The sequence below is a fragment of the Phymastichus coffea genome, unplaced genomic scaffold (assembly GCF_024137745.1).
Source record: "Phymastichus coffea isolate CEN01 unplaced genomic scaffold, Cenicafe_Pcof_1.1 PCOF00246, whole genome shotgun sequence".
NCBI lineage: Eukaryota > Metazoa > Arthropoda > Insecta > Hymenoptera > Eulophidae > Phymastichus > Phymastichus coffea.
Genome location: NW_026707057.1, coordinates 1 through 119,586, shown reverse-complemented (window position 1 = coordinate 119,586; position 119,586 = coordinate 1). Strand labels below are relative to the sequence as shown.

Below are 119,586 nucleotides of genomic sequence, written 5' to 3'. Positions count from 1 at the left end.
AGTAAAAATCGATTGAACGTTGCTTCGCGCAACTTGCAAAATAAATCCCCGAAGGACACAGCATGAAAATTGATTCCGATGAACGTTGCAGTGCTCAAAAATCTTGAAATGTCGACGTGGTTTCCACATTAGACAATGCTGACGACCGAAATGAAATAAAACAGCACACCAGCACCTCGGTCACGCTCGCAACGCTGACACGCTCACGCCGGAGAGAATGAAAAGAGAAAAAATTGGGGGCTCGCGCAGGTAAACAGCTCGTTCCCACGCGTAACGCACGATCGGAGTCCCCCTCCGACTCCGAGAGCGAGACAAAAGAGGCGAGCGCGTAGTCGTGGAAAGTGCATCGTTGGCTCTCGAATTTCGGAAGCAGGTGTCCGAAGTCTCGCGGACAGATTTCTTTTTTGCGGCGAGACCCAACGCCCAGGGCTTCTCGCTCTCTCTTTTCTCTCTCTCTCTCTCTCTCTCTCTCTCTCTCTCTGGCGCTCCCTCGGCGCATCCGACTCGTCGTTGCCCGCGTTGCCCGCGAGCTGCGTCGTCCGTTCTACGCGCGCATTAATATAGACGGGAGCGCGATAACGCCGCTCCCTACGAAACACCTCCCCGGTCGCTGTGGGTAAATTTGTCTAGGAAATTGGCGCTTGGCGTCGCGCGGCCCCGAGACAAATTCTGTGCCTCGCCGGTCGCAAGTTTCATTCCCGAGCCAGCCGAGTCATTGACGCGTCCGCTTCTGCGGCACCGCGTGCCACGCGCTTTTTCCGAGCGAGTCATTCGAACGTTATCGACGATTCCGATTTGAGTCGGCGCTAATGAATATCCATGTGTGATTGCCCAAATAAACGTATCATTAGAGTGAAAACCACTCGATGAGCTAGGAAAAAGAAGCAGAGCTACTCTTTTTGTTTGCTTTCTTATTTCCGGAGCGTTGCCAAGTCAATGTCTTCCCTGGCGCGCAATTAGTATCACGGCTTTCGAAGTAAATTACCAAAAGCCGATTATCTAATCTACATCTGGACGAAAATTCGAGCTCTTCAGAGGTTTCTGTTAATGACTTCAAACGATGTCTCGCTAGCCCCTTATTCCTTCTCGTTTCTCTTTCGGCCGATTTTCTTTCTTTCTTTCGCTTTTACTCTCCTTGTCGTTTTCTCGGCCGACGTTGCGCAACAATACAATGTTGAACGAGGCTTTAAAAATGTCCACACCTGCGTAACGCGAAAAGAACGCGAGCGTCGACGACCAATTTGCGTCTAATTGCCGTGCGAGGCCGTAAACGGCTTTGCCTAAACGACAAGACTGAGAAATATACCCGCCAGGGTCGAACAATATAATAACACCCGCGCGCGCGTGTCTCTGACTACGTTCCTTAATGAAGACTATCCTCCGACCAAGCGAGCTTTGCATACACAGACACACATTCGGCGGTAATTTCTCTGCTCCGTGCAACAATGAAGCAATAAAGATCGATGAAAAGATGTCGGCGAGCAAACGTATGCGCACACATGCCGGCGCTCCTATTTCTGCCAACCTATATCTTTGGACTATCCCACACTCGAGGATATTTCGAACTGCGCGCGAGAGACGTTTGGGATGCCTTTTTTCTATTGCCAATTAACGTATTCGTCGAATGCCTTTCGCGAACGACCCGAGAGAACTAACCTTTTCGTTTTTTTTCGAGCAGCGGAAAGACCATGTCGACGTTCACCCTCCTGATCGCCGTAATCGCTTTGTATTCGTGTAGGGGAAAGATCGGCAGCAGCGGCCACGACACACAAGCGAAGGGTTACTGCCGGCAGGCTTGCGCCGAAGTCGATTATCGATCGTTTTGCTCCTGTACGTACAACCGTTACACGGTTTTCTTTCTCTCTTCTTTCTTTTCGTTAGACGCTAATTTCGTAATATAAGCAATCGTCATGACCGTGTCGGCGTTGTACCTTGTCGTTTTGCGTCGCGGTCTATCGTTAGTTCTTTTAATTTTTTATCGAGCGAAAACAAAAAAAAATTCGAGATGCCCCCGTCGTCCTTCGATTTCGTCTGTACGCGGCTATTGACACGTCTTCGGCGTTTACGATCGCGAATTCGATTATCTCGAACGCTGCTGCCCCGCTGTTTACGCAACCCGCGAGCACGTGCAACGCGATGTGCGCGAAACAATGCGATTCGCGTACGCGAAACTTTCGCGAAGCAGACAGAGGGTGAGGATTTATGACAGTTGGGATCCGCGCGACGGCCACGGGCATTTTGGAAAATCGGTAAGTAGAAACTCCTGGCGGCGCCTTACGTAACGCCATTGTCGGTCGGTTCCGCATTTCCCCGAAACCGATCTCTGCCGCGAAAGTCAGCACGTCCGCGTGTCTCCGAGAAGGGAAAAAGTGTTTTTTCCGAGGTCCGGTAGCGAAAAGGATACGCGCTCGCGCAGGTACACGCGCGCACGGCGCGCCTTATTAAGGTCAGAGACACGCGCGCGCAGGACCTGCTGTTTCGAAAAACCCGTTTGCTAAGCCGTCTCTCGCTCGCTCGCGAGAGTGCGCGGAACAATTATGCGTTTCTTGCGCGCGCGCTGTTTTATACCGCCGGCCGACGTGATTAATGTTGCGCCAGAGAGCTAAGTTCGAGAGAGGGACGGAGTTTCTTTTTCTTTTTTTTTTTTTTTTTTCATCTCGCGCTTGCTCTCCGCCAGCATTGCTAATGTCTCTGTACGGCTCGCGATCCTCGGGGCGCCGTACCCCGACGCGCTCACGCTCCTCGCGCAAAAGGATGAAAAGACAACACAGCGACCCGCCGGATATTTATGACGTCACGGGCTGCGATTCTATCGCCGGATGAGATGTCAATCAGCGAAGCTTGCGGCGCTGTTCGCACTCGAGACGATCGATCGCGGGCCAAGCGTAGCCTTGCGAGCCGCCAATTTCGGGAGGCTGTGTGAAAAAAGTGACAATGTAGTTTTTAAAGGGACGACTCGAAAATTACGGTACATTAACCCCCTTCCCACAAACTGTCCGACGAGAAAAGAAACATTTTTTTAACAGCCGCGATCGTTTTACGATTGTCGTATTTCATCCCGGCAGCAGCGGCAGCGTGCAGCATGCAGAAGCAAAAGCTACCCAAAAGGAGCATCCCAAAGTGGCCAGTTACATAAATTTTCACTTTGCGATTTCCTCGTAAACCAAAAACCGCGCGACGCGTGGTTTCTTCTTTTTTCCTCCGTCGCGAGATTATATATATATACACGCGCGCGCGGATCCCCCTTTCACATTCTCCAAAACTGACGACCCTAAAGCGCTTCCACCGCGCGCAGACCGAAAATGCGTATACGTATATCGTGACCGTTGAATTTCTTCTCTCCGGCCGCAAATGACAGGCGCGCACGCAGCGACGGCAGATACGGACTCTCGGGCTTCGTTTTTGCATACCGCGGCAGCTACCTTCGACCTCCATCAGCAGCAACAGCAGCAGCAGCAGGCTCGCGCGATGTATCGAATGAGAGAGGAGTAATCGTTGTAATGAGTAGGTCTGCGGGGCGCAGCGCCCGCAGCTCGACCTCGCCTGCGCGAGCCAGTTCGCGCGCGCGGCATTTCATTACTACGACCGCGCGTCCGCAATTTATTCCTCTTTGTTTCCTCCTCCCCTTCGGAGGACGATTTTTCGCTTGCGATTAATGCTCCCGGCACCCCCTGTCTCCCTCCCGGCCGGTCGTCCCGCCTTTCAACGCGCGATAATTTTGCGCCTCCGAGTGATAAACAACTCGGCGAGTCACGTGGCAATTTAATCTGTCATCGATCGGCGAATTATCCACGGCGCACGATGCGAGTCTCGTCGAACGTTCGCTTGTGCCGCTTGGGCTCGATAACCGGAAAAAAAGCACGGTAGAGACAGCACGAACGAGCGAATGAGACGTCGTACGACGCTACAGTGGCAGCTCGTATGTGTTCACTTTCGTTTGACGTGGCTATTATACTTACACGAGCGAGGGGGGAGAGGGGGGAGGGGCCCTCTATCCGTCTCCCCGGCCAATTAAGGGCAATCATTCGTCTGCCCCCGTGGTGGGTGCGCGTATGAATTTCGCATCGAGCCGTAACGTGTGGGTAATTAAGTATGCGTATCAACTAGAACACCCTGACACGGCGTTCCTCTGCTCTAGGCGTGCGTATGTAAGCCACTGTGGAAAACTCGAGGTGAAACTAGGTTGAACCTCTTCGTTCTCGCTGCAATCGTTCGTGGGGGCACGGTCATTTCACCGAGCCGCGCACCTTCATAGTGGGGAGAGTTTGCAGTGGTACATAACATTAATACGCAATGAGCGCGGTTGCCTTCTTTTTTTTTTCTCAAACCAACTTGCTGATCGTTTGAAAGTATAAATGCGCGGGATTCCTGGAAATGAGAAAAAAAGTGCATCTTCATACAAATCGATGAATTCCCCCCTTGCGCGTACAAACAGCACGTATAAGAGCGTCCCGGAATTGAGTCACGTCACACAAAAGAAATGAGGACGCAGAGCGAAAAAGGCATGGAAATACGATCCCTGGTAATTCTAAAAATCCCTTGGAATTTTATGATTTTTTTCCTTTGCTCCTCTCTTCTTTTTCGTCGCGATTGCGCTCCGGCGATAGAGAGAAAGAGAGAGAGAGAGAGAGAGAGAGAACGAAAGCAATGTGCGCGTGATTTATATCGCAGCGTGGGGGCACGTGCCCTCCAATAAAAGATAGGGATCGCGAAAATGAAAAAACAATTTTCTTTTCGTGGCATGCACCTTAAGTTGCGAGTAAAATAGTGAAATTGGTCGATAGTTTTCAAAAAATAGGAGGGAGTGAGAGAGGGAGAGGAGAGAGAGAGAGGTAGTAAAAAAAGCGCAAGCGGAGACACGCAACTCTGCTTGTACTAGCGCATCTAACGAGTTCAAGTCCTTCTCCTCTTTTATCAGATCCACGCGTAGTCATTGCTTCCTTCTTTTATACACACGTGCACGCGTGAGCGCGCGTTTTTATTCGTAACGCGGTGAAAAATGTTCATGAGCGCGATGTGTCGATCGGCACAGAGAAAGTATTTCCTTTTTTTTTCTTTTTCGCGCATGTCGTCGACTGCTACGCTGATTAGGTCGATCGAGGAAGAGAAGCGTGGCAATGATAATATAACGGACGCGGTCCTCGCGGAACGCTAGCTTGGGCGCGAGCTCTCTAATTGACGAAAGTACGCGCGTAAACTTTCAAAATCCAGCGAGCCGGCCGCTCGCTGTTTTTTCGCTCTCTCTCTCTCTCTCTCTCTCTCTCTCTCTCTCTCTCTCTCTCTCTCCTCATCTCTCTCTCTCTCTCTCTCTCCTCTCTCTCTCTTCTCTCTCTCTCTCTCTCTCTCTCCTCTCTCTCTCTCTCTCTCTCTCTCTCTCTCTCTCTCTCTCTAGTGGTTTTCTGGGAAAGCAAACACCTGCTTTTCTTTTTATTGCTTTATTGCCGAGATGCGCAACGCCATGCTCAACTTGAAATCCTTTAATTGCGAACCGAGCGAGTTTTAGAAAACGACTATCTGCTGGTGCGAGCACGCCGGTTTTCCCCTTCTTCTCTCGAAGGCAACTCCATGACCGATGTTTTATTAGCGATTATGGACGAGGATTGGAGAAATGCTGCTTTAGATTGGTTTATGATTTTACGCTCTGATGAGGGAGGGACATTTTTAAAACTCGGAGCACGCGTAGAAAATCTGCAAAATTCTCACTAAAAGCTACCCGATGTCTTTATTTTTTTTGTCAAAATTATTGATTTCCGCGCAATCACATACAAATTCCGGTCTCGTTCGATTTCAGCTATGCATAATATTTCCATTGGTAATCGATAACTTCTCTTTGTCCAGTTTTTTACTAATCAAAAAGTCTTTCGACATTTCGGTCTTGCGAGCGAGCTAATGCACATCAAGATCCAAAAGACTTTCTTTTTTCTGATCGTTACTAACCATAGACTGGATTGCATTGGGATCAAAGAGTTCTTTTAAATCTTCCCAGTATAACAACTTTATAGAAGTTGAGAAATACATCACGTCTTTGTGTAATATCGTGATTAATTAAATAGCTACTTTAATCGCAGTTCTAAATATGTGGTTTTTCAAGTAATTTATTATACATACATATGTGTATTTTCTTGTGAATTACTGGCTTTTTTCAACAACTCGGATACTTATTAAAAAATACCCAGAACTGCTGAAATATGCTTACATATTTTGAAACATTGAAAAATATAAGGTATTTTCTGTATTACTGCGCTCAAACCTTTTGATATCACGGCAATAAAAAGTACGTTCTTGCGGTACTATAGCCGCATTAAAATTTGTTTCTTTTGAAAATAAAGTACAGTCATTCTTCGTGACGTTGAAAAACTACATCGTCCAGTCGTTCTTATCGTCGGCAATCACAAGCTACAACTTCTCCGTTTCAGAGTACAACAATTTTCGCAACAGCAATGACAGTCGCCCGGCAGCGGTGTCCGAATCAATCACCTTAATCCCGCAATTAAAAAGCCCGGCCCGTAAAGAAAAGCGAAAATAAATAAAAGGCTACGGCCGGAGCAGAGGAGAACAAGCGCGCACGGGCAATCTCGCGGATAACGGCTGTAATCAGCGCGCAGCAGGTGCGCTCTCGAGGGAAAGATCCTTGTCACACCGTGCAGTGGAGCAGGCGCGGCCTAGCCCAGGCGATCGCGATATCAAGCGACTGCACGCAAATTTTCCAGGACGAGCGGCGTGCACTTTCATTCAATCACATTGCTCGCGCCAGAGGAGATGCGCTCTCTCTCTCTCTCTCTCTCTCCCCCTCCCCATCGATCGGCTTTTAATTGTGCACGATGTGTATAAGCGACTACTCCGAGGCTGCAAAAATCCAAGCGATAAGTCGTGGGGGCACACAGAAACTTAACGGTACTCGCCAAGTTCACTGTTGCTTTCTTGAGGAGGAACAGCTGTAACGGTGAAAACAAGAGTTTCTTTTCTCTCTCTCTCTCTCTCTCTCTCTCTCTCTCTCTTTCTCTCTTCGAATAAAAGTATGCTGATTCTAGAACTCGATTCCTTCTTTTCGCGCCTCGTCGTCAACGAAAGTAATGGCCGGTGGCGTTACGTCGCTTCCCTCCCGATTGATAATTGGCAACTTTCCTTGCGAGAAAATGAAAACGCACGGCAAGATAACGCTGCACTTGTCGCATATTAACCGGCGATAAAACCGCTCTCCCCACACGCCAGGACGAAACAGCTCGCACGTAACCGACATGCCGCCCACACGCTACACCGTCTCTCGCTCTCTCGCAAACACTTTATTCGACGATCGTATCGCATCCGCGGAGAGACTAACGAGCGTCTTATCGATCGCCGATTGATAAACCGAGGGCTCGTTCAAACCCTGCCCTCGCGAAAAGGCGAAAGCATCGCTCGAATCTAACGGCCGAGTTGATTCGAAGGCAGAGCTGCTGAAAAAGTGGGCTATCGGCGATCGATATTCGCGCTCGCGTGATGCTCAGCCCGTCGGGAGCTCCTCTTTTTTTTCCTCCGTCCCGCGACACCGAGCACGCGGACTTTTATAGCGGCGAGGGAGCGACGCGAAACGCGAGTATCGACGGATATTTCCACGTCCGCGCGACAAACGATCACTTACCCCGGCACGGGCACGCGCCAAACGCGTAATCGAGCGCCCTGCGATAAGTTACGATGGACATCGTCGTGATTACGAAAGCAGGCCCTCGGCGATTCGATCGTTATCGATCAACTTTCGACCGAAAAAAAAGTATTCTTTGCGCGGCAGAAAAGCGCGTCTCTCATTGTTCGATATCATCCCATCCGTCATGTCGAGAAGATTGAAGAGACGCGCTCGCACGAGCCTATCGAACTTTCATCACGCGAGGCGCACCGTTGAAACATAGCCATCAACGAATTAGAAAGCTCTTCCTCCAGTCGCTCGTCGAGCGCAACATTTAAATTGGCTAACTATCGTGTCGCCGGAATAATCGGTTCCTGCAAAGCTGCTACGGCGAATACCACCATTCGCGGACAAGAAGATCTCTGTCCCGCGCTTCCCGCGCACGCATGCCAAGTCGAAACTGTCTTCGTTAGTTCGTCACTCGGGGATTCTCGTGCTTGCGCGAGGCGTGGGACGCTGCCTCGTCCGCGTCGATCGGTCGCACGAACGATCTTGCGAGGCTGCGTCGCAGCCCTGGAAAATCGTCGCCACGCTGAAATATGCGCGCACTCGGGAACGAGCAGAAGCACCGGGGGGGGGGGGGGGGCTTTCATAACGCCTTTTGTAAGCCAACTCCAGCGAGTGTTATGTTATATCAACGCGAAGCCAATCGTTCTCACCGACGCGCGCATCCTCGTTTCGCAAAGTGCAGCGCGGATATTCCTGCGCTCGTGCGAGGTCTTTCGCAACGCTCCGCGGGAGCTAAGTACATACGCGCGCGCATAATACGGTTACCCATTTGACCGACGGCTACTCCACACTCTGGATAATGGTTAACCTTCATTGGTTGCAAAAAGAAAAAAAAGTAGAAGAACGCCGCGCGATTCGCCAAGAGAGAAGAAGCAGAGCGTGGATTCAAACACACGCACGCGGATTTCTAAACGCGCTGGCCTTAATTTTTAGCTTCGCGAAACGCACATGCGCTGGCCGAGGGGAAAGCCTCGCTTTTCCCTTTGCGCAAAAGTCCGGCTGCTCGCGCGCGACGCTTAATTGTGAAAAGGCTGAATCTCACGAGGGAACGGGACGTCGATGTCTATCGCGCACGCCACATCGCGAGGAGTTGCCTTCGACTAGTTGTACGCTCTTCAATTTTTTTTCTCTATTTTCCTCTTTCGCTCGAGTGTAATTTGGACGAAAGTTTATTCTCCGTGTGCGTGTTCTTTTCTTTTTTTTTGCTTTACTCTTTTCGCGTGACGACATTACTGGCTTCTACTTTCAATTCCGTCGACTCTAAGTAATTAAGCATTAATTGAGCGAACATACTCTTTTATTTATTTTTTTTTTTATTTTTAATTGAGGAGCGATTGAGATAATCTAGCGATTGTAGACATTACGCGCATTTTTTTTATTTCTGGATGATATACCTATAACCATTTGTGACTTGCTGTCATGATCAAGTTTGATCAAATAATTGAATGATTTAGTATAAGAAGGTGATAGAAACAGGTGGTAATTTATTTTGTGTAGCCTTAAATTAATTCTTTCCGTCCGTTTTGTTTTTTCAACTTTCTCAACGCGATAAATTCCAATTAGAAAATTGATGTACACTTTACATCTATCAAAATTGTATTCATGATTTTTGTAAAAAACAACAATGAATTGAAGGTTCTATTTCTTTTAATTTCTCTTTTAAGATACCTCGTGTGAATAACAGATTTGCATGACCGAAAAAATACAATCGATGTAAAATTTACAATTAGCTTGAGTTAAAAACGGTAATGTTTGTCACTTGGAATTTGAAAAAACAAAGTGTTGCAGTTCCTTAAATTTTCATTCGATTGTGTGCGCAACGTAAATACATTGTCCCAACAGCTAGAGGTCCTTCGGCAAGTTTTTCAACTTGTCGATAACTCTTGCTACAGCTGTTAGCTCTCAAAATATCTTATAAATTTGGATATGAACCGATTTTACATGAATTCCATTTATTCGTTAGTACCGTTTCATTAACTCAAATTAACTAGAATGTTTCACGTACCAAGTATCGAATTAATATAAAAAAACCCTCAGAATCAAGCGTAAGCAATATCAACTGAACCGCAACCGCTGAAAAAACAAAAATTGATTTCCGCAATTCAATCTTCATCTCGGTAAAGATTTGTAAAATAGATCGCGAATCACTTATCCCTCGGTAGAAACAAAAGAGCGAAAAAATTCGTCGAGAGAGAGAGAAAGAGAGAGAGAGAGAGAGAGAGAGAGAGAGAGAGCGAGGCGCAGAAACAGACGGAAACTTTATCCTAAATGCTTCTTAAGTAACTCATCATTTACGCATGGCAAAACAATAATCGTAAAAGGCGTGTGCACCGGTGAGTTGCTGAATCTCGCGGAGGTGTGTGTCACCACACAAGCCGCAGCGGCAACAGCAGCGCGCCGCGCGAATATCGATTTCGCCGCTCGTGAATTATTTTCCTCCCCTGCTCCGACGTGCACGCCGCCTGTTTCTCTCTTTCTCTCTCGCGTGGACGTTCGGCGGCCGCCAAGACGCACATGCAAAGGTCACTAGCCTCCCGCTACTGAATTTATCATGCAACTATAGCCTTAGCTTCGCTGCCGAAGACGAGAATTATTGACGAGTGGAGTGTACAGTCGAAGCGCCGACGTCACAATATAGGTTTTTCTCTGGTTGTGCAAGTCTGTTTTTTTTTTATTCGGCAATGTTTCGCTTCGTGCCACAATCTCTTTCTTGGCCAACTTTACCCCTTGCAAGCTTATGCACATGCGTGTGTATGTATATTATGTATATATATTCAGTCATACTTTTTAATGAGGTGATTACTAAATTTGCCATAACAGTCGCTTTCAAATTCGTACGAACAACTAGTAAATTTGTGTTTCATACCTTCTCCTTTGATTCACTTTGCAACGCAGACAAGGCTAATTATGGTGTGTACAGCCTGATAAAATGTTTTATAGTTTGCAGGTAAAAATTACGATGGATATTAAACGGGCGTCATTGCAATTAACGAAATCGTTAAAGAGCATGAATAATTCGCGTTTACCTCTTGCCGGCAATGAAAATACGCGTAGAGTGAATAATACCGACAACAAAGTCGCGCTGTTTATCGCTTTTACGTGTCGTTTCGAAGATTGCTTTTAGAAGGCACGACTGCTCGGCGTGTATAATAACGATGCAACGAGAGCTGTGCACTCGATCGCGAGTGTAATCAAAAATGTGTGTGGCGCTCTATCATTCGCGCACAATCGTTTCTCCGCGAAAAAAAAAACCAATTCACCGTTATCTCTGTGCTTCATTGACCCTCACGGCTTGAACAGGTAACCGCGGGAGCGCTATCACAGCTCGATCTGTGATACACACTGTAGAAAAGGAGCGCCACTCGTTGCAAAGCCAGCAGCGGCCTTCCCCCGTCAACAATAAATACAGGATAGGCGGCATGGAAAGCAACAGCAGTAACCATCTTGCACCAATGCGAGAGTCGAAAAATATTCAGCTTCGATGGGATTCTCATATAGCGGTAGAAATGACCTCGTTGGTCGAACGATATCGCGCTGTGGCACGGAGCTTCAATATTTCTGCATTGCGTGACTTTGTTCTCGGGTCGTCGTCGTCGTCATCGCGATGCGTCGTCAATCGATACATCCCGAAAAACTTAATTCGGTTATGCATTCCGCCGTCGATAGCAATTTTTTTCTCCGGCGCGTTTAGTTCCGACCGCTTGAGCAGCACCGACTATTACCCAGAGCTGAAAATCCGAGCTGCGCAAGTCCGACTATTACTGCGTTACTTTTTTCCCTTTCTTTCTTTTTGCCGAATTCTCAATTACGCAGGGTTCTCTGAATCATCGGCCGGCTTTCGTGTAGCTTGTATCCAATCTCAGTGTGTACGTACGTTTGAGCAATACTCTCGTACTATTGTGTTTTATAAGGAGATACTCGACTGTAGACTCGAGAGGCCTTTTGCTATTAAAGCTGCTACGCGTGTAGCGTCACGCTGAGGTTTTACACGGTGTCATGACCATAAATGCCGAGCTTTTACTGTTAACGCATCATGCGGGCCCAGCGTACATGCGTGCAAGAAAAGAATCGCTGATAATATGTTTTCGCGCAAAAAAAAAAAATAAATAAAAAAAAAGAAAAGAAAAAGAAAAAAACGAAACAAACTGCCGAGCTTTGTGAATTATTCATAGGCGCGCGAATGTCTCTGCTGCGCGCGCGTATAATTGAATGGTACAACATTGGCTGATGCTCGTGCCCCGGCCGATGCCTGGCGGCACGAAAATCAGCGATCAATCCGTAATTTGGCGCGTGTTCTCTCATTAAATCTACGCGAGCGTGTGCATTTCGCGTTAGCGGTCGCGTCCGAAACGAGACGACTGGCGCTAAATTTAATCCTTCAATTATACATCGGCGGTGGCTCGCTCCATTCTATTATGACAGCGATACGTGACTACCCGTGGTGGTGGTGGTGGTGGTGGTGGTGGTCGTGGTGGTCGTCGTCGTCGTCGTCGTCGTCGTCGTCGTCGTCGTCGTCGTTTGCCGCCGACAGGTAGCTAAACTGCCGCCGCATAATACCGATCAGGCTCTCGTAATCCTCTCTTTCACACATGTACACTCGCGGGAGAGAGTGCATGCGAAGCAGAGGTTGCAGCAACAAAGAGAGAGAGAGAGAGAGAGAGAGAGAGAGAGAGAGAGAGAGAGAGAGAGAGAGAGAGAGAGAGAGAGAGAGAGACTAGGCTGCTTTGCTCGCGCTGGCTTTGCGCAACCGTCGTCGACTCTGCGCGGCCTTGCATACACGCGTGTGTAGGTGTCTAAAAGCGCCTTTTACCAGGTGCGCCTCCACCTCGCTCTCGCCCCGCAGCCGCACTGCGAAAACGTGCTCTCCCGATCGCGGAAGCCGGTGATTCATTGACCGCGCGCCTGTTGCACCCGAAAACCAGAGCTCGCGCGCACGCGCGCGCGCTAGTGTGCCTGTGGATTTGTCGACGCATGCTTGTGTTTTGCCCCTATCCCGATTTATCAAGCAGCTTCTTATTGTAGCAAATCACTTTTCGACGAGTCGTCCGAGCCCTGGTGCAGCCGGCGTCCGCAGTTCATATTCATTGAGATGGACAACACGATCGTCGGGCTTCGCATCTCTTGTACGCTACGGCAGCGCGTTGAAATGGAAATCGCTTGTCTCGGACCTGCTCGCGAGGGACGTCGCACAATTAATGGTTTTCTTGTCGCGCGAGACGCTCGCCTTTAAGCCGCTGGTTACTTTGTCAATGATCGCGGAAAAAACGGATCTGTCGGGATGAACGAGAATCGATAAGCGATTTTCATTGTAACTGGAGCGTACGCGGCAGTAGCGCACTTCGCACGATTACCCTCGTCGCTCTAGCAGTTTTGTTTACCGTTATTTTTTCAGTTCGCACAAAATCCCAACCCTCGCCTTGTGCTTTTGTTTGCAGAGTGACGCGATGCACAATCGGCTTCATAACAGCACCAGCAGCAGCAGCATCAGCAGCAGCAGCAGCAGCATCAGCAGCAGCAGCAGCAGCAGCAGCAGCAGCAGCAATAATAGCAGCAGCAACAGCACCAGCAGTAGCAGCAGCAACAGCAGCGGTCATCAGTCGCAGCAGTATGACGCTGAGAGAAGATTCACCTAGTACAGTCTGAAAGGGCAGCAGCATGTTGGGTGTGAGTCAGCATCAGCAGCAGCATCATCATCATCATCATCATCAGCAGCAAGCGGGCGGAGGAGGCGGCGTCGTTGCTGGCGGCGGCGGAGGCGGTGGCGGCGGCGGCGGCGGTTCGTCAAGTCTGCGACACTCTGCGAGTTTCTCGTGTTTGCAGCGCGGAAGTCGTCCGCAGGCGCCGCCCTCGCATCAGTACACTTTACAGTCGAAGACCTCGACTCTACAACCTTCGTCGTCATCGTCGTCGTCGACGGCAACACGCGACAATGCCTACAACGACATGTCGGTCTACCTGGACACCGGCAGCAACGATTACGGCTTCGTCAGGTCGAGACCGAGGCTGCGTAGCACCAACGCCATTCTGTTGAGAGCTGACGACGTTCACCAGCAACAGTATCAGCAGCATCAGCAGCAACAGCAGCAACAGCAGCAACAGCAGCAACAACAGCAGCAGCAACAGCAACAACAAGACCTCATGTCGAAGAGCACCTCGTCGTCATCGTACCCGACGCCCGCGAGCGAGATGAGCGCCAGCTACCACGAGGGCGCCCAGTACCACAGTCCCGAGAGCGCGGGGGGCTACCCGAGAGCGTTGGTACCTGGTAGACGTCGTCGTGGCGGCCTCATACTCTTTACCGCTTCGACGTCGTCCTGGTGGAAGAGCAAGCAGCGGGAAGACAATCTGGCTGCGACGAGCAAGTTGATCGCGACGGCCGCCACCTCGCCCACGCAGGAGCGTCGTTGGCCTGCCAGCGATAGCAAGTGGCCGTCCGAGAAGCAGCGCGCCGTCAAGTGGACCACGCCGCAGGCCAACTCGTCCGGCAGCAGCACCGCGCAGGATCGCAAGTGGAGATCCCTGGGGGCGTTGCTGCGCAGCAACGCACCCGCGAGTCCGAGCGTCGGCCGAGCCTACCAGCCGACGACCTTCGAGGAGCCGACGAACAGCAGACGTCGTCTTTTCCCGGCGGAGGAGCCCGAACTCGAAGAGGACGAGGCGAAGGACAGAAGGTCGACTGCTAGAGCGCAGAGCTTCTACCTGCTGGACGACTTTCTGCGTCCGCAGCCACAGTCCGCAAGCAGCAACGGCGGTAGCGGCGGCAGCAGCAGCAGTAACAACAATAACAACAACAAAAACAACAACAACAACACCAATCAACACCACGGCAACGTTCAGGCCCCGTGTAACGGCGGAGGCGGCAGCGGCGGCAGCTCGAAGCATTCGATCGACCTCTATCTGTCGTCGCCGTACGCGCGACAGCAGATCGGCAACTCTGCGGCGACGACCAATATAACGCCACCGCGACGGCACAACTCCAGCTCGGACAGCTTGGAAGTCGCCGCCAGTCCGCTGCCACCGCCGGTACCGCCGCCGCCGCCGCAGCTCAGCACCCGCGAGAAGATCGACAGGGATTGGGTCGAGAGCGCCCGCGAACGCGAACTCTGCCGATGCAGGATGTGCTGGTCCGGTATGCAGCAGAGGTCGTTGCACGAGGTGAGTTGTCCTTAAGCTCTTTCGCTCTCGCAGGCTTTTATTAGTGTGTGTGTGTGTGTGTGCGTGTGTGCGTGCGTGCGTGCGTGCGTGCGTGCATGCGTGCGTGCGTGCGTGTGCGTGCGTGTGCGCGTGCGTGTGCGTGTGCGTGTGCGTGAGCGTGTGCGTGTGCGTGTGTGCGCGCGCGCGCGCCTGAGTGATGCACGGTCGCGCGCAACGCGTGGCCGAAAGGTTTTCAGACAACGAAGGAAAAGAAAAAAATTCTGTTACCATCTGAGTAATTCGAAACCAAGGGGGGGAGGGGCTTTTCAAAGCTTTTACGTTATCAACAGAAGAAGCTTTCGAGAAAGAGCATTTGTCTTAATTAGACTTAAAGTGTTTGATGAAAAATGACAGCAGTTTGAAATGACAACAAGAAAGAAAAAGGCGAGTTTTTTTAGTGAAGACTCGTCCGTTATGTTAATCAGAGTGTGAAAACATTTCGAAAATCCAATTATAACGCATAGCGGTGATTTGCATCTGCTGCACAATAAAACTCTGAGAATTAATCATCTCTCTCTCTCTCTCTCTCTCTCTCTCGTATGTAAAGGAATAAAGGAAAATGTTTGAATACAATATAATCCCTCTCTTCGTCGTCTCTCGATGCATTCTTTGTCTGAAATTGAATAAGTTGGCTGCGTGCAGTAATAGCAGCAGCTCCTTAATTCAAATTTATAACTCATCCAAAAGAGAGAGAGAGCGAGAGAGAGAGAGAGAGAGAGAGACAGTCAGAGAGAGAAACCTTTCAAAACCTCATCAAGTCTTCATTATTTTTCTATTCTCTTTTTCCTTCTTTTTTTCTTCTGGAAATATACTGGAAAGACGTCTCCCCTTAATTCATCTAACTTTGGGCAATTCGGTGCCGTGAGAGGGGCGGCAGGTCGTACAAGAGGATAATAGCTCACCTTGACGACAGAATGAAGGCGTCTGGAACGAAGGAGTCGTCGTACACGTGTGCGCGTCTCTATTCTTGGTGGGGGTCGTGACTTCTAAAAGTGAGGACGCAAAAAAGGGTGGCAACTGGTAGGCGTCGTGTCGTGGCCCAGGCAACTGCAACGCTAGTGAATCGACGTGCGCGCGAGTTTTACGTAAATAGAGTCGCCGGCCGATTTCTCGTACTCGCAGCTCGTCGTCTCTGAATTCCAGTTCTCGAAACGGACCCATCGAGCATTTAGTATTCGGGCTCAGCGCCACGCTACTCTCGTCCATTCTCGGGCGCATATAGGCAGGTATGCGTAGCAGTATCTCGCGATCCGGATCTCGGTCTCCAACGAATTTTCGGGATGATGCGAGGACGAATGATAGATTCTCTACTCTATCGCCGCAGCGGCCGTGTGCGTCTATCCGTGTGTCCCCGAGCGGGAAAGTGCGTTGTTTATGGGTCTGCGCGGTTTGTTTCGTAACCCGTCTACGTCTACGTCGTCGTCGTCGTTGTCGTCGTCGCCGCGCACGTGTGTGGGAAGTAATTTGCCGGTATTGATGGATTCGAATTTCACTTGCGTTTTACGGCGCCCCGAGACGTTATTTATCGATATGAGACGCACTCGCGCGCGCGGGCTACAAGTGCAGAGGTGTAAATTTTCGTTTTATCCCCACGCGCGCGCGCGCGCGCGAGCCGAGATTTCAATGTGTACGACGTCATAATTCAAAGCACAGGCTGCGAAACTAGTAATCGGAGATTATGATATGTTGCTTTTTAAGTGCGCGCGACTGCGGCATAGCAGTACTTTTCGTAATTGTCGTTTATTTTAGACATTATGTAAATACAATCCTTTTTTGCGCGCGAGGTAATCTATTTGCCATTACGGCCGAGTCGCGCAGTTTTATCGTGCCGAAACGACTCGGCAATTACATTGTTCGGGCGCACGATTTTCAGCGATAAAAGAGATTTTAATATTTAGATCGACTGTCGATCGTCGAAGGTTACGCTAAACGCTGCAAGTCGCTTTCTTTTTCGTCGTTCAATCAATGAAACACAATAGCTCAGTCTCTTTGTACCTGACATTGAGTAATCGCGAGATTCGTTATTAAAGAACACTTAATGGTCAATCCGAGCGAGCAATAATGGAAAGCTTATAAGCGATCTGATAAAGGAATTCGTTAAGGGATATCGATCGGTTGTTAAACAAGCTCACGCGAGGCAACGATACTCTCCAATATAGATTCGTGCATAATTGATAGGCAAAGCGAGCCGCGGAAAGAAGAGATGACAATAAACGTCGCATTGCCGCATTATCGATTGCGAAGCAAAAGAAATGGCGCTGCGCCGAACAGAAAGTTCCCTCTTTTTTTTTCTTTTTTTCTTCTTTCTTTTTTGGCGATATCGCAAGGTCAGCCAGTAACTGTGTGCTTTTCGTAGGTATACAACAAACATAGCGGTTAAGCGCGGCGGAAGCGTCGTGTCTGTCTGATTTTCTCGGTAGGCTCATAATGGAGAACGAAACGAGCGAGCGAGGCGGTTTCGAAAGGGCCTAGTTCCGATCTAATTCCAGCGCCGCCACGCACTCGCGCCGAAGATTAACTCTTTCCTTTGTTGTGCTGCCTTCTTGGCTGCTTTTCTCATGGGCGCTGCTGCTTGCTGCCGCTCGACAAACGGCGTCTCTCGACGATTTACCGTCGCCGCGCAACCGAGTGAAAGAGAGATACCGAGCAGCTCGTGTTTTTTTTTCTTTTCTTTTAATCTTCCTCGGGAAAATAAGCAATCGACAGTTCCCTCGTTTTCGTGCAATTTAACGATGGGGGACAATCTTTTATCCCAATGGAAATCGTTGTTTCCGATAGTCCGAAAGGAGAGTGAGGGAGGCACGAATGAATCGGGAAGATATATTTTTTTTGGTCATGGAAGAATTCATTTTGTCGTCCCTCGGTAACTTTCCTGAATACACTTCGTTTTCAATAATACGTAACGCGACGAGAGGAAACATCGATGGGCACGTTGAATGACTCGCTCTCTCTCTCTCTCTCTCTCTCTCTCTCTCTCTCTCTCTCTCTCTCTCTCCACACAATGTAATCTCGTCGAAGATGATGAATAGAAGACTAAACTCGCTTGAAGAAAGTGCAGTCCCGCAGCACGTATCGTGTTTTTTTTATCTCCCTCCCAAACGCTTTCGTCACCGTGAAATTCGACTCTGAACCCGGACCGGAATCTCCTCTCTCTCAACCATCTCAAACAAAGCGCTAAATTTTCGGCGTGGGGGCGCACGCACACATATACCACAAAAGTGGAATGCACTCTCTCAAAGACTGCAAAAAGAGGAGTTGAAGCTTCAGCAAAGCGGTTGCGATTGAGTCGCTCAACGACAACGCTCTCTAAGAATATCATCATGGGGCCGCTGCACCGTAATGGCAGTGTTTGACGAGGGTAATTTAACGAGTGATTGATCATGTGTCAAAGGCCTAAGTAGCTGCGAGAGCCTCTGTGTGTGCGTGCGGGTGTGCGTTGTTCGCGAGTGCTAACGAGTGCGGATGAATGAGCCTGCGCGTACTACCTGCAAACGGCTTGTTTACCAATTGTACAATTGGAACAATGTAATGCCCGACGTCCGTGTGCGTAAGGCGGCACGCGCCATCTGCATGCACCCGAGCCTCGTCGGCACGGCAGACTGCTGCGGTCGCGCGTACCGACGGGCAGTTGCCTACCCGACCGACGACTCATCCTCTCCCGAGAGATGACACCCGCAGGTGTAACTCCTTGCCGAGCCGCTTTTCCGAAACGGCTTCATTGAAAGGCTGGTTAACTTCGGAAAATACCCGAGGCGTAGGCTCGCAAGATGAATGACACACCACGATGTCGACATTCGGAGAGAAAAAGAGAGGCGTCTCTGCCGGACAGGCCTGAAATCGAAGCGTCCGAGATAGATGAGCGGGGCGCGTGGAAGGAGTCACGATTATTATGGCCGAAAAAAGGGCCAAGTCGCCGAGACATGGGCACGAAAAATACGAGGCAAGCTGGCTTCGGTCGGAAATGGAGACAAGGTCGTGCGCGGGCGCGCGAGTTGGAGGGCTTAGCAACGCCGAGGAGAGTTTGGGGGGGATGCTGTACGCGCAGGACCTGCGACGACCTCATATTGATCCCGCGCACCCACCCCCACCCCCTCGACAGACAGACACACACACACATTGGTCCAGCCGCCACCGCCACACAAGCCTCTCTCTTGCGTGCCTCGCTTCTCAGTCGTGCTACACCCTCGTCCGGGATCTATGCGAATATAACTGCTCTCATCGGCGTGCCACAGGTTCTCTGTCCTCGTCTCTCTCGCCGACTTTCGATGAGTCATTCGTAAAACGATCGAGTTCAATCGGAGAGCGAGCCACATCGTTGTGCATTTGGTACGTTTTACCATTGATACCCACGGGGTGGGGGGATTTGTTGTCGTTGTTGTTGTTTGTGCGTCGCAGTGCCAGCAGGAGAGTGCTGGGGAAAACGACGCTGCGTCCTTCTCCGCAGCGGAATTCTCATCGCCGCTCCTGGATTTCGCCTTTCCCGTTCCGACAGCTCTTCCCTTCCTATCCGGTGGGTGTGGAAGACAACTTTGCGTACGACAAACTTGGCCGCTTGCAAATTTTACGAACGAAGCTGCTCGCCTTTTAATTCGCACCACGTAAAGTTTCGCGCGGCACGGGCGTTGAATCTGGTTAGCACTACGTGAGAAATTAAATCTGGCGACGTCGGAAAGTCCTTTTTGAAATTACAACGGGCTCCACACGCGCCACTATTCAATGTTGCAGCTCTCTTCAGCCGATCCTTTTCGTAGCTAGGCTCGAATTTTCTTTCTCGTCGAAAAACAGCGAGGGGGGATGCGCACGGTCGTCTCGTCTTTGATCCAAAGTTTTTCCGTTTGTCTCGATTATCGCCGCAAAAAAGCGCGATATTCGCTTGGATTATCAAGTGGCTAACAGTATATCCTTGAGACAACAAGCCTAGTAGTGTTCTTGAAGCTCGTGACGATCGATCTTTCGACAAAAGAGAGAGAGAGGGAGAGAGAGAGAGCCACTGCCAAAAACGGCCGCAACGGCTTATCTCTCGAGACGACGACAAGGAGAGACGCGTGGGCTGACGCGACAACGTTGTATCGCATCCTTTCGGAGAATTAGCGATTCGGGTTTAAGTGGCTTTAATTGCTCGGTGCTTCGTTCTTCTTTCCCGCGTGTTCGCTTTCACCGGCAACCCACTTCGAGAAAAAAAAGCGTATTTTTTATTCCCGGAAAGCGCAAACGTTGGCGTCGCGTACCGATGAATAATCGGACGCGAACAAAGCGACAAGTGCCGGACAGCGGACTGATTTGGTGCGCGCGATCGCGCGAGCACAATGAGAAGGAAGGGAAGGAATTGTGTGTTGCACACGCGACGGTTATTAGCATCCGTTCTCCGAGAATGACATTTTCTCGATCGCGCGAGCAACGCGCCAAAACCAGTTTTTCGCGCTAATGAAAGGTCGATGTTGCTTCGGCTACCGCGGAGCGCGATAATTGCGAGCCAACTGCGATGGGGAATAAGTGGTTCTCTCATTATTGTGGTCATGCGAGCTTTCAATTATTTTCCTTTTTTCTGCGTGTGTTTCTTAATCGACCGTCACTGACGCGCGCGCGCGCGCGCATAATAGCCAACTTGACAATATTCAATTAAGACGAAAGGAAAAGTCGCAAGGTTGAACAATTGTCACGCCACCGTGGAAAGCTTTATTTTCGTCTGAAAGTAATCCTCGTTTTTTCCGGCCTTCCGATCGGCCTTTATTTTCGTCGAAATCCGCACTGAAAACGCGTCGAGCGAACGATCGCTACTTTCCAGTTGGCTTGTTCATCGACAAGTTCGAAAAAGAAGGAATGGTAGTCGGATGCTCTCTAATGTTCTGTGTTTCCTGTGCAGCAGTTGGTCAGTCGATTAAAAATTGATCCGCGATAGCATCGCAGTAGCAGCAGTTAGCCGGCAATTGTCGGTCGGTCGGGCGGGCGCGCGGAGTGGCGAACAATAGGTCGCGCGGGAGTTACCTATCGTCCACCCTCTTCGCCCCCTCCCCCTCCCCACCTGCCCCGCACTTAATTGGAAAAGTTGGAGTTTGCACTGCGACGCATAAATAATCGTCGACGCACCCGTCGAGAGTGACGCGGAAAGTCAATCCTTGTGGTTGTTTGTGCTCGCGGTAGAGTCGCGCGAGGAGCGGAGAAGCCAGGAAAAGTAGTGGACAGTGCGGGAGTGCATGAAACATGGACGCGTTGGAGTTGCAAGCCGCGCTTGTGAAACTCGACCCGGCGACCACGGTGACGCCGCTGGGCTTGAGCGTGAATCTCGTGCCAGCTCATTTTGCCGATCCGCCGTCGACGACGGCGCCCATCACGACGGCCACGACCAACGCGACGCCGGCGACGCCGGCGACGACGGCGGATAGCGGCAGTGGCGGCGGCGTCGCCAAGAAGAATAACGGCGCGAGCGCCGGGCCAAGCGCCGCTGGCAACAACAAGTGTGCTATCGCCGAGGTGAGGTGACGTCAAGCTTGCATCGGCGTCAACATGATTTACCATACCTACCCGCCACACAGAGCCAGTCGACACCACAGCAAGCACACGGCCAAGGAGAAGAGATACCATCTTCTTCATCATCACCATCATCACACTTTGCATCACAAGAACCGAGCGGTAAGCCAACAAACACTCGAGGAAGAAAAGAGCGAGCTCTCGTGGCTTTCGACAAACATGCTTACCGCTCCGCTCGTAATAATAATACCGGTCTAGCAGAGCTACGAATGCTTCGGCCTCGTTGTCGCAGATTGACCTCCCTCCCCCCAACCCCCGAAGATAGATACGGACACGGGGAAATGGAAAATTTGGCGAATGATTGACAGTGAGGTCTCTCTATCTCGCGTGTTCCACTTTTAGCTGCGAGTAATGTGTCAAGTTCAATAGTACGCACACGCGAGAGGCAGACAGCTGAAATATGAAAACGCGTAATTCACGCACCATTTCGTAAAAGTAGCCTCGTACACGCGCGAGGTCTTGCTAGCAATTAGCCCGTCATACATACGCGCACACGCAACTTACGACTACCAAGGATCTGAATTTTTTTCATTCTTGGTAGCAGTATATCCTTTCTTCCGCTAATTGACAACGACTTTTAAGAGTGAGAGAGAGAGCGGGGAAAAACGAAAGGGAACTCGGTAGAGAACGACAGATATATCGTCGATCGAGCAACTCTACATTTACATAATATGCTGCGATGGGCTTTAATAGGCATTTTATTACGTACGGGTGCAATGGCTATGTGAAACTCGTGTCAAGCGCATTGTTAATTGACTATTACGCCGACGTGTGCACGACGATTTTTTTCAGCGCCAAGATTTATGCGTCGTCGAGGCGCGCAAAATTTTTTTTACGCGGCAGTTCCGCTCGTTTCGATGATTCAAGCCACGGAGCCACCATGCAAATGTTCTCCGGAAGCGACGTCGTCGACGCGATGATTTCGCATAAAACGATGCGTCCGTCGACGCACATTCCGACCCGATACAATTATCGTCAGTCGAGCAGATGCGCGCATGCACCCCATTAGGCAAGGTCTATTAGCTTTGTTCGCGCATAGACAATCGTTCAACGCGAAACACACATGTCCCACTGTAATATCGCGTCCGACGAGGATCCCGCGTCGAATTTTCGGGTCGATATGAAGAGACGCGAAGAATAGTCGGTCGTCGCGGCGGTAGATAGTTGTAACTAATGAATCGCAACGAGATCCATTAGGCAAGGGGCGCGCGTGCATCGAAACGACGTTTCCCAATGGCCGCTTCAATTAATACATTTATTCTCCTGAACAGCGCTGCGCGGGCATACGTGTACGTGTGTACGATAGCGAATCAATCGAGGAGCAAAAACAAAGCGGTAGCAGCAGCAGTTGAGATTGAATCGAACAACGTGACCTACGAATGGAAAGTCCATTTAGATCGATCGGTATATGCGCGCGCCGCTAGCCTTATCTCGGTTAAGGGATTTCCACCCACGACTTTCGGGCTTCCCTCTCTCTCTCTCTTTCTCTCTCTTTCTCTCTCTTTCTCTCTCTTTCTCTCTCTTTGTTTTCGCGGTTGCCCGCTAACGCAACGACCGCTCAGGAGAAAAACGTCGGTAACTTGCGAGCGCTAGCGCGCAATCGACGAACTATCGGTCGCAAATGCGGGCCAGCGAACAGCTGGAATCGAGCATCGCGATGACGCGTCGCCGGCGCACAACGATACGCGGCGGCGCAGGTTGAACTTCCTGCGAGCAAGGTCGTTCGCACAAGTACGCACTCGGCTTCTCTTTCTCTCACTCTCTCTCTCTCTCTCTCTCTCTCTCGCTGTAGAAGCGAGCCAGGAGACAAGATCAGTTAGCGTCGAGACGCTGCGAATGCAGCAGCGAGACAAAAGCCGGCCGAGGTTGCATTGTGCGAGTGCGCGCGCGGGTGCAACGGCGTCTTCTCTCGCGTGATGTAGAATCGAGGTCAATGGACACACGCGAGAGCCGCCGAAAAATCGATCGCGCGGGCGCCTCGCACGGCGCGCCCGCTGCTGCCGCTGCTGCCGCTGCTCTTTTTCTTTTGACGACGAGCTCGTCGGCGCCGCTCGCCTGATCACGCGCCAAGGCACGTACGCGTCCGCCAGTGCCTTTTCTTGCGCGACGACGTCGTTCGCTCGCGAACTCTCCGCGGCGGATCTCTGTCGCGCCGTGCCACGCGAGGCACATTCGCCGGTCGTGGCGCTCGTCATCGGGTCGTCACGGGAATGCGCGATTCCAAACGATCCCCATTGAAAAAAAGGGGACAGAAAGGAAGGAAGAAACCGAGCGCGATCGCGAGCGCGCGAGTGTGGGCAGTTCGCGGCGTCGCTCGGCATATTGGATTATACGGCGGAGATGGTGGTGGTGGTGGTAGAGGTGGTGGTTGCTCGCGGGCTAATTTAATATAGCTTCTGTCTCGCGCCCGCCAGTGGAACTCGAGCGGGAGAGCTCGGCAGTTGTACGGACAGCTCGTTCCGCCGAGTCGGAATTCTCGCCTGCGCGCGGCGTCGTCCTATCTGCGTGCGCGAGTGATGTCGACGTGCTCCGTCATGCCAGTCTCCCTGCGCGACATTCTGGTAAGCATCGCTCGATCGATCGCGCCCGGAGATCCTTCGATTTTGCCCAAACGTACGCGCATCTGCGTGCGACGCGCGCTGCAGCGGGAGCAGCATCAGCAGCGCAGCAACAGCAGCAGCAGCAGCGGAGCACAAAGGGGTCCGGTTCTCTCGGAAACCGGTTCTTCCTCCGCGTACACGCACGCTCACGAAAAATCCGCTCCCCGAGAGAGACAAAGAGAGAATGCATCTTGCGCCGAGTCGATCTCTCGATGAATAAGCCGCGCGGTCGAGAGCGCAGCTTTCGCAGTTGACACCAAAGCACACACCCTTGACCCACTGACACGTGGCGAGCGTGGGGTGCCCAGCGCCGCTCCGAAGCTCTGAATTTCTAATTGGCACGCTCTCGTTTGTCTTTGATGCCGGCCAGCCCGGCGGCTGAATTTTTCACTCGCTCGCTCCTTTTTTCGCGCCGCAGTCGCATTGAACTTGCGAAGGATCGTCGCGGGCGGGACCAGCGTTGCGGTGATTAGGAATCGAGGTCACTAATATTAGAGCCCGCGAGCGAGCCGACTCCGCGTGTTTCGTAGCACGTAGCATTGGGCGATGCGCGTTCTGCCACGGCTATTTCCGACGCGCGCGGCGAGTCGGCGTAGAGCTCCGTTTCGCGCTGTTTCGCGCTGTTTCGCTCGACCGGGACGCGGCGCCAATCGCGGATTGTCGCGCGCGAGAGTGCGCAAGGCGAGATCACCTGGCACGAGTCGCGCGCACTCGCGAGGCTTTGCTCGCGCACGTGCGCGCGGGCTGCACTCTCGTCGGCTGCCGCGTCGACGAAGGTGTTGCGCGCGTGCGCGGCCGGGTATCTCGAGCTCTCGCCGCTCGACGTGCAACCAATGGCCCCGCGCGGTTATTCAACGCCGCATGGGTGCTGTGTATTTTCGGCCGCTAGCCTACATCGGACTCCGCCGCGCGTTACGACGCACGCGGCTTGCGTAACTGCGTCGCGCCGTCGTCGTCGAGCAACACGTTTCTGAATCATCGCGGGTGGAATGTAACGGTTGCTTCTTCCAAACTGACAGAGATGCGGGTGGGACTCCTGTGGTTCGGTGTGAAACGCGGATAGGCGCTCGTTTATTTTTTTCCCCTTTCGATCGGGAGGAATGCCGGCAAGATCAACTTTTCGTTTTGTCTTGCCTTTTGAATAATCGGCGATTATAAAAATTGTTTCACGGTATCCATTCCAGACGATTTTCCAGGAATGTATGTCGATGACAAATCGATGCGCTCTGCAGCGCTGATTATTTTAAATCTAGCGCAACTCTGGATTATATGAAAAATATTATCCCACGGTGACTGATGAGCGCAATCGATTAATATAGCCGGACTCCGCATATACTTTGTCAAGTTGCGCCGTCTAAATAAATTTAATGAAGGATATATAAACTGCCACTTTTTTTTCTCAACGAGACGTCGGTCGGTGAAATTTATAACGAGACTCGCCACAGAATACCTCATTAACGAAACACATTTATCAGTGTCGGCCAATAGTATTTCTTTCCTCGTTCTACCGGACGCTCGATTAAAAAGTAGAACAATAGTCATTTTTATGTGTATTTGCCAGTGCAATGGTGCTTTTAAAAATAATCCTTTGTACGCACTCGTCGCGTAAAAATATTCCACTTCAGAGAGCGGTTATTGAAATTCCGAATGTTAGGGATTTTCTCGACCAATCAGGTCAAGAAAAAAAGAGCGTGTTTATCGAACGAGCAGAAAAGTTCGTCGTCGCTTCGCTCGCCCGAAATTAAAGTCATCGCCGTCGGCGCATCGGCCGATCTAAGAATAAATTACGCAACTGGCACACACACGCACACTAAAGAGTCTTAATCAGCTGTTCTCTCTCTCTCTCTCTCTCTCTCTTTCTCTCTCTATGTCTTTCTCGGCCTGCTTTTGCCTTAGTCGAATTTTGTCCGGTGGCTGCGTCGCATCGATTTTCCATCTCGCATACATACATATATATGTATTCACACGTCTGCACAATGGGTGTGTGTGAGTGTTTTTCCTTGATACAGTGTCGTGATGCTTCCATTTATCGCGTTCTGATTAACGCCGCGCGACAGGCTATTAAAACGCTAATAGTTCATCTACAAGCGTGAGAACGTGCGACTCCTTTTATCTCTCTTTCTCTCTCTCTCTCTCTCTCTCTCTCTCTCTCTCTCTCTCTCTCTCTCTCTCTCTCTCTCTCTCTCTCTCTCTCTCTTTCTCTCTTCGAGCTAGGGAAACAAAGACTTCGCGTGTGTGCGTCGGCTTGCGTAATGTCAAGGATTTCGACTTTGGCGGAGAAGAAAAATACAAAGAAGTATAGGTCAACGCCAATTTGTTCACGGCTCGTTGAACATTCGGATAACGTTCGCGCGCATACTGCCCGAGAAAAGAACGCGCGAAGAATTCTCGAATAGAGTCGTCGAGCAGGGTAATCGACAAAGATTGAATTCTCGTGTGCCGCTGAAGCCGCATTAATTGAGCGACATTGCAGCTGCGGAATATCAAAACTTTTCTCGCTCATGGAGACGATAATTCTAATTGGCATTATGCAACGAACGAAACGAAACGGGATAGCCTGTACGTGTGTGGCGCATTGCATGTCGCTGATTTATCTAATCGGCAACAATGCGTCTGCGAGTCTGCGTGCCCCCACCCCCCTCCATTGTTTTGTGCAGTGAAGAGAAAAAAAGGAAAAACGCGGAGGAAACACAAAGAGTATCGAGTTGGCAGTCGGCGTTAATTGGACTGCGCAGCTGCATTTCGAGACGAGAGAAAGAAAACAACTTGTGATTCATATGTGTGCGAGCGCCAATAGCGCGACTCGATGGCGATGATTCAAGACATGGAATCACTTTCCGCTGTCGCAAAAGTCCATCTATCGCACGGTCGCCCATATAAACAGGGATAAACACGATGTAAACACCACGAGCAAGTGCACATATATTAGTTTACCCCGTGGTCGAATATTAAAACAGACCGGCACGGTTTACTTCGCTCGACCGGCGTTGCTTTCCCCATTGTTGCGCCCGAGCGAGAGAGAATATAATGGCCATGCCGATAATCATTATCGCGCGCCTGCAAAACTGTGGAATCGCAACTGCACGCGGAAACGCTTAATTTGCTCTCTCTCTCTCTCTCTCTCTCTCTCTCTCTCTCTCTCTCTCTCTCTCTCTCTCGGCCAATATTGTCATCGATTCTCGTGTACTTCAACCTTTTAAGCCTCTTACACCGCGTTAATGTTTTACGCGGCGGCAGCGTGGCGCGCACGCAAGCTGCCGTTACTCCCCGCTGCATACTTCACGAGTTTCATTTTCTCGATTCGCGCGGCAGGCATGAAGATTGCTTGCGCCGTACTCCGTGTCTCCATGTCGTCGAAGAAATACTCGCCGTGGGCGCGCGTGCCAACGATCTCTCGGCGATGGCCATTAAATTTTTTGTACCATTTTGATATTTGTAACATAATTAGTAAAGCTGAAAAAACGACATCCAGAAGTTGCGAATCGAAAAGTCATGATATTTCCGGAAATTAATGGCTTTTGACAACTGCGAGTTGTCTTTACCAAGCAAATAACGGGTCGAGAGGAAGAAGGCGAACCTGTCGTCGAACTAACAGCCAAAGTAGTTTTCAATTCTGCTCCGTACGCATGCCTACAGTCATGTAAATGCACAGCGCTCCACTAGGTACAAAGCGGCTCTGCGTGTATTCTCTTTCCCATTCACAGTCCTCTATTCAGGCACTTAATCACATGCGTTGAACAACCAGAATAAACTATCCCTTCTCTAGAGTCCAACATACTTGACTTGACATTTTCCAAAGTGACTCGCAGAGAATGAGAGAGAGAATTATGCTCCCGCGAAGACACAAAGGACAACAACGCATCGATAACGTTCAGCAGCCAATTTGCCCACATAATCGCCTCGTCGCGTTGCCGCTCGCGGAGAAAAGAGGGAGTTCTGGGAACGGGAGTTTCGGCCGATAGTGCGCGGAGAGCGTTCGCGAAGGAGCGCGCGCGGGTGCGAGGCGCTTTATTGAGCGCGCAACAAAGCTCGCTCGGTCCAATGAACTTTACGCGCGCCGTACCGCGGCGGCGGCGCGACGACCAGGGCCTCGATTCACGCGCCCGCGCGCGTATTATGCCAAGAATAAAACCTATCTCTCTCTCTCTCTCTCTCTCTCTCTCTCCCTCCCGCTCTCCCGTCCCCTTCGACGCGCGCTCAGCAATTTTCGTCGTTTGGCTAATTGGCTTTTCTCTCCTTTCTTTGTTGCAGGTAAGCGCAAATCGCTGCCGCGGCGGCAATTATTATTCATCGTGGCGCGTGCTGGCCGGGGCTGAGTCTGTAGCGCACATCCAGAGGCCTAACGAGCAATTCATATTTACGGCGACAAGGAGCGCGCGCAGCGCGAGCGATACGCGCGCCGATCGCTGATCTGCGTCACTGGGTGGCTTCGCGCGCTCGCGACGCCTGTCGAAATCTCTTCGGCAAACTTCGCGTTGCGCCACCGCTCTGCTGCCACCCTTGGACTAATCGCGAGTTCGACGTTTTCATTTATCCTTATTGACGCTGATAACGAGCGAAAAGTCTCCACCTTTCTTTTTATGTTTTTACGATCGCGATTGTTTATCATTCGTTGACCTCTCGCCGCCGCAAGCTTAAAGGACGCGCCAAGAGCAGGCTCGCTGCGGCTTTTTTACGATTTTTCCGCGAAATGCAAGACCAGAAGGGAGGGAAAAACCTGCGCGTGCCTTTATCTCGCGAAATCTGCTAGGGACTCGCCAGCGTGGTAAGTCTACCGCGTGTGTCTTCGATTTTTCGTGCGGGCACGCCAGGTTTGTTAACCTCCCACGCGCGAGCGAGAGCGTAAAGTGGCAAATTGCTCATGAACAGTGTTTTCTTTTTTTTCCTTTTTTTTTAAAAAAAATTCTAGCGCGCGCGGGCGACTTCGATTACTTAATTTACGTAATTCCCATTGCGATAAAATATTGAATTGAGTGCCACGGTACCCGAAGGTTTTTCACGATAGTTGGCGATTACAGTTTCTTTTTCTCGTTTTTTTTTTGCTTGACGTCCGTCGAAATCAATACGTCTCCTAGAGTGAGAGCAAACATAATAAGTATCACGGCTTGAACAGATATGGAATAAACCGTTTATTGTATAACGATTAAATATAGACTGCAGATCATCGGATATATTGTCTGAAAAAAAAGAGCACGGAGTATCTTATCAATATCGTTTTAATAATCATTTCATTTGTCATCGCTCAATCTTGAACATGCCGTCAAGTAGGGCGAAAAAAAGAGAACGAGCGAGCGAAGGGGGCGCGAAAACGTGTATCACTTTCTCCCTTTCACGGTTTCCTCAAGTGAAGAAAAAGGCAAGCACGTGCGCGCGCGTGTATCTCGTGTTTTGGCGTGTCGGAAACACGCGCGTCCGGCCGCGCTTATCTGTCAAAGCACTCGCCGCGCGCATTGTGCGTTATGTACCTCCGCTGAATACTGTATGCGCTTGAAAAGAGTCTACGTTAACGGTGTGCGCATCCACGAGTGGAAAATTTTCCACGTGGCTTTTTTTCCTCTCTCTCTCTCTCTCTCTCTCTCTCTCTCTCTCGCTCTCTCTCTCGACGACGAGTATCGGGACGTTTGAAAGGGCCCACTTACTTTTATTTTCGGTTCAAGTCGTATTGTTCGACGAATTTTAATTGAGAATTCTGTTACTATTGTCGTCGCGGATGCCCCTTTGTCGGGGACTTTCCATGCGAGGAAGCACTGTTTGAATATGTTTTAATCGGCGTCGCGATTATTTACGCCGGCGGTCGATCGTATTTGCGTTTACGTTGCGGCTGTTGTCCCGCCGCGCGAGTACGGGCGATTTTCCCGCGACGAGAAAATACGATCGATCCGTGTCATTGAATAAAAAGAAAAAATAAGCGGGAGAAATTGTTATAACCGTATTCGTTATTAAAATTCAATTGCACTCGCACGACTCGAAAAACTGTAAAATTTCAATTCCGCTCTACTTTTTATGAAAAGAAAAAAGTGAAATAAAATGAGGGAGAACGGAATCGCGAAACATATTTCCCGCGTAAAAATAATGTTGCGTGATAACGCGTGTCTCTCTTGCGCGATATGTGAAAAAAAAATAAACAACAGAAAACAAACAAAGAGACAATGCGCTCGGATATGTATTTTCATCTCGAGTGCAACATCGGACGAGGATTAACGGATATCGCGCTCGCAAATTTGTCGGTAGCGCGTTGTGCGCCCACGTCTTTTGCGAAAGAAGTACACTCGATGTAGCGTAAGAGAAACAATGCCGAGCGGAAGCGGGCAGAAAAAAGAATTAGGTTCGCGACACCTAAAGAAGGAAAAGTCTGAAACGATGCAACAGAGGAAAGAAAAAACAGAGAAGTGCCGTTTTAAGGCTTCCACGTTAATTATTGACGCGGCACGCGCGCCTGTGTGTACGTCTCGGGCGCTGACGTAGGTGAGTGTGTGACGCTGCGATCTGGACTCGTCATCCGTGAGACACACGTGCCGATATCGCCAATTGATATAACGATTGCGGACAGCTCTTTTGATTCACGCCTCCCCCCCCTCCCCGATGACGGATTTCTTTTTCCCGCGCAGGATCGTCATGCTCGCTTATTCGAGATACATTACGATCGGCTTCTTAGTATAATTCTCTCGGATCGATAAATGCTTGTGTCAGCTGATAAAACACATCACTGGTTTTTCTCGAGGCCCCGTCGCGATCGCGGACGACCGAGAATGAGAACGTCGATTGCGGTTCTGTCCTTCCGGAGTCCGTCCGTCGCTTCGATGAATCACGGGGCAACAAATTCGCGTTGTCCCTAAACAGAAACTTTTACTTGAGTTATGCGGCGCTTGTGTCCGCTGTTAAGCGGCACTTATTAGAGACGCGTCATTGCGCCTCGAGTCACGGGCAAGAGCAGAAATCGTGAAAATTAGAATGCGCGCGACGACGAGCGAAGAGGTCACGTAATGGCGAAACGGCTCAGTTGCTAACGCTGTTGGAGAGCGGGCGGAGGGCCTCCGCCGTTTTAAATCACGACGTGTGCTGTCTGCGCTGCCTTTTTCCTCCTTTGTCGGTTCGGGCGAACTCATGCGCGTACTACCTAAACCATAGCTTATCGGTATTGAATTTTAATGGGTTAGCTTTTGATATTCGCTCGTAGCTATATATCGGTAGCTAATGAGCTGCTCGACGGCTGCTTTTATTGCCAACGCGTCGATTTTATATGTGTCAATCGGCCGGCCACTCAGCAACCAAAATGCACTCGATAAAAGCGTTATTCTCGATTGCGCGCTAACTGTCGATAAAATCTCCGACGCGTGAGTTTTCGCAATAAAAAGAAAGGGATGAGGAAGAAAGAGTGTCGTCTTTCGATCGCGGAAGCGAAAGGGGAACTTCGACGTCTAAGCTAGTTGTCGCCTGCCGTGTTTCATTAATTATGACAATCCGAAGTTTAGCTAGAGCGCGTATGCGCAGAGAAAGTGGAACGGCGCGGGCAGCAGCATCGGCAGCATTATACCCCTTAAAAGTACGTCCATGCACTGGTGCGCGTAGCATGCACTGAAACATCGTAATTGATACGAGAGAGGTGCATCTCTCGGCGGTGAACAGTTACGAGGAAGTAAACGTCGCATCGGCGGCCAACAAATCGCTCGGCCTTTGTGTGTCCGATCCGTGAGTTAACGGCGTTGACCCGCCGCCGCTGTGTCTTACGTAAACTGCTCGCGCTCGCAGTCAGTCAGCGCGCGCGCGTGTGCAGCAGGGATTCGAGAGCGCATGTATAGTCCAATGAATAATTCGCGACTCCTTTCCGAGAAGCCATTTGCATGGGAAATAATAAACCTCCGCGTTGCGAGCGATAAAGTCGTATGTGCGAACGCAGGGGGAGATAACTGTCCGTGCTTGGGTTTCAAAAAAAAAAAAAAAATGCGCCTGGCGATTCTCCTTCTTTCCTCGCTCTCATCTGGTTTACGACTTCATTACCGCGAGCCGAGATCGATTGTTCTACGACTAGCCGTTGGCGAAGAGAATGGCCAAGGCGCATTCGCCATTAATTGTCATCGTTGTAATCCAGTGCCCGAAACTTCGCCTGGTAGCGGGATAAGAGCGGGGGGGGGGGGTCACTTGAAGGAAAAAAATCTATTTTCGACGCCTAGCGTGCGGACGGTGCAAGTTACGAGTAATTATAACTGTACGGAGCGTAAACAAAAACCCGCAGCAACCAAGCGAAAGCAGCCGTGATTGAGGGGGGGGGGGGGGGGGGGGGGGCGTCTGGGATTTTTTTACGACGGTTTATTTGAAATGCTTGCGCTCTGCTTCTTTACGATATGCTTGTTTGCGCTTGTACGGGGTTGGGGCGGATCATTTACGTGATTTGTCCTATTCGACGCGCTTTACGAACCCATTGCGTCACGCCAATCAGCATTCTTCGCTTGTCACAAGTGTAACGAGGCCTGTAGCTCCCGCGCAGACTTGTCCTTTACAACTAATTCATCGGTGAGACCAACGCAGCGAACGTGCCTCTCCCCCTCCCCTCTGGGAATGCAGCTTTATTTTCGGGTTCCGGAACTAGAGACGAGAGAGAGAGAGAGAGAGAGAGAGAAGAGAGAGAGAGAGAGAGAAGAGAGAGAGAGAGAGAGAAGAGAGGGTAACCTATATGGATATTTGGTTCTCACATTAATTAGCATACGCGTGTTCGTAGCGACGGTTCGTTGTCGTTCGGTTTACTTTCACGTGACATTCTGGAAAAAAGAAAAAGAAACGCCTGCGCGTGCGCACACACAGAAAGTGGCGTGAAAGCCCACCGATTATCGCATCCATGTGCGTCCACGAAAGAGCGTGTCTTTGCTCGTTTTCATCGCGCGACCGCTCGTAACGGAAATCGCCGCGTGAAGACAGAACATCATCGACGAATGTGGGACGCTGCGTATACCCGCAGAAAGCACAAAAATCGGGCTTCCGCGTGCGCGCATGTGTGCGCGCGCGCGTGAGTGTACCAGCGAGCCCTGGGAAAATCAGAAAAACACACGTGCATGCCATTCGGCTTATGCACGCAGCTGGAGGGAAAGGCAGCAACGGCAGCAGCAGCCAGCAGCAACAGCAGCAGCGGCAGCGTGTAGCGGCTGTTCGAGTGGGGCAGCAGTGCAGAGCAGAGCAGAGTAGGGAGCTCTCTCGCTCGGCTTGCGTGTTGTGGCGCGTGCATGCCGTGGCGACGAGATACAACACTCAGTCAGTCGCTCGCGAGACTTCGCCGTCCGCCTGTCGTGGCGGCCACCTTCGGCCCACCCGCGCCTCCGCAACGCATGCCACGTGCGTTTTTGTTTTCGCTCGGCCTTCGCCCCCTCGTACTTTTTGTTCGTTTATTTGTTTTGATTTCGCGTTCGTCGCTAGGCTCAGTGTGTTCGTTCTTTGTGCGCGCTTGTGCTGTCCGTTCGGTGCTATACGCGATCGAAGCGTCAACAGCGAATAAAAAATGCCGAGCCAGACGACCACTATCTTGCTAAAGTGCTCCATGTTCGACGTACCGGAAGTGAACCACGTGAGACTCAAATCTTTTTACAATGCCGTGAGTATTACGATATTGGTTTTTGAAAGGCTACCACTCGTTAGACGCGTAAAAGTGAAAACTTGGTCGCCCTACATGCGAAGGCCGAGAGACCCAAACAAAGGGCGGAGAGGAGGGGGACTTGTCCGCCGCCACTCTCGTCTCGCTTCTCTCGCTTTTTCTAAATCACAGTCCCTTGCGAGTTCGAGGCTCTGCTGCTGCCGCTGCTGCTGCACCTGGCTTCTCGGAACTCGTCTTTCCATCTCTCGTCTCCTTTGTGTGCCAACGCGCCACGCTCGAGAATCACGGTTATCCAAAATTGTTTCCCCTATAGACCGCGCAGGAACAGCCTCGTCTTCGCGCGTGAAAAGTTTTGTCACATAAATCAGTGACGAATGCACCTGCAGAAAACGCGGCCGCCAAGTTTATATTGCGCTTTCCACTCGCGAGCAGCGGAAGTCGCATTGCCCGCGGGGTCCACTCTTTTCTCTCCACTTACCTCCTTCCACTCGTTTGTTTTTTTCTTTTTCAACGGCCGTACGCGGGGCAAAATTGATTTCTCGTTGTCGCAGCGAGGACCGATTTCAAAGAGAAAGAGAGACAGAGAGAAAGCAACGACAAAGCCATGGCGGCGAGTTCAGCGAACAACGATCGCACGATATCCGAGCGTATTTAAATCGCGAGCCCGCGACACACGATGAAAACAAAGGAGAGGACTTATTTGTCCCGAGGCGCCCCCCGCATCTGTTCGAAATTGAGACGCGGGCGGACAATGGTGAGAGACGAGAGAGAGAGAGAGAGAGAGAGAGAGAGGAGAGAGAGAGAGAGAGAGAGAGAGAGAGAGAGAAAGGGTCCTTCGCTGCAGAGGAAGTGTGTGCATACGCTTGTTACACCTCGACGCTGCTACATTATACTCCGCAGGGGAGATCGCTGACGCGTGTGCACTGCAAATTTGCGAGAAGCTGCGCGGCTCCTTAACCGGGGGTCCCGTTCTCTTTTGTCGTCGGATGTATAGGTGACGAGGGCAACAGACCTCTCTAATTGAACTTCGGCGTTATTGCTTCGTGTATATGTTGCTTGTGCACAGTCAAGTTTAAGGCGGGGCGGGCATTAAAGCAATTCCAGCGTCAACTGCTCCAACTGCTCCGGTGAAGTGGTTTTTTTCTGAACGGCCATTTCGATAGTTTTTCTTTTTCTTTTTCTTTTTTTATTTCATTTACTAGTTATACTTGCTTATCCCACTTTGTAGACGCAGATAACTAGCGCTACATCATTAAGGTGATCAAAAGCATACCATGAAAATCACAATAAATACGCGCTTGTTGAATCTAAAAATATAACGTGCCAAAAACCGATTCGCATTCAATTAGAAATAGCCACCTGTTGCGCGATATTTGAGTCAAATATTGACCCTGTAGTTGACAAAAAAATCGAATTTCAAGCTGTCCGAACAATTGACGAAAGCACAGCCTAGACCTGCCGCGATCAAAGTTGAAAACGTATTTTGGCGAAACGCCGATTGACGTTTGAAATGCTATTTCCGCGCGGCACGGTCGATGTTCTTCAACGTCGTACGCCGAGCATTGAAAACGTCGATTCACGCAAATTGGCATTTTCTAATCCACGCAGAGCGCCGATCTCGAAACCATCGTGTCGTTTCGGTAATGACGGTATACGCGGCGCACGCGACGCGTAGGCAAGGGGGATCGCGCACAAAGCACAATACTAAGAGCAAATGTCTCGTGACGCTCTCGGGACGCACGCACCTCGCGATGATTGGCCGGCGCGCGGTGAAAGCCCGCGCGCCGATGGAAAAGCCGAGGCGCGGGTCGCAATATTTGCTTGCGCGCGCGTCCTCGTGTAGCCCCCGAACGAAATGCGACGACGAGGTAGCTTACAAAGCAACCGAGTGCGACGACGTTGTGTGTGATCAGCTGCTTCGACGTCCCGCGGTCGCAATCGTGCCACGCTCATCGTCGAGCCGTAATAAAACTCGCGCGGAGCTGCTTTCTTTGTCTCCGGTGCGGTCGACGTCGTCGTCATCGTAGCCACCGCCGCCGCCGTCGAGGTCAGCCCTCGGGGCTAGAAATTACGCGCGAGATAACCTGTTCCCCTCTCTCGCGACGCATCCGAAACGGATTGCAGTCTCCGCCCTACATTTTTCAAAACCGGTCGCCTCTCTCTGCCCCGCGCGCGCGCGACATCGCCGTCCGTCGTCGTAGCTCGCCGATCGGGAAAATCGACAGCGTGAAAGCGCGCTTGCCCGTGGGGGAGCGGGCGCTGGCCGAAAAGACGAGAACGCCGCCGCGAATCCGGAAAGCGCGTAGGCGAGCGCCGCGTGTTCCGCTGGAAGGCCGCCGGCCGACACTCGACGGCTGCACTCGCAGTCGCCTGGGCGGGACTGATCGCAATTAGAGCGAGGAATTAATTAGATTCGGCTTGGAATATGCGCGCGCGTGTTACTGCACCCGTCGCCAATGTTGTATACGCGATCGATTCCTTATTACGGCGGAATTGTTCAGCAGCTGCTCGGGCATAAGCGAGTTTGCTCGCGGCAACTTTGTTCGTCGAAACGTTCTTTTCTTTTTCTTTTTCTTTTTCTTTTTCTTTTTCTAAGGTTTCCGCGAGATTTACTCGCCGCTCGCTCGGACTTTCGAAGGTCGCGTTGTTTTGTTTCTTTCTTTCTCAATCTCGTTAGTTAAAACGACTATGACACGACAATGGATTATTACGCGTAGTGATGATGACTGATCGAACATCGCTGTTTTTTGCCTTCGTCTGACTATGTAAACATTCGAGAAGTCTTATCTAGATCGCGAATACACTTTAGATAACTATCGGTTAGTCAATCCCAACTCCGCAAACGCTCACACGATTGATATTCCAGCGAAAGTAAAATGTTTCTTTTTTCCGAGGAAAGTATCGATCGCTTATAGGGAAAGGAAACGGGGGGGGGGGGGGGGAGGGGGCGAGAAAAAAGTTCACCCCCTTTGCCGTCTCTGAATAATTCAAAAAGGCCCGTAGCCGAAGCGTGCGGCTCCTGAAAAAGGGGGAGAAAAATGTGGCTACCGCGCCGCTGCCCGGCGTGCGAAAAAACAGTCTTTTGAATAATCGACGCGCGGGACCAAAAGACGCGAGCAACCTCGGCAAAATTTTCCGCAAGGCGCGCGCTCGAATCGAAGGTCCGTCCCTGGCTCTCACGCGGACTTGCATTACAATCTGACGATTGAATTACTCTCTCCCCCGAGAGACGTATATCCGCTTACTTCCGTACACACACTCATGTCGCTGCCTTTATTTATTTTTCGCTCTTGCTGCGCGCGTGCATTCTTTCCTCGAAAGCACGATAGTCGCGCGCAAAAGAAAGAAAGAAAGAAAGTCAAAGGGAGATGGAAGTAAGTCGTCGTCGCCGACCTTGGAGCGACAACTCGTTCTTTTCTCGAGTTGTCAGCCCTCCCCCCCTCTCTCTTTCTCACCGCGCGACTGATATTGCTGCTTTCGCGGAGAAAACTGCATTTTCGTCTCCGCTCGCATTCGCACCGCCGGTGTTCTTTTGCGTGTTGCGTAAAACGAATCGTGCGCTCGGTTCCACCGAGTATCCCTCTATTTTTTTGATCATTGCGAAAGTTACGCCGCAGTCGTTGCGCCCCGAGTCCATTACTCGCGTGGAACCTGCGCCGCGTAGCGCGCTCGTTAAAAAGAACGAGAACGAGCGATACTTCCGAGAAATGGTTTCTCGAAAAAATCGTTTAATATTACGGCGATATGCTAATTTCTGATTCTATCCTTTCCTTTTCTTTCCTTTTTTGACTTTTTTTCCTTTTTTTCTTTTGTATCTCCGTCAAAAGCGTAATCGAGATAACGATTGTTCGCGCGAGAGATTTGCGAGGGTCGTTTTTTTCTTTGTTCCGCTGGGAGCGTTTTTACATTTGGATTCTCGGTGAAGCGGAGAAGTTGGCGCGCGCGAAGGGGAAAGCAAGGAAACCGGGCCATTTCAAAACGAGCCTCCGATTCGCACTCCCCGATGGTTTTCTTCCGCGCGCTCGGGGAAAGAAAAAGACGAAGAAAAAAACGCCGGAGCCGTCGCGTGTCGAAATCTGCATCCCCGGTAGGCGAATAATGTCTCTGCGCAAGCGGCACGTGTTCGCGTTAGCTAATCGGCCCGATCGAGCAGCGGCGCCACTCGCTCGCGCGCGTTGCCCTAATCGCTCGACCCGCGTTTCGCGCGGGCCGCTGCCGAGAGATCGCTTGGTCGTCCAGCCTCTCGATGCGTGGCGAAGTACCCAGCACCGGACAATAACGAGGAGGTGTAATCCGCGGCTCGATGGGCAGAGCTGCACGAGGCGCGGGCGCAGGTGGTGCGCCGGCGAAACTGGTGTGGCATCTGCTCGGCGAGCGTTTCTCTCTATCTTTCTCTCTCGCAGCTGCCGCGAAAATTGCGAAGAAAGTCCGGCGATCGTGCGTCGATGGCGCGGGCCGCGCTTACAGGCGAGTCGTGCTTTCGCGACCTTTCTCTCTCCGCGGGCTCTCCTGCGGACAAATTACGCCGCGACTGTCCAGCGGAAAAAATTGCATGTATCCTTGGTGCTCGCGCGCGCGCGGGATATAATCGGCGATCCTCCGCGACACCGATACGCGCGCTCGGTATTTGTTTGCTTATTCAAATGGCCCGGCAAGCCCGAGTAAGAGTTGAATGACTCTACACGAATCTCAATGCGAAAGTGGGATAAGTGTGAGGCGCAACGCCGGAATAAGCACGCGACAGCAGAGCCCGAAACGCATCGAGCGAGGAGAGAAGCAGAAGAAGAAGAAGAAGAAAGACGACTCATCCGTTATTCATATAATCTATTTACTAGTTGACAATTGCTAACTCGCCATGAATTATTTATTAGGATTATTTACGCGGGGACAATTCTTTGGCATGTTAATGTTGGAAAATTGAGAAAGAGTGTCCTCTCGTCGGTCGACGTTATTTTTATCTTAATAACAAAACTGCCAACTAGGATTAAGCGATTTAACATCCCAGACGGAGAGGCATAAAGGGGAACGGACATTTTTTCAAACGGCTGTGTATCAGCCGCGAAGGCCGTTCTCTTAAAATGATATCCGCAGCGAAGAAGAGAGTTTCGAGCTCTCGGAAATGAAAGGCGACTCTTCGCGACAAAGCGAGCGCGCGAGGGCTCGGGGGGAAAAAGATCAGGGCAACAAGTGAGCCCGACGCGAAACAAAGGCCGAGGGCGCGGACGGGCGGTTACGTTGTGTGCCAAGCTTTGTCTCACGCGATTTGTTTTCTGTTAATTGCGTTGCAGAGCCCTGGCACGCTGCACAAGGATGCCGGCGGAGGGACGAAAGTTAGTGGCAAGAGCGTGTCGGGAGTCGGTGGTGGCGCGGTACTCACCTCGCTCTCCACCATCGCCAATACCAACTCCGCCAAGACTGTTAGAAATATCAATAGCCAGGTCGCACATCGCAAGGTAAGCATGCATTTTTTTTCCTCTATTCCGGGCGACTGAACTCTACGTCACATCGGTCGCCGTGGAGATTCCTGTTTCTTTTTTTTTTCTCCTCAATAACGGTCGCTGGACATCGCGACTCTGCGGTCAGTTGGCGATTGGAAATTGATGACGATAGGTGGGCGTGAAATTTACGCTCGTAACTTCTTTTTTTTTTTCTTTGGCGGGATATTATCCGATCTGTTCAATTTGCTCATTACGCATCTGACGTAACGTTCCGTTACACGTGGACACACTTGGCGAATTTTTTTTCCACATTTTCGTCCGGTCGAAAAAGTCGGTGCGTAAAAAATTGTCGTGACGAGTCCATGTCGCAAGAAAGGATGAAGTCACGAGACAATTTTCTTTTTTACGGCCAACCGCGCGCATACGAAGTTTCGTAACGAATCGTTGCATAGGCAGTGCCGTGATTTTCTTTTTTCTTTTCTTTAAGCCCCCCCCCCCCCTCTCTCCCCGTTCGCGTAGGAAAAATAAAAGATAGATACAGATTTCGGAATTGATGAACGAACGGTCTCGACGCATAAAATAGCAAGGCGGGGGGAGTGTCATCGGTTGCACATTCTGCCGATGCTAATAAATATAGCGTGCGCGTAGTGCACGGCGAAGAGGAGGAGCGCGCGCACGCATGGCCTTATAATTACGAATAATTAACGCAGCGAGCGACCGAGTGCAGTCGTATATGTTCAGCGCGGCACATGCTGTTTAAGTGACGCAACTATGCTGACCGCACATCGCTGCAGCGTACGTATACTCTTACAATTTTTTCCCCTCCTCTCTCTCTCTCTCTCTCACTCCCTCGTTTACGTAAGACGCGCATCGTGGCTGATGATTTTTCCGTCCTCCCCCTTGCTTTTTTTTCAGTGAAAGTTCTCCGCGATTGTAAAATCATCGATGTTTGTAACCCACATGCGCGGTTGGCTGGAAAGCCCTTACGGTAGCGACGGCAGGTCGATAGACATCGTTTAGTATTTTTACGTAATTTGCAAACGAGTACTTTCTAAACAGCCGTAGCGCGCTCGGCCAGGAGTCGTATATCCCTTTGGCATTCGCCCGCAATTAGGTATAGGATCTCTCTCTCTCTCTCTCTCTCTCTCTCTCTCTCTCTCTCTCTCTCTCTCTCTCTCTCTCTCTCTCTCTCTCTCTCTCTCTCTCTCTCTCTCTCTCTCTCTCTCTCTCTCTCTCTCTCTCTCTCTCTTGTCGCTTGGTGCGCGCGGTGAATTTTAACGAGCGAACGGCAGCGAGGAGGAAGGTCATGGTGGCAGGCGCACACATACGCTACGCGGGTCGTTGACACCGACGCCACCGCGCGCTCCAACAAAATCTCTTTCACGTGACGAATGCTCGTCGACGCGCGCCATCGATTTTCCCCCCGAACGCGCCGAGAAGCTCTCTCGCCCGACGAGCGTCGTCCGTCGCGCCGCGGCGACAGCTTTCCTTTCCGAGCTCGTCTATATCGCGCAGTCCGGCGTACGCGCACTCGACTGCCACGCTGCTTCGACCCTCTCGAGAGCGGCCGCGGCACTGAGCCTATCTTTCGGAGCAAGCGCGCTTCACGGATATAGTGCGCTCGCCGCGTGTGCACTGACGGTGCACGAACGAATTTCGGGCGCCGATGCTCGCAGTCAAAAACAACCTGTCGATTTCACCACATTCCTCGGCCTAATTAAATTCAATAATTAAGCCATCTCCTAAGGCCGAAAGATGAATATCGAACGGTATATATATATATATATCGGTGGAGATCTCTCTCTCTCTCTCTCTCTCTCTCTCTCTCTCTCTCTTGCTCGCTCGCTGGCTCTCGTAACGAGTCGTCGTTCGTCGCGGCGTTAATTTGCCGGTCAAGATTGGCGCCTCGAGCAAACTGACACATCTGCCCGTCTGCGCGTATAATACACGACGCGACAACGACGACGAAGAAGAAGAAGAAGAGGCAGCGAGGACGGAGTCAGTGACCGCCGGCTGCTGCGCACGGGATACGAATCTCGATACTTTGCTCTGCGGGGCGTGTCGACGCATCCGCCCAAGTTCACGCAGCGAAAGTCAAATCAGCCGTGATTCCGCGTCAAGCTGCCGCCACGCGGTCCCCTCGCCGTTTTCACGGCATCGACCTACTGCGAGGCCATGGTTTCCACGAGCTCCGGCTTTTCCTCGCGTTTTTTGCAGCCCGTGCATAGACGCGCGCCTCCAAGTCGGCCGTCGTCGCGCCGCCAGTGTCAAGGGGACGATGCCACGCGGCACGCAAGCTGTGAAAAATCAGGTCACCGGCTGGCTTATCGCCTCTGCGCTTTTCCAGATAAAGCCAGAAAAAGAGAGAGAGAGAGAGCACGCGTGTGTGTATAACTGTTGCTGCCTGTCGCTTACGAAATTACTCAAGGCGCGCTGCACCTAACGTTTTGTAACGCAGCCTGCTCTAGTTTGTGGGAATCGCCAGCGATACATAGATTGCCCCGCGGTGCGAGAGAAACACAATAGGAGCGGGCTCGCGTTTTTTTCTTAATTTTTTTTTCGGCAACTCGGCGTAAGCCTTGACCGAGCGCAATTTTTAGATCGTTTGCTGTTTCAAGTGGGATCCGTAATCAAAGCGATTGCGAACGGGTATCGAGCAGACGCTCGACGGACAAAGGCAGCGATGGAGAGAATAAACAGGCGAGTGAGCCGGGAGGTTTCGGGGCAGGCTGAAGTTTAATCGTCGAGCGAAGGCTCTTTCGTTCAGTTCGTCGATTCTCGCGCAACACAATGGCCGTCGATGGGGAAGGAATGCCGCAACTGTTATTGCAGCTCTATGTTAATCGAACCCAGAGACGACTCGGAATGCAACGAATGCGTCGCGCCGCGCGGCCGACGACACTCGCCTATGGCATTTATACGTATCCCTCGAGCGTTCTCTCCTCGGGCGCATCGAGCTTCGCGCCAAGTAGCTTGGGATTGACGGGCAACCGTTCGCTGCGGCTCGCGCACGACTCGCGGTTCGATTACGATCGATCGAGACGCGCAATGACGCACGAGAAATTGTTACAAAAGCATCGCGCTCCGACTCCGTGCGATCGAGAGTTTCACGCTTTTTTCTGCGTCACCATTTCGCGCGCGTCAGCCCATTTGTGTGCACTTTCGATCATGTCGCGCAAATGTAATTTGCAAAATAGCGAGATGATCGTCCCCCTACCCGGTCTAACGTATTATCAGCTCCAGCTGGCCATATCGCGCTGTATTATTTTATATACAAACGAGAGAGAGAGAGAGAGAGAGAGAGAACTTTAATCTATCGAACGACGTTCGTCGTTTCTTCACTCTGTCTCTCTCTCTGTCTCTCTCTCTCTTTCTCTTTTTCTCTCGCCTCGCAAATATCGCGCGAGCGAATGTAAAAGATAATTTGTTCAACCTCGTTGCCGGCAGCGCGCGAGCACCAAGAAAATTCCCGTCGTTACGTGCGCGCGAGCCCCTTTTTTTTCCCCCGCAAAGTGGAAAAAACAGCGCCACGCGAAGCGATTCGTCTCGTGCGGCGCGCATTTTCGTTGTTATTGTTCGAAAATTTCGCGGCACCGCTCGAGCCGATCGCCCGAGCGAAAGTGGGTATGTACGCGCGGAAGCCGCGCATTAATTCCAGAGAGCAAGAGCGCCGTTTACGCAGGCGCGATACGGCAAAACGAAGAGAAATGGACTTTTACGCCCGACACGGTTTTCCTGTTAAGAGAGAGAAAGAGAGGGGAAGGGGGGAAGCCCGTACGCTCCCTTTTTTTTTAGACGCGCGATTTATTTACTTTGTTCGCGTTCCGAGATATTTGCATCGGAAATCTTGCGTTTCGCGGCGCGGCAACTGACGCAACGGCGACATAACGATAGCTTTCTTTCATGTTCCAGGTGCGACCGTCGATCGCCAACTCCAAGACCTCCAGGGTGGATCTGTTGGATAATAATAACGCCAACAACGCCAACGCCAACAATATTCACTTACCCATTCACGATCCGTACAACTCCAATAGGCACACGGACGGACATGGTACGTCGATACGATAATAACGTCGCTCGAGTTTCTCGTTTTCTCGGAACATCGCGTTCAATTCAGCTTCGACGATCAAACTCGCAATCTTTTAAAAGAATCTGCGCATGAAAGTGCTCTTACATTGACCGATATTTTATATATATATAAAGAGTTAGCGTGGAAGGAATGAAATGAGGAAATGATTTGATTCGACAGGTGTAGTATTACCAATGACTCCGGAACAGGCGATGAAGTATTACGGCTCAAAGCTGACCGAATTCGAGAGAGCCGAGATCGAAAAGTACTCGGAGATCTGGTATCTCGGCTTGTCGGCCTGCAAGATACATGGCGAGGAGGGAGCTCAGCAAAACGGCGGTTACGACGACGACAACGGCAGCTACAACAAAGTCCTCCACGATCATATCTCATACAGGTACGCGTAATTACATTGCCCGCCTTGCTTTCGTTTCTCTTTGACAACCGATCGATTAATCAGCTACCTATCTTTCCCTCTTCCTCTCGACAGATATGAGATTCTGGAGGTCATCGGAAAAGGCAGTTTTGGCCAAGTGATTAGAGCGTTGGATCACAAGACTGGTCAACACATTGCCATCAAAATCATCAGGTTTGGATCCGTTGTATATTGTAGAAATACCGAAATAGCAAAAAAGTGCGATGCCGTTAAAGCAATCATGTCCAATGACAGTGCTTGCTAATTAGACTGATTTTCGTGATGTATCTAACGGGTCGAGGACGCGAGCCAACGAAAAATTGTCTGGAAACAGAAAGTCGGAACGAACGTGAAGCTGTGTAATTTGAAGAAAACCGCGTGGTCTCCGAATCCCCACGATATTCGCGCGATCTCGTCGGCGTGAGTTGTGACTGAACCATACCATTTGAAAGTCTCTTTATTTTTGTCGTGAATTTCTCGTTCGAGATCGTTTTAAGAACGATCGTCGACGTGGAAGAAAAATTGAAATTAGATTTTATTAACAAAAAAGAAAAAAAATCCATCTAATACGCACGACAATAACGTACTTTATAACAGCAAGAACGCGGCCTTGGTTCGAATCACATTTCAACGTTCGCGCGCTAGATACAGTTGAATACGCTGCTGGCGTAGCTCAGAACTGAAAATAATGATTGCTAAAAGTACCTTTGTCGTCTTATTATTCATAGGAACAAGAAGCGTTTCCATCATCAAGCCCTCATAGAAGTCAAGATCCTCGATCACCTGAGGAAAAAGGACAAAGATGCGAATTCATCTCACAACGTGATACATATGCTCGAGTATTTCTACTTCAGGAATCATTTGTGCATCAGCTTTGAGCTGATGAGGTATGTGTCTGCATACATAAGCTCATTACCAATCATCAAAGGCAGCTTCATTTAAATGTCACGGTCACACTAATTTGACTACGTTCTCATTACAGTTTGAACTTGTACGAGCTCATCAAGAAGAACAATTACCAAGGCTTTAGCTTAAGTCTCATTCGAAGGTTCGCCAACTCGCTGGTCAATTGTTTGAGGCTGCTTCACCGGGAGAACATCATTCATTGCGATTTGAAGCCCGTAAGTAGTATATAATCTAAGTGTGCGTGTGTGTGTTCGATTGACACACATCAGCATACCGCGAGCATTACTTAATCATTTCCGTTTCTGCAATGCAACGCAGGAAAACGTGCTGCTGAAACAACGAGGCAGCAGCTCGATCAAGGTTATAGACTTCGGCTCGTCATGCTACAGCCACCAACGGGTCTACACGTACATTCAGTCGCGTTTTTATCGTTGCCCCGAAGTTATTTTGGGCCTACCCTATGGCACTCCGATCGACATGTGGAGCTTAGGATGTATCCTTGCCGAGCTGTACACTGGTTATCCACTATTTCCTGGCGAGAACGAGGTTGAGCAGCTTGCCTGCATCATGGAGGTCTTGGGTAGGCCGCCGGAGCAACTCATCAATCATGCCTCGCGTCGTAGGCTCTTCTTCGGTAAAAAGACATGATTTTATGAAGACCTCTTTTGCTCGACCCTTGTGTTGCCTCGGGGATCATAGGTGATTAATTTCCTTGCTTTATTTTGCCCAGACTCCAAAGGAAATCCTCGCTGTGTGACCAATAGCAAAGGCAAAAAAAGAAGACCCGGCAGTAAGAACGTGATGATGGCGCTACGTTGTCGGGACCCACTTTTCGTTGATTTCGTCAGTAGGTGTCTTGAGTAAGTCGATGTCGATTTTCTTTTTTTAGAAGCGCTTATCACTTATCGATAAAAATCTGACTGCGACTTGAACTTTCGTTACGAGTGAAAAAACGTGTTCGAGTTGTTCTGAGTTAGCTTGACAAGTGTGGGAAATCTTGATGTAAGGTCGAGGTACGCATTGACACACGCACACTCATACACAAAAATGTATAACGATGTCAAGAATTTTTTTTCACGATAAACTGTGACGTTCTTCAACGTTGAATAGAGTTTCAAGGGCCGTTGTGAAAATCTCGAACGACATTTGTTACTTTGCAGATGGGATGCAAAAAAGCGAATGACCCCGGACGAAGCATCGCGTCACGAGTGGTTAACCTCGTCGTCATCTCTGCTCTCGTCGTCGTCGTCCACGATGGCTTCGTCGATCACCGGCAGCAGTACAGCCCTGACCACCAGCGTGATCGAAACATCGTTGCCGGTTCACGGCCAGGCAGCCGTCACTTGTGGCGCTACAAGCGTTTCGGCGGCCGGCGGCGTTGTCCAGGCCACTGCAGCTTCGGTTCGTCCTCGCGCCGAAACGATGGAGGATATACAACAGCAGTACGCGCTATTCCGACTCTATCGCAGTCGCAAGTGCGTCTCCAAGATCACCGACGTATCCGACGGTCCTGCTTCCAGCCTCGTCGTCAAGAGCAAACTGAATGGCAGCGCGAGCAGCCACGCCCTCACCGCTGGCGCCCAGCCAGCCAGCTCGAGGCATGCGTCCACTGGTGACATTGTGACCATCCTTGATCCAAGTCTCGACGACTCGGGCACTTTCCTGCCGCACATCTTGTCTTGAAGTCGGGTGCGGGCTAGCCATTTCTAAACGCGAGCGAGACACCTCCTGTTAGATTCTCGTGCATGCATATGCCATACGAACCAGTGCATTTTTTATGGATGAACAAGCTTTCGTTGCCACCACCTGTATCCCCGCGTAGATATACGTAAAAGGGTGGGCTACTTTCAAATAAGACTGTTCCAATAGGCCAACTCGTTCTTACGTTCGACTCACGCTAAATTTTTTCACACATATATCACCGACAATAATTCGTTCGAATCGGCCAAATTAAGAGCACGGAAAACGAAATAAAAATAGTCGATGTAACTCACACGCTGTTTGAGAAGAGCAGAGAATAATAGGAGGAAAAAATTGGAAATGGCTAGTTTGGCGACGCACTTGACAAGAAAAAAAAATTCATCGAAATATTTAGCCATGACCCAACGAATAGTGAGGGGCGATTACGACATAATAAAGAAAACGCAATTGTATAACTCGTAGCTAGGCTAATTGACTGGAATGTTATGGTATACGCTGACGAAGAAAAAAATACAACATAGATTGTCTTTCGTTTTTCTCGTAACTCATAGCCAACACGTTCATTGTGTAATTTTATAAATGTAATTTATTGTGATCGATCGACATTTTATTCAGCAAAAAAATTAATAGCTTTCCATCAAAAGCAGGATCGATTGAGTGTACTGATTTGCTCGCGCAGTACACCAAATCAGATGGTGAACGATCATGAAAAACGAGAGAGAAAGAAAGAGAAGAAAATAGAGATTGTAGAAGCGAAAGTGTATCAGTCTTTTTTTCGATGGCTTCGAAAACCAATAGGTCGTTATTTAAAGTTTGCGCGGATTACCCTTGTTAATCGGCGTGACCCCGTTTTTCACGAGGCCTGAGTAGTCTTATTGTGATATTAAACTACCACTGTCTTACTTGGATCTCTGATTATTGAGAATATAGTGTCGTCTAATATTAGTTTTCATTAATATTACTTTTAGATGTATGGTTAATTATTATTATTACGACTATGTACGATTACATATGAATATAAATATATAAATATTATTTTGTTATGCTTTCGAGCATGGCTACTGCCAGCACTATGACTGTAATCATTAGACTACGTGTTTTAATGACAATTAATTAGACCGATAATACTGCAATCGAAACTAAAGGAAGAAAAAAAATAAACAAAAAAAATTTATAAACATTGCAATTTGACATAAATTAGCTCGATTGTCCAGTATATTCAAACCCAGGGTACACGCGATAAAGCTTGTTGCGCATCTTGTTTTACGATTTGAATAGATATTTAGTAATTCGCAGAATCTTTATGCTGCAATATTACAGTCTCTTTATTTTGATTGTATCATTAAGATTATTTTTAGACTTACTGTCACTTTCTTCCTGTCGCATGAAAACAAAAAAACAAACAACAACAATGCTATATGTATATATTCTTTCATCCTTATTTTGAGATAAACCGCTTGCAGTTGTGCTGCATGCATTTTAATGATATACCAACAATTTTTTTACGTACTGATACTATACGTAAAATGTTGAGCAATTTAACATTTTTCAAATCGTCGAAATTTTATTACTCTTTCGAATATCGAGTTTCTTTAATTTCGCAATTGTTTCTAGAGCCAAAGACTTGGCGATGAAACACCAGCATGATTTAAGAACTGTTCTCGTATTTATTAAGAAAAGTCAACAACGAACAGGAAAAGAAAATTCTACCTAACTTCCACACAATTGTGTATTTATGCGTTTTAATCTCTTACTCGACAATTAATGTGTAAATAATTACTAATATCAAAATGTAGACAAAAAGAAGAACAGTAACACACTCCTATACAGAACCACGTGTGACAAGACTGAAAGATGTTACATATAAAAAAAATTATTATTTATCAATCCCGTTTTAAGAAATAAACAAAAAGTAGAAGTATACGTTCGTCCATCATTTTATTATCGTAAAAAATATAGAATTTTTTTGTTGAAAATGTAGGTAAATGAAAAAAATTAACCTCTAGCATCATTTCACACCGTAGCGATTCGAAATTCTGTGAAGCCTATCATTGAAAGCATTATTTTTTCACTGCCGCTGCGATACTCTATAAAATGGCAACACAAGCAATGCCACGTACCAATCAAACATGCATAGTAATTTAACTGTATGCTGTGCGAATTACAATTTTTTAGGGATGTTTTTTAGGGACACTAGTTGAGCGTATCAATTTAATTGATGATCAATCGAAACAATATCAGTTACTTTGGTTTTTACAAATACTAATCTTTAGCTGTACATTGTACGTAATGAAATTTAAGAGTGTATAGTATAAACCTAAGTTTCGTAAATTATCATGTACTTTTTTGCTGCTCTATGGTGTAATGCGAATTTTAATTAGCAACGTGATGTTCTAAAACGAGTGTGTAGAAATTATTTGCAAATTAAGGAAGCCTTGTCAAGCTTGTTGGAAATGTGAAAAAGTAATTTATTATAAAGTTGAACAGTTTTGTACATGTGCATTTTAAACCAAGTGTTCTGTTGTGCTTAAAAAACTATGGAAGTGCAATATCAAAAATTATCGGATAAAAACACGCTTGGAGTGATTCAAAATTGTTATCTATTGTGGAATCTACTGTCATATGACAAAAAAACCAAAAGAATCTACGGAAGCAATAGAATAGTGATAAATTAGTGGGAAAAAAATGACATTTAAAATGCGCGTGCTTTCGTCTTTGTTTGTCGAAAAAATTAGCGTAAATCAATTGCCGAAGAGTTTAAAAAATTTTTTATATCTGTGCAGTTCGCTAATATATTGCCAATTATAAATGTATTGAATCGGTGTAAATCTCTTTGTAGCAAAAAACTCGTCATTTTGTCATATGTTAAAATTATTGTTCGCATTGTTAACTTGTAAACAACAAAGTATAAGTGTATAAAATTTGCTCTTGAATAAACATTTGAATAGGCATACTTTGAAAGCAATTAAAAGTGACATTAGTTGATATATTCGTACAAACACGTCATAGCTTTGTACCTTTATAATATTTTCGATACAAAACAGGCTGCTTTTTTTCGATTCATTGTCTCTCAAAACTGTCTAATTCCAAGCTGTGTTTAACAGTTGTCAAAAATGCATGGTCCAATTGAAATTGTAAATGAAAAACGTAGTTCAATAGGACAATCAATTCATCACTAGCAGAATTGAGTAATTAGACTATGCAGTCTAATTACTTTTTATTATTTTATGTACAATTGATTTGAATTATCAAAAACATAGAGTGTAAATGATTGAAGCATGTAGGGTGTTGAACCAGTCAGTCGTCACTCGGTCAAAGAGATCACAAAACATAAGGAATTGTTTCATTAAAGCGTAAGAACATAATTTCAAAGTGCACCAAAACCATGCCACATGATAAAACGCAGAAATCACGATGAAAGCACTACAAAACTTGCGTTTTCGTCTCGCTTTGAAGGCAAAGGAAAACCATTATCTGAATAATAAAAGTATCAAAAGCGTGAGTGCGTTATTATGCGAGCTAAATTACGTGAAAGTGCATTTTGCGATTCGTAAACAAAATATAGTTATAAATAATGCTAATCCTCGATAATTTGTTTCGTGCAAGCGCGAAATTTTAAGATATCTGCCTGACATTATTACAAAAAACAAACAGCCTCGAACAAAAAAAATAGATATAACGACTTGTATAATCTAGGAAATGTGCCGCATATAAGCCTAAAACTATCGCTGAAATAAAAGCGTTATAAAAATATGCGAGGAAAAGACTTAGTGTATTCAAGGCAATTTGTGCGTTAAAAAAAACTATCGTACGCAAGTAAAATTGCGAAGTAAGAGGATAACGACACTATGAAACGCGAACAAAAAACAAAAGAAAACAAGAAAAGAATAAGTAATCTTAATTATCCCAACTAAAGCATCATCACCTTTTGTATCATTTGTCCGTTTGTTTCTATCTTGCTGCGTTTGTCTTTCATTATTAATGTAAACCAAGATGACTCGTTCTCGATGATATCTTGTGTGTAAATATACTAATAAATATTATACATATTGAGAAATTCCGAGTTTCATTTCTTTTTCTGCGGTACCCAAAAAAAAAACGTAAAGGCGTTAAGTAAATTGCATTTTGAAAACTGCTATGTGTTTTTTTGTATCTGTTTTATTCGTTTGATTAAAAGAATAACTAGCCGATCTTGGATTTGTTTACAAGAGTACGTGGGTACACGAAGAGCAATGGAACACAATGGGTATACGAATTAATAACACGTGCTAACTGTCCAATTAGCATGAATCGCGAATCGCATTTGTGCGCGCCACAAGCTAATCATTGCAATTGATAGACTTGTTTTGCTGAAAACTTGTTTCGCACATTTCCTGGAATACTTAGTATAGCTATTAGACACGTGATATACGCACGTTCGTGATTTGATATGAACACGTTGCAGAACATTTGCTCGTCGAGTTCAGAGAGTTCAATCAAGAAATCGTACGACAACATGACAAATACTTTCGTTATCTTGCAATTTGGCCGAGCAAAAAATCCGTTCTATTGTAAGTCGTCGTGAATGAACTTGAGCTCGGAAAGTCATTTGCGGCGACTACATCTTGGACTTGATTGCTCAACGGAATATAGTTTAACTTTGCACTGCGCCTACACGTTGATTACGACTGGCTGAACAGTGATATTTGGCGTGCTTCCCGGATAAATGATCGGCGCTGCTTTATTGCAGTTGCTCGGAAAATGCATCATGCCCTCGCAGCCAATGAGTCGGAACTGCTTGTCGAGGCATATCCCTAGTTCGGATACGTAAACTTCGTTTCTCTTCTGCAAAGAGCCAGCAAAGGTCAGATTGGCGACAGCTGCGAGGTGGAGCGCGACAAACTTACCGAGTTGTGCACGCAGCCCACGAAGGCGTCGACGCCCAGGACCTGGCGCACCGCGTCCAAGTACTCGTGCAGCTGGTACTTCTGGTTGGGCAGCATGTTGGCCTTACCGAGCACGTGCTTCATGTCGTACTGGTCGAGTAGATCGAGTCCTTTCTTGAAGTACTTGACCTCGGTGCTCATGCTCTCGATGTCGACCGAGCAGGTGCCGTGCTTTTCCCACTCGTGGCGCCAGAACACGTGCGGCTTGGCGCCCTTGTGCACGTCTATCCATTTGACTTCGAGCTCCGCGCGTATTGACTCCAGTGACTTCATGTCGAAGTGCAGCGAGCTGTTGCAAAAGAACGGACCCATCGTGTGCAGTTTCTCCGGCCACAGGCCGTGGATCGACCACTCTTCGTTCGGCGGCAAGTTGCACTTGTGCGACGGATTCTTCTCCTCCCACTCGTAGCAGGATGTTGGCGGCCAGGCCTGCATGAATATCAACATGTCGTAGTCTCCCACCCTCGCCAAGTGCGGCAAGCCCTCGCTGCGAACAAACATTCGTTATTTCTTAAACTCGTTGGAACGTCGCTGCCACGCACTTAGCGACCCAATTTTCCGTGATACTCCAAACGATTTTTTTGTCGTATCGATTGCGCAACGAGCTTTAAAGTAGATAACAATTAACAAGACTATAGCGTCTACGATATCATTCGAATTTTCTCGACCAAGGGTTTACTTGCGGTCACAGGAGCATTGGACGAGCGGTGCGAGTCCATCGTACAGATTTCGAAAGAACCTTTCGGCAATTCCTTCTTTGAGCTGGCTTTAACTGGCGCGCTTATTTTTTCCACGAGAACGCGACGGGGCTTTCGACGACGTTTCTTATTATCGCTCCTAATGACTTATTGATAACAGTTTCAATTGACCGGCAAATGAGAAAGTTACGAGCGCGATATGCCGTGTCAGCGAGCGGAATCTCGACTCTCGTTCAAATTTCATAGTTTTTTCGACACTCCGTGCGGAAAGTGCGTTTTTTCCGCACGCTCGGCAAAAAACGCGCGTTAAAAATCGCACTTTCCACACGTCGTATCAAAAAATACGGTACGGCACATGTTCGGGAAAGAGTAATATTGTATCGTAATGTACTATTTCACGTTGCAGACTCACCTGACTGCCAATTGAACGACGAAAATACCGATGACACCGTGCAGCAGCATTTTCGCTCTGTGACAGCGCGTAACCGCTCGGATAAATGTTATAATGTCGGGAGCCGAACAACGCGCATGTGGCGTCAGTTGGGAGAACGAGAACTGGCTCAGCCGACAATGTTGCGAGAGCGTAGCGTCGCACTTTTCCAGCCTCCCACTCTGTCGCGAGCTTGGCCCCACTCCGCTCAACTCTACTCTGCCGCTCGGCTCTAAATCCCTTTGCGAATATCTTTGTTCGATCCGTGGGTGCCAGCCAAGAGTGTGGCTTTGCTTTCAAAGAACGCTATCTTTCTGTATTATTTCAGAAAGCAATGTGGAGCAAGCTTCAAGAGCGCGCACTTGCCGGATTTTTTTTATCGTCATCTATCTGTACTTCGGATCGAATTTCGTTTCAGGAATTTCGTACGATTTGGTACAATGTCGATCTATTTGATACTCGAGTCGGTAGGTAGCCTCTTGACTAAAAACAACTTGTGCGCGTTGAAAGTCTAAGGAATCGATTTTTTATTCAGTATCGAATTTCAGTCGATTGCGAATTTTCCTATTTCTTCAAGATCTCTCTGTAATTCTTCTTAGACCCTTTCGTCTGGATTCACCTTGCGGCGCACCTATTCGCCATCTCTTCAACAGTGGGATTATGTAACACGATATCAACGCCAATATGGGCTTAGCTAAGTTATATAGCTTTCGCTACAGTTCTCAATACAGACATTGATAGGCTTGAGCGTTTTTTTCGGTGTCTAAAGTCTTAGCGTCAATCCCTCGGCCCAATCCACAATTTGCACAATTAACCAAATAATACAGAAAGGTTCTCTATACCTATCCATGATACGCGCGTAAGTCCAGAGCTTCCTTCAACTAACGAGTTATTCGAAATTTCATATTCTCCAACAGATTCGCCACGATAAGTTAGCGTGAACAGCGTCAAGTACAGGACTCCCCCGAAAAAGTCCTTTGTTCAAGTAGTAGAGCTTATTTTCCGACATGCTTCAATAAGTTATATCGGAACACGATTTACTCTTACGAAATCTAGACTTAGTAGATGAATTATTATCTAGCCAAAGATTGTTTTAAGGATTTTCTAATGTAATGTGCCATTGAAACGGGCGGAACTCTTTATTGTGACTATTTTGGGAGATGAACGTGATTAAATATTTTGACCGGCTTTCAAGAAAGGTGCCTTGACAGTAAAAGTCATTAAATATATCATTTAATATCACAATAATTGTCATTTAAATAATCATATCTACACGGGCAACGAACGTTAAATTGACGTTTTGACAAAGAGATTGAACGTCTTGCAATTCAATCCCTTAGGCCAAAAAAAAGTTAGGGCTCCGTACTTTAATCACCTTTTAGTTAACTAATTAAAATATCGTAGCAAATAATAAATATATTCAATCGCACGAGGGATCATTTTTTTCAAAATTATAAGAGCTTTCTCTTAACAGCAGAAAAGAAATAAAAAATAAAAAAACCAATTTTTGAATAAATATTTGACATGTCAAAAATGGCTATTTTCGAGGGTTATTGGTACTTTTTGCAACAATTATATATAATGAACGAAAATAGCCGTGGGATGGCTTAAATTGTAGATTTTGAATTTTTCTAAAACTTATATCTAAAACGTTTTGATCTAAAATGCATACCGTTGCTTACAGACTTAAAAAGCCTGTTTTTGCAAACTTTGACCTCTTATAAAAAAAAAACATGCAAAATCTCAAGTTACACGGTATATAAGGCATCTATTTACATTATTTTTTACATATTTTTGACAGATTTTTCCATATCTGTATTATCGTTGAAAATGACGCCTTTTTGTCTATGTTTTTTACCTTATAAATTACTAAGATTGTCATTTTTTAAGTGATAATTGACTAAGAACTATATAATAAGATTACAAACTATTTTCAGCAAAGTAAATGAATCCGCAGCTACAATAAATATTCAAATTACAGAGATATTCATAGTTCTATAACCAATTCCCAGTGACGAAACAAGCATAATGGTGGTATTAATACATGTCAATTTGACATTATATTGCTGCTTTTCAAAAATGATCTACAATGAAACAACTCTATCTCATAAAGTCTACGGAATTTTATGGTAAATTTAAAGGCTGCCTTGAGTTGACAGAAATACGAAAAACATTAGATGTAAGATACAGATTATTGGAAAAAGCTAAAGAACTGAATATAACAAATGTTCCACTGAATCTAAGTTGTTATAAATGCACAACACACACACACACACACACACACACACACACACACACACACACACACACACACACACACACACACACACACTCACTCTCTCTCTCATTATAATTAAATTTAGTTTCCAAGGTTAGTTGCTAGGAGTATTTGAATTGTAGAATACACAATGAATTTCCCTTATAATAATATATACATTTAAATGTCTAGTAGATTAATTTTTTTTTCATATTCAGAAGTAGTTGTAGTATGAAGAATAATTTTACATCTATAATAAAGGAATCTACTTTTCCAGCCATATCCAAATATTCACCAATTAAAATTAGAGGAATTCATTAAAAATTAATGTTTTTTAAAAATAAGAAGTTTTAATTGAAAATCAAAATATTTTATAATGAAAGAACAATTACATAAATCAACATTAGATTATTTAAATAATTTATTTCGTATTATTCATTAAATACATGGCCTAAGCATTGAAAAAGTCAATGCTTAGAATGAACACAAGTGCTAAAAGACAAAATAAAAAAAATTTAGATAAAAAAAATTATAGAATTTGTACCTGTAGTTCTTGCAGTAACTTTTACCTTAGCATTCAAATTTAAATAAATGTATAAATACTTTTACATAACATTATCATTGAGATATAGAGATCATCATTTTATTCACACTGGTTGAAAAAAGTACTTTGCTTTTCAAAACAAACTGACACAAGTTGTAATTTGGTAAGTAAAGAGAAGAAATGCAGAAACACTTCTTGACTAAGTTTCCAAAATAATTTCGTTGAGATGTATTCAATGTTACCTTTTTCTTTCACCCTTTTGAGTTTTACGCTTCTCTTTTTTTTCTTCTTTAAGTAATTTTTGTTTCTCCCTAAAAAATGAATCATACATATTTGCTTACTTAAAAAAAAAAAAATAATTTGTTTATAAATGAATTAACAGAAAAAATAAATAAAATGACTTTCTTACAAATGACCAAATATAAGTACAAATATACCTGTCTTCTTTATCTTTTTCTTTTTTTTTCTGACTCTCTTGCTTGGCTCTCTCTCGTTTCTCTCGTTCAGCTTGTATTATGTTAGTTACATTAGTATTTTTCTCGATGCCACAGTCGCCAGCAGAACTTCCTCCTCCTCCGCCACCACAAACTGCAGTTCCATCATCGTCTCCTTCTCCTTTGCTTTCTTCTTCATCTGACATTTGACTATACTGAGCTAATATGGCTTCTTTTATTCTTTTTTCCTCCTCTGTATGATTACTTTTATGAGAAGTGGTTGGAAGGTTTTGAGATTCCAGCATACGCACCAGCCGGACATCAACATCTTCTTTTGGAGCACTGTCTCCTGGGCCATCTATTGTCTGGTTCCACTTGGCCCAAGCTTCAAGGATTTCATTGACATGTTTTTCAATATCATCTTCCTGAAAAACAATCGACATTTAATATACTACTCATTGATTTCGTGCGATGCTCATGTGCAGCTTCGTTAATTGCGAGGTGTATGAGAAATAAACAAAAAGCCTCTTCACTTAAAATTCACTCTCGGATAAAAGACGTAACGAACATGATGCTAATTTTTCCCCTAGAGAACTCGCAAAAAGCGCGAGAGGCAAAAATGGCAAAAAGTTGATCGTGATCGAATATTCGATAGGTATTCTAAAAGCGCGCTGTTACATTCTAACCTCACACTGCTAACGGTCCCTCACCGTTATGCCGGCGAGAATGCCCTCCAGTGCCTCAGTCTTTTCGTCCTCGGTTTCATATCCTTCAAGAATGCCTTTGATGTAGGCGCCGAACACACTTTCATCGGTCTTCAATTCCTGGAGCTTGCTGCTTAGCCAGGAATCGAAGTTCACCTTCACCACCGCCATTGCGTGCCCGCAAACCTGCCTCCAGTTTTGCCCGCGATACGTACACCTAACCTGTGCCACAACTGGCTAGATATATTATATTGCCCCCACTACGCTAAGCACTGTGAGCGAAGCGTTATTCGAAGCAGGTAATCAGACATGCAGACTCGAATATTTTTTTAGCGTTGGTCTTGCGGCAAAAAGAGCTTCGAAGAGTTGCTGCCATTGCTCTCCCACTGAAATGATATGCAGCTGCGCAAATTTAAGTTGCTCGGCGAGTTTTGCTGCGGCTAATGTATGTGCCGTCCCGAGATGGACTCAAAGTCAAATCATGATTATTTTTTCTTATTTTTTTTCCTTTTTTCACATAAGTAATCTTCAGTGAATAATCGGCGTAATTAGTTATGTACAGGGTTGGAGAGTATAAATGTTGAATCGGTTTTAACACAGCGTCCTACAAAAGAAAAACTGGAATCGAAGTAGGGGCGAGGAAGTATAGCCAATTTGTTCAAGTCTGCTATCACTTGCACGTGGCTTTTAACTTAAAAGATGAATCTTTCACGTTACCAGGTGTGTTTAGTAATTTGAATAATTCGTTCCGAATGACATTGCGCTTAAATATTCCATTTTATCTCGCAAGCACGGTAATAACGAAGTTTGTTTAGCGCGTATCCTTATCGATTCGAACGCGAGAATTAAGGATTTGTTAATAATGACAATGTGCTTGTATCTAATTTAAAAAACGCTTTGACTTTTCGCTGGAAAAACTTGATTGTCAATTGAAAACAATTTTTTAATAATAGGAGAATCAGAAAAAAGGGGCCCAGTGCATCTTGAGGGCATATACATACCACACCTCGCCATGTTTATTTGTTTACTTTACGCCTGTATCCCGCTGTGTTCCGACACTGTTGTTCGTAAATTTGACCTTCTGCCAAATTGTAGCTATTGACATTTGGGAACGGCAACTGGTCTTGGGTGAACGCTACCGTCATAATCTTTCTTAGGTAAAGGTGTCGTCTAAAAATTTTAATTGACACATTTTAGGTCAGATCAATCGCGAAAACGTCATTGAACAATGAAAACTTTTTATAAAGATACAATAGATTTCATAAATCGTACTAGTTTAAAATAAAAAAAATAATCCAAATCAAACCTAGATCCCGTGGCTTCTGAAAGAAAGTATCGGATGACTTATTTTTTTCAGGAAAATTTTGAACCTACAAACAATAATAAATTACTTTAACTTTATCTCTTACGTATTTTAGGGAATTGCGCTATAAGAAAGCAAGTGAGATGAAAAAGAATCTAGTCTTTTTGCTAACTCAAATGTCTACTTACATTTTTAAATAAAATAATACATGGACATAGATTCAGATTACATAAGATTCAGATGTGATTTTATAGCATTTGGATTAATATTCATTTAGTAATTTAGTAACGAATCAAAGAACATGAAATTTAAAGAAATACTTACGACGAAAATCAACAGGAAGATCAGTGTCGATAAAAAACAAGAATACAAATAGATTCATTATTTCTCGTTTGATTTACGGTTTTTGGAATCTGCAGCGAAGTATAATGTAGCTTATTTATTATTGTTATTTCAAAGACTAAATTGATTCAATTAGTAGAGGTACACGAAGTACTTTGGTACGACGATGAGAGGCATGCAGACCAGTTTCCGACCAGTCAACGATCGTTTCATGCATTGATACGGTGAATGATTTGTATTATTATTGTGTTGTATTACACGCTAATCGATGTGGCAAAAGTGGCACTCAACATAACATCTGGTTGCAATATACCCAATTTGATTTAATTACGACAACCATTATCGTACTTCCGAGGGATTCATCAAACGTGTAATAACAGTTTTATTTTTATTGATCGCTCAGGGAACTTTCACGTGTTACCGCTTCAGACGGGATGTGGGAAGTAAAAGGCTCATTTTTTGTATTTTACACAGTACTACGTACGAATTTTCCCGAAAACTTTCAGATATTATTTGATTGTCGTCGCATTTCCAGCTTACGCCGAACCTATATCTTGATGCTTGTGACTTTAGCTTCTGAAGGCTTCATTTTTGTTAAGGCGTTTCTGCACGCGCATTAGTATGTATCGCGGAAAATCTAAGCATCATCGCAAAACTTTGAACTGCCGTTGTCTGATCTATCGGAATTTGACCGCAACATTATTGGCCTCTTTGGGCTTTCTGTAGAAAAGTAGACTTGTTAAGTAATATTAAGCTAAATTCTTGCAATCTCGGTTCTTGAAAGAAGCGCTTGCAAATTAACTGAATATTTACTTGGATGAGTTATTACTAAATGCCGTATTCTATGTAATTTATCACAGATGTTACGTTAGTTTTATTCGTTCTACATTAAATTAAATTCAAAGCTTTTAAAGTCAGCCAATGCGAATACTGAAGAATACATAGTGTATATAATTTGTAGTAAATGATCTCTAAATATATAAATGTGTTTAATATATGTATTTTTTTTATTATTTAAATTTCAAAAGCCTACGTGAATTGTGAAGGAATTAATTTGTCTAATTGTTTCTAATTATTCAATTTGGAGCATTCATCAAGAACGACTGTATTTTTTAGGAATAACAAGTTTCAATTGAAAATTAAAATATTTTGCAGTAAAAGAAATTAACGAATAAAAAAAATGCCAATCAATGTATAATTATTTATATAATTATCTCACAGTATCGCTTTAGCAACATTGCCTAAATATTAAACTGAATAACAAGAAAGAGTTAGTGGATAAAATATTTGAATTAAAACAGTTACAAAATTTGTCATCGAGACAGACATTAGACATCACGTTTTATTGACACTGGTAGAGAAAAGTCCTTAGCAATCCAGGGACACTGTTGGGCTGCTTGGCGATCAAGAAGAAATGTAAGTAAAATACAATGGTATATGAAATCTTAATAGAAGTCAAATATAATGCGATTGAATGCAAATTCATTCTGGAACCTAAATGCACAGAAAATAAAAGAAATCTTTTCAAAATTGATTGTCAATACCGAATATAAAATTTGTATATCTCTTCAATGGATTATTGTTTAATATTTAGCATCCGATTGATATGACACATAAAGATACTTTTTAAGAAAAAAAAAACAAATATTATGTAAACAACTTTCTGTTATAGTACAATTACGATGAGATCTGACATTTTTAAAATATACTTCAATTGTTATTTAGTTGAATAAACGTATCGATTAGCTAGTCACGAAACAAAAAAAAATTTTTTTTGAAAATTTTATTGATTTTGACAATTCGCATTCGATTATTGAAACAGTTGTAACAATGGAAACTGTTCTTAGAAAGTAACATACTCTGGTGAAATTTACATAATAACGCATCAAACATTTTATCACCGGATCTTAATTTTGCTATTTATTCGGTGTTATATTTGCTTTTGGTATCTGTATTTTATTATTCTTTTACTTGATAATCTTACCAAATATTTACTACCGAGATTTATTTTGTAGTTAAATAATAATAATTGTCCGTACTTAAAAAATGTAAACAAAAAATCTCTTTCCTCGACAAACTATAACAAAATTAAATATAATAATAGTATTGACTAATAATAATAGTAACAATAACGTGAAATAATCGAAGTCATTTACTTCCAAAATACGTTTTATTATACGATTATACGGTTCAAGAACTCGTCGAATATGATTTATTTACTAGTCATATTAACTACGTCGTACACTCATTCTTGATCACACATATTTTTTATACGTACAAAATCTAAAACTGTTCCTATTTAGAGACCATATCATGGAATTGCGATTATTTTATACTAAAGTTTTCACTGTCAACATATCTCTGTTACAAAGAAATTTGCGAAAATTAGAAATTTAACTCTAGTAAATACTCATTCATTAATTTTGGGATGTTTTTTTTACAATTTATAAATGTATTTCACATAATCAACAATTTTTATTATCTATAAGGTCAAATATTTAGAATTCGCGTATATCACTCTGTCGTTCATTCATCTCACAATTCCGTTAAGTCGCAATAAAAAATCCTATTTATAGATAAAAAAAATTGTAAATATAAAATATAATGAAAGATGATACATCCGGCAGCTAAACTTGAATGTCTTATGAAACATCTTTGATTTAAAAAACTACGCGATACTCTGGAATTTATAAAGCAATTACATAAAAATCCACTCAGCTCATTTTTATAATAAATGGTTTGGTCAATCGTAAACACGTATATTAAGCGCAACTTCTTATCACGTATAACATTTTCACTTTTAAGGAACAAAAATGTTTACAATCTTTATTTTAAAAAGAACACAAACGTTTCCACTATTTAGGCAATAATAATTGAATGTACACGTACATACAGACACACAATGTCCTAAGGTCTAGTTAAGCTGGAGGATACAGGAAAGGAGAAACAATAAAGCAAAGGTAAAATAATTACAAGTAAAGCATTGATTTATTTTGATTGTTAAACAAAAAATAAATATGTTATCGACATTTCAAATTGTGTACTATTTTTGAAACGAAAAAAGTAAAAATAAAAAAATAATTTTTTTCCCGGCTGACGATGAAACGCAACGTAAAAAGCATGATTTCAGTTCGTGCTTCCTTAATAATGTAGACACGCTCACGTATACGTACAAATATAGCGCCCGAACAGCGCAGGATATGAAGTGGGCATTACCAATCCGTTTCTGTAAATGTTATTTTACAAAAATAGCTATTCGCAACGTCACGTTATTATTATTTCCTTTCAATTCAGAAGAATGAAAAGTTCGCTGTTAAATTTGCATTACACAGATTACATATACACATACACGCGTTTATGTACACGTTAATCGTGGCCGGGGAAGTAATTTACAAAATTTGGATTTCATTGAATGTTTTATTGAAAAAATTGTTTTTTTTTTTTCTAAAGAACCATCAATCGGTCATCACACATTGACACGCAAAACGACTAATTAGGATAAAAAATCGTAGTCAACATTCTCAATACGACTACTTACCGATTTCTTTCATTGTTTTTAATTAGTCACATGTCGTGATAGCACCGAAGCATCGAAAAACGAATGAAATAAAGCACTATATAAGAAGCAAAGAAAACAAAAAAAATATGGACAACTTTTTTGTCATAGTGACGACTACGGTGAGACCAGATATCACACAACTAACTTAAGTAATTGTGACTGACGTATAAACTAATAGTTAAGGAGACTAACAGTAATTATAATAAACGTATAGATAAGCTGGTCACGAGACAAAAAAATTTTTTTAAGATAATCGCAGTGATAATTGACTGCACTATGATAACAGAACTTAATACAGGCTATAAAGGAGATCGTACATTAGTTAGTACAAGAAAACCTATCATCGCAAAAAAATCTTGCTTATAATACATGTTTTCTCTTTAGAATATGGAAAATCAACTGATTAGGTCAGTTTATAAAGGTAAAAATAGTCATATTATCGTATAATACGTCGCTTTTTAAATAATCGTTGCTCGATCGACTTTTAAAGTGTGCATAAACAAGATTCTTTGCGAGGTAACGATCTATCGCTGTATCTGTAAGACTTACATTTAAATCAAATAATAAAAGCCAAAGCTTTTTATCCATGCCGATATAATCGAAAATGTTGCTAAAAATTAACGTACTTTGGTAAAACGTACATAAAGACGTATCAATCGTTTTATCACGGAATTTCAATTTCGCTATTAATACATAGCTATGACTTTCTTGGTATACCCAAGAATACTCAATATAAGTACATTCTTCAATTTGCCTTTAACTAGTTATAACATCTGCGACTTTTTTCCACTCTTTACTTGATTCTGAAATTCTCTTTTTTCTTTATGATTACTCGTTGCCTAGATTTATCGGCCAAATATTTAAAAAATAATTTGTTCGTATTTAAAAAATATAAATAAAAAAACTACTTTTCTCGAGCAACGGTAATAGAATTAAAGTACAGAAAATAAAGAATCGCAATAAACTATACTCTTCTGTAATGACCTAGCAAAGCAAATATAACAATATAATAATAGTATTGACTAATAACAATAGTAACAGCAACGTGAAACTCGCACATTCGACGCTGATAACAATTTTTGTTAATTCACCACAGTTTTTTCAATAATTAAGATTTCAAGGTGGCAAAAGTTGGGTCACAAAAAAACTGCTCGATAAAGACGTGCGCACGTGTCACCATGAATAAGAGAGAGAAGTTATAAGCCGTATGATCGTACAGAAAAAAGATACATTTGTTACTTCAGAAATAACGATGACGAAAAACACAGAATCTGTGGTTAAGTGTAAAAAATAGCAGAACACCGTCGCTACTTATGACTAGGCTAATTCATGTTTGCAGGTTGTATGCTGTGTGCGTGTGTGTGTGTATGTGTGTGTGTGTTAGTGTTGATTATTGCATAAATCGACTGGTGAACTCATAATAGCGTTTCTGTGAAATTTACTTTACGGTAAGTACAGAAATTATTAAATAAGTAAAACATCTTTGGCAATTCGTTCAATGTTACATTTTGCACCACATAAAAAAGAATTTATTTAGATTGAAATTTGCTGTTACTTTAAGAAAGAAAACTGATTAAACATTTAACAGTAAAAATACAAAGTCAATAATATTTAAGTACAAGAAAAAATTTTTAACGTTTACTGACGCGAAAAAACATGAATAGATGCCTATAACTTTTCTCTTAAAAAACTTATACATACATGCTTTGATTTGTCTTACGTTATTTTGAACATTAAGGTTTTACGAAAAACTTGATAAAAGTTGAAGATTTCATTTGAACAATGGAAAAACCGAACGGTACAATATGAAGTATAACGTACTTGTATGTTGACGAAGAAAACGATATTGAGGTATTTTTCATAATGAATAAATCATAAACGTCAGTGGCACTGAATTTAAGAACATTGATGAATTTCACTTTCGACGCACATACACGTATTGATTATCAATTATGAAAAAAAATGCCCAAAATTCGAGAGACTTCTATTTTAAAGAAAAAAGCCTTTAGTTCTTTAGCTTCGTTATCTCTGGTAACTGCTTAAGTATCTCTCCCTATCTTATGTAGTACTCACGTAATCGACGTTGCTTACAATGGGCGAAAAAAATATTTTTAGAAAATCAAATAAACGAATCATTACGAACGAAACAAAGCTAAAGCTTATAGAAAACTGAATAGAATCAATACCAGCCTAAAAATCGTACATTTTTACTGGTTATCTTTCAAAATAATTCTTTTTAACGATAAATTATCTGAGCTTAGCTCCAGGAATTTCATTGTTTATCTACGGTACTTTTACAGTGAAGTAGCAAATATCGCTAGTGAAGGTGCAAAGAAGAGAGAAAATAATTGAACATCACATGCTCAAGAAAAAAATCGCATTGTACATGTGTATTTCTCATTGCTAAATTTCTTTTTCTTCTTAGTTTTGTTTTTTTTTTTCGTTAATTATATATATTTTTATATAAACACTTGCGCGCAATCTTTTTTAGCTTTGCTAGGCTCCACGCTATTTTACAATCTTATTACAAAGTCTTTTTAAAAAAAGTCTCCTCGCACAATATCGTAGCGCATCCAAGTCTTTCGGTCAGATATTCACACGAACAATTGTCTACTTATTTGTCCCTCAATTCTGTTTATACATATAATTAGTTTCTTTTTGTTATTCTGAAGGAATTGGGCATCGCGTCGAGGATGATGAGAGAGGAAGAGTTAAATAATGCTGCGCCCGGATCCTGCGGTTGGCTCCCAAAGGCTAATGCATTGCGTCCACAGAGGGATGCACATACTTGAGATCTGAACCGCGATTTTTGTCAACAGCAACGTAAAAGAAAAAGTCGTTTTTTTTATGTGTCTCTCTTTTCAACAAAAAGATACTTCTGTCGCTAGTCAACGTTCAAATTTGCCCACCAAAAATTCTTTGCCTGTTACGTAGCACTGTGTGCACTTTCTCCCCTATACATTATTATATATTATATTACCGATGCACTTGCAAGACAATCTCTCACGCCATTACATATACGCACGTACAAACATATACATACACATTTATTATATGTACAGAGTTATAAAACTGCGACGCTTGTGCATTTGACTGTTTTTTTGTTTGTTTTGTTATATAGTTTCTTTGGCGCCTCCTTGTCTTAGAATAGCATTTTCTTCCTTGATATCGTCTCTCTTGAAAAGTACTTGATCACGTCTACACATAAATTTTCTGCACACTCTTGCCCCGAAGATCCGACTGGTTATTAGTTGTATAAGTATATTAATGAGTTGGTGTGGTATATGTGTGTTGGCATACGTAAGAGAGAAAAAAGCCGCCTAGTAGATTGTGAACAAATGATTTGAGCTACGATTACAATAGAATTTTAAACTCACACGCACGCGCACATACATTTATGACATATGTCTGGCTGGTTCTTCTATAGCTGGTGTCCGATACTAGGGCGCAATGACTCTCTCGAACGATATAAATCAACGATGACGAAGAAGATCGGCGAACGCATACTGTTTATATATACGTGTTGTTGTTGGTGGTGTGCGGGAAATGCGGATGTAGCGTGTGAGACTAAGATATACACACTGATCTTGGTATATAAATGTCGGAGGTGCGATGAATTAAGAGACAGTGTGAATGAGAGATAGAGAGAGGCGATGACAGACATAAGAGGGTTGAGAGGAAATGTATGTATAATGGATATTCCAAGAGTGAAGAAATCAAGGATCGGATCAATGACTGACCGATCGTTTGAGAGACAGACATGGCACGGCGACTCCGCTCGAGAATGTACACGGTCACAACGTCACAGGCCACCTGCTGGCACACAAACAAACACACGGACAGGTTAGTCACCACCACACTGGATAAAATACATACTCTAGAGGCATTTCCTCGTTAAATTCATATGCGCAAGCGTTAAACATTCAGTTGGCCTACTCTCTCTGTGCGAGATCTCGGCCTCTTGGCTTCTCCTGCCTGTGTTACGACTCACTAATTGCGGACAAGGAAAACGACGAAGAGATGGTTTGTTAGCACCCTCGACAACATTGCACAGCCTGATAATTGACCTGAAATACGAAAGCTACCGGAATATACGCATCTTACGCCTTCATTTTCCTTATCCGCCACGGCAGTTATCCATTTTTATTGGCTCCTGCTCGAATTCTTTAGAAAGTTATGTTTGTTTTACATAATTAATTCACAAGTATGAAATAGACTTACGTTAACATATTTAAAAAAGATACAGGATCCAAGTTTTTACCACAAAAATTAGAACAGGAAGAACGCGTGATGAGCGTAGGAGAGGCCAATAGAATTTTTTGCGAGATACTTAACGAGAAAACCTCAGAGGATAGCGTTTTTTATTTATGTTTTATCTAATTACACAGTCTCTAGTGACATTGAGTCGTATACGTGTTTAAAGGACTTTTATGTGTATATAAATAAATCTCAAGTTAAGAACAAATATATTTTTCGGGAAGCCATTATCAATGTGTGAACTAAACAAATATATATATATATATATATATATATGAAAAAATATATAGACTGACCAGCTCCCCAAAAAACTGAACAAATAAAGCATTTTTGAGGTAACATGTTTCTGGCGCTAGGAAATAAACATTACTAATAAACGGTACCAATAGTCTACTTGAAACCATCATTTTGCGGCAAGACAATGTCAAAAAAATTATAAATAAAGCATGGAACAGTAATCATTAGTTTGCTCAGCTAGGTATTTGCAATTATTTCAATGCAATAACGTTTGTTTTTATGTGATTTCTTTATACAAGGATCTTGACACCACCATTGAGAGTTCTGGCTAATAAAATATGTTAAACAATTCGACAAAATAAGAGATGACTACAAAAAAGATTGCACACTGAAAACAAGAAAATAAAATTAAGTAATCAGTCTTAGGAATCTGAGGCATAAGTATTGTACTGAAAAAAGCCTCCCAGATAATAAACATGAAAGCCACAGTTTTTAATCAACGCGTCACAATTTCAACTGCCATCATCAGTACCATGTTAATACTCAACAGGCAAGAAAAGAATTCACGTGGTTAACTACAAAAAAGAGAAGCGCATGAAATAACAAAAAAAATGGTTAAGTTTCTTTTGTCCTATTCGTTCGAAAGATTGCAAACAAAGAGACATGATTGATGATTTTCGAATTTGTCGCAATGAAAACGCGCGATTACGCGTCCGCGTGCGCGCAATTCAATTGGAAAGAGAAACAGAGAAGAGAGCGAGAGAGAGCGAGAGAGAGAGAGAGAGAGAGAGTGAGAGAGAAGTAGAAATAGATCGATCGTTCGAGCATTACTGGGTAGTAGCAGCATTGGCGCGCGCAAAAAAAAAACACCCGTCGAGGTGGGCCACCTGTCAATGGTAGCTAGCGTATATGGAGTGTATTTTTTTTCGGATCGTTGCAGCAATCGGATTTATTAGTCGTGCACGAATCAAGTTATTGCTACCGGTGAGTTTTTCTACGTGAACAAAAAAAAATAAAATATTAAAAGGAAAAGTTCGTGTCCAGAAAAAGTATTTATGCCGGAGATAAAACTCGGATGGATGCAATAGCATAGAAGCAACGACGGCGGCAGCATGTCAGTGTGAAAAGATGTCTCCGTAACTCTGTGGGGTGGATGGGGGTGATATATACTAGAAAGAGAGAGAGAGAAAGAGAGAGAGAGAGAGAGAGAGAGAGAGAGAGAGATAGAAAATATTCGCGTGACTACGAAATAAAGGAGTGATAAAACGAATTGTGTAGACGAATGGAATAGAGATTACTCCGTAGTCCAATAACAACGACGACGGCGGTGAAAACGAAAAAAATCTTCAGCGTAGAACAGTACGGCCGCCTGCCCAGTAATGGCGTGTATTTTCATCTATACAGGAATAGAATATTCGCGCGTTGCACTTGTTTCACAGACGGAACAAACAAAAAAATGAAAATGTAAAATATCAGCTGATGATAGATAAATTTAATAATTAAAACCACTGATTTTCCATCAGTCCATCGTTATTTATAATACTACAACATCGTATACTTTCGGCTCTTGTGTTTCTCAAAGCAACCAACACTGTTGCAATATTATCAATAAAAATGAACTGATCAATTGTCAGTAGTTTTAATTATTTATTTAACAAAAACGAAAAGAAAAACATTAGCAGTTTTCGCAAGCTTTAACCTTTTTATCTCGGTAATAAAGTACTGTATAAAATTTTGCCTGACTAGCGAGCAAATTTACGATGTATATGTACAGAACATCTTAAAAGTATCACAGTGACGCTTATGTGTAGTTGGCAGCATTTTGGTCATTTTTTTATTTTGTCCGGGAAAAGGAACAAAAGAAAAAGAATAGAGAAAAAAAGAGAGAAAGAGAGAGAGAGAGAAATATAGAGAGAAAAAGAGAAAGAGAGTAAGAAAGAGAGGGAGAGAGGGAGAAAGAGAGAGAGAGAGAGAGAAAGAGAGTTTAGCACTCTGCGACTTTGCAGTCAGTGTACTGGAAATACTGAAAATCCGACTAGAGAAGAGAGTGAGAGAGCTTTGGGCCCAGCGACCATACAAGAGAAAAATAAAATACTGTCCTCTAATAATACTTTACGCTCAGTTTAACATCAGCCTCAATAGAATATACACGCTTGAACACATAACTCGTTGCACTCAAAACAATTACGTGTTCAAGACTTTTATATATAAAAATATAGAATTTGTCTTTTTTTTTTAATCAGCCTCGCTCATAGTATCCGTTTTGTTGTTGTACTTTTTTGAGTTATCTACCTACTGATGGGGAAATCGTTGACGTCGGGCTAGTAAGGTTTGACGTCCTTCGACTTTTTCAACTGAACTTTTAGTCGCTTGGTGCCGATTTGGAAGCCGTGCATCATTTGAATCGCCTTCTGAGCGCTCGACGGTTTGTCATACGATACGAAACCTACAAGAGAAATGGCGATAAATAAATTGAAGATAGAAAGCAAAGAGAAAAGTAATCAAAGACTAACGGCAGCGAGGCTTGGAAATTGGATCTATTGAAAATGAATGGTTTGGCAAGTAACGAAGAAAAGGGTTAATCGAGCAGGCTATTAATTGCGAAAATTCATTTACCGAAGCACTTGCTCTTCTTGGTTTCCTTGTCGATGAAGACCTTGGCCGAGAGCACATTGCCGAAAGGCATGAACATGGTCACGAGGTCGGTGTCGGTGTATGTGTGGGGCAGGTGGTAAATGAAGAGGTTGCAGCCCTCGGGACCCTCGATTTGCTTGGACAGTAATCGAAACTCGTTAAAGGTCGGCGTCGTCGGCACCGCGGCCGTGGCTGCTGGCGTTGTGAACGTAGGGAACCCTGCAAGCGAACAAATCCAATAAATTCTCTAGAGCAAGCTCTGCTTTTAATCAAGCCAATCTCTATGTATAGACAAACAGAGCTTTTACGTTTTCTTTAACTCGTTTTCTGGAAAAATCATATTTATGCCAAGAAAAGAAGCACGAACAATTACGCGGAAACACAGTTGCAGAGTCAGACTGTTTTTTCGTTTCCGTCATGTTGAAACGCGCAAACTATTTTATCTTAACAATCCGGAAAATTATATCATGTTTCTTGAAGTCGCGATCCGTCAAGTTTGTTATACTTTTTTTTAACGACGCTATTTTTCTACTCATACGTTCTGTTTGAATGAACAAACGGTAAATCGCGACGTTTCAAGACTATTCGCGTACAATGCCATTGAAGGAAAAGAAAAATCGTGTCATTACAACGCTACACTGGAGAACTTCCGTCCAACGTGTAAATGGAACAGAAAAGATCACATTGCATCTAATTGATATTCTACCAAGTAGAAAACGTTGCAAAACTATTGACATAATAGAAAAAAAATACAATAGTACGCACAACACAAGGTTTTTGTTTACTGTACACCTTCATTCCTTGACAAATTACTTACTGTGTAATACTGTATCTTTCTTTTCCACAGTGACTGTAGTCTTTCCAATGAGCGCTTTGAATTTCATACGAATGTTTGGTTTAGATGAGCGTTTATCATTTGAATTTCGTTGAAAGTCAAGTGTTATTCGGTACTCGCGAAAAAAGGTTTGCCGACCAACCTGCGTACTGCTGCAAGCTGGAGTAAGCGTTGCTGAGCGACTCCTGCAGTCCTCCAAGCGGCGTCCCCGTCAAGGAATTCAAGGCGAGCGACGTGACCGGGCTCAAACTGCCACCACTCGACCCTGAAACATCGTCCGAGGCGAGCGTCAGTCCCCGAGATACGTGGCTCGCAGCCGTGACGGGACGATGCCAATGTAGGAAAACAGAGAATGTACAATGTTTCCAGTCGCGCACAACGATGTTGCAATTATGACATAATAGTGATGCTGCCAACACTGCATGCGCCATACCAACTTTGCGTGACTTACAAGCTCTCTAATGCGCAATACGTAACGACTTGTCAAGAGACGAGTTTCATGTAAATCAATGCTTTGTATCGATGTTTTTTTTTTAGTTCATATGTGGAAATGGTTAATTTCAAAATCATCGCATGATGCTGGAATGGAGTCGTATTGATGGACCGGAAATGATGCTAGAGATGAGTATACATTAAGTGTCTTTTATAATTCTGGAAATTAGACTGATGGTAATTAGAAGAAACGCTATGTATACTCATTTTATTACGTAATAAATAATTCGACTAGCAGGTATGTAATCAGTAATAAGCTTTGTTCACACGCAATACTATACAAAATTAATAGTCCATAAGCTTCGGATGTCAAATAATTAGATAATTCTTAATCAACATAACATGCTTTAGATATAATCAATTCTATTATATTAAACGAATATTATAACGTCTAACACGATACCAACGTTTAGAGATAAATAAATCATGTGCAAGCATCATCATCATAGTTACTAGCCAATTAGTGCAGGATTAAAATCAACAAATACTTTACAAGGACAAAAAAAGAAATAGACGACAAACTTGTAAAAAAAAATAAATAGTTTTCCCACAAGAAACTTCAAAAATTGTATGCAAGAAGATGTGCGGAGATTAAAAAGGACTAAAACACATTCACCATAGCATATTTGCTACTCTGAGAACCTACGTAGTTACTCAGACTTGGTTTGTTCTCTCAAATGTATGGAAAGCATTAAAAAAACAACGATTTGGACAAAAATGTATACGGCCAGCGAAACTAATATAGACACCAAACTGCGACATCTTTCACGGCTATCTCACCTGTACTTCCTGTCTTTCCGAGTAGGGCAGCTACAATGTGCGACGGTCAACAAAAAACAAAGAGATATTCATTAAAATTTCATTTGAAGAAAAAAAAGAAAAGTGTTACTGGCGCTTCCCTCCCCTGCACCTGATATTTTTACGTTACGACCTCATTAATATTATAAATGGATTTTTCAGCTTTGTATTTTTAACCGTTCGAAATAGCACAAAACTGTCGCGAGAGCGTGGCGCTCGTCCATCACTGCTAGCGCGTATACACCGAGGGAGAGAAAAACACAGTGGCAATTCCGATATAATTTGACGCACGCAGCCAACAATGATTAATGAATATGGAAACGGCAAGAAGAGGCGTGGTGTCATAATTGAAAAGAATAAAAAAAGAGAAAGGGATAAGTATTTTTGTAAATATAAATTTTAGTAATGGTTAATACTATACCAGGCATACGACACGTACATAGCGACATACCTGCTGACGAGTTGGCCAATCCGCTCAGCGCTAGAACACACATTGTTTTGCTGTATTAGTGCAAGTACTTGGCCGAGGCAGAGATAATAACGCTCTTTTCTCTTTCTCCTCGCGTTTTTCGAAACATTTGCACGGATTGTTAGTCATGGTACGAATAAATCAAAGATGAAAAGAAGCTTCAAGAAGAAATATATGCTCGCTTGCAAATAACACACTTGACTGTACCAGTGGGTTAGTTGAGAGAGGAGAGAGCGCTTTCAAATGCCTTTGCACGAATAGAAGAGAGGTACGAGTAGGTGTAATGCTGTACAAAAGGGTGGAGGGGCAAACAAGTTGTTAATTTTCCAGTGTACTTACTGCTTGGGGAAACTTGAAGATTGTTAGTGCCGCCAGTCATGGCTGCCAGAGTAACAAGGTTCTGCATGCTTATCGGCGATACCCCCGCGTTTGCTAAAACAACAATGTGAGCTTAGCGCTACGGCGAATCTCGCTCCAAGGCCTCGGATTCTCGCAGCATAAAATATCGAGCGCGCGACGCCCAGGGAATATCGATTTGGCCCTTGGGCAAACGTAATAAAAATGAGAGCCGAGCAATAAACTAGCCGGCACTCGAATTAACGGAGAGATACGCCTTGTTTCCGATATTGCCGAGTGCGCTTTGCATATCTCAAGCAACTCCTGCGTAGGCAGAGGGTAAAGTTTTTAATAACACAAGCCCGTCGGAACCGTGACGATCGCGAGCACTCGTTGGCGGTAAGGTTTCTCGCGGTAAGGTTCCGGTTTTGCCCTTTACGAGAAAACAATCGAGGAAAAAAAAAAGAAAAAGAGAAAGAAAAGCAGCCAATTAGATGAGACAGCGAGATTGGCGGGGGCTGCGCGCATCTGTGCTTGCCGGTATTTATCCGAAGTCGATACCGCGATTATGCGAGGGGGCAATATCGACTACACCGCGAATAACCGATTTCCAATCTACGCGCCGGTAGCTCTTTCAGCGACTAATTGTCTTCATTATCGGAAAGACTATCTTTCGTTGGGGTGGTTTGCTTCGTTGCGCCATTTCCCCATACGAAAAAAGGAACGCAGAAAGGGCCGGCTGCTCGCGGGCGAATTTCCAAGTGAAACGAAAGGCGGCGGGATCTCGGCGAATCGGACGTAATAAAGAAGCTGAGCGGTGCGCGACACTGACCATACTCACTGGCAGAGCCGCTCAGCGAGGCGAGCGTCGCGAGGCCTTGCAGATTGGCGGGGTTGATCTCGGGCGCGGCGGGCACGGTGGCGGCCTGAGCCGGCGTGACCGCCGACAGTCCGAGGTGCTGCTGCAGCAGCAGCTGGTGCTGCACGCTGGTGAGGGCGCTCGGCGCCGGGTTGGCCGCCACCGGCGTGGCCGCCGCGCCGGCCGAGCTCGCCTGCAACTGTTGCAGAAGCTGCAGCGACGTCGCCGCCGACGTGGGCGCTATTGCCGACGTCTCGTTCTGCGTGTGGAAATGCAGAGGGTTAGAGTTTTGATCGGTTTGATCGAGCTTGAAGAAACAGAATGGCAATCGGTTGTAGTGTCTTTTCCTGGCTTTGCGCGCTTTTTCAGCTTGCGCTAGCGAAAAGCAGCGAGCGTTGTGTGAAACTCATCAACGACAAGACATTCCTCGGTGACTTCATTAACGCGATAATTTCTAGTCAAAGCTTCGGCTTTCATTCGTAAATATTTCGGCAATAAAATCCAATCGGACTATTACGACCCATTGAATATCTTGTTGATGGAATTTCACAGATAAGGCCTAAGGCTGCGTGATAGTTGTAAAAAAGCGAATGGTTACCGTTGTCAGGTAGTGAGGAGTCATGTTCACCCCAGCAATGTTCCAGAGATTAGCCTGCATCTGCTGCAACCTTTTCTGATCCTTGTCCTTCTGCGTGTCGGCGAACTTGACGACCAGCGGCGACGAGCATCCCTGCGCGAGAAAAAGGCGAAGGTAATGATCGCATCGGCAATGGAAATTGACCGGTCGTCGAAGAGTAGTCGCGCGACATTAATGCTTAATCCGCGTAATTGTCGAGCGTCGTGCTTCGCTAATCTCGGCAGCGCATATAAGATTACCGCGGTCGCAGCGCCCAGCTAAATCAGTATGGCGGAGAGAGAGAGAGAGAGAACAGAGGTGACTAGCCGCGAGGAAGTCGGCACAAAGCCAACAAAGAAGTCAGTTGACATACAGACGTCGAGCCCCCACCGGCAATTCTATTTGCACGAGCGGGAATATTTTCGCGCAAAAATTCATACGCAACAAAAACGCCGGACGAAAACAAAATAGTATTGCGACTTTTTTCTTGCTCTTGCATGCGGGACACGCAGCTCTCTCTCTCTCTCTCTCTCTCTCTCTCTCTCTCTCTCTCTCTCTCTCTCTCTCTCTCTCTCTCTCTCTCTCTCTCTCTCTGTATCCTTCCGCCTGTGCGTACGTTCGTGTTGCCTTTGATGGAGTCTACGGCTACGAGTTATGGCCCTTCGATGGCAGCAGCGCCAGCGTTGGCGGATGGAGAGAAAGGAAATTGCGTTTGCTCAATAGCCTTTTATTTAATTAAACTCGGCATGCGCGCCGTGTCGATCGAAGATGCCCGCCGCTTTCTCGATTCTTCCTTCGCGTCGTTACTCCGCGCGAGCGCTTACCTCTGTCGACCTACATAATACGCGAGCCTACAATTAACTCGTGCAATGGCGCGAATTCATTTCCCCGAGTGTGAAATTAATGCGATCCAGAAATGCAGCGTTTTCTTTTTTTCTTCCTCCCAATAATGGGCTCGTCAGTCGAGAGAGCGCAATAAATCATCTCGTAAAAAGCAGCGGCCGGAAAATGCAAATAAAACAAAGAGAGAGAGAGAGAGGAAAACGAGCAGATCGCGAATCTAATGTTTAAGAAATGGCCCCTTGCGCGCATTATTTATGTATTATTCGCGGATCGACCTTGTTTCGACATCTGCATCTGGAAATTATTCCCTTCGCGGGCAACGAGTGGCGCGCAAGCAAGAGAGAAAAAACGACAGGCGAAATTAGTATTCGGGCGGGGCGTCGCGCGTCGAGGAATATCAAGCGGGCGCGTCGTTACCTCCATGGTCTGCGAGTGGTGCAGGCCCTTGATGGCCGAGATGGCGGACTGCTTGCTGGCGAAGGTGACGAAGGCGCATCCCTTGCTCTGGCCGCTCTCCCTCAGCACGGAGCACTCCTCGATCTCGCCGTATACCTCGAACATGTTCCGCACGTCGTTCTCCGTGTACTTCTTCGACAGCATCCCCACGAACAGCTTGCGATCTGTTGACAGACAACATTGCCTTGCGTAAGTCCTCTCTCTCTCGCTCTCCGCCTCCGCGCAGTTATATCGCGCATACCGATGCGCCTACTTTGTCATTACTTGTCGCGTTGCGCAACGCTCGCGCTCGCTTTAAGTATTGCGCAACCGAGGAGAAAAACCTGATTTCTGTTGGTCTTCGGAGGATGGCGAATCCGCGCGGTCTGCCGTCTCGCGCCGGCGAATCGCGCCTGGAGATCTTAATGCGCTGCCACACCGAACCGCACTGTTCTTACGGAATGATCGTGGAGGTGGATGCGCTGGGGGCGCGGCTGAGCGCGGATCGCGCACCTGGGCTCATTACGTTCGCCGAATCAGCGCTTTGCCGCGCGGCTCAAGAAATAAAAGTGCTTTTCGATATCCAGTGGAATCGCGACGCGATGCAGTTTTTCTTTTTTTTTAATATTGGCGACGCGCGTACACGCTGATCGACCGAACGAACGCTCGAGGATTCGCTATGTCTCTCGAAAGGCGAAAAAGTTTGAGTTGTCCTTCGGTATTTTCCAGAAAGTGGAAAAAAAATGAGAGAATATCGCAAGAGAGCGTCTCGAATTAAGCAAGCACTGCGGCGCTCCCTAAGTGCAAGCATTTAAAGTACGTCGTTTCTTTCTCGCGAGATTTTCATGAAACTCCAAGTGAGACAGAGAGGAATTCCTTTTTTCCGTTTTCTCTTTTTCGAAAAAGCCAGCGTGTGGTACGGCCATAATTTTACTCGCAGGAAGTTCTCTTTTGCGAGAGGCATTCGCAGCCAAGACGCAGTCGCGCAGGAGGTTGGCCAATATTTGTTTAGGCCTCTCTCGGCAAAGAGTCAGAAAAAAGCGAAGAACAGCAGGAGGAGTAGGAGGAGCCGGAGAAGGGGAGCGAAGAAAGGCGCTCGTGCAGCAAAGGCCGCTTATGTAAATTCTCATCTCGCGCGTGCGGCCCGCAAAGGAGAGTTTACGCGGCGCGTTAATTTGATTAGAAGCCGCGAAATAAGAAGCGAGCTGCAGTCGTAAATTCATTTGTTCGGCTAATTAGACGGTTGTAGGACGACGCGCGAGATGAAAAAACGTCGAGAGCGAGAGAGAGAGAGAGAGAGAGAGAGAGAGAGAGAGAGAGAGAGAGAAGGGTGAGAAACCTCGGTCGGGTCGGGTTTAATTAATTTCCTAGCAGTGTGCGCCGAAGCCCCGCCGCAGCGATCGGATTTCTCTGGACGCGCGGAGACCGAAAAAAAAATATTTCGCGTCGATACGCTGACCGGCGAGCCGGCGCGGCGCTGCTGTGCAGCCCTTACTCGTCGCGCGAGCGCGCACCGGCGTGTTTTTAATTTTCCTCGGCGAGCTGGAAATTTTTGATGGGGGATCCGCGTGCCCCAGCGATTCCTCGTTAATTAAAGCATTGGAAATACTTTCGGAGCGAGCGGAAGGCGGGAATAATTTCGATATGCCCGACGGCTCGATGACGATTCAATCGAATTTCCACGTGACAAATTGCCGCCGTCATTGGAGTCTCCTCGCTCGAAATTCGCAACGCGTGTGCCTCGTTGTACGACGTCTCGTCTGTGCAAGTCGATCACGGCGCAGAAGAGCAGGGACGGGATAAAGAACGAAAAAAAAATCAACGTCCACCCGCCGGAGAGACGCGTGCGAGCTTTTTAATTAGCGGCAGCTCGGTGAACGCGCGCGAGCAACTAATTGCAGTGCGATTACGTCTCGCCTCGAGGCCGCCAAAGGAGAAGACGCGGAGAAGCGCGCCTACGCCGTCGGGATCGAAATCACAATGAAAAGTAATCCGCGGATGCACGTGTGCTATCGGACGAAAATATTTGGCCGCGGTCCCTCGTCGGCATATTACAGAGTTGGACGGAGGAGCGGGATTGGATATCAGCAATATTTTGGCGAGGGTTGCACTAATGTACCGAAAGTAAGCGAAATTGAAGGATCGTCGTCGACGTCGCGGTCCCGAGGCAGAGGGAAAACAAGGAGATTTAAGGCAAACGTTAGACGCACGGCCTGGCTCGATGCACTCATCCAAGGCAAACAGCTCGATGCGCTTTACCCTTCGCAAGCTCGGCGACCTTTCTTGAATTTCAAGCTCCCGCGCGCCGATAACCGCATATTTTCGCCGGCGACCGATTTGCCGAGCTGTTTTTCCAGCGGAACGATAACAGCGGCTAACTCGATTATCTCTCCGTCTCTTTCTCTCTCTCTCTCTCTCTCTCTCTCTCTCTCTCTCTCTCTCTCTCTCTCTCTCTCCCTGGCTCCGTGCTAATAAGCTTCGGCCGCGAAGCAAAGTCAATATTTCTAGGACGAGTATGAGTATTTTCGGACGGGTGGGTGTGCGCGCGCCCAGGGCACAAAAGAGAACGAAAATGAGCGTCTGACTGACATGCTGTTTTCCCTCCCCCCTTCCCACAGAGTGACAATTTGACGTAATGACGTGTACACACGGAGCTGTCTATATTTTTAGATGACACGTCTCTCGCGGACTTGCCGCGGCTTTCGCGTTACGCTCGATGTTTCGAGTGGAAAAAATATGTTCGATCGTCGTCACGAGTGTCCTGGATAGGGTTGCAAGCGGAGCGAGAGAGAGAGAAATGTCGCGCTGGTTGAAATATCTTCTTCTTTTTTTTTTGCCGCGGTGCGGGCAGAAACTTTTAGTGGATTTGCTTCCGTGTCATGTCACGCGGAGAAAATGCCGGTCGAGAATTATTGGTCGGCGAAACTCGGTTTTTTCTTTTCTACGCGCCCGGGAAAATTTCGGCCGACGCGAGTTTTCCTTTTCCGCGTTACACATGTACTTAGTCGATTTCTTTCCAACAGCGCGTTGAATCGTCTTGCGCTCAGCAGCGAAAATATACTCCTTTCTTGTCTCGAACAATCGCAGGAAGTCATATCGATATCATTGAGGCTCGTAAAAAAGAAAGAAAAGAAAACACTCGGCAAAACACAACATTGAAAGTCGACTCTGCGCGAAGCGTCATTCAAATTTAAATAAACCATTCGCCCGTATAAATCTTATCGGGCGCGTCATCAAAACAACAAAGAAGAGGTCTGAGTCGAGGCGCCGACTTGGAAAAGGCTCTGCTCCGCGCCTCGCTTCTTATTCCTTGGCTGTATTATCGCAGTGGCGGCGTTCCTCGTAACGCAATCCGACGACACAATGCGATAAAACTATGAAGAGGAGAAATTGAATTTCGTCGCCGGACAATTATGGCTAGCAGCGCACTCGCAAGACAGCGCATCAGTATGCAAGAGGCATTTCGGCGTTTCGCCTGGAAGGAAGAGAGGAGAGGGGGGAGGGAGCCGCCGCAGAGGCATCGAATCCCATACAAATGACCAATTTAACGTCTGGCCTTTTCTCTTTCTCCGCCGAGCGCCGCTCCGGTGCTTTCGACTGCGCGCGCGCGGGAATCAATATTTATCAACGTTGATTCGCCATTTTCTCGAGAGCGACGTATCGAACGGCGCTAATGATAGGCGCGCGCCACCCGCAGAGGCTGACGAGCTTTTAATTCGGCGATACGCGTGCGGCGGATGGGCGCGGTGCTTTTTGCGCGTATATCGGTGCGCGCGATCGGCGCAACCGCCGCGTCATTTTGACACCGAGCTGTCCGCACTTTCTTTCTGATTTACGTCCCGGAAATTAGCGGCTGCGCGTGCCCTGGCATCGTTATGCGGCTCTCGACGTTTTCATTTCCAAGCGAAAGACTATTGTCATCCGCACGGGCATTTTTCGAAGACGGTTATTTGTCGCCCTTCACGAGCGCCTCGTTATTGTCGTTGCGTCGAAGAGACGCTGTTGCCGATATGCCATCGTAACATGTTATTCCACGGGAGTAAGTTGAAACGCGCGGCGCAGCGAAAAACAATCAGTAAACAGTCGCGTGCGTTTTTTTTTTTGGTCTTGTTTAATATTTAACCGTGTCCTTCTTTCCGTTATCTGGAGCAAATTAGTTCTTCCTAATCGCATTGTACGGCACATTGGTTATTCGAAGTTTACGTAACTTGGAAAATTGAAAAACAAGTCGAGTGTAAAGGTAAAAAAGAAAGAACATTGCAGAACTTTGACGACCCAGAAAAACTTTATAAATAATCATTTCTCTCAATCGCAAATGCGTGCCGCTCGTTTATCCAAACATTAACGTAAATGAAGGCTCAACAGCGAGGAAAAAGAGCGAGCAAATATATATCTATAAAAAAAAAAAAAAATAAAATGGCACACGACGCTATTCTAACCATGAAAAAAAAAAGCTCGTCTCGCTAGCAGTCGTAATAACCGGCAGAACGACATAATTCCCCTTTTCACGCTGCGGCGGCAAACAAACGCGACAATTACTCGAATTCTAAAGAAACCTCTCTTTCTCTGTCTCGCGAAAAGAGAGCAAAAAAAGCGTCCATTGGCAAGAGCCAAGAGGGGAGAGAAAAAACAACAGTGCGACACAGATTGATTTTCGCAGCGCAAGCGGCTGCGCTCGCCAAGGAGAGCTCTGCCTTATCTTATCGGCCCTTTATAAATCTTTAGCCCCGCTCGTGCGCAATTATTGTTCGCCGAAAGACGAGAACTCGGCCGCTTTTTGCTTTCGCGACTTGCGTTTCTCTCTCTCTCTCGCTCTCTCTGCTGTCGTCGCGTATGCGTGATCGAAATTGCAGGATGCCGTGCATAATGCACGAAATAACGGGGACTGTCGAGCCTCATGGAGCGCGACGACGCGTTCTTGTTTCCTTTTTTTCCTGTTCGTTATACATTTAAAAACGTCGAGCCGGCGGGAGAAGCGAGCGGCGTTGACGTTGACGGGTGGAAAGCGCCATCGGCGATTCGGAAATCCTGCCGTCAAGGCGAGATAGGATATATGACAGTTCCACGGGACACGCGAAAACGATTGGGAATGCAGGCTGCTCCCCCGGCGCGAGGGGCTGCCTGTGGCCGAGCGACGGTTTAATTCCGTTTTCTTTTCCGCTGAACGCGCGCTTATCATTGCGGGCGCGCGCGACCGCCGTAAAACTCGCGGAAACTAGAAAGTTCATGCAGCGAGAACGACGCCGCGGCGTTTATCGCGCGCGAGCGAGCCGGCCTGCGTATTGCGCAACGGAGCCCCGCTGCCATTTTCTTTTTCTTTCTCCTCGCCGAGTAGCGTTTGATTCCGAGAGCTCGGCTCGACGCTCATTCGATTTTTCAATTTCGCCGATCGGACGCGCATCGTAAAAGCGCAGGCAGTGAATTGTCCGATAGGCGAATTTACGGTGGTAGGCCGTCTGGAATACAGGCGATTAACTCGACGATAGGCGCGCTCGCTCGAGCCGCGCGTGTATTTGCATGACCCTTGAACCCGAGTGACACTTTGCATTCTTAACTCTCTCATTTCCATGCGGCCGTGGCGGCGACAGGCAAGGCGAGGTGCAGTCGGTACGCGCGGAAATGCGCCGCGACGAGAGCCCCAATCGATATCGGGCACTGCTCGCTTCGACACCGCTCCTTCCGATTCCGAATCCTACTTGTCGCCGAACAGGGCCAGAGAAAAGAGCCGGCTCGGCAATATAGGTTAAGAGGAGCGCCAGTCGACCGAGAGAGTGGAAAAGGCCGCGTCCGTTGCGGGCGAAAGCCGAGTAAATAAAGCTCTCCCGCGGCAAGACCGTCCGCCGCGCTAGACATAGTCTCCGGCTAGATTAAAAGGCGCGATTAGGCCGCGCCGAGCGTCGACCGGGCCGAGCTTCGCGATTTAGCCACACTAATGACTACGAGAATGCCGCGCGCGCCACGGGCGCCTCTCGCGAGCGGACCGATTTTTCGCGGGCGCGCGCCAAAAGTGCACATCGAGCACCGGGGCTTCGGCTCTGGACGAGTGCTCCTTATGTAACGACCCTCCTCTACTTCTTCGCTTCGATCGCGCGCCAGAGCCTCGCTTTTTTTTTCTTCTCCTTTTTTCTTCCATTTTGCGCAACGCACGCGCGCGCGCGCGTCGTTGGCAATACGTCAGCCTCGTGAGTCACGACGTTGATGCACACGCGGGCGCGCGCATGTGTATGCGTGTACGCGAGGGAGAGAAAACAATCGTCTTCGGGGAAAAAAATCGCGCGCCGGATGTGCAACAATGCCTCGGAGTGTAGGAGGCGCGCTTCTATGCACCGTGTGTTTACGCAAAAACTCAAGGTATCGAGAGAGAGAGAAAGAGAGAAAGGTCGACGACCTGCGAAATGGCGACTGGGTCAAACGTGCAGCAGCGCAGCATTGACCCTGCCTGCGACGTGAAGCGATGCGAATCGTTACTCGACTGATTGACTCCTCGCGTGTTTTCTCTTCTGCAGCGGAAGGAAGCCGATTTGGTTCTCTCTCTGTCTCTCTCTCTCTCTCTCTCGGCAACGACGCTGATTAATGAGGCGCGACGCTAACTTTTACGCGCGGCACAATTGATTCCGAGGTGCGATTCGCGAGAGCTCCTTATTTCTCTCGAGCGACACATTTTTGCAACGACGTTCGACCGCAGCGTCGACTCGAGCAACAGGTTTTTGTTCGGCGACGCCGCGTGCATGACGTGCGCGCGCGATGGTGAGTCGCGCGTTGTCGCACGTTTTCGCGCAATTTTATCGGCGCGCAAAGCGCAGACGTCGAGAGCGCTTCGCGTCACGCGCCGCCGCCACGCCGGAGAATAAAAAAGATAAAAAAAAGAAAAAAAGAAAAAAAGAAAAAACAAGACGAAAACTCTGCTATTTATTGTTAAAGCGGCTAAAATACGGGTAATAAAAGCCGACGCGCCGGCAACCGCAACCGACTGCAGCTCTCGCGGCATTAAATTGCTTATTGGCAAACGCATGATTGACCGTCCGCATACGTGCACGCGCGTGTGGGGCCAATAAAAGTCACGTAACGTTTTCCACGAAGATACATTGAGCCTGTGGGTTTTCTTTCTCGAAAACTGTCGTTCGCAAATCAATTAACAAAGCGAAGCCAAAGCACTCAGCTGCCCTAACCGACCGAAGCAAAACAATCAAAGCGCAACCAGAGCCAAAGAAAACACAGAACAGAAGTCTACTTCTAAATTTATTGCGGCGTTCGACGAGAGCGCAGTACATCGGTTCGAGAGAGAGGGAGAGAGAAGCACGCGTATGCGTGTCGGTAGGAGAAAGAACAAACGGAGCCAGGAGAGGAAAATAAAAAACAAGTTCGCGTTTAGCTCTGTTGCATACGAAGACGAAGAAGAAGCATCATGCACGAGCGCTTGCGCAACGATGCGCACGCGGAAGCGATCCACTGACACACTGCCAGGCCACTTTCTAAGTTTTCGCGCGGCGGCGGCGTGTACCTTGCAAAAATGTCAATGCAGCGCTCGCGCAATTCCTCCGCGAGCGAGCGTTCGCAGAGACGCGCACTTTCAAACATCCTTGACTCCCTTTAGCGCTAGCGGCGCTTGCCGCTGCTCTATGGGACGTTGCGTAATCGACCGCTGCCAAGTTCGGATTATCGTTAGCTGGTAGAGGAACGCATCTTGCGTAGGAAGCTGGCGAAACGACGGGGCTGCCGTCGCTTTGTTCGCCTCGCCCGTGCGCCGCTTCCGAGGCGAGCGTTAATTAACGTGGGGGGGGGGGGGGGGGCGGGGAGGCAACGCCGCTGAACTTTGTTATGATGCGAGCTTCGTTGTCGTTGACGCGGGACGAGCCGACGATTTACTCGTTCTCCGGCCGACGTGTACGCGACTCGACGTGTTTTTAGAGCGTGGGAAGTCGAGCCGCGTGTCTTTCAGAAGGAGCTTTCTTACGGAGGGATAAAGAAAGAAAAGGAACGAGCGTACTTTGCAACGACACGCACAGGCGAGTCGTCGTTTGCAAATCGCTGCCAATTAAAGTGTCCCACACGCGCGCGCACTCGGCAATCATGCCCTCGAACGCGAAAATATTGCTCTGCCGGGGTCTATTATGCCACGTTTTTTTTCCTCTCGGGCGCATATTACGAATGCTTTTCCTATGCGCAAAGCGTCCTGCGAGCACAGCGGAAAGAAGGCGCGGGCGGGGTCAGAAGAAGACGAAACACCACCGGATTACCAGCCACGTTATTCACGTAACCACTTGTGGGTCGTGTGCGCGGCGGGACGAAAAAAAATATTGAAAAAGTCCCCCCGAGGTAACAAAAACATAAATTCTTCGTCTCTTATTTTTCAAGCTTACAATACGGAGAGAGACACAGTGAAAAGAGTTTTAGCTAGAGGCATGCATCGCAGTGACGCACACAGCGAGGCTAATGTATACGGCAGCGGCGAGGCATTGCATACGAAAACGCTAATGAATAATAGATACTTCTTTATCCATTCTAAGGTAACGAGGCTTCGCGCGCCTTCCCGCCGCGCGCGCAGAGCGACAAGTAATAATCCGCTCGTGATGGGCGAGGCTCTTTACTCTCGCGAGACGTTCCCGTCCTTGTCTCGCAAAACTTGGGATTCCAACGCGTCGCGCGTCCGCGTGGAAGGACGAAACGGAAGCGCGTCCGGCTGACTGGGATAAGTGACAGGTGCACCGCGACGAGAGAGCTTCCGCGCTTTCTCCCGCTTGCGCGGCCGAGCATTTGCTCGCGTCGCCTTGGCTTTGTTCTACGATGCGCGTTACGTAAGTGCGCCGCGCGCGGACGAGTCACGTCGCCGCGTCCAGCTCGACGGCCGTTTTCCATTTGCTTGTTCCTTTCGAGGATGATCGCCGAAGGGGAGAGCAAACAAGGACTCTATTTTGGCCTCGAGTGACGCGCACGGCATTTTCTACGGAGCGTCGACGAGAGGAGCAGCGCCAGTGCTTCTTCTTTGATCCGTGTTTTTACACCCGCACACGCGCGGCTCTCGAGTCGGACCGTTAATTGTTATCGCCCGGTCGTCAAGCTTTCCTTTTTCAAAGGGGCCACCGGTAACGACTCGGCCGTGTTTTTCTAGCGCGCACCTACACTCCGGTTGCGCGCGCAAAGAGCAGCAGAGCGCCGTCGACGCGGACGCCACTGAAGAGCGGCTCGAGCGCCTCGAATAAGAGATCGCGCGCAACCTTCGAGAGGCAATCGCAGCGAACGCGCTGCCAAATATCGACAGCCCTCGAGCGCGGTTGCCGATCACTTATTAATAGCGCAGTGACCTTGAGGCACCGCGAGACTCGCGCGCACTGTACCTGGAACGGAGTAGGGCGCGGTTTGCGGCTGCGGCGCCCAGTACGCAGGACTGATCGCCGGGTAGTACTTGGGCGAGCTGGCGTGCAGCGAGCCCACGCACTTGCGGCTCTTCATCGCCATCGCTGCGCTCGTCCTCCCGTGCTTTCGGCTTGTCGCGCGCACCACGGAGCCAGCCACGCGCTCGGTCACTCGCGCATCGCCGTCGCGAGCACGTGTCGTGCGACCACGGGAGAGGCGCTGCTGGGACGACGGGGCCGCCGGCTCGTCGCGCGACCGGACTAAGCTCCGACGCCGCCGCGGCTCAACAAGTGAGCGCCTGCTCCTACTCCGCCGCGCCGAGCTCGCTCCCCCTCCCGGCCGCGCCAGCGCCAGCGTCTCGCTCGCTCGCGCGCTCGCTCTGCCTACAGCTGATTGAGACCGCACGTGACGTTTGCCCTCGCGCCGCATGTACAAACACATCACCTATATATTCTTCTCTCTCGGGCTGCTCGTTTTTTCTTTCGTCAACTTATGCAACACTTTAAATGCCCGTCGACACTCTTCGGCGCGTCTCGCTCGATCGACGCTCGGCTTTTGAGTTCTTTTCTACCGCCGCTGACGCGTGTTGACTTACGCTCGCAACGTCCGCTTATTCCGATCCGCAATTCCGCCGAGTGAAGGCTCATTGGAGCGTTTCGGTTTGGAGCTCTTGACGAGTGCCAGCTATCGAAATCTCTATCGACGCGTCCGCGAAAACAACTCGCAACATTCTTCTAAAAGTCAGTTCGTTTCGTGCGAATATTCATTGTAATTTCCTAAAGAAACTTTTTGGGCTTGCTTATTGTTTTCTTGGAAGATACTGCCAGTGTTGGTTAACCGATTGTGATAACATTCTTCGAGGTGAACGTAAACTAAACAATGAAGGTATTGACAAGAAAAGGTCGAACAGTTGGTAAATCGCATCGGCTTGTGATCTGATTATCAACGACTCTACCATTGGTTTTCGGTAATCCCAACAACCGGCCCGTAAAAAAATACACGCTTCCAACGAAATGTTGAAAAAGGAAACAATAAAATAGGCAGTCGTGGACGTGATTGCGCAAGCAAATGACTCGAAATCGAAAGGGGCGCGCTGTTCGATTGCGCCGCTCGCATGAAATTGACGTAGTGCGCCACTCAAAGCGCACTCGAGGGGAGAGATTCCGCTGGAGCGCTGCTCCGCGAATCGATTCAGCCCTCGATACGGCTCACCTTCGCAGCCGTTCACTCGGAAGCCACGAGGACGAAAGAAAAAAAGAGCTTGCTCGGCGCGCTTGCCGGTAATTAGCGCGATTGTTCTCAAAGGATCGCGCGGCGACGTGCGTCAGCGGAGGCAGGAAAGAGTCGCGCCGCGCGGCGTGTTATTTATACCTTGGTCGCGCGATGCGTTTTATTTAGAGGCGCGCGCACGGCCGCCGCCGCCATCCTCGGAGCTTCCTGCTTCGGATTCCTACGAGGGCTCGTTCGGTTACATCAGCCCGCTCGGCGTCTCGCGTTCCATTTAGCCGGGTGACGGATCGCCACCGTGGTGCTGCTGCTCGCTTAAGCGCGCACCACGGAAAATATTATCGGCCAGCCGTGGTCCGGCGACAGGCCGAAAACACACATCAAAAGGTCAGCGTCTTATTGCATTCCCGCGCCGCGCGCCAGCTCTTTCTCCAGACACTCGGCTGCAGGCTCGCAAGAGCGCCAGACAGACTCGGCGCGCGCACGCAGAGCCTAAACTCCGCTCTGGCCGAATGCCAGGCGAAACCTTTTTCCTTCCCCGCTTCCATCCGCCCTCCCCTTTCCGTCTTATTTGCCAAATCCCCACGCGAAATAGAGTCACTCTCTTGCATTGTAATGACGTCAGTCGGCGCGCAGCAGCGGCAACACAACAGCGGGCTTTCTTTCATTTTCTCTCTCAGGGTTGCTGCTGGCTGCTGCTCTTTTTTCCGTCGCGAGGGGGCGGACGAAAGCGGAGCTTACGTAATTTTGCGCGTATGTCTCTCTCTCTCTCTCTCTCTCTCTCTCTCGTTGTTGCGTGTTTTTTTTTCCTTTTCGTTTTGTTTTGCGCGCTCGTCTTTCGCAAAGTGCACGCGCGTGGTCGGGATGGAAATGCGCGCGCGCGCGGCGAGCTTTTTGCAAACTTTTTGCCTGTTTTTCTCTCTTTATTGTTGTCTTTCTGCCGACGTTTGCTAGCTGCGCTATATGAATGGACTTTACGTGACAATGTCGGCTAATGGCCCGCGGATTTAATGACACGCTGTGTGCACGGGAATACGAGTACGCAGCGCAGAGGCTTAAAGCGTTGAGATTAGTTTGCGAGAAACTCGATTCAAAATTGTAGTGATTAAGCGCTGTGCTATGTCTGGGACAGCCGTGTGACTTTCAAAGGAAAAAAGAATTTGACGTTCAATCTGCGCTCGTTGAGGTCTCAATTGGAATGAATGTCGCGTGTCGATGACATAGAAATATCGTTTGCGTTTGTATCGAGTATGAATCGGTCGGTCGTGTAAATTTCTGCCGACTCAACATCGCGCGGTCCCGTGAACTGCAGTCCAGCAAATGTGCCACTCAAACTCGCGAGCGTTGCGCATTAAATCGACGTCCGCCAATTCGACAGGCCGAGCTTTCTTGTTTTCGGGCAGTCGTTAGGGTCGAGCGCGGGGCTAAAAACGTGGGCAGCACAGCAGGGGCAGCGCCGTCCAAATGAATAATTCGCGCAGTTGAGAATCAAATGGTTCCAGCCAAGCGCGCTCTTCGGCAATTCGTGGTCGTAAGAGCAGTGCTTTACATCTATCGAATTGCTCGTGTACGGCTGCCGCCAGACTGTGCCCTCGCTATTCGGCGCACGTTGCCTCCCCGACTCCGGCGCGCTCGTCAATGGCCAACGGCTAATCATCCAAAGCGATTACTCGCGCTTCCAAGGTAGCCCGAATGCACGCTCGATAGATCCTCGATGCGCGAATATCATTGCTCGCTGCGGCAGAAGCTCCCGATGGCCAGACGGGGATTTTAATTAGCTCGAGCGATCAATTAAGCGCATAGCTGCTTGATGAAAGCTCGGCTGGATTTTATGGGCGATATATTCGCCGAGTTATGTTGGGTTTTATTGGACGAGCCAGACAATGGCTCCGCGCGCACTTTTGCTCTCGCGCGCGCCGTCGGAATTCATTATTCAGTTGGCGCGCGCGAGTACGAAGGTGATGCATCGCGATTCCTCGAGGAACATTTCAAGGCGATAACGCAACTCGCGGGAGAAGGGCGTCCCGGTCGCAGCCGCGCGCAGCCGCGCGCAGCCGAGCGCAGCCGAGGAAATCGCTTTCCCGATGAGAATCCGCTCGAGAAACGGCGGCGACGACAGGGCCGAGAGAAGAAGAAGAGAGAAAGTCTCGCTTCGAGCGCGCGACGCGTCCGAGCTCGACCCGATTCTCGGCGGCCGGCGCGCCGCGCCGCGCCGGAAAGCCTAGCTCTCCTCGCGTTCGCGCCCGGTGCGAGTCTGTTTAGTCTCCATCGATTGCTCGCGGCGGCCAACGGGGTGGCGCGTCTCTCTATTTCGAGGCAGTGGTTCGGCGGCTATTTAAATAGAAAAATGGCGTCGTAAATATAGCGAGCGCTCGTTAAATTTGCAGGTGGAAAGAAAAGACGAGTTGCGGAGAGCGAGAAAACGTAGGCGCGAGAGAGCCATCACTCAGCATCGACTTTCCTATCCAAAATAAATCTGGCGTCAGAGCTAAATAAATCAGTCAGTCGCCTTGCTCTACCTACGTACTCGGACGGACGCACGCGGACGGCCTAACGCTTTAACAATGTGCTCGCGAAGCCGTATTCATAAATTGGCGTTCGGCAAATGAAAAATCTCTCCCTGTTCGCGAGCTGATGTATCGGTCGCGGTGGCGCGCGCAGGGAAACAGAGAGGGCGCGAACGCACGGCGAAATAAAAAGAGTAGACAAAGTGCATTTGCAGAGGCTTTTAAGGCTGTCGCCCGGTTGGCGCTTCTCGAACGTTTACGTCCACCATGAATTTATGGACGCGAGGCGATATTCGAGCCCAGAGAGAGAGAGAGAGAGAGAGAGAGAGAGAGAGAGAACGATCCTCGTGAATAATGCGCGGATCTGGGTCGCGAGAGAGGCCGGCTCGGGGGAACGGATTATTTTCGAGAGACCCCCTCGCCCCAAAGCCGCTCCTTTTCCGCCAAATCAAGCACTGTCGACAACCACCCCCGTCGCGCTCATTCCCATTGCCCGTTTTCTTTCTCTCTTTTTTTCTTTGCCTTTTTGTTGACTCTTGTTGGCTTCCGCACTAACGATCGTCGTTACGCTCGGGTCGATCGGACGCGGATTTTTATTCCTTTGTCCCGGCGATGTGGCGCGGCGTTTATGCGATGAAACAAGGAAAGAGCTGGCTCGAAATTGAAATGTCGCGCGGGACAGTCGGGAGCACTTGGAAAATCCAGCGGGGTACGTTGGCAGCGCGCGCTAAATCGTGAATAAGTTACGAACGATAGCTCGGCGACCGAGCGCCGGCTGTTAATGATTTGGCGATAAATCAGCGGGGGGGGGCTTCGTTCTTCAACCGCTATTAAGCGTAATAAAGCTCGTTGAAAAGCCCGGAGCGATTGGCGGCGGCTCTCGGGCTAACTCGATCGATGCATCGACGTTAAAGTTCGCGCGCGCAATCATAAAATGATCGAATCACACGGGCCCCCGCGCTCTCTCCCCTCGGCTCGGCGCGGAGGCCAACTCAATAAAGCGACAATTTGGCGCTGCGCGCTCCGCGTTTCCTTCCGCGTTCAGCCGCGTCGGCGCTCAAGACAAAGCGCGCGTGCCTTTCGCCTCGGTCAATTAGCGCTGCGCAGCGCTGCTTTCAAGTGGGCGAAACTTTGCGCGCATCGCGAGAGGCCGCGCGATCACTTTCTATTCGACTCGCCGAATAGTTTCTAATATCACGTGGACGGGCGTATTTCGGCACGCGAATATCGCCCACGCGGATGGAATTTGCCCGATGAAATTGCCGATATCTACGTACGTACATGAGCGCGCGCGCACCGGCTCAGTTCACACCGCGTTCAACGGAATATCCACGCGACGATGGGTTTCCCTCTCGCGCATTAATATGTATTTTAATTCCAGAGGCCAAGTCCCGAATCGTGTATTTTTATTCGATACCCAAGTGCTCGCTCAATGTAGATTCCGCACCATTATTCGCTGCTAAGGGCCGCGCTAGAATATTTGAGCGGCCTGTACATCCCAATACCTCTTGCTCCTTTTACTCGACCGTTGCGCTTACTTGATGGCTACTTTTGCACCAGTATTACGTAATAAATTAGGGGTATCGCAGCGACAAGTGCAATCATCGTACCACCGACATATCCACACTTTACGACGAGCTGTCCACGGCAAATAAAGTGCCAAGTGTCTCTGTTAAGGAAAGCCATACTCACGACTTCGGTTCTCGCTGTCGGCCGGCTTCATCTGTATAGGATGCAGCTTCTGAAATCAGAAAACAGAGAAGAGCATTACTCGAACGTGGGCGCGCGTACGCTTGTGGCAGCTATGTCGTTCGGAGGCGCGCGGCAATCGGTGCGGGCTCCGAGTGCTCTTCGCCGGATCGAATTCGCGTACAGGCCGGCCGCATGTAAGATCCATATCGCTCGTTATCGCTCGCCGCTACTGGCCGAGTATCGAGTGGCTATATTATCGAGTATGCGGCGAGCGCCCGCAGGACAACGGCGACGACGACGACGGCGACTATCGCTGGATAATTCATGCGTCACCGTGGCCCCGCTCGGCCGGACGTCCGTCGAGCTTCGGCCACTGCGGCGGCGGCGGCGGCGGCGGCTGCTGCTGCTGCTGCTGGCCGCAGGACAGACCGCCGCCGGGCTATTTACGACAGCCACTTTTGAATGCTCCTCTGTTTCGGCTGCGAGGCCTCGTTGTCTCGCTCGCCGCGAGCGAGGATATTGACTGCGGGGATAGCCAGCAAACTTCGCGCCAGCTGCACTTTTTTCGGACTCCAGCTTTCACGATTTGCATGAAACTTGGGTTAAATTATTCGAGGCAGTAGAGACTGCGTTGCTATTGGAAAAATCGATGGTGGACAGTAAAAAAGCAGAAGAGGGACGTCGAAGCAAAGTAAAGTCCAGTAATAGTGACCCAAAAGACGTGAAAAGTCCATTTTGCCGTGACGGGCACATCATAAAAGCCGCCTGTCATCATCCTCACGTGCAGCAGCAGCAGCAGCAGCAGCAGCAGCATCGAGTACATTCCCAACCACCACTAAAACTTGGTAGGCAGGCGGCTCGAAAGGATCGTTAAGAGACAGATTTGCCACGTAAAAAATGAAAAAAAGGAAAAAGGTACTTCGCATGCGGCGTAGAAAATCAATACGGCATTCGTCCGCTCGCTCGCACTCTCTTTCTCTCTCACTGTCGAACGCACACGGATTCATTTCACGCGCGAAGCACGTCGCGAGAAAAGGAAAACGAACGAGTCCCTCGCGTAAAAATCTGCATGCCACTCTCTCACTCTCTCTCTCATTCTTTCTCTGCGCCCTTCGGTCACGTGCAAGCATAAATTTTTTATGGCTGCGCGTCAGATGAGAGGGGGCATCTTTTTTTTTTCGACAGTGCACTTAGGTATGGTACTCATTAACCTTCGACAATGAACGTCTTTCAGTCGCCTACTCGCCGAATAAGTCGATTACGCAAGTACAATGACGCCCCTTTACTCTCGGAACCCGCGATGACGACGTGCCTGCAAATTAATCGCGCGTGGGCTATTAGTTTTCGCCCCGCGTGCCTTTGACTATTCACGTTTACTCGGCGGTCACCAACTTGACTGTTGAACTTGACTGCGCGTTGATTATTCGACTCGCTTGCAATACTGCCAGAAACTTTTCTTTTCTAACCGTAACTGTTGTGATTTTAATCAGTGTGGTATACTCGTGCTTTTGTGTATTCTAACAAAAGATAATTTTTTTTTATTTCTTTATATTTCTATGGCCATATAACACAGATATCTCGCAAAAAATCGTAAGAGCTTAAAAAGTAAAATCACGAAGAGGAACTTTTCTATTGAATTTAGCTCTACTTTGTGCAACTGATATTTTAGTATGAATGTGAGAGGCCCTTCGTTAAATATATAATATTCCGATTGAAACACAGGCTCGTAAAAAATCAGATATTAATCATTTTTGGGCAAGAGATTCGTTCATTCCTCGTTAAAACCTTCCCGAAACCTCGAACTTTATTATTGTATTATGTTGTATTCGAGCGCCATAAAACACCGCTAATCCGGCCTGGGGTCGCGGGTGTGTTTTCGCAGCCAAATAAATGTCAAAGAAGAGTGAGAGAGGAGGGGTAAAAAAAAATATTCGTCGCATAAACAATGAATCTTTCGGGGAAATAATTCTCGGGCATGTCACATTGATCAAGCGCGCCGCATAAAATGAGAAAGCACATCGAAAAAGCTACGGTGCAGCCATAAAAAAGCCATAACCCAACCGACTCCCCTGCCTCTCCCCACCTTCCCCAAAAAAGGAAGAAAAATGAAGCGAGAGAGAGAGAGAGAGGCTTGTTTCCCGCTCGGGCATTTTCCGGCAGGCTGCAGCAGCCGCACAGACACAGGCTTGGGCCGCGGAATCGGAGCGGAAGTCGCGCGATCCATTTCCCGCGCGCGCGCGCTCTCTCCCCGGTCCATCGGGCGCGCACACGTATATCTCAGGCACGAGAGGCAGAATCGATTCGGCTCTCTGCACAGATGAAAAAATTGCGTGCCTCGGAAAATCCGATTCCCCGTCGCCGCCGCCGCCACCGCTGCTGCTTGGCTTCTTGCCTTGCGATCTTCTTTGTTTTTTTCTGTGTGTGTGTGTATCTTGATTTTTATGACTTTTGTTTGTTTTCGCGTGCAACGGAAAATTGGGAGCGTGAGCGTGGACGCAAAACTTACGAGGCGCGCGCGAGATTCGCTAACGCCCCCGTAAATCGGAGGTTAGCGTAAATTTTCGGCGCGCCGATGGGATTGAGCAAGAGCGCGTGTGCGCGAAGCAGATTGGAAAAGGAGATACAACTTGGCAGAGCGCGCGGCGATTTGTAGGGCAGCTCGTAAACAATTATAGTATCAAAAGCTCTCGGGTGCAAGCGACTTATCGCGCGCTCTCTTGCGCGCTCCACGGCCGTCCGTTAATTAGCCACCGCTCCGTCCGCGTTATGGCGAATTATGACGCTCTCCAGACAGATCATCGCTCGCTCACGGCGCGCAGCGGGCTTTTCTGCGTTCCTCGTCACGTGCGCGGCGCGCCTGACGATCGGCGCAGCGATAACGAGGACCGTGTCGAGCTCATTTCGAAACCGAGTGAAATATAGCGCTTTTCGCCGCTCCGCACTCCATCGTCAATTTCAAATGCGCTTTCGCGATAATCTTTCGATAAGTTAAAAATATGGTCGGCCGCCGCAGGCGAGTCATCGTCGCGGTTCGATAAATCGACGTGATATTTCGAATTTGGCGCGCAAGCTCAGCTCCACAATCACATCGCTTAGCACCACTTCAATCCATTAGGTCGATTCCAATTTTCACGTGGCTACATCCATCGCGCTACTAATTAATATTAATTGCGAGCTGTAATGTAAAGATGGCGAGGAAACTGTGGGAGGAGTGCGAGAGCATGGTCGGGACAAGGTAATGGGGAGGGAGAGAGAGAGAGAGAGCCATAAGTCTGCCTCTCGGCATGGCGAGAAAGAAAGATGTAATTTTGCGATCGAGTCAACGCGCGGCTGCTGGCCGGAGAGACGCGACGTCACCGGCAGCTGCGCCGGCGATATTTCGTGCCACGCACGCCCGAGCCAAGCGAAATGAGACTCTGGCTTCCACTGTTGGTGAATGGAGTGCGCGCATTACGCATCAGCGTCCTTTGATTTATCGCGCCCGAATATTAATCCTCAATGTCGGCTGCTCGCTAATGACGGTCCAATAGCGGTCGCCGCGTCGCCGCCCCCCCCCTCTCTTTTTTCTCTTTCGTGGCGCGCAACGCCGACACGGACTGGATGTAGGACGAGCGACGGAGATTCTCCCGCTGATTTATTTTGGGCCGAGAGAGACGCGTCAGGCTGCGCCGCTCGCCAGACCGATCTTTCAGGTGCAGCTTTCCTGGTGAATGACGTCCATCTCTCGCACGCGTGCGATCACTTGCGCGTCCACATATTGTTCTAAAGTCCTATCGACTGAGTTGTAATCGGAAGATACCAGTCATATACTTTTCCGCGATTATTTACGTCGAATCCTTGAATAAGCTTTTCTCTCTCTTTTCTTCTTCTCTGCTTTCTTCGTTACCCGACGGCCTACTTTGTAAAGATAATATAATAACGGACAGTCAATTGATAAATATTGTTTCCAGCTAATTATCAAGCAATCGGCACATCGGAGATGCATTGTTTTTTTTTCGTTTCGAAACTCGCGCTTGTCGCAATCGGGCGAGCAGAGCTGCGAATCATTACAAAATTGAATACAAAAGGAATGTTTATAAATGCAGACTCGACTCTTCGTGAGATCGAAACAGGCGGTTACCCAACGACAAATTACGTTGCACAACGCTACTCTGCGGAACTTCGTCAAAAGCCATTGCTTTCGCACGAGAAAAGAAGAAACACTAAAGCGCTGGAAGAGGGGCGGGGGGGGGGGGGCGCTTTATCAACCCTCATTAAACTTTGCCTTTACCGGAGAGAGAAAGAGAGAGAGAGAGAGTGAGTATTTTTTGAACAAAAAAAGGGGTCGAGCAATGCAAGAACAATGTAGTAGCTGGCATCGCGTAATGAACAGCTCGAGAGTGCTTGCGTGCGCACTGCTATATCGGGAGGGTAAAGGCAGCAAAAGCTGTCTCTCGTCGCATGCACGCAGTGAGCGAGAAAGAGAGAGAGAGGGAAAGAGAGATGCATCGGCCAGTATTTTAAGCTCCGCTCATTGTAATGCCGCGTTGGTTATCTGGGTCGAGTCTCCACGCTGCGAACTGCTAAGCGATTTTTCAGTCTTTGATCCGCTGCGCGCGCGCACACAAAGCGGAGAATCTGTTTAGGGGCTTGCCGATAATAATTACACGTTAGCTCAGGCGTCTAATGAGATTCCAACGGCGGTGGAGCATGGCTGCATGCCTATCGGCCGCACAAGTGCGTAATGCGTGTTACCAGCGTGCTCAATCGGATCACGGGCCCTTTGATTGGCCCCTCCGAGTGCCCTTTTCGAGTGCACCGCGCACTTACTTTAATTAAGCCGCCTTCCGCCCGCTCTCCGCGCGCTCGGTCGATCAATTGCCACGCGACGCGTGCGATTTCCGAGAGTCCGCCGCGCGCCGGCGAGCATTTATTAAACAGCCGCATTGTCCCGGGAATCGCGTTGCCGTAAGCGACGGCTCATTCGCGGAAATTTATACAGACGTAGCGGACGACCAGGCCGGTCGTTTCGATAATATCATACGCGAGCGAAGCTACACGATTGCCTTGTGCGCCGTCGGGCTAACGTAACCCGCGCTGCTCGATGTCGTCGGCCGCCGATTTCACGTGAATTCAAGCAATAACCGCTCGTTTGCTTCTTACCGCGCGTACGCCCCTCTCTCTCTCTCTCTCTCTTTTCTTTTTTTCTGTTTTGTCTCCCTTTGTTCGCTCGTTCGTTGACATCGCTCGACGCCAATGCAGAACTCGGTTATGATAGCGTGCAGAGCCTTTGATGCGTGATTCTTTTTCCACTAGCAGGGAATTACGATTTATTGCACTGAATTAAAACGGAATGAAAGAAAGAAGCCGTTTCAAATTCAAAATTAATTAATTTACAAGGATAATTTGTTAGGTTTCGAAGGGACAATCGCGAGAGGTTCGTTACATCGAGGTTTGTTCAATGAGCGTAGAGAAAAAAACCAGTGCATCGTCAAAATTAGTATTTTCTTGCGCAAGTATTGGCGACAAATAAAAGAAGGGAACTGCACATCGCTGCACTGCATGTTCACCGTGAAAGCGACGCCATTGGCTGCGGCTCCCTCGTGGCTTGCTGCGACGAGGCGCAAAGTGAAAGCCTCCGAATGAAAAATAGAACGGATCGGTGTCGCTTGCGTAGCGCAGGGTGATTTATGACATGTGCCAAAATCGAAGATCGAGTGGGAAAGCGGATAAATCTGCGCTGTCGCGGCCCTCCTCCTCTGGCCTTTCTCTCCGGCTGCGCGGAGCACAATCCGATATGCGCGAAGGGAGCGCGAGAAAAGCTAAATCGTTCCCCGTTTCGATTTTCTTGAATAAAATGAAAGGGAGAACGGGGCGAGAGCGCAGTCGAGAGAAATAAGTCGTTAGCGCGACGGTGCAAGTCGCTGCGGCTACCGCCGGCAGTGGCGGCGTCGCGCGGCCAACTAGCGAAACTCGTCTGCCAACGGAGCGCATTGTGCGTGTCGAACGCTCGACAGATATATCAGTTTAGAGGAGAGAAGCTTCAACTCTCCCGGCGTGAGGAGACTTTAAGCCAGTTGGCTGACCGTGAGCTAGTGGCGCGCTCTCTCCCCCTCTTTCGTCCCATCTCGCCAAAGCTTGTAGAGCTCGGATCTACGCGGCCGTGCGAGATCAAGCTTTATCACCGAAATTATATGTTTACGACACCTTTGCACTTTTCTTTCTTTTACGTTTCTGGCACGTCTCGTTGTCGACGCTCAGCACTTGATAAAGCTTGCCATCTTGTAAACCGTTAAAATAACGAATTCTGCTCGCACGGTTTTCCACTAAAAAGTAGCTAGGCTCGGATTATTTTAAAACTTTTGAGAAAGCCTTTTTCTCTTTTTTTTCAATCGCATCTAATCTGATCATTTGGAAATCCAATAAAACCAAAATAACGTTGCTGTAGGCAGAAATCAGGAGCATTAATTAATAATGACGAAAGCGCGTAGCAGCTCGAAGCCTATCGAACGACACCATCGCAATTTGGCGCCCGTTAAAAGGTCTAAGGAAACTTTGTTCCAACGAAGAATCAAGAAGTCAATGGGCGAGTAGTTGGTCGAGACGGTGCAGCCGTGCCCGTTCGAGCAGTCTAGCGTCGTAACAGTAGTGTAAAGAGCGGCGATGCGCCATGCTAACGAGTCCGCACTGCAGCGGCAAAGGCGATAATTACGCGAGGGCGTCGATCGACAAAGGGCGAAGCCTCGTGTAATTGCCGCCGTTAATCGCTCGCAAGTTAGGACGGTAAATGTTAACGAGAAACTTACCCCGTGAAAAGTCTTGATGTTGTGGAGGGCATTCTGAGCGGCCAGCGCTGCCTTCCTCGTGTAGAACGTAACGAAGCAGCAACCTGGAACAGACAGAGAGGGAGAAAAAGTCAAACGAATGCCTTCCCTTCTTCTTTTTTTTATCCGGAGCCTCGCTCTCTCTCTCTCTCTCTCTCTCCCGTTTATTTAAAGACTTAGAGGGGGAGTCGATAGTTACGAGTTGCCAAAAGTTCCGCGACGCAGCCGCCGCCGCGAGCGTCTTTGGGCGCTGCAGGTTTTAGCCCCCCCCCCTCCCCCGCCAATCCCTCTTCCCTATTTGCCGGAAGTCTCGGTGAAAGCCTCAGGTACGAGACTTACGTACGTGGCCGCCAGCTCGTCGGCGGCGGAGTAACTTCCTGCATTTCGCGAGTGGCTTTCCTCGCGAAAAAAAGAGGGGAAAAAACTAGCGCTGCCTCGGGAGCCAATTGCGTCCGCGTGCGCACTGCAGTCTGATTAACTTTCGTGCGGGCGCGCGCTTCTTGCCGACTCGCGATTGCGAGGCAAAAAAAATCCTGTCGAGCTCGCGATTGAAAGCGAGCGAGCGATTCGACCGGCACAAGACGACGGAAGAGAAACATCGCTTATCAGGGGCCGCTGGGCACGACGTTGGTTAGGCGTAACAGCCAAGAGGAGTGATAACGAAAATTTACGCAGTCCCGCCTGCTCGTCGTTCAACTCTTTCGCGCGCGCGCCTCGACAGCTGGCATTGAGCCGGGAAATTCAGCTGAGAACCGGACGCTACTCTCTCCATCTCTCGCTCTCGCGAAATGTTTAAATCATCGCTTGGCGCTTGTAACAGTCGTGTCCTACAAACGGCCAGCCGTTTCTCATCTCTCTCTCGCTCTCTATGATGCGCCGCTAACATATCCGCGTGATATCGGGCTTGTTTGACAGATTTGCCAGTGTCGCGAGCTCGTCGTGTGCTCTGCGTCACGACGCATTAACTGCGCTATGGGATGCGTGACGCTGCGTCGCGCGGGTGCTCGTAACCGGCCGATCGATAACTCAGCCGAAAATATACGTCACGTTTCCGACGCGAGCGCGCGAGAACGTGACTTTGATGCGTACCGAAGGACACCGATGCCGAAGGAACATTCGTACTCCTCGGGCGACGACGCCCAGGCAACGAATGCATCGGTATGTCGATGATCGCGAGGGCCACGGAGTACCGCAACACGGCAATGTCCATAGGAGTTTGCATATCAGAAAATTAACAAATGTAAATGAAAACGGTGCTCAAAGTCCATCGACGTGCGAGCGATGTGCACCAACGATTCCCGTTTGTCCGAGCTCACGATGACGAAAGAACAATCGCAGCGCTGGACATCGAGAACCGATCGGTGGCGCCGCGCTCATGGGGGGCCCAGCTGTCCGCTCTCGCGGACCATTAACTCGATGAACGTAAAATTAATTTAATTTACGTTGTCGCCGCGCTCGCTGGCGTCTGCAAAAACCTTGACGCCTGCCTCGGAGCGCGCCATTAGGGATTCCCAGTTCGCACGGTAATTATCGTTAATTGGACTCTCGCGTGCGCCGCGCCAATTGGACGTCGATGCGCGAATTAATGCACGCTCGGTGCTTTTCCGGCGAGCGGCCCTCGGGCAAGCTGACTTTGTGCTCGGCGCGGACGGAGGCCGAGCATGGCGCCCAAAAAATTAACGGAGCACCGACACACGGACCATGCGCGCTCGGGCGCGGATACGAGAGCCGATCGAGCAGCGAGCGAAGTCGACGGACACGCCGACGACTACCGCTCGATTTAGTCGAGCGATTAACAACCCTCGCTGTCGGTTGACGAGCGGCGAGATAGATATCGATAAGGCGAGTTGCGCGGAGACGTCGCTCATCGAAAGCAAACTGCAAATCGAGAGGAATTTCAACCGAAGGCCATTGCAATCTTATTGTTCCATCGCTCAACTGTACACGGTCGCATCACAAGGACTTGCCGCATTGACCGCACCGAAAAACACGAAATAGCAGTCGTTGTTCCAACCCAACCCAATGTTACCCAATGTTACGGTTGCCATAACGCCTATAAATAGCGCGAGATCGTCAGAGAACGGTGGCGGCAACGCAAACGGGCTAGTGTGCACGCGAGCCTCACAGAACGGCTAATCAGAGTAGCCGACAGTGGCGGGAGCAGCAGCACCAGTACCAGCAGCTGCTCGGGGATGGAGGCGGGACGGGCCGAGTCTGGTAATCTTGAGGGTGTACATACGCGTAATACCTGTCGGCGGTCAGCTCGCTTTGCTCAAAGGAATTGGCAAAGTCGGCGCCGGCGCTGCGATATCACTGGGTCGGACGAGTGTTCTGCAGGGACTACACGTTTGCCCGCTGCACGCAATACCCGCGGGTCCGCGCTCCGATGCGTGATTAGAGTCCGCGGGGAAATCTAGCGGCGGGCCTCTCTCGAACCCCGCGAATGGTTGGATGTGTGTGTGTGAGTGCATCATCTCTTTCTCCTACGCAGATTTCCCGATAAGTCTCTCTTTCTCTCCCGAAGTACGCGCGGCGATCGGCTAAACGACTGTACCGTCATGTTTTTCCATGGCTACCTTGTACCCCGCAGCCACTGATTTCTGCTTTTGCTCCGCTCTTCCTCTGTTCTGCTTCCTCGTCTCGGCCGTGAGTGGGGGGAGGGCATACCGCAGCTTATACGGCAACAAATCTCCCGCTGCAATTCTTCCGATGGGATTTTATATATACGATCGCGATAACATCCATTTTGAGGTAGCATCGATATTTCTCAAATAGAGCGCGCGATCAACTTTTACAATTCGCTCGCGTTGACTCATCCGGTAAACTCTGTCAATGCCTTCAATTTGAATAGCGCATTAAATCCGGCGCTCGGTCGCGATAGTTGATGGCCGAGGCTCGGCGAATCTCAGCCGCGGCGAGAAGTTGGAAAACGCTGGAAAACCGCTTTTCCGCTCCGAGTAACTATCAGAACGCATCGAGACGCGGGCCGGGCCGGGCAAAGTTTGCCCCGAAGCCGGAATATTTCTAGCGTATCCCCGAGCAGCGGGAGCGAGTTTAGTTTGGAACTTGGATGATTTTGCCGCGGCGGTGGCGCAGATATGTGGGCCAACGACACGCGTTGACGCGCCAACTCTCCTGCGGCTTTCGAGTGCGGCGAGCTTTTGATCGAGCGTCGTAATTTTCTTGATTAGCTCGACAAAACAGCCGTGCCACGGGCGACCCGCAGCGCCGCGCCACTTTTGAGCCACCTTACCCTGCTCGTCCGCGTAATTCTAGCTCAAGAGGCCGAGCTGCTGCGGCGAGCTCGTTCCGAAACTTATTTTTCTACGGTCTGCGCGCGCGCAACGTTAATCCATCTCCGACGGAGAGAAAGATCAAAGCGGTACAGGAAGGGGGACGTATAAATCCAATGCATTGGCGTTGCCGCCGCCACGCTGTTCGCCTTTTGAGGGTGGCGTGATAAAACCGAGATTGCTATCGCGAGAGCTGCAATTCTCCGAGTGGCTCTCTCGCTCTGCTCGATATACATCGAGCGAGCGAGCGAGCCGGGCGTATGTTTTCGAGATGCGGCGGCGGATGGAGGTTCTTCGTCTCGCAGGAGCGCTTTGCAGGCGCGCGCACACGTCAAGGTGTACGTACACGCGAAGGCGAAACTTCGACGAAAGTTAGCCCGGCGCCGAGCGCCACGGGGAATATCTCTTTACAACTCGATTACCAAACGCATCTATTACCCCTAGCCCCTCCCCTTCCACCGCCCTACCCGGCCACCGCCCTACGACTAGCTCGCCTCCAGCACCGGCAGCAGCTTGCCTTTTACCCGCGACGCGCAGCGGCTTTTCAATTCTGTTGCGATATTATGCTACGCGATGCACTCGGCTCCGCAGGTCGACGGCGAAACTATCTGCGCTTCGCGGACGAGTGCCGCCGCGTCGTCGCGTTATTTGCGGCGACGTGTCATGGGCAATTGCCTCGGGACGAGATCAGAGGCGAATTCGTTGAACTAGCTGTTGCACGCTCAACGGGCAATTTGCACTGATCGTTTGATCGGTGAATAAGCGATTGTTTAGAGATGCAGTCGCACGATTAGATTCGTGGGGGAAGCGCGGGCCGCTCTGCCATCGGAGCAAAGGCGATCGGGTCGCCGGCGGTTATCGCGGGTATATAGCTACTGCACCGGACGAGAATGGGCTGCCTATAAAGGCGCCGCTGCCGCGCGGTCTGGAAGACAGGCGGCGATTGATCGGCGTAAACGAGACTTTTTAGATGAGAGACGGCAGCCAGCACGCGAAGGCCTTGGTCCAGCCCCAGCCCATTTTCTACGGCTTCGGTTGGGCGAAAAACAGAAGGAGCTCGGGCGCGCTCTTGCGTTCGCTCGGCAGGACAGCACGCGGCAACGTTCTTTCGAACTAGCGAGGCAACGTCAAACGTATCGTATCCCGCTTGTCGATTCGAGCCGAAAAACTCTGCCAATTAATGGCAAATAATTGTTTTCCGCTCTAGTTGCGCGCACAAAGCTCGGCTCGATTCAAATGTTCAAGTTTAATTAACTTTTTGCCGAGCCGCTCGCGGGCGGCGACGGAACAAATTATGCGCAATGACATCAAAAGGGCCAACCGTCCGACTGACGATTAAGCTCCGGGGGCTATTCAAAATTATGACAAAAGCCGCGTCCCGATCGATCGGCGCTTTCATCGGATTATTGCCGGCCTTCTTTTCTGCCCGCTCGCGACGACGACAAGCGCAATAATCGCGATCCTTGGAAAGCCGCGGCGTAATTCGCCGATGGCAAATAAATTCTTAGGCTTCCGATGAATTCCGCGTTGGTTCGGAGCCACGCGTCATTGTGAAAGATCTTCCGGTTTCGTTAGCCGATTGCGCTTTTACGCGGAATTGCAATTTTTGCCGACGAGCGAGACGTTGCGGCCGGAAATCGCTTGGAACACAGACCCCCTTCGATCGATGCCCTCGTTCTGTCTTTTTCTCAAGGGGTCGCGCTTTTATAAAAATCCGTAATTACGGCGCGGGAAGTACACTTTTTTTTGAGCATCGCCGTGCATAACTGTCGATCGCGTTGACGGCTCTACGGGCCGAACGTTTGCGAGTGACCAGACAGTCGTATTTCGTAAAATTGCAACGTCGCAGTTGCGGAGGGCCGATCGGCAATGCGGTGCATCGCACGCGCAGGATTAGCTCCTGGGGTGGCGCTGCACACGAGGAGGTTATCGGGCGTGCAGTAGAGACGACGGGGATTAGGGCTTGCAGCGGAGCTTGAAATTTACGACGGGGGATTGGCGTTAAGACGAGGCGACTCGCCCTCTCTCGCCCAGTCCGTCGGACCCAATAAATATTGTAATGCAGTCGCCGGGGCATTTTAATAAGCGTCGAGATATCCATGGATATTGGCTTATCACGGTGTATCCGCGAATTGGCGGGCAGTGGCGCAGCGAGAGCGCGCGACAAGTCGGCTTTGCTCTCTTGGCGGCGCCATTATCCTTGAGAGGAAGCCATCTTTTACGTGCACGGAATAACAACGAGGAATAAAAGTGTATCGGCGCGCGATGCATGTTCTCTCCGCGACTCCGGCAGTCAGCGCCGCCGATGGGATTATAGCGCTGACGGGATCAGCCGAGAGAGAGAGAGAGAGAGTGAGTGAGAGCGGGCGGGAGGCAGGGGAGAGCGAGGGGCTGTCAGCAGGCAAGAAGACAACGAGAGCGCGCCCTTTTGTATCTATGCCACGCGAGCCTGATCGATGCCAATGTTATAAGCTGTACGAGGCGAATTTCAACAACCGCCTGGATTATCGAGTTTTCTCGCGTGTGTGCGCGTGTGGGTAACTTTGCCGCTTTCGGTGTGCAAGGGTGTGTGCTGCGTGAGATTTGAACGATTGACGTGAATTTCTCTGCCGGGCAGGCGGATTGCTAGCTTGTTTGTCGAGGATCGCGGACGATCTTATGGATGACGGATTATATTGAAAAATTGCGTTCCATCGAGAGCCAGAATTACGGTCTCGCTCGGCTTTACGTCGCGCTCTCGGGAAAATCGGTGAAAATATTGTAATGTTTGGACGCCGAGGTTTTCGCGCGGATCGATCGCGTTCAACTTCTACGCGATCTAATTGGTTTTCCAAGTTGTAAGACTTCCACTCGAAAATCGACTTATGCGCGATGCGAAGAGCAAGTTTCGGCCGAGATGCTTCCCGAACTAGAAATAACCAATTTTTGTCAAGACTTCGGCAAAGTCGAGTAAACGCCTCGGTTCCGATGCAAAACCCGGCGCATCTGCAACCGACTGGAAATTTGATTCCGCGAAAGCGGACGAGCCATAAATTCGAAATAAAACAATGCCGCTGAGGAAGCTACGTCTAGCGTCAAAGGACTTTTAACGCTCCGGCAAGCTAGATCCTTGGCTCATTACGAAATCATTTTCCAACTGGGATAGGGGGGAGGACGCGAGCAATTGGAAGCTCTCGCTCGTGCTCTCCGCGCCCTCTGGAAAGATAAGAAAGAGAATTGGCGACAAGTCCAGCGCGATGAATTCGCGACCTCAACCGCCGCCGACGACGTAGTTTCTTTGAGTCGGCTGTCTTTATGCAGACGACGGCGACAGTCGACAAAAAAGGTTATGAATCCTAACTGCGCATGAATGCCTAAGGAGAAGCCCCCTTCCCTCGCGGAGACGGCAAACGACACATACACACGGCCACGGAATATTTCAGATGCTCGCAGCAGTTTAAACAAGCTCCGGGAAAATTGAAGTTGGTTCTCTCTCTCTCTCTCTCTCTCTGTCTCGCTCGCTATATACGGCCGCGCTAAATAAATATTTAACCCGCGGCTTTTGGTAAATACACTGCTTTTTTTCGTTGCTTTAGTCTGCAGAGAGGCAATTCTTCGGCATGAAAACGCTGCCTACTCTGCTTCGGAAAATCACTATCGCGGTTTGAGCGCTTGTGCGACTGACATTGCGCTTCTCGTCAAAGAACTCTCGGCTCGACCAGGCGAACGCGGATGTTGGGCCAGCGGAAAGGAGGAGGGGGAGGACCAGGAAGCGAGCTCTCGCGATCAAAGCCACTGACGAATTATGCGTGCTCACCGCGATCAATTCATAAGTCTCGCGTTCTCGCGGCTGCCCTCGAGGGAGGCCGTCGTCTGACCATAACGGCACGACTCCACTTCGTCAGCGCTCTCTTCCGCCGGGAGTTCTTAGGGCAAAGTCATTTGCCGAGATCCGAGCGCCGGCGCTGCTCCGCTTATTCCTTGGTTAGCTCGCCCTCTCGAGCCTCGCGTTCCTCATGATAAGTCGCCTCCGCGCGGCCGTCGCGCGCATGATTTGCGACACTTGCGCGATCATCCACGACACGGAAAAACGAGCTTCCTATCCCATTCCTTATCATTTTTTTTGTCGAACGCACGCCTTTTTGTCGTCGCGGAGAGCGCTATTCGTTCTCGTTCTTGACACGACGCGGATAATGACAAAGAGCGAACATCGTATTGCACGCGTTCGCCATCTAGCAGTCGAATCGAATATATTTGACGTTCAGACTTTGAAGAAACGAGGAGAGCTAGTCGATTCACGTGAATTGTGATATTGAAAACGGACGTGCTTTTAGAAGCTTGCATGTCGCATTCATTTGATACACTTATAGATAGGATTTTTTTATACTTAACAGAGTTTTGCTTATAGTTGGCTTCTGGAGTATAGGACCACTTGAAATAACGACCGATCAGGTTGCCCAAAAGGCTGCCGTTTGAAATGTACTCTTTTCAATATTTTTTTTAATAGTTATTTTGCAATGTTGATTGACTTTTACAATCGGCCAAAATCGTAGTTTATCAACGAACGTACAGATTTTAATTAAAGAACATTTTATGTACATCTAAATGAGGCGAAGAAAAGAAAAATTATTTCACAATAGAATCTAAAGATACAAGCACGCGCATGGACCATAGCATTCTCATTGCAACTGTGCACGTCTTTGCGGTGAAATTTGTCCCAGAACAGCCGTACAAACGTCACTTTGTCCCAGGCCTCCTGCGTGCATCTCAAATTAGCAGAAGAAAGTCGGGTGCACTTGTCGAATGGTCATGGGAGGCTGGGTTAGAATAGCATAGCGCGGCGGCGGTCGGTGAAGAAAGGGATTACGAAAGTAACGCGTCCCATGTGGATCGTGCAAAGCTACGTGCGAGCCAGAGTCAAGGTAACTACATAACTACATGCCTGAAGGTTATACAGGCGCGCGTATATTATGTAGGAAGAGCGCTGCGGTTGACGAAACGTGACTACTGTCTCTCTGCCGCTGACATCTCATTATCAAAAAAGACAAGCCCCCTTCTGCCCCCGACCGCTTCTTACATAAATGCAAACCGCTCGCTTTTCCCTCCCCTTTCCCTTCGTTTCGCTCTTATCGATTTCGCGCTGGAGATATGAAATGCCTCTGGGAGAGAGCGAGAAAATGCAATCAACGTTAGCAAGGAGGAGAAGCACTCGCTCATCGCTTTTAGACATTCGTGTAACAAAATCCTCAAGGCTGGCAGGCGGTCGAGAACTGGGTCACAGCTAACGCGAGAGAGAGAGAGAGAGAGAGAGAGAGATCAAAAAGCACTAGAGCTGTAATAATAATAGCTAAAGTTATCACGTCGATTCAATGTTCCCCGGTGCTAGCAAATTTCGCGAGCACCGCCGCCGGGTTTCTCTTGCTCTGATGATATACGCATTAAATTCCAAGCGCAATACAACTCGCTGCATTTGCATCGGGCAAAAAAGGCGAGATTAGCGTGCGACCCGTCATCCATGAGAGATAGAGAGAGAGAGAGAGAGACAGAGATAGAGGAAAAGGAGGTCGTTGCTAAACTTGATTAAGCGCCTGGACGCTCTCGTGTCGCTCTTTGTTCGTTCGCGACTCGCGCTCTTTCTCTCTCTTTTTTTTCTTTCGCTCGGTCGTTATTAGCTCGGCATTCATCGATCTCGCTCGCCGCCATCGTGCGGTCATGCGAGGGTGCGCGAGATTTGCTTTGTTTTGTTTTTTTTTTTGTGAATCTTCGCGCAGCTTCCGTAGCCTTTGACAACACTGCGCGCGCTCGTACAAAAAGTAAATATTCCCTGTGGCCGTCAATCGGGACAACGACTGCAACGGAAAGGAGCGGCAGCGGGCGAAAAAGAGGGAATTAATTGCGACGATGATTGCAGAAATAATTGAAGCACCGTCCGTCGAGAGTTCATTAACCCTATCCCCGTAAAAACAATCGCGCGGAGGGCTTATAAAAGGTAATATTTTCGCGAAGAGCCGAGGAAGAAGAGAGAGACGGAGAGAGTCACAATCAGATCGGATCAGGAGGGAATATTTCATCGCGCTGTCTTTCTCTCTTGCCTTTGGCCGTCTGGCAGCAAGTTCCGTTGTCGTCGTCGTCGTCGTCGCAAGCCAGTGAGCCGGACGGATTATTAACGGGCAATTTGCCGCGCGACTCTGTATTGTCTTTCTCTCGTCGTCGCCGTCGTCTTCGCCGGTTCGTTCGTTATTTCCGTCGTTAGTGCTCGATATCGAACGGAAAATAATGGAAGGATTATGGGAGCTCTCTCTCTCTTTCACTCTCTCTCTCTATCTCTCTCTCTCTCTCTTTCTCGTTTGCGATTTTTGCCAAATAATCCCAGCTAATTGCTTCTCCAGCAGCCAACTGGTGACGTTTTTCCACGAGAAAATTGCCCAGAGGGACGAGTCGAGGGCTTATATGGGCGCGATTGCAGTCTGAACGTCGACGTCGTCGTCGGGAAAATACCTTTTTGCCTCGACGACTTTCGTTATACGACGCCACGATCTCGAGTGGATTCCAGTGCGGGGAGCGATATACTTTCTTTAGAACTCACCTGTCGCAGGAAAGAAGGAAATCAAAGAAGCGCTCAGCTCGGCTTCGCTCGCGCGTGATAAGTAAGGTAACGATTGCACCAGGAAAGCAGGGCCCAACGTGCCCAGCTGAATGTCAACATTCGGTTGTTTTCAACTAAATGCGCTCAGCGCGCGAACAACAATATGGAAGCATTTGAGACAGAGAACGCAGAGAAAAACCTGCCAAGCATCGATTTATTAAACCACTCGCTGGCGAGGCAGCAACTTGCGCGACGTATAATTCCAACGAAGGATCCATAAGCCAGTTGACCGCTCGCAGTTGCAGCAACTTTTCCACTTGTTAAAATTTAGTAAATACGCCTGTTGTATATGTGTGCGTGTGTGTGTACGAGCTGCAAATTTGGAAGATGCACAAATTAATGGCGGGAGCGGTGGAAGCACAGTTTTTACGTGGGGAACCAAGATGGAACAAGAGAACGGTAATAGGGAAATCCTGCGGATGCTGTGCTGCCTCGGTGGGAAAAACGGACAAGATTAAAAAAAAGAGAGGAAAAGAAGGAGAGAGAATGAAATCTGCACGCTTTAATTAAAATCTCGGTCTGTGTTTCGCAGCTAATGCTAAAAGCTCTGGGGGATTCCGCCTCTACCTTTGCCGACGTAAAGTTCTTATCCACCCCCTCCTCCTCCATATTTCTGTTCGTCATAAAGGTCATTCTTTTGTGAAGGTTTCGACTTGGATAGAATGTCCGGGAGGAATACTGAACATTTTCATCAACGGCGGCAGCGCCATCAATCCGTAACGGCGCAGACTTCTAAAGTGGGAGAAGATACGTGTCCATCTGTCGAGGAGTTGTCGCGAGTAGTTAATATCAGCGTCGAATCGGACGTCAAGAGTGGAGCCGACGAAAGAGTAGTAAACCGAATCATTGGCCTTATCAATAAAAAAAGAAGGCGGAGAAGAAGACGAGGCAGCCAGCGCTGCCGTGCAAACATACTCCGAGACATGCCGATATCGTCGGACACCTCGTCCTCCTCGTCCCGATTGAATCTTCGACGCGTCTTGGCTTCCTCGAAAATTGCTTCCGTGACGAGAAGCTTGTTGCTCGGATCGAAACCCTTCTCTCTCTTCCTTTCCTCCTCCTCCTCCCTTCTTCTTTCGTTTTCTTTTTTAATAAGTAAATGAAAAATGTCGAGAGCGAAAAAAATGGACGACGATTAGAAGGGCAATTATAGTGACGTCGCCTGCCACGACATAGCTTAACGAGTGACAGGCCCATTTCATGCTGTTGAAGCTGTCGTGGCGAATGAGGGTAAAAACAGCGACTTTCTTATGTTTGACGCGATAGTAAGAGAGAGGGAGAGAGAGAGAGAGAGAGAGAGAAAGAGCTACTCTTGTGTTTTGCATCTCGGAGGATTTTTCCCTCGTCCTTGTTTTTTGTCCACGACGTCTTGCTTCGCCGGCGGAACGACGGCTCGAGCGAATCGAATGAGTTTTCGGCTTCTTTATCCTTACGCGGCGAGATTTACGAAAGCACCTTTGTCTTGTGCACGCTTTTGCTTTCAATTCGACGATTTTACATTTCATCCAGTAATCTCGCTAAGTAATCGACGGTCTAAAATTATTCTAGTTATGAAGTTGTTCGAGCAGCTCTCTCTCTCTCTCTCTCTCTCTCTCTCTCTCTCTCTCTCTCTCTCTCTCTCTCTGTGAAATCAGTTCACTCAAGAAGACAAAAGTGCATTTGTCGAAACGATAAATTCACTGAAATAAAGGCTTCGAGTAGCGTCAAAGCCTACTCGCGGAAATCCTATTCGTATGTGTAATGAACTCCTGCGTGATTCGGGAAAAAAAAGCCGAGGGGATATTTGCACTCTAGGCTCCGCGCTCTCTCGAGAGTTGTAAAAGGCTAGTACTTGCAAAAGCCGCGCATCAATAGCGACAGAATTCAAAAAGGTCCCTCTTTATAAAGAGAGGGGGGGAGGGAAAGAGAGAGTAAGAGAGAGCAGAACAAGCTCAAGTACCGCGTGAGTATGAAAAAAAAGGGAGAGAGAGAGAGAGAGAGAGAGAGAGAGAGAGAGAGAGAGAGAGAGAGAGAGAGAGAGAGAGAGAGAGAAGAGTAGGTAGGAGGAGAGAAAGAGAGGCCACTTAGAAAGTCACTAGATGCAATGAGCGGAGGCTCATAAAGCGCTCAACTTTTATCGATGTCTCGGGTTCTTTTTCCTCTCCCTGTAGTCGTCGTTGTCGTCGTCGTCGTCGTCGTCGAAGTAGCTGCGAAGTGTGCGCTACGATCGTCGTAAATAAACCGCTTTCTCTCTCTCTCTCTTTATTTCTCTCTCGCTCAAGTACGCGCACAGCTACTTAAGTATTATATTTTCCCAGCTTTCTCACACAACCTCTTCGCTAATTGACATTCATGCGCGAGGCAGGGGGACACCAAGAAAAAAGCTAACGAGGTCGTGGGCTTCGCGTCCCCTTCCGTCGATAACGAGGTCACCATCCACCGAGCACCAACGCCAGAGGACAAAGGCTCTCAATCAAACGCGGAATTCTCTTCCCTTTCTTTGTGCGGTCGGACTCTCGCTCGCTCGCTCTCTCTTTAAACGTCGGACTTTATACTGACTCGTTTCGCTTCTGCGGCTTGAACTTACATCCAGACAGACCGAATTTCGTTCGCGTCAATGGTGCGCGCAGCGATCGTCGGACGCTCAGACGTTCGGCTCAAGACTTTGACGATGCGTTTCACGGATGCGCGGATAGTCAAACGAGAGGCGTCAAGCCAGCGCGACAGCTTGAAAAATCATTGACTTTTATCGCTTCTCGCCAGTTGGATTTTAATGCTCGCCGCACGTTTAATTCCATGGGACGGATATATCGCGACTGCTAGCAGCGCATATAACGCGCGCGTAATTCCTTCGGGGAGGCGGGGGGGATAAGAATGACTCTCGAGCTCGCTCTCCACGCGCAGAGTGCGAGAGAGTCATATCGCGACTGCGACACGTTCCGTTAGCCCGCGGTTACGACGTCAAAGTCGATTTTATACAGGCTGCACGGGAAGCGGGGATCCGGGTTTCCTGCCTTTTTGATGTGCGCGCGCGTACGGCGGAATTGAAGATCGTTCCACTGCGACTGCGTTTTCGCGAATAATTGATTTTAGAGCAGCTCGCCCGACAGCTCTGCTTTTTTCATCGGTCGTGACCGGAGATCGCTTATCAGAGTGATTAATTGCAGATATTCGTGTATATCCCTGTGAATAAATAATCAAAACTGATAAGCGCGTAATGTCACATTCGTTGGGCATAATGTATTTATCAGGGTGAGTAATCGCGTGGGGGTATTGCTGTTAAGTTGAATTATTAACGCACATTCGTGGCATTAATGCGAATCCCTAGGATTTATTAGCGCGGATCGGGCTTTCGAAGAGCGCGTTATTCGTGCTGCATTACGAAAGTCGCGAACTCTCGTGATTTCGCGAGGTGCGAGGCCGACAGCGGCCTGGCCGAGAGTCGCGTCGCGAAGGCAAACGTAGCGCGTCGCGTTCGGCGGCAGAGCGCTGCAAGTACCACGCGGGCCTGTCGGACCCGGAGCACATTACGATAACGCGGAACGATCGGCGATCGAGCTGCGTGCACGAAGCGCCAAGCGAAAAAGCGAGCGGCGATAACGTCGGTCTCGATGACGATGAGGATTCTCTTTCCTCGGGCGTAACGTGACGCGACAATTGATGCTCGCGAACGTCGCTTTTCAGCCTCGTCAACCGGGCGCTCGCGTCGTTTAATGTTGACTGATGCGCGCGCGCATGTATACGTTATTAATAAATCAATTGCCGCCTGGCGTTTCGCCGACGCTCGCGTTTTTTCTCTAGCGGTCGCGGCGATTCAAATCGATAGATCATCCCGCACAACAGGCCATTCGTCGAGTTTGATTTGCTCGCAGCCACGGAACACGAGCAAGCCGGTAATTACCGCGAGGTTTTTTTCGGGCGCGGAAAAAATAAAATGAAATAATAGGAGCGGGGCTCTTCTTTTGTTGCACGGTTCGACGCTCGAAAAGGAGATTGAGGAATAAACAGAGAGCGCCTCGAGATTTCCATGTCTGTATACAAAAGAGATCAATACTCGCAGCAGCAGCAGCAGCAGTAGCAGCGAAGCGCAAGGCAAAGAGAGAGAGAGAGAGAGAGAGAGAGAGGGTAAGATTGAAAAATCGATTGGCGGGAGTTCGTTATAAATTTCTCCAGGGCGTTCTCGTCGACGTCGTCGACGAAAGGAAGAGAGGATCCTCGAGAGCGAAAACCGTTTTATTTCCGTATCCGCGACCTTCTGACCCGCTTCATTACCCCAGACCTCCCCCCGTTTACGATATTCGCGTATATAGAGCGACTTTTTTGTGCCATTACCCCCGCACAACTCGAAAGATACCATTTAGCCATGATTCCCCCGAATAAGTCGGGCCTCCTCCCGTCTTTTGTCCACAACTTTTTCTCGGCTCAAATTTAGCGATAAATCGCTTTACTGCGATTCGAATCCGCAGAGTCAAACAAAGCTCCCGTTTCTCGCTCTCTCGCTGCAGCGCCAAACGATGTACCGTCGCGAAAACTCTCGCTCGTCCCCTTTTCTCTCCCTTGCCGTCGAGAGCCCAGCTGCACGCAGCGGCGAATCCGCAGCAGCAGGCCGCGCCTGCGGATCCGCGGTATCTCCGGCATACGCACGGGGCTGCCCCGTAGATAAGCCGAAAGCGAGCGAACGCAGCTCATTTGCAGCAAGAGAGAGGGATGCTCCCTTTCGGCCTCGTTGTTGCCTGATAAATAGCTACACGTGCAATTAAGGCAGACCTGCTCTCTCTCTCTCTCTCTCTCTCTCTCCCTCTCTCTCTCTCTCTACTCTTGCGCGCCTTGCTTATTGAACGCGCGCGCTGCTCTGACGAATCGATAGCGACTTATTTAATTAAAATACGAGAGCCTCCGTCCGATGTAATTTCGAAAGGGGGCTCTCGTACGCAAATCGCGAATGGTTCATCTATCCGTGCGTCTTTCGATTGACGCGAGGGTCGTCGTGACGATGCTTTCTCCGTTGCGAGCTATTTCCAGCCACTTCAAGACCTAGATTACCTCGAGAAAAAAAAAATTCCGAGCACGAAAAAAAAAAAAAAATTCCCACTCTCTTGCAACGGAACTTTTCGTTTTTCCCCGACATAAACGTCAGATGATTTCACGGGCTCTCGCGCCGGCAACGCTTTATGAAAAAAAGGCCGCACGCCCGCCGCACATTTCAGAGCGTCAGCCGTCGTCGTCGTTCGTACGGTCGATCGAACTCTAATCGAATTATGCAAGTGTATACATACATCTATGCACGCCGCGAGCAATCGAAGGGAAAACATGGGTAAGAAGGGGGGGGGGGGGGGGTTCAAGTAAAAGTAGAATCGTGCGCGTCGCGGTGGCAAACTTCATCGCCGGAAAATCTGTTTGGCTGTTTCGGCTGTTCCAGGCTCGCTGTGCGTTTCAATTTCAAGCTACGCCGCGGCGGCGGCGACGGCGGCTTGCCGTACGTGCCGCGCGTTTGTTTCGCGCGTGATCTTTCCCGGCCGAAAGCGTCGCTACCGCCGCCGCATCGCACGCAGGCATATCGAGGCGGAGTCGCGTGTCTCGTTTACGACCGCGAGCGACATAAACTGCAATCTTTGCGGATTGCTGCGGCCGCATACGCGCGCGAGTGGGCTAGCTCTGCCGTCGCGTCTAATCTCATCACGCGCTGGAAATAGTTAGCGAAGCGCGCAGCTTCGCGTGCACGCGAGAGGGCATAAATACTAATAAGCATGGCCAGACAAATTTAAAGTTTTCTCGCGGGCGTCCTCGACTTTCGTTCAGCCTCGCGGCGCTAAAGTTATACCTAGTGCACTTTAAGCTCGGCGCAACTCGTTCAACCGGCTACCTCACGGGCTGCCGCGAAAATGATCTATGACAAGGCATTTGCAGCGACGCGCGCGCGAGCGAGAGAGAGACAGGGAGAACGTCGTGGCATACAAAACAGGGAGCTCGCAAAGCAGCAAAGCGCGGCGGGCTCTAAAGGAAGATAAAGGAGAGCGCGGGGGAGCCGACGACGGACGGACGGACGGACGGACGGTCGGACGAACGAACGAACGACCGACCGGTAGGAGGGAAAAGAGTTCGTCTTCGGAGAGAGATTCGCCCCCCCCCCCGTCCCGTCCCTTGAACGAATGCTCCTCGTTAATTTTCCCGTTTTCGTCGGCGCTCGAGCCTCGCTGCTGTACGCGAAAAATTAGCCTGTCGAAAACTACTCTCGCTGCTGCTGATGGGCTACTTAGCCAAGCTGTATAGCTCTTAATCAAGAGCGATGTTGCGCCTCATTAACGAAACGAAACCTTGATAAGTTCATCCATTAGTTATATTCGCGACTGACGAGGCGCATGTGCGCGTTTCTCTTTTACGTCGATACGGTCAGCGCGTGCACAAAGAAGCATTTGCTATTCCAGGTGATCGTCAAAATAAGATCCCAGGAGATGCGCACTCGCCATTCGCAAATTGTCCTCTGAATTATTCACTGGCAGGTATAATCCGCAGCAGCGTGCATTGTTTATGTCCTCGATCGATTGTGCAGAATTGGTCGTCGTCGGCGGCGACACACAGCGCCAAGAATTGCCAGCCTGAAAAGTCCAACGAGAGCCCGCGCTCGGCCTTTGCCAAGGCTCGGGGGAAAAGGTCGAGCAAGCCGGAAGATAAAAGGAGGCGAGCGCGCGCGAGGACTGAAAAGATGATTGGGCAAGAAGGAGCGGAGCGCGCTACAGGCTAGGTTTAGCCTTACAAGGCGTTAATGTCGGGCTGCAAGGCGGCGGGTGGCTGGGAGGGATATACTCTTACAAATTGTTCGTCGTCGGGTGGCAGGATTTGTCTCCATTAAAGGGATTGAGGTTTTGTAGCGCACGCGCGCGCGCGCGCTCGCCGAGCGAGTTCTACTTTCACTGGATTTCGAATTTCACAGAGAAAAGCCAGCGAGAGGGATTGTCTCTGTGACGCGCGCTAGCGAGAAACTGGGTTGACAGACGCGCGCCTGTATACCTGTAGGGCGGGCCGATGACGCAACAATGAAATCAAACAAGTATCTCGATCGGGTTACCGCGGCATCGAGGCTGCTGCTGTCGATTTCTCGTTCTACATTCCGCGCGCGATAAACATGCTTGTATTCCCCGCCGCCGCCGCCGCCGCCGCCGCCCTCACCGCTGACGCACCGGAGCAATTACACTGGGCGGCGCGCGCGAGAGGAAGAAAAGTCGTCCCAAGGGACGCGCGAGCGCGAGGATCGGAGAAATTAAACTTGGAGCGCGAGAGGCCTCTCATAATCCTGGCTGGAAGCCAGCTCGCGCTTGGCTCTCCGGAGCTCTCGGCTTTGATTGCAAAAACGCCATTGTCGGCGCGAGCTCCCCGTGATTTACCGCTTGATAATGATGCGATCTAATTTGACTTTCGGCCTCTTCACACTAGGGCTCTCCCCGTTCGGCCGTTTTCAATTCTGGCCCCCGCGTGGCAAAGACGCCATTTCGAGTCATGGGATCCCATTCTATCGAGCTTCTTGGCTGACATCTCGTCACGGCAAGTGGAGCGAGCGCCGCGCGCAAAAATAGCCAATCGATACCTGCCCCCCGGGTTTCTCGCCCTCTTCCGCGAAATCGTTCTCATCGAGAAGAGACCTTAAGCGTCGTTGGGGCTCGAAAGGGGGAGGGGGGGGGAGGAGGAAAAATATTGCATTCAATTAATCGGCGAGCGAGCGCAGGTACGCGCGCCGCTGAAAAGCGAAAGTAGAGAAATTCCGAGAACCCGCGCGAGTTTAAATTAAAGCAGTTGCAAGCGCTACTTTGCCACTTAGCATTCCCCGTGAGAGCAGACCCTCGGGCGAAAGAGAAAGCGGCTTATTGTACTCTCCCCCGATGAAAAATACGCGCACAGCCAGATTTTTTCCAGCCCTCTCTTGCGCTTATTCTTCTGCTTTGTATAATTTACAACTAATTTCATCGCATGGGAGAGCGAGAGAGAGAGAGAGAGAGAGAGAGAGAGAAGTGTCTGGCGTGAAATTGCCGAGAATTCTCTTCTATTTTTCGCCGTCGTGGATACGAGCGAAAAAAAAACGCCGATTATTTATCTCTAATCTGCTCGCTCAAAGCTGCCAGGCGTTAAAAGTTCTCGCGGATGCAGTTCTCGCGGATGCGTTGGCAAATTGGGTCAACGCTGCACCTCGCTGTCTTTTCTTTTCTCTTTCCGGTTTAATGACTGTACCAGAGTATTTACGAAATCGATTTCAACCTCCGTAGCACTGATTAAACTTACAGTTGGAAAGCTTCGAATAGCTTGTGATTTTACCTTCTCGCGCGCGCGCGGCCGAACAAAAGCAGAAGAACAAAACGGGAAAAAACGAAAAAGAGAAAAGTTATTGACGAGGAATTTTTTGTCGACGGGCTCTACGAAGCTTGCGCGTGCGTTTTGACGGAATAACCGCGATTTCAGTTGTGACCCGTCCAGTCCCCGAAGTCGAAGATTGAACTTCGTTCGTCGTTCTTTTTCGAGCGAAAACGGCGATCGCGCGGGCGCTTATTAAAATATTGACAATCGTAGTTGTCTCCATCAGTGCCGGTCGGCGCAGACGAGTGTAATGACGCTTCGGATATATATTCCCGCGGGGCACCGCGCGAACGTATATATATCTGTAACGAACATCCATATCCGCGGTTAGCGGTGCGCGGGTGAATGCAGGAATGCGAAATTTACGAGCTAATGAAATCGATTATACGCTCGGGCGCTGCTGCTGTTGCTGCTGCTGCTGCTGCTGCTGCCGCCGCCGCTGCCGCTGCTCGACCCTTAAAACAAGATACGCTTACGATGCTCGTTATATAACCGCCGTCGCTCGTAATAAACGATGACGCCTAACGGACAGCTTTGGAACTGCTCGTTTTTTTCCCCAAGTGAGAGCGATAAAGGCGATTAATCGTTAACAATAGACGAAGAGGGAGAGAGAGAGAGTTGGCCCTTGTAGAGATTCGCATCGCTTATTCAAGGATCGACGCCCGTGCTGGAAGAGAGTCCCCTTGGGCACGCTTACCGACAGCCAATAAAACTTTAGGCTAGAGAGGGAGACAGAGCAGCGCTGTACAAGGGACGTGACCGGGTCTCTCTCTCTCTCTCTCTCTCTCTCTCTCTCTCTCTCTCTCTCTCTCTCTCTCTCTCTCTCTCCTCTCTCTCTCTCTCTCTCTCTCTCTCTCTCTCTCTCTCTCTCCTCTCTCTCTCTCTCCTCTCTCTCCTCTCTCTCTCTCTCTCTCCTCTCTCTCTTTGGTTCCGAAGGAGAGCCCAAAACGGACAAACTTGGCTCGACTCTCGACTGTTTGGCCACTGCTTTCGCTCTTGCCGAACAATTAGCGGCGTCGAGTTGATCTTTCGAGAGCGCGAAATATTTGACATCGCGCTTCCGGAATAGCGCGCGAACTTGAATGGCTCGGAGTTGGCTCGGGCGCACGGTTGGCGTGTTCTCGGCCGGACCAACTTCTCGAGCAGAGAGCACTTCCCCGGCAAAAGTAATTGAAGTTCGGTAGCCCGAGGAAGATTGAGGCGCGCGAAAAAACGGGCCGAACTGTCGTCGAGAACAGACGGCGGACGTCATCGTCGTCATTATTATCATGCGCGCTCGCCCGAGCGAGCGGAAGAGCTTTCAAGTCGAGCTCGCAGGTACGGGCGCGCAAGGCAATTAGTGGCTTCGGAGGGTACATACCCGCTCGCGCGCTCCGTCGAAAGCTATCCTCGCTTCGTGGTACACTCTCAAGACGGAACACGGCTCTGCACTCGCTTTAATTGAGAGCGAGCCGATCTCCCAGGCATACGCCGCTCGACGCGATCGCATTTGGCCGCGAGACGCCGCTTCGTCGAGAAACGTTGCCGTCGCGCGCACCTGACCGCTACGTCGACGACGGCACGTCGCGCACGTGGTTTTTTCCCCGGCACCCATCCCCCCTCGTTCGGACGAGTATCAACAGGAAGCGCAGCTGTTGCTCTCCGCGCGGAGAGCGAGCCAGTTCGTCACGGATCTCCGAGGCTTGCGTCGAGTCAATATTTGCTGAAGCGCGCGCGCGCGCGCCGCCTGTGATCCCTGCCGCTGCCGCCGTCGTCGTCGTCGTCGTCGTCGTCTTCGTCGTCGTCGTCTCTGTCCCCTCCCTCGCCCCCACGCGGAGTCAATCGACGCGTACGCAGGGATAATTTCGCGTGCGTGCCCAAAGGAGAACAGGGTCGGAGTTTGGTCAGACGTGGCTATATAGATTTCTCCCCGACAAGTTTCGTCGAGGATTAGTTGATCTGACGTAAGGAGGGAGACCTGGCGGAGGCATAATCGATTAAAACGGAATTTCACGTGCGACCTGCAATCTTGGGCTTCTCTTTCTTCTTTCTGTCTTCCCACTTTACTTTCTTAGTCAAACTATAAATCAGCGAGCTGCGAGAGGACGGGAGGGGGGGGGGGGGGGGGGGGTGCGACCGAGCGTTTTGTGAATATCTTTTTCTCGCGGCTTTGGGAAAAAAAGGAGGATGGCTTTCTAGTTTTAAAGATGGGAAGGAAATTTTTTTTGCTCCCAGCAAGGGGAACGAGCAAGCAGGGCTTTAAGTCGAGCTTTATAAACTTGTTTTCGCGTGATAATCATTTGAAAAATACTTGGTTAAGTGATTGACGGTGATTTATTTTGAAAAGTTGTGACCGTCGAAATACATTTATTCGTCCGCGTCAGCAGCTAATCACGAAAGATTTTGCCATACATTACGTAAAGTATGAACGGTCGGTCTCGCCGAAAAAATCGCCAACTTTTAATTATCTCGCGACTTGTCGTCCAGTACAACGCAAGCCGTCATAAAAATAGCGACAAAAGGACTCCGAGCAGAAGGAGACGAGACGCGGAAGAGCAAGATCCTTTTAAGCTGTCAAACACAAGTACGGCAAGAGTTAGTGCAGCCTAACAAAGCAACAAGAGGAGATAGAAAAAAAAACTCTCCTCGATAAGTTTTGACAGGGAGGGACGCGAAAAAAAATGGGTGACAGTGAGAGTAACCGGACAACAACGAAGGGCGGAGAAAGTGAGAGTCGCGAAAAGTCAGTCGGAAAAGAGAAAAGCAGCAGAAGTATCGATCGCTGCTCTCGCGGAGAGACCCTTCCTTTTGTCCGGACATAAAGTCGGAGTGGGAGAGGGGGAGCACGTCAGGCACACTCGCCTAATTGGCACTCCTCGCAATTATGCGAGTGAAGGCGCGATTTTTTTTGCCGCGCGCGCCTCGTTACCCGACGACGTGAGCACTTTCCCTCCGCAGCTGTATCTCGTTAAAAGGCAAATCGATAGATCGGCTCACCTTTACTGCTGCCGGTGTACTTGTCGCGCAGCACGTTGATCTGATGGACCCCGGCCGAACTCCTCGAAGATCGTTCTCAGATCGTTCTCGTCGAGGTCTTTCGGCACCTGGCCCACAAACATCTTGATGTTGTCCGGGTCTGGCTTCTCCAAGGTGCTCGTCGTCGTGTTGTTGTTGTTCATGATACTGCGAACAACGAGAAAAAACGGGCGAAGCTAAGTACAGTTGGACTTTTTACGGTGCATGCACATCCGACCAAGTCGTAACAACTTTCTTGCAGTGACTGCCAACAACATCTCGACGAAACTTTCGGGATTTGTCGCGCGTTCGGATGACAAATTTCTAATTCGCCTGCCACCCTCCGCCCACACCTCGGAAATATACTGGATAACCACGCGTTGCCCAGAAGCCAAGTCACTTTGATGAATGCTAACGAAAGCAGCAACAGTCCCGAAAAATATTGAATCAGTCGGCGAGAGCTCGGCTCGCGCGTAATAGCATTTCAATGTAATACCAGCGAGGAAGCAGCAGTGGCAGCGGTTGCGAAGCGAGAGAGCATGAGTTATGTGCGGAGAGGGGCGGAAAAGCATTACCGCGAACAGTTTGTTGCGTGCCGCGAAAATCGAGCGAGTGTACACTTTCCTCTCTCGTCGCTCGCCACGAGACAAGATAAATCGCGCGCACGCGCTAGTGGACACGGCGAATCTTCTCTCCCGCCGTTCGAGGGATCGAGAAAGTTTTTAATTCACCTGAGTTGCCAGTTGCCTTTGAATAAGAAGGCGGAGGAGCCTCTTGAAAAATGGGCCAAAGTTGAGGACAAGCGTGTCGGCGTAATATATGTGGCGATTCCGCCTTCGACGAACAATGCCGCCATCGCCCGTCGCCGTCGCCGCCGCCGCCGCCGCCGCCACCGCTGCAGTCGTGCGCGCGCCGAGTTTCGTTTCCGGGCCCCCCTTTCGCCCGAGCAAACTTGGACGATATTTCAGGTAAGCTGCGAGCCTCCTCCCCGGGGGCCGTTAAACAGGACGCTAAGATTTAAGGTGGACGATTCAATTTAGTCGGCGCGAGCGCGACAAGATTATCCAGCTTTCGGCCTTTTTTTCCCCCGTCACCGCCCTCAAACCCACGCCGGGAAAGCGGAGAATCGCGCGCAAGTTCTGATGGAGTAAAGGGCTAATCGAGTTTATTTGACGTGCCGAGTAATTAGGCTGCGAGACTGTCAAGCGGAATCGGTCGACGACTCGAGGGATAGGAATCGAGGACGGACGTTTGGCCTCTGGCAGGCTAGCCTTCTAATTAGCTCTCCCTTGTGTTTTTTTTTTTCGATTGTTTGTTTTTCGACGTTCGATCATGAGAAAAACACGAAATAAAATAAAATACGATGACTGTCGGAGCTTAATGGGGGTCGAGTGCAGCGTTGGCAAAAACAAAATTGTGTTATTCACAGCTGCGGCGCGCCCGATGAAAATTAATGAAGTGCAGCGCACCATTTAATGGTACTTGAATGAACTGTTTCAAACATTTGGCAGTATTCAATCGGAATTGTTTCCGAAACCACTTGACCTCCACCATCGATTCGTTCGATAGCTCTTCTGTTTATTTGTAAACTTAACGCTCCTCCATCGATTACACGCGATTCTCAAGCCAGCGGATGTCGACGATAACAATGAAAAATAAAAGATCGATTCGCGAGGAAAGGAGACTTTGGCGCGCCGAATTAAATTTCTCTGTAGAAAAAAAAAAGGAAAAACGAAACGGGCGACCAGAGCTACTCGGCTACGCGTGTACAGAGCGCGTATCTGTAATGCATAATAAAGTCAAATTAGCGTGGGAGGTCGGAGAACGGTGTAGCGATGCGCATCGATCGCTCGCTGCTCGCAACGCCGGAAAAGCATAATTATCCGCGCGTTTCACATAAATTCGCGGATTAGGATTGACGCAGCCGGCTGCAGCGGCGCTCTATCCACTTTGCCCGTTATTCCATCTCTCTCTCTCTCTCTCTCTCTCTCTCTCTCAATGCTAGCAATTGAATTCGACTCGGGCAACGACGGCGATATTGCTGTTCGAATGCGAGGACGAAAAATTGACGGGAAGAAAAAACGATTTGGCGGGGGGGATCGTCACGCGAGGGGCTATTTATTCGACGACTTTGTCGTTCCACAAGTGCTAGAGACTCTCTGTCCTCCGCAACGGCGTCGATTGTAATTGCGTGCCCGGCTGGTTTTTCTTGAGTCCGCGAACCACCCCCCAGATACTTAAGTGTCTCTTGTTAAGACTGACTGAAAGTCTTGTCCGCTTGTTTCGACGAGTTGCTATATTCGCTCTCTGCGATTGTTCGAAGAGTTCGTCAAGACCCTACTTTGCTTCTCCTCCAAAGGACTTATCAATTACCATGACAAGACGGGTCGGACTTTACGTCCGTTTACTCGCGGCATCATTGATGGGTTACCCTGCTGTCGACATGACAAAAAAAAGAAAGCGATCATTGTTACGTTCCTCTTTGACTGAACTGCTTGGGACGGATGGAAAAAAAATGCACGAATTCTTTTGTTTGCAAAGAAGCGCGGAGATTTGATTAAAATAGAATTCCTCTAGGAATTTTTTTCATTACGAGAGTTTTCCAGCAGAGGGAAGTTATAAAGAGAACTTTCTCACACTTCACACCGCGGCAAGGATT

At 48.2% G+C, this 119,586-nt stretch overlaps 5 protein-coding genes across 6 annotated transcripts; 2 read left to right on the top strand and 3 right to left on the bottom strand.

Moving 5' to 3' along the window:
• Positions 1–13,163: 13,163 nt before the first annotated feature.
• On the top strand, positions 13,164–50,104 carry LOC131674456 (dual specificity tyrosine-phosphorylation-regulated kinase 2-like). Of its 2 annotated transcripts, XM_058953153.1 has the most exons (11): positions 13,164–14,827; positions 38,863–39,027; positions 42,925–43,063; positions 43,262–43,478; positions 43,572–43,670; positions 44,225–44,383; positions 44,479–44,617; positions 44,721–45,036; positions 45,133–45,262; positions 45,563–45,715; positions 45,761–50,104. In XM_058953153.1, the coding sequence occupies exons 1-11, from the start codon at positions 13,328–13,330 to the stop codon at positions 46,083–46,085; spliced, it is 3,342 nt and encodes a 1,113-aa protein (XP_058809136.1). In that variant the 5' UTR covers positions 13,164–13,327; the 3' UTR covers positions 46,086–50,104. The 2 variants fall into 2 exon arrangements, with proteins under 2 accessions (XP_058809136.1, XP_058809135.1); XM_058953152.1 differs by having other exon boundaries at positions 45,563–50,104.
• On the top strand, positions 19,054–21,475 carry LOC131674458 (uncharacterized). The gene is made up of 2 exons (XM_058953155.1): positions 19,054–19,192; positions 21,008–21,475. Exon 2 carries the CDS (start codon positions 21,068–21,070, stop codon positions 21,344–21,346), a length of 279 nt encoding a protein of 92 aa, XP_058809138.1. The 5' UTR covers positions 19,054–19,192; positions 21,008–21,067; the 3' UTR covers positions 21,347–21,475.
• Positions 50,105–50,241: 137 nt separating the features above from the next.
• Positions 50,242–52,299, bottom strand: LOC131674457 (ribonuclease Oy-like). The gene is made up of 3 exons (XM_058953154.1): positions 52,139–52,299; positions 50,990–51,515; positions 50,242–50,927 (listed from the first exon to the last, which is right to left on the bottom strand). The coding sequence occupies exons 1-3, from the start codon at positions 52,186–52,188 to the stop codon at positions 50,754–50,756; spliced, it is 750 nt and encodes a 249-aa protein (XP_058809137.1). The 5' UTR covers positions 52,189–52,299; the 3' UTR covers positions 50,242–50,753.
• A 2,540-nt stretch (positions 52,300–54,839) lies between these two features.
• LOC131674459 (coiled-coil domain-containing protein 43) lies at positions 54,840–56,468 on the bottom strand. The gene is made up of 3 exons (XM_058953156.1): positions 56,102–56,468; positions 55,395–55,816; positions 54,840–55,268 (listed from the first exon to the last, which is right to left on the bottom strand). The coding sequence occupies exons 1-3, from the start codon at positions 56,264–56,266 to the stop codon at positions 55,196–55,198; spliced, it is 660 nt and encodes a 219-aa protein (XP_058809139.1). The 5' UTR covers positions 56,267–56,468; the 3' UTR covers positions 54,840–55,195.
• Positions 56,469–63,724: 7,256 nt separating this feature from the next.
• LOC131674460 (CUGBP Elav-like family member 1) lies at positions 63,725–117,052 on the bottom strand. The gene is given in 14 exon segments (XM_058953157.1): positions 63,725–65,115; positions 68,090–68,239; positions 68,410–68,646; positions 69,405–69,527; positions 70,535–70,564; positions 70,992–71,033; positions 71,361–71,453; positions 72,190–72,523; positions 72,815–72,946; positions 74,093–74,295; positions 88,891–88,939; positions 95,676–95,758; positions 116,910–116,961; positions 116,963–117,052. Coding segments are annotated over 13 exon segments (1,572 nt in total). The 5' UTR covers positions 117,032–117,052; the 3' UTR covers positions 63,725–65,115; positions 68,090–68,114.
• Between the last annotated feature and the right edge of the window lie 2,534 nt (positions 117,053–119,586).

Coding starts and splice junctions, on each gene's coding strand:
- LOC131674456 (XM_058953152.1), top strand. CDS start 13,328: ATGTTGGGTGTGAGTCAGCATCAGCAGCAGCATCATCATCATCATCAT. Junction 44,384..44,478: donor ATCAGCTTTGAGCTGATGAG/GTATGTGTCTGC, acceptor TTCTCATTACAG/TTTGAACTTGTACGAGCTCA. Junction 45,037..45,132: donor GCGTCGTAGGCTCTTCTTCG/GTAAAAAGACAT, acceptor TATTTTGCCCAG/ACTCCAAAGGAAATCCTCGC.
- LOC131674458 (XM_058953155.1), top strand. CDS start 21,068: ATGGACGCGTTGGAGTTGCAAGCCGCGCTTGTGAAACTCGACCCGGCG.
- LOC131674457 (XM_058953154.1), bottom strand. CDS start 52,188: ATGCTGCTGCACGGTGTCATCGGTATTTTCGTCGTTCAATTGGCAGTC. Junction 51,516..52,138: donor GTCGTTCAATTGGCAGTCAG/GTGAGTCTGCAA, acceptor GTTTGTTCGCAG/CGAGGGCTTGCCGCACTTGG. Junction 50,928..50,989: donor TGGGCTGCGTGCACAACTCG/GTAAGTTTGTCG, acceptor GGCTCTTTGCAG/AAGAGAAACGAAGTTTACGT.
- LOC131674459 (XM_058953156.1), bottom strand. CDS start 56,266: ATGGCGGTGGTGAAGGTGAACTTCGATTCCTGGCTAAGCAGCAAGCTC. Junction 55,817..56,101: donor GCATTCTCGCCGGCATAACG/GTGAGGGACCGT, acceptor ATTGTTTTTCAG/GAAGATGATATTGAAAAACA. Junction 55,269..55,394: donor GAAAAAGATAAAGAAGACAG/GTATATTTGTAC, acceptor TTCATTTTTTAG/GGAGAAACAAAAATTACTTA.